General features: G+C 38.9%; 2 protein-coding genes across 3 annotated transcripts; both read right to left on the reverse strand.

Annotated features, from left to right (window-relative positions):
• Window positions 1–2,463: 2,463 nt before the first annotated feature.
• On the reverse strand, window positions 2,464–79,102 carry LOC139727425 (sialidase-4-like). 2 transcript variants are annotated; one of them, XM_071638380.1, is made up of 7 exons: window positions 78,877–79,102; window positions 76,248–76,575; window positions 46,474–46,513; window positions 43,462–43,650; window positions 6,168–6,397; window positions 3,835–3,924; window positions 2,464–2,764 (listed from the first exon to the last, which is right to left on the reverse strand). In XM_071638380.1, exons 2-7 carry the CDS (start codon window positions 76,381–76,383, stop codon window positions 2,529–2,531), a joined length of 921 nt encoding a protein of 306 aa, XP_071494481.1. In that variant the 5' UTR covers window positions 76,384–76,575; window positions 78,877–79,102; the 3' UTR covers window positions 2,464–2,528. The 2 variants fall into 2 exon arrangements, with proteins under 2 accessions (XP_071494481.1, XP_071494482.1); XM_071638381.1 differs by lacking the exon at window positions 76,248–76,575.
• A 16,758-nt stretch (window positions 79,103–95,860) lies between these two features.
• LOC139727427 (growth arrest-specific protein 2-like) lies at window positions 95,861–106,612 on the reverse strand. The gene is made up of 6 exons (XM_071638382.1): window positions 106,489–106,612; window positions 103,656–103,777; window positions 100,462–100,603; window positions 98,286–98,467; window positions 96,763–96,855; window positions 95,861–96,114 (listed from the first exon to the last, which is right to left on the reverse strand). The coding sequence occupies exons 1-6, from the start codon at window positions 106,610–106,612 to the stop codon at window positions 95,908–95,910; spliced, it is 870 nt and encodes a 289-aa protein (XP_071494483.1). The 3' UTR covers window positions 95,861–95,907.
• Between the last annotated feature and the right edge of the window lie 7,760 nt (window positions 106,613–114,372).

Raw genomic sequence — 114,372 nt, forward strand, 5'->3', positions numbered from 1 at the left:
TTGACATCAATGGCACGCATTCTTTTGTCAAGGCCATCCCCCTCCTAAATCAATCGCGAACAGATGCCGCTACAAGAGAGGAGTAGCAGTGGTCTGCGCTGACGACTCTTGCCATCGGGAAACGCGCATCAACATCTACGCATGGAGATCAATATCATTTGCACGCCTGCATGACAGAAATAAGCGCATCGTTCACTTTGGAATGGAAATCAATTCAAAAATGTCCAAAGATAAAAATGACACATGACATTGCCTCACCAGTCGCTACCGTCCGCAACAACAAATGCAAGTTGACGGAATGGATTATGGGTAGGATCGCTATGGGAACGACGTAATTGGCTCTGGTATGTCACAGTCACCACCAAACTATATTGTAACACACACAGTCTCTAATTCAGATAATTGGCTTTCCCCCGCATTCATTGCAAATATGAGTACACTGTTGTACTCTAAAAAACAGACACTATTGACAACGATTGAATGTTGCATTATACAATGACACAATTGAGAGGTGATATATAGTTTTGCAGAATGCGATGGTACTGGTAAAAAAAAAATTGATCACACATGTCTTATTATTCAGTTTTACCAAGTAGAAGTAACTTACAAGGCATAATACACAGAGAGAAAGCTACTATTGTAGAAAGGCCCACTATTACCCAGTGCTCCTTGTGCAATGGGAGATGCTAACAAAACATAAAAATGCCGTTCATGTAAACTACAACCGCAAATATCACACACACATCACACAAACACACAAACACACACGCACACACGCACACACGCACACACGCACACACGCACACACGCACATGCAAGACTCCAGCGTCGAGGGACCCATTCTACAAATTGACGAGCAAATATGGAATTACTGGGGGACCAGAATCGAAGCTGACACAGGCAATTTGGAAACATGAACGGAATTAATGCTCCCGTGCATGCATGTGTGTGTGTGTGTGTGTGTGTCTGTGTGCCGCGGCAGGACTGCAGCATAATAATGCACACAGGAAGGGCTGGAAGAGGCTACGTGCCATGCGCAGGCCATCTCAAAAAGCCATCTTTGAACTTATTAACGAACTCATGATCTGTCTCTTTTCTTTCTTTCTCTTTCTTTTTTTTTTGGAGGGGGGAAGTACAAACAAGATTGCTGGTCCTCTGCGCACCTCGCCTCAAAGGCATCTGCCCTATGGGATGTGCTATATCCAAAGCATGTTCATTTTATTGATGTTCTTGTATAGACATGGTTACTCAATGATGCCATTGTACCTATGACTCCTGAAAGTGCAACCTCATCCCCTGTTCTCATTGAGTACACGTATTACGAACAAAGAGTGAAATCTACCTAACATTATGTTAGAGGTTTGATCGTAGCTCAACCAAAATGAGGAAGTTAGGGAATATTAGATTTTGTATTCTATTTCACAACACAGTGAAATAAGTAGCAAACTGTAGGTGCATATTTGATAAGCTGATGATGTCACAGAGTCACCACTGGGCTTCACGCTAAAGTCTCTGCTTAATGTCTGTTTTGCATTTGTTTGTTTGTTGTTGTTTTTTTCAATGAAATCAAAAGGAAAAACTTGTATCCATTGCATCAATTTGTTGTTGTGCTGCAATAACCTTGAAATAACCTAGCAATTACTGGTAAAGAGTTGCTAAATTATTAACACAAAACAAACTTGCTAACCAGTTGAGGACGAGTCCAGAGTATTCTCGGGCAGGTGTCCATGGGAAATGGGTGTTGTAGCAAAATCAGTCCATACTCAATGTGCTTTACAGACTGTTATTACCCCAGTCACTAAATAGATTATTTTCAACCAGCACTGACAAAATGTTAAAGAGTTGGTGACTAAAGAAGTTTTGCTACCCACTAGGTGTGGCAAATTTTCATGCAAGCTACATACCAGTCACTGGAGAGAAAGAGTGTGAATCAAGTACAGTGTAACATTTTTTTTTTTTTGGGGGGGGGGGATGGGAGGCAGGGCTTGTACAAAATGTAGATTAAAGAGCCCGAAGAATTGAGAGATAAACTAGAAAAGCACTCTGAGAGCACACCAAGCAGCTCATTTCCACCACTGATCTTGTTCTCCAAATGAGATCACTGATTTCCACTCATACGTATACACGTACATGCTGAAAATTGCCCGATTTCCCAATATAGAAGCCTTTTGTTACATCATCAGCTTCCAGCTGCACGGCACCTCACCCGAGCAAAGCACGCACTTGAGTGCGCATATGCAAACCTCAAATATGCACAGCCTGAACTCCTAAGTTCATTGGCCCTACAAGCCAAAATATCGAAAATCCTTCTTAAGATTCATAAAAATTCCTGGATCACTACCAAAACTGAATCATTTGTTACTTGAATCATTCTCAACCTTTCCTGTAAGTTTTGTCCAAATCCATTCACAACTTTTTGAGTTTTTTTGCCCACAGACAAACAAACAAACAAACAAACAAATGGCGAGGAAAACATAACCTCCTTTCTTGGCGGAGGTAATAAGCATGAAGTACATGGAATATATACCTCAAGAACAAAGATGGATCATAGTTTGGCCCGAAACAAATTTCTTTAAAATCTGACAAACCTGGCATTCGTTGCCTGGGATATCTTCGCCGTATTCGTCCTTGGCGGGCGGTATTTTACCCCCGACCTGCCACGTGTCCCCTCCGTCATCGCTGAAGAGGACAATGGAGCAGTTGCGGCTGCCATGGAAACTGTCAAAGAACTCGAGAATGGACCACTTCAGCTCTGAAAGCCATCCTGGGGGGAAAAGTAGGACAGACAGCCATAGCAGCATTGATTTAATAAAAAAGGAATGTTTGAAAGACTAGTCACATCTAGCAAAATGAGATTTTATTGACTGGTCAATGTCAGCTGAATTTACGAATAAAATGTACTGATTGATATATGCCTGTCATACTTAAAACTGTAGTATTCTTTCTGCATCTACAATGAAGACAGCATATTGATATATACGGATATATATGTACATTCATTTCATACTTGTAAGGTCATCAAACACAGACACGACTAAATTGAATTTTCTACAGTCAAAGGTGCATTTTGTGCAGTTTATACTTTTTCTGGTGAAAAATCTGTCCCACTTATCTTGCCTTGTCTCATGAAAGCAGGACCACTGTATTACCCACTACATGAGTGTTCACGTGTATGTGGATCCTGTTAAAACAGTGGTAACTGTCAATTTGAACAAATTTACATGATGTCATGCCAAATGGCAATATGCAAAGGACTGTATCCAGTGAAAACATGGTGTTGGGCTTCTGATGTGTGCAGAGACTCCAACCCAAAGCACCTTCTGATCTGGAGATTCTCCCGCCTGAAACCCCTAGCAAACGGGAGACTCCAAGTTGATGTGTGCGAAGCGCGAAATTCGTAGGGTTGTAGATGCTCTCTGGTGCTATCTATATAAGGCTTATTTTTTCAACATACAATAGCAATAAGTAAGAAATCCTTTCCAACGGGAGACATAGAGCCAGGGCGGGAGAAATTAAATCTCAAACGGGAGAACGGGAGATTTTGCAAAAATGGGTTTTCGGCGGGAGATCTCCCGTCGAAAACGGGAGAGTTGGAGTCTCTGTGTGTGTGGGGATGTTTTTAGTTGTTGTGGTTGCTGTTGTTGTACTAGTTATTGTTGTTGCTGTTGTTGCTGCTGCTGCTGCTGCTGCTGTTGCTGTTGGTTGTTTGGGGATTTTCTTTTGGGGCTTGTGTTGTTGTTGGTTTTTTTTTTTGTGGCATTGTTGCTGTTGTTGTTGTTATTGTTGATGTTGTTGTTGGTGGTGGTGGTAGTGATAATAGTAGTGTTGACTCACCTGTTGTTCCAGGCTCTGGTTTCTCCTTCCAGTGGATGTTGCCGGGGACGATGAGACGACCAGATTTCAGCTGCAGACCATGACCAGGACCTAAACCATCAGTCAGACAAAGTCAAAAAAAAATAAATAAATAAATAAACTATTTGTATGTCTACATCTATTTATGATATACAATATAAACTCACAGAAATGTATGTACACCTGTAAACATGTATGTACACAATTATGTAAGCATGTACATATGCGACCCGCTACAATAAAAGGATCCAAAAGTCGGGGGGGGGGACAATTTTCTGAAAATGACATGATATTATTCCCTTACTGTTCCACTTTAATTTCATATATAACATGACTCATAAAAGTACTCGGTTGCAGAGATATCGATGATTTTATTAGCGCATGTCAAAGTGGTTTAGGAAATCAGCGTTTCGAGAAAACCGCCTTCAAAGTTTTTCTTCTGATGCTATCATGATCAAGGGGAGGCAAGGCAGTTTTCACCGCTTGACAATAGAAGGTATGCTCCTACATTTGTAGCAACCGCCGACATGTTCATTCAAGCTTAGCGCCAGCGGTCTACGCATGACCAATCAGTAAGCAGGATGCCACACACTGACCAATAAGATCACTCCCTCGTTGCTAGGGGCGGAGTCTAGCTGCAGCGCCAAATCCAAATCTTCGGACACATTTCTGTTCCGTTGAAAGTCGGAAAATCATGGCCCATAAAAAATGTTATTTTCTTGCCTTTTTTCAGCAGATGATAGACGATACATTACACTAAAAAAATTATGCCAAAAACAGATATCCAATCGTTTTGACCGATTTTGATGATCTGACTTCAAACTCGATTTTCTCGGCTCAGCCGTCAGTGACTTTAGGATCCTTTTGTTGTAGCGGGTCACATATGTTTGCATGCATGTAGGCCTATCTATGTATGAAATCAACACTAACAACACAACAGACAATTGCAAAAGTCGACCAGCACACTCTTTGATATTTGAGGGCAATGATGCAAGACAGAGACAAACACCTGTCCATAGATGACATCGCAGTCTGTTCCTGCTTGAATTAAATATTATAATGCTGTTTCCATGAGATTTTTTTTCCTGCATCTGACATGCCCCTTTAACAGCACACCACTGGTCCTGAGAATAAAGTGGCTTTAAACCCTTGATATGTCCGCAGCACTGGGCCAATCCATCATAATTAAGCTTTGCACGGATTTCATCATCCCCCGAAATGAGAGCCGATAAATCTCTTTCGATCACTGCACTGGACTGGTGAATGTCCTGCCGATTTTTAAACGCGGGGGTCACAAATTAAGACCGATGACGGAAGATATACTCTCCTAAATCTCGGTCTCATTACCTCAGATTTTAAAGAGAGAGTGATGACATTATAGAGTTCTGTAATTTACGTATGTGTTTCACAATGGCGCATTAAAATCACAGAAAGAATAAAGAAATCTGGCAATACTCTGTTCATGGAATATAAAGTATTTTCAGATGGTTTTGATTTTCTACCTTACAAATCTCCACGTGAAAAGCCCTGAAGATGATTTGTTGTGTTTTTTCTTTCTTTCTTTCTTTCTTTCTTTTGGCTTTCGCCTTAAGGAAAGATTAAGTATTTGTATGTGCCACACAGTTTGTTATGTTTCTCATGTGTTTGTAATCCATGAGTCAACTGATATTGCAAAATTTAAAACTCACAACACACTACATACCACAACATAAACGCAAAGTACTTTGTCTCCAAATTAGGTACCAGGTATTCTCTGACTTTTCTCATAAAAAGAGATAACATTCAGCTCATATTTCTCATTTGATCCTTTGTTCTCAATCACAGATTTAACCCATTGCAAAGTTGTCTCACAAGTTGCAGTTCAAGAAATATCATGCTCATGAAATAAAGACATACACAGTACCCTAGAAACATGAAATGGGAATAACAGTTCATTTTTATAGATGTGTCCAAAGCACACAGTGTACTTCAACAGAGACACAGACAACATTTCTTTTAACCCGTTGAGGACGGGCTGACTTTGCTACAACACGCATTTCCCATAGACACCTGCCCGAGTATACTCGGGACTCGTCCTCAACGGGTTAATGATTCTCATCTTACAGAAGATTAACACCCATTGACAATAATATGCATATATAATGCACATGCCTGTTTGAAGGTGTTTGTGAGTAAGCTACTTTGTACATTTAAGCATGTGTGAGATAGCGAATATGAACATCATTCCTTCATATCAAAAACATTTACATACTGAAAGGAAAAAGTGATTGCACTAGTGGACTACTTTTTGAAGAAAAAAAAGTATGGAGTCGTACCTGATGCAAATATGAGTGGCTCGGGTTTTATCTTGTCCAGCGTCTGGCTGGTGATGTCAAGCGGCTCTGTCCACGTCCGGCCGTCGTCCATGCTCTTGGTGACATAGATGTTCTGCTGGTGCTTGGTGCCCCGAATGAGGTCCGCCTCGGAGAGGTCGATGGGGAATGTGATGAAGAGGAGAATGATGGTGTCAGTGTCCTCATCGACAATCGGGACAGGATTCATCGCTCTGTGGATGACGAGGGAGGGAAAGAGAAGGGGTCTTAATTTGTACATCCATACATGAGTACAAATTGGCGAATTGTGAAATCAGTGATGTGATGTAATCCCTTTCACAAATGCCGACAAGACAGCAATCATGTATACTTTGAGCTGTTCGACTGGCTGCCATGATTTCTTCTCAAAACTTAGTCTTTGGAGAGACTTGAATCTACTGAAGGTTCCAGAGTATTAATAGCATATTATGCTCAATTACAATGACTGAAGCACAGCTACTGGGCTGTGCTGTCACATACATACAAATTCTTTCTTTAATCATCCTAATTTCATTTTGGTAACAATATCACATAATGTTCATCTTGAATGTGCATAACAGAGCACAAGCATGCACTCATACAGTTATACACATCAATTACTGATACAAAGAATTGTGAATATCAAATGCACGATTAAATCTGCACCACTTTGAGTGGCTGCTAGCAATTTTGCTTTTGATTTTGATTTTTTTTTTTTTTAAACCTAGAATTGGCTTCAACTTTCTTCGAGTGAAATAGTGCCCTGGTCTTTTCTGAATGCAACATGGCCTCCTGTTTTCCATAGAAAGTACTAAGCATCCATCACCTCCCCCCCCCCCCCATTCTTTTTCTCTCTCCTTCATATAAAGAAGGCATGTCACATGAGGCTTGAATTTTGTCATCCGAGTCACATCTTTCTAAGGGTGTAGCATTTCCAGCATTAATATCCATGGCACGCTTCTCAAATGTGACCGCATTTCTTCTTCTTTATATTTTCTCACTCTCTCTCACACGCTTTCCCTCTCTCTATTCTGAAAGAACACTCTCCTTGTCAAACATGGAGCTGTAAGATATTAATGACTCAAACAAAGGCCACATGAACATGCATGCACCACATGAACAAACGCATGCAGAGTTCAGCGTCATCAGTTGATAAGTTCATTCACATTCTGTGCATGGATAGCTGTAATTTTAGCTCCATTTACCACAAGTATCTCCGAAATTAGGATGTGGTAATCACAATAATACCACAATCTTGGATTTGCTAATAACTGTATCAATATGGTCTCATTCATCTAGGGTAGCCATGCTGTAGTATTTTCATACTCTGCCTGCCATTATTATTCACTAAACATTGACAGTTATCCAATTAAAAAGCACCTGCATGAACTTAAGACCAGCAATATGTATGAGAAGCATGAAATTTTCGCCAATTGAAGCCAACAGCATTTTTTGCGGCATGAAATATTCGCTAAGTGCCACTGGCATTCAATGCGTAAGTGTATAGACAAGAACTTTCGTTTGCATTTTACTTTCATGAATCTTGGCTCCTCGCGAAATTCACAAAAATGCCAGGTTTTACAGTATGTCATGTTATTAAACATAGCCATGTTTTTTTTTTTTTTTTACAAGTCTTATTCTACCAATGCAAATAAGAGATGTGAATGTTAAACATTCTGTATTGAGAACTTGCACACAACCATTGACAAAATGTTCATAATGCCAGTCCATTTTATCCCTGACAACTGTGTGAGATGGTGTCTGGATAAGCAGACTGGACCGTTACATACAATATTATATGCCACAAGAGATTGTAGTTTAGATTCAAGCAAAATCTGGCATCACAGTAATCCCTGTAAACACACTTTTTAAAATATCTTTTACACTAACTACGTGTATATACCAAGGAAAGTGACTTTGCATTCAGCTCAGGTATGATGCCTTATGTATGAAAGAACCTCACACCAGCTGCACGCTTCACTTGCAATAAACAGACTTCATAACACATATGACCGAGGAGTACATTGCACTGGGGGGGGGGGATGTATGAAAAAAAATCAATATTTGAATAACACCAATGCCTTAATAGGATTCTGCGGGACTATTTGCGCTACACTTGTCATGCACCACGCGAGTAATTTTCAGAATCTCATCAAATGTTCATTACAAATTGTAAACACCCTGTTTCTAATATTTACAAGCCCTTCCGCAGCGAGGACGAAATATCACCCAGGGAAAAAATGGTATCTAGTTTCTTTCTTACAGTGGCACTCTACTACCATTATACAGTGTCAAAAAAAAAAGGTTAATATTTTCCCTGACCTTAATGAAGCTGTTTATTAGAATTAGCATATGTAAACATTTTAAGATGCACAGTAAGTTTGATGATCATACATATATATGTGACCCGCTACAACAAAATGATCCTAAAGTCGGGCGGGGTCGATTATTTGAAAATTGCATGACACAAATCCCTAATCTTTCTGCTTTAAATTGATACATAACACATCATATGAAAATAATCGGCTGCGGAGATATCAATGTTTAAAAGAGAGCATGTCGATAGGTCTGGGAAATCACTGTTTCGAGAAAAGCGCCCTCAACGTTCTCCTTGCGACGCAATCACGATCAAAGGACACACAAGTCAGTTTTCACCTCCGAACAATAGAAGGTAAGCCCTAGCAACCCCCGAAATGCTCATTCAAACACAGTATCGGCGGTCTCCTCACCGACCAATCAGTGACCAGGATGGCAGGAGAAGCGGCTGGGCATAGCGCACCCCGCCAGCACCCACCAGTCGACTGGGCAGTGTGCGAGCTTCACGCTTCGGTTAGCGGCAAGTAGCAAACTGACCGATGAGATCACTTTGGTCGTTGTTAGGGGCGGAGCCTATGTGTGGCGCTCACTCCAAATGTTCGAACCAGTTTCTGCTTCGTTGAAACGCCAAAAAAACATGGCCCAGAAAAACGCTATTTTTTGGTCTTTCCTTTCATCATTTTGCTTCAAAATTTCGACAGATGATAGAAGACATGTCAGACTCTAATGATATGTGAAATTCAGAAAATCGTAAGTTTTGACCAATTTTGATGCTCTGACTTCAAACTCGATTTTCACAGCTTCGACCGTGCGCGACTTTAGGACCATTTTGTTGTAGCGGGTCACCTATTAATGCTTGTATCAGCCTGATTAATTTAATGTGAAAGTTATCTGTAAAACACAAACCAAAAATGATGAGAAAAAAAAAGCCAAAGAGGATCATGTTATTTATAGGGCCAATCTCAACATTGGTTCCACTAATTTGTCCGCTGAAGCAAACAGGGAAGTGATCATAATTCCCAGAATAGATCTGTCTAATCTTTCCCATTTATCATATGAACGAGCATAAAACCAGGAACGCAGCCCCCCTCACGTCCCCACCCCACCCCACCCCTAAAAACCCTGCCATTAGAATTGGCCACTTGTAACAAGCAAGTCCCAATTGGGCTGTAGACCAAACGCGTGCATGTCATCCGACGGAAGGCCAAAACATTGGTGATGGGCAGGGAGAAAAAAAAAAGGAGACTTAGAAGAAGACGGCCGCTCAAGATCTTCGGCGATGATGATGATACAGCCCTTTAGGTATAAGGGGGGAAGGGTCGGTGAATCTCTCAGGCTGGTAGGGGGACATGTCACCCGATAATCAGGCATTAATACGGAGGCTCACCACGGTGGGTTCCCAAGCCCCCGATCGGCAGCCAATCAAAAGGGTAATTTCATTACCCTCTCTGGCAACAGTGCGCATGCACTCTTAAAGGGGTGCATCACATTTGTTGAAAACATTCACGACAAAGGCAAGCGTACAATGACGACGAACATACCCTTCAGGTTTGGCTATCATCGCATCTTACGACTTCTGATGTTTACACAAATTCTTCTGAGCAGTGGTATGATCAACTGACTAGTCAGCCAATTTAGTTACAATAATTGTTTCTTTCACATTCATATGTAACTTGTCAAATTTAGTATTCTTTCAGTGAAACAAGTATCTCACACAATCGGAATATGCATACCAATATCTCATAAACACACCATCAATAATAACCCCACCATATATCCTTCAGCACTACGCACAATGGAATATTGATACAATATATGGCACGTAGCCTGGTGTACTCCATTTCACAATGAATAGTAAATGAAGGTCATTAATCTCCACTGTGATTTACTTTGACATGCCTTGCTTTAATATGCTCCTGCAACTATAGAGCTCTTAAAAGATTTAGAGCTCATCCTAACGCATCACACCAGCCACCACAGTCTCAGGTATATGCTGTATCCTTCAATAAATTGTTAGAATGTGAAATTTAGTGATATATATATATACTGATATCTCACCCACCCTCCCCCCCCCCCAAAAAAAATAATAATAATAATTGATAAATATAGATTAATAGATAGATAGATAAATGAATAAATAAATAAGTAAATAAATACATAAACAACTAAATAGATAAATAAATAAATAAATATGGAGGTATTGCTTATAAAGCAATATTTGAGTTTTGAGAGCAAACTTAATAAAACATATTGTAGTATTGATATAATGCTGACATTTTCTTTCTGTTTTAGTATTACAGTAAATTTTCATGATTCAAAACAATTTCTTTGTTACTTCTTCATTTAATTCTTCATTTCATCAACAAAACAGAACTGTCTAATTAGCAACTATAGGGCTGGAAAGTCCTCTGAAGATACAAGTTCAATACGTAATTGAGTATCACTGTTTTAAAACAGACCTCGATGTACGGACACAAGTCCAACAGCGTTCTGCCCCTAACTCCATCCCCATTCCCCTTTTTCTAGCCAAATATCCTTTTGGTGGAAGGAGAAGGAAAGCGTTACGACCTTATCTCGGCTTCATCAACCTATCATCAGATTATCATGTCGGCCAGACATGGTCTCGCCGTGACGTACTTGCGCAAGTGGGAATGATTCCCTTTTCCAAGATCCGGGGTGAAAGACAGCAAAAGGGCTGAGGATCATGCAGAACAGTTTTATAATGGAGAGGGAAATGGTGGACATTTCCCACTCTTCACGATTCTTGATGAAACAGGTATTTGTAAATTATAGGCTACATCATACAGATGACAATCTTGTATAAAAAAGGTTGCAACATCTTTTATGGGTAAAGTATACTTTTAGTGGTAAAAACAATGATGCACACATTTGACACACACATACAGACAGACAATGTATATGTATACACACATACATACATACATACATACACACATACATACACACATACATACATACATACATACATACAAGTTTAACAAGTACCTTTGTTACATTGTTGTTCCTACTGCCATTTGTTTATTATTTCAGTGGTAGATATGCAGATGTGAAGAGTACAATTTTTTTTTCATATTAACTTATCAATTTCCCAATATTTCACACTCATGCAAACTTTTACATGACTACCCACAACTTTTTTTAATTGATTTGTCATATGACAGAGTGCCAAATTTACATCAGCTCATACATGCCACACCAAATGTTCTGACAGCTATTGTAATGCCAATGATATTGTTTGCAAAAGAACCCAACTGTTCTCTACATTAATCTCTGTTTCACACTAGCCTAGCAAAGTAACTCATCCAACTCATGTTTTTGCTGGTGATCATCAAATATCTATCAATTCATTCAAAATAAACTGTACAAAAAAATAATTCAGCATTTGTCCTTTCACTCTTACAATATTTATGGAATAGTATACAAATGATGCACAGGATAGAGTGCGTTGTACCGTGGGTGCGCCTCGTGCATGTTGCACCATGTCAAGACTCTCGAGTGCGCCGCACCTTCACTAATGCCACGAAATAATCCTGTGCATCATTTGTTTTATAAAATGGGTCTATGAGTTATTTTTCACTTCCTACCTTTATAAAGCTCAGAAGTCAAAAGTCGACCAAATTGAAATTCAAGATGAACAGTGAAGTGAAGTGGAGACTAAACACCAACTCAGTAAGTTCCAATATGTCATTGGCTTAATTGTTGTGGGAATGCACCTCACAGTTGTGGAAATGGAAGTGAGGTGTCTTACGGAGACACTCCGATAGTGATACTCCTGAACCTGATTGTCTGTTTGACTCTGAGTCTGAGAACTCTGAATAGAAATTGACATTTCCTCTGACTCTGTTCCATGATCATGACGATTATGTTCTTCACCTGCAACAGTAGATCTAACACTGTACTGTACTGATACTGCATACCTGATTGTCTGAATAGGACTGACAGTAGATCTAACACTGTAGACTTCTACTGTACTGACAACTGTGTTCTGTACTGGACTGCATACCTGATTGTCTGAATACTACGTTTGCTGTACGAAGTGTACGATGTACCGTCCTGCTTTCTTGCCCCAGCGTAAAATTTTGACAGTGGCTGATCCAAATTTTCACGGGAAATATCCGTCAATGAAGTCTTGGTAAATTTCACAATCATCCTCGTCATTCAACTGTTCAAACTGCGCCTGCAACGGATCTGAGCTGGAGGCAGCCATTTTTTCGTTCGTTTCGCGATATCAACCTTCGCCAAAGAGATTTTCCCCAGTGACTGGGGAGGAGAAAAATCTCTTTAACCTTCGCATGTAAGCATTGCATGCAATTCAAAGGAGCCGCGCGCACAGACGATCGGCAATTTACCATAGGATAACACACGCAGTGCAATGGTACTAAAATAAACAACGCTCACGTGACTCATTTCAGCGCTTCCTATTGGCTACATTCTTGAACCCATTTTATAATACTTTTTAACAAACGCTCAGATCGGGTTAAATTACATTCTATTGTGATATTGGATCTAGTAAACAAGACATAACTTTTCACCAATGTAGTTTTCATAACTAAGTTGTCATCATTTATTCCATACAGGTGTATTCCCCTGCAGGCCTATACATGTATATCCTTGAAATATTTTGAAAACAGAATCCTTTGCCTTACCAGACTGATGGGCCTAGTAAATATAAAAAAGTAGCCATTAGAGTTTACAGTGATGAAAAAGATTTGGATTTTTTCTCTTTTGTTTATTTTTTTTTTTTTTTTTTTTTTTGGGGGGGGGCGGACAAAATCCACAAACATATCAGTTTGCATGACTTGTGTCCAGCTATTACAATTTTACATAAAATATAGATACAATGTCACTGAAAATGCCATCACTTGATATTATGTTCAACCTAAGCCGAAAAAAAAAGAAAACCTGCCTTGAACAAACTGTGGTTTGATAAAACAGAGCAAATTCAAACTCAAGTTCTACATCATAAGTTAAATCAATAAGGAGCAAAAAAAAAAACATGACAAATTGTATTGCATTGACTTGTACACTGAAGTATTTCATCATAGAGCGTGTTTATACAGAGAAGCAAAATACGCGCTCATGCCGGCTGATGCCGGCTCATGCGAGATGACCTCTCGAATTTTGCTCTGTATAAACACGGCGCCAAATGCAGGCTCATGCGAGAGGTTCCGTCCGCCACCATTTGAGGTGGCCGATGCGAGAGGAGCCTCGCGTATTTTGCTGTGTGTTTATACAGACGACCGAAATTCGAGAGGTAACCGGAAAGCGTGTATTTTAATATCTGTCATGATCGAACCACGTCTTCTCCTTCTTAAGCCCCCGTTCCACTATGCCGTTCTCGCTACGATTTGACAATTTTCTCAGGTCGGGAAGGATCAGGTAAAACCTGAGCCGATCTGGACACAGTACGATGTTAGAACGCTCTAAGTACGCTGCAGTTACGACTACCAAGTGCTTGCTACGCTCTTACTACGATGATCGGGAATGAGACATTACGATCTCTGCCGCTGCCGGTACGCTTTAGAACGATGTAGCTACGCTGTCAGTGCGATGTTGCCGATGTTATCCGATCGATGCACGCTGTATCTACGCTCTGAACGATCTATACGATCTTATCACGCTGTTACCCCGTTCAGAGAGCTGAAAAGTGCCCGATGTGCCCCGATGTACCCCGATTCGACTGTCGGTCTGCAGTCAGTCAACTTATTAGCATGCAGAACCGAAGAACTATACTGTGGACCTCGAAGAGGCTCCTCAACTCACGGTTCTTTTGCAGCAATGCATTGTATAAACAACGACGTGCTGACTTTTCCAAGGCTTTTTCTTGACGTCCTTGCTTTTATAGTCCGTCTTCCTCCAGTTTTAGATGATTTCATATTCTTCAAAATTCTGCTATGTCCTCTTCCTCCTCTTTCAGCATCATGTGCAGTCTCTCTTTCTTCGCCTCTTGAGTAGCTGCTTCGCTGCTTTCTTCTCTTCTTTTTCTTCATCTCTTCTTCTTCTTCTTCGAAAATTACAGCTACTTTTACTTCCCGTTCTTGTGCCGATGTTACTACGCTCAGAAAGACCTTGTTACGCTCATCCCGCTGCGTTTATGCCGTCACTACGCTCTCCCCACTGCGTTTACGCTGTCACTACGCTCTCCCCGCTTGCCGTACGATTAAAAATATGTCAATTTTGATCGGGGAGATCGGGAAGAAATTTTGAACCGGTTCAAAATTTCTTCCCGATCTGAAAAAATGCCCGCTCCAACCCCGACCTCCACACGCTGCTGCTACGATGCTTTCGATCTCCGTACGCTGTTGCCACTCTCTCCCGATGTGCTAGATCGGGACAGATCGGGGTCCAAATCGTGATAGTGGAACGGGGGCTTTACTGAAAAACTGGATTTCAATTGATCATTTGGCCGGGTGGTTGTCAAGAGGGACATTACAAGAATGACCTTCAAGCTTGGTGGTCCTGATGACTTTGCCGGTGCCATCTTGATTTTTTTCATTTTTTCCCATCATGCAATAAACTGCACTGCGAACGTGACCTATGCTTGACCCCAAAATTCGAGAGGTCCGGTTCAGCTGAGGTCCGCTCGCATCGGCTCGCATGAGCCGGTATTTTGACTTCTGTATAAACACGAGAAATAAGCGCTCATGCGGGAGGTAAAATACCGGCTCATGCGCGCCGATGCGAGAGGCTCCTGTATAAACACGCACTTTGAGTACCAAGATAGTTACATCCAGTCTTTTGTGGAATATAGTTTGGGTTGGAACCAGGTGCAAGCATGGTTACCAACAATAGCCTTCAAAGATATTTGGGCCAGGTGAGGTTGTTTACAACCAGTTTCCATGGTAATGAATGGCCATGACATCATACTCTGGTATTCTATTGTATTCATTGTTCAACTGAAGCAATGTTGCTCTTTCTTTGTTGTTGTTCAGAGACATCTCAGCTCATTTGCATAAATCTAATAATACTAGGGCACTGCCATGTGTGATATTCAAGCAATGCCAGTAACACCTGATGATGTTGATATCAGACTTTTACAGTCAGAATCCAGTTGTGCTAAAGGCAGGTGTTTTCAACAGTGTTGGTATGCTGAGGCATTGTAATATCAAAAAGTGTTGTTTTACACACAGGTGCATTAAGAGGCTGGTGTTTAACAACAAGAATTGAACACTACTCTTTTCTGGCATGTACAGATAGCATGTTTTAGTACTGGAAAATGCCAGCATGGCATGCATGTGGAACAGAACATGAGCCATGTTATGAGGTGGAGCCACTCAGCCTTCAATAGGGGCCATTGAGTGTCAAACTGGCATGGACAAATGCAATCGGTATTTCAATTTGCCATGCATGGTAGCAAAAATAAAGCATTCCAAATTGGCACAGTGTTTCAGTGCAGTCCAGCACTGATTATAACAGTTGCAATTATTCTGCGGTCAGCCAGCATAATGAAAATTGTCATGCCAATTGGTAACAAGCAGTATAACACCACCTATCTACGTTTATCATTATTCTTGGTTAGATTGAAAACTTGCATGCCCAGGTTCTGCTGATTTGGACAATGTCTTTTATTAGAAAAGAACACTTAGATTTGTTACTATAAGAAAGCATTCTGTTCTGGGTTTGCATATTTTGTTGACGTTTAATTTTTGAATGAATATTCAGCTGCTGCACTAAAAACATATCAGTAATCATCACAACATCAGACATTATATAACGCCTAAATAGATCCTTGTCATTTGATTGGTTGTTTGACATTGATCTTTCATACCATTTCACTCTGACGTCATCATCCGTGCAATTGTGGCTCACAATTTCGGATCCATACGATTTGCTCCATTGCACACACACCGAGAGCCCGGCACATTACGCATATAAAACACTTGCGTTTGCAGTGTGTAGGCCTAGCGTAAAAAGTGCTGAGTGAGCACTCTCTCGATCTCAGATCCCACGCATTCTCTCTTGTTTCTGAATTCGAAAAGCACCATATGACAAGGATCTATTTAAGGCAATATATAAAACAAATAATACATGTTTTTTTCATTCGTGCAATGGACAGAATATTTCATTCAGTGAAAGAGGAAATTTTTTTATCCATTCAGCTCAGCTGCGCCTCATTGAATAGATCATTTCATCTTTCACCTCATTAAATATTCTGTCCATTGCACTCATATAAACATTCATTATTTGTATACCATTGAATACAACATTTTTACAAACATTGTCAGGATGTATCGTATGCTACCTATCAGACTCGAGGTGCTCAGTTAAAAACACAAGAGAATACAAGTGTTTTTTGACCAGACAGTAAGGTTATTCCTGTGCAAGTAAAGGTTAAACTCTATCCAATACAGGAGTTCCAAGTAAGAGCAATGCAGCAAACGAAATCCAATAAATTGTTCTGTATTGCCAGCATGCAGGATTGAGTACGGACGTCAAACCTCCCTCATATATTTCACTGAGCACCAGCATTTTCAGATCAGCTACCATGTATTACTGGAACACAATGCACCAAAGTAAAACATACATAGAGGAAAAGCATTGTACCAAAATATGAGGCATTCACAAATGGTGTAAAAAATGATGGTTGTTTTTTCAGTGTTGCTTTATAATTCAAAGACAGCTGATGGCTTGTAATATTATGTGTGCAAATAGGGAGAAAAAATGAAAAATTATAGTTTAGTCTTGAATCTCACAATTACAGAGAAAAAAGAAGAACAGCTATGAACACAAAAGCAAACAGATTAACAGAATCACAAGGAGAGCAAAATTACCCCATTGAGGATGGGTTGATTTTGCTACAATACGCATTTCCCACAGACACTTGCCCAAGTATACTCGGGACTCATCCTCAACAGGTTAATAAATTTTTTTGAATGGAGCAAGGGATGGAAGCAAAACCTTTGTACAAATGAGCCTATTTTAAAAAGAAAAGAGGCTCACTTGGTTTCTTTATTTGACATTTAATCGTGGATTGTAATGATGTTCTTAACCCATTGAGGACGAGTCCCGAGTATACCCAGGCAGGGGTCTATGGGAAATGCGTGTTGTAGTAAAATCAACGGGTTAATTTAGTAGCCAATAAAGGCAAACTTAAGAGAACTTGATATATATCGTTTACACCTGTCCTTTTTATTTGTTCAATCTGCTAACAACCTGTATACCACATTATATTCTTCTCTTGTGTGACTCTGTGTCATACTATAAGAGAAAATTTTGCATTGAAAGTGCATTGGACATTTCCTTGCTGCAGTGTTTATTTTCAAACTGGCAACTAACATAGAAGAAAGAGACTAAACAATCTTCTTACAATTTAACTGTCTTCAAGGCACAATACTCTGTAAAGTGTGATACTCTGTACATCCCCAGTCTTCTAAACAAAATCTTTCAACAATGAATCAAATGATAACAGACTCGGTAAAGTACAAGTGTTCAGTTTTTCGAGACAGCAATATGAAACAGAATCCCTATAGGTCAAACTGAGATGAGAGCCCATGAATCATAAATGAGTTTATATAAGCCACACTGTTTATTTGACAAGGAGCATACGGAGGCAGCCCAGCAAATTGGCAAGAGACAAAAAGAGCATGAAAGACCGTTACTGGCAAAGTTCAACGATAGTTCAACTGCACCTCCGGTGTGAAATCTTAGCATTTCTTTTGATAGCCATGAGAAAAGTCAATTTGACCCATCAGATCCCAGTAACCATATTCTGGTTGTGTACTTTAAAAAAGGTATTTTCATGGCATGAGATTTTTGTAAATTGGAGCCCACAGCCTTTTTTTTTTTTTTTTGCAGCATGATATTTCCATTATGTACAATGTATTGTCACTGGAATTCAACGCATATAGCATAGACAAGAACTTTCATGTGCATTTTAATTTTGCAAATCCCGGTTCTCGAGAAATCTGTGAAATTAAAATACATGTGAACATTCCTTATTTTGCAGGGGTTTTTTTTTTTGTTTTTGTTTTTTGTTTGTTTGGTTTTTTTTGGGGGGGGTGTTAATTTGTATTTTTCAGTGCTGGTGCTTCTTACAGCAGAGTAAAAAGATGTATACAATGTATCTTTCATCGAAGTACATTGATGGAGGGGCGGGGGGGGGGTCATCTGATGAGCCTGACACCCACCAGTCACACAGCTCATGAACTCAACACGAAAGAAAAAAAGGTCCATGAGACATACAGCCAACGAGTCAAATGGTCCATGAGCTTGACACCAGGCAAATAAGGCCCATGAATCATACTAGACAGAAAAGGCCCACAAGATCGACACTACATACATTGAGCCCCACGATGTAATGAGTGTCGCAGTCATGGGCCTTGTTTGCCTCAGAGTGTCAGACTCATGGGCCTTCTTTGCCTAGTGTTAGACACGTGGGTCTTGTTTGCCTACTGTCAGACTCATGGGCCTTATTTGCCTAGTGTCGAGCTTGCGGGACTTATGACTCGTGGGTGTCAGACATGTGACATGCAACCCTTTGATGTTCACGTATACTTGCTCATTTTGACTGTTGAATATTCAAAAGTGTCTAGATTGCTAACTATTCAACTGATCCCTAAATTGGCAACAAATTTTGAAAGATTACAGTTTACATTTCTCTCTCAAGATGGAAAACATCTGTTAATTTCTTTCTGATTTTGTGCAGATTTGAATAATTAAAAAGCTACATTTACTCTTTCAGTATAAGTTTGATATACACAATAAAAGTCAGAAGTGCCAATTTAAGGACAATCTGATAATTCTGCAGAAAACAATTCTTTGGGGGCTTATTGAGTCATGGGCGACACCTTTCCCAAAGTATATGGCAATGACTCAGAAAGTAAAGTCCAGTCACTAGCCATTTGAGATATTTTGTACTTTAGATAAGAAATAAAATTTTGCAAAATATATCCATAATCAAAGGCATTCTCGTGCAAAATTTGACAATTCATAATTACACTAAAACAGGAACTGTAATGGGATTATGAAAGTGCACATACAATGTACTGTATAAGCTGTTATTTTCACAAGGGTTTCATTTTCACAAATTTTGCGAATCACAGTGGGATCGCGAATTTAACAACACACAAAAATGTCTCCATGCGCTTGGGTAGTAGTACATTTATGTAAAGCGTTTGCGCCAATTAGCGAATACAACTCCTCGCAAAAAAGCCTATGGTCTCCTCATTCGTGAAAATATCTGTAAGCAAAAATAACAGCGTATACAGTACCAGGTTGTGAACACACGAAAGTACTGCCAAGTTCAAGGGGTTAGCGGTGAGACTATGCAGTGTGTGTTGTACACTATCTGTATGTCACTTGCACCAAAGTCCTATAGATACACTCACACACGCATTCACATGCATGTGTGTGTATATTATATGGAACATATATTTTACAGAAATGAAGTGCTTCATTTCTAGTTCCACTTCATTGCTCATCACAGTGACCATGCAGCTGTTTGCATCATAAATCATCGGTTCATATCCAGGATCACTAGCAGTAATGAGTATATTACATCCAGTTATAAACACAGTAGCTGGATGAGTGATGGTGATAATGAGTGTCCAAAAGAGAGTGTAAACAGGAGCTACGGTTGACCTGGGAAACTTCACTGGAGACAAGAGGGGCACATATTAACCCGTTGAGGACAGACTGATTTTGCTACAACGCAAATTTCCCATAGACACCTGCCCAAGTATACTCCGGACTCGTCCTCAATGGGTTAACCACACAGTATACATCATCAATATCACAGTCAATTTTTTTTTCAAATAAATGGCATTGAGATACCCACATGGACAAAGTCAGTAGTTGATGCCACATTCATATCTACCACAGACAAGTAAACCAGCACTAAGTAAATTCTATTCATAAAGAAGGCACCAACAAGATCACATACACTATCCGCAACTGACAAAGAGATATTGCCATTTATCTTGTGTTTGCAACACCTATATACTCCTAGAATCAGAGTAATCTAGGAATATTTGTGTGTGTGTGTGTGTGTGTGTGTGTGTGTGTGTGTGTATCGAGCCCGGCTTCCTCTCACAAAGAAAGCAATGCAGTTTTTATACATACTTAAGGTGGAAAAGGAAACGCACGAGATGAAACGCACGAGATATTGCTTGAAGGCAAGACACCAATGGGAGCTAGACCACAGGAACGAGAGTGAAATATATGTATTTCACCTGGAACGGATTGGTCACGCTACTCATGTCGTAAATCATCCGAGCACACATCGAGAACTCTGTGCGCAAACATGCGGAAAGTGTAACATAGCCACGCATCAATAATTCATAGTCATATATATAGACGGGTCGCGTATTCAGAGGATGTGTGTATCGTACATAGCATCAGCAAAAAAAAAAAAAGAATAGGAAAAGAACCTACTGTAATTACAGCAGATATCCTATCAATGGTTTCCAACTGGACCAGTGCAATTAGAAGCTTGACTTTCATATCTACTGAAGATTATTTCAGCATTACAGACATAAAAAACAACAACAAAAATAAACCGGGACAGCAGATAGAAGTCTCCACAAGGCCTATGAGTCATTGATAATATCACTGGTTCATATTCCGCATTATATCTACAAAACTACCAACATGGCACTCCCCCCCCCCCCCCCCCCCCCCCCCCCCCCCCCCCCCCCCCCCCCGTCCCCTTTTGACGAGATAGTTGAGCATCCAGCTTGGTACTTCACCAAAACTAAAGTTTTAATGATTGTGTAATGATGATGAATACAGACATTTCTAAAATAGGATATATAGGAATGATGCCATACACATATCTCATAGGAGTAGTTTTTGTGGACATACTAGATAAAGCCCCCTGTGGTATCAATTGCTTGAGGTAAAGTGCAATTAAAGCATTGTGTGTATCCAAGCTTGACTTTCACATTTATATCTAAAGATTATTTCAGCATTACACACAAAAACAAAAACAAAACAAAAACAAACTGGGACAGTAGATAGAAGTCTTCACAAGGCCTATGAGTCATTGACGATATTATTGGTTCACATTCTGCATTATATCTCAAGAAAAAAAAAAATACCAACAGAGTTCCCCCCCCCCCCATATTTTATTTTTGATGGGATAGTGGAGCATCTATCTCGGTCCTTCACTGATATCGATGCACGGAAGACTTAAATGGAGACAATCAAAATGGAGAGAAGACCTGGGAATCAGGGGCATCAAAAACCACTGGGAGCCAGAGAATTTGAAGAAGAGAGATGGAGAACGAGAGTGAAAAAGAAAAAAGACCGAGAACAAGAGAGGAAGATGAAGAGGGAGCCAAAAATGAGAGATGTAGGGAGAGTGAGAGAGGAAGATGGAAATGATATGCTCAATTCCATCCACTTGATCGGATCGGTACTAGCGCTTGCTTATACCATAAATCATTGGCACACATTAAGGAGCCTATAAATGCGGGGAGCGTAATGTACCCAGGCCAGAAGCTGGCGGTAGGATGGATGTTACCTGATCACAGGATGAGTGACAGGAAGGCCCGCTGGCCCTCAAATTCGTTGACAGATGAATTTTTACATCATTTGACTTGTCAACACATCACACATAAAGAAGAGTGTAGGGTACACTACATAGTGTGTTTACACTAGCTTGTTTTCTCATGACTTGCTTTGCAAATGGCTTATTTTTACCTCTAAACAATATGAACGAGAATAAACAATTAAGTAAACCTGTGATCAAACACTCCTTAGTAGTATGATTACAGATGACAGATTACTCACGACTGATAATTACTGTGAAATAGAAAATTCTTCACACATTCCATGTATGTGATCAAAATTTAAAGGAATGTATTACACTTTGTACTGGATGGAGTGGCCACAATTAAGAAAAATGTTCATACATCAAAGGGATCGTACAGTTTTGGTTGAGACCTAACTTCAGGTTTCTAATAGTTTTGGGTGAGATAATGAGAAACCTCCTATGAAATATGAAAGATCATGTAATTCTAAGAGACATTCAACGTTTATTTCATGAAAATTGGTTCTGAAATGGCTGAGGTACCCAAAACAGAGTAATCCTAATAAAAGGTGGGACCAAGCTTTTATTATGATCACTTTATTTTACTTTGTTTTTTGATGTCTCAGCCATTCCAAAACCAATTTTCATCAAATAAACTTTAAACTTGTCTTAGAATGGTGTGCTCTGCACTATTTCATAAGTGGTTTCTTGGTATCTCACAAAAAGTTAAAAGCCCAATCCTCGCCTCCACCAATACTGTACCATCCCTTTAAGTGCAAACATGCCACAACAACAATATACAGCTGACACACACACACACACACACACACACACACAAATGCGTTTCTCATTGAGTTTCTTCTTTTTTTTTTGCATTTAACAGATAACATTAATATGCAATTCTTTAGGCCCTTTGATTAACTTTTTCTTGGCATGTATTTCTCCTGCTTTACATTCCTTACCCTGGATACACCATCTCTAGCACTTTGGTGACATCTTTTACACTTTTATGTTTTAATTTGGCCTTCTTTAACATACATTATCCACTCTTATAATATATCCCATTCCTCCCTGAGTATCTCTCATCTTTCCTCTTTCCCACCCCCAGCCCTGGCCTGCTCCGCCCTTTCATACCCATCACTGGAGATAAACCCAGATAATCTGTCTGACAGGGAGATTTGCACTCTCGAAACACCTCCCCCCCCCCCATCCCCCCCCCCTCTCAAAAAAACAACAACAAAATGAAACAAAACAAAAATGCACAGACTCCCGTGGGAGGTTGCCATGACGCAGGAGAACGAGACGAGACCGACCTGTGAAGAGACAAGCTTCCAGCCTCCAGACATTCTCACCTCAAACCTGTCTGCCCCACTTCTCTTCTACTTGCCCCCCCCCCCCCCTTTTCTTACCCCTCCGACAAAGAGTTAGGAAAGTAGCACTAAACCCATCAGGCATGCGCACACACACACACACACACACACACACACACACACACTTTACAGTGATAAGATAGTACACCTGTCTTATTCCCCCCCCCCTCCACTTTTCTATCTTCACATGTTCTTTCAAGCCATCCCCCCTCCACACATACGTACACACATGCCTTTCAAAAAAGAAGAAGGAAAAAAAGGGGGGACATACAAGTGTCATTACACCAGTGGTACAGTTCCTGGATGCCTGTGTGCATGATAAAATTAGACTATGTGGTCTGCATTTAAAGGGATCGTATAGTTTTGGTTGAGACCTAATTCAGGTTTCTAACATTTTTTGGTGAGATGATGAGAAACCTCTTATGAAGTATGAAAGAGCATGTAATTCCACGAGGAATTCAACGTTTATTTGGTGAAAATTGGTTTTGAAATGGCTGAGATATCCAAAACAGAGCAATTCTAATAAGTGTGGCACCCACACTTTATTACGATTGCTTTGTTTTACTTTGTTTTTGGATGTTTCAATCATTTCCAAACCCGATTTTCATCAAATAAACTTTGAATTCCTCTTTAAATGGTATGCTCTGTACTATTTCATAAGTGTTTTCTTGGTATCTCGCAAAAAGTTAAAAGCGCAATTTTCATCTCCACCAAAACTGTACCATCCCTTTAATATAGAGCAGGACAGAGTATATGGGGGGGGGGCAAAAATTAGCTTTTTCACAAACAGATACATACATACACACATACATACATAAATACAGTATACACATACATGTACACAATTTACCAGTCCTAGAATGCATCTTCAATCATTTTTGTGATCTCACCTCCATGCTACAGTTTCCAATGGGTTTGCAAGTATTTTTGTTTCCACAAACGTATACACATTCAGGACATAGTCTAGTTCCTATGTAAGGACCAATAGGTGCGCAAAGAGCACTCTATCACAAAATAGTTTGACGTATTTAAATGCTAGGATACACAGAATGTTGGAGGGATTATGAGGTGGGGATCTATAGGATATGACAATAAGTTCTGAAAAGCATCTTCAGACTTCGGTAAGCTCTGATATCTTGTCTTATGCCTCAACTTCCTCAATGACACAACCCAACTTTGGTTGACTCAAACTCAGTAATTTTGGCCTAAACTCTATGCTGAATTCAATCCCAATACAAGGGTTTAGAGCAATGGCAAAAACAAGTTTTACATCAAAAGATCTGCAAATATAAAGGTTATTTCCAGTGCCTGCTATCTTAAAGTCATTTCTAATATCATCACGCCATTTCTCTTTCATTTTTCAGTAACAGAATAGGTTATTTTGCTAAGAGCTAAGACCACCAAATCCTCTGTACATTTTGATGTACTCTCTTATAATTTTGAGGTTTTGATCAAACATTCCTATGCTCATGAATAGATGCTCACACTGAAGACAAATTCCATCAAATACTCGTGAACAAAGAACACATAAAAAGCAGCTCAAAAAGTCAGAAAAGAAGGGTAGAGAAAGAAAAAGAAAAGCCTATCATTGTCGATAAAGAAATCACAGTTAGCTTTGAATAAAGGGTAATATTAAGCAATTTGGTAAATACAAAGTGGAAAGAAGATTGTTTACTTTCTTTACTTTTCAGGATTATACAAGCCAATGTGTCCAGTGTATTTGTCAAATAACCAAAGTTTCTTGTAGTGTCATTTATTCCTAAAAATGGCATAAAACATATATATTTTTTTTAAAAGCCTCCCTTTAATCCTGCAAATATTTCAGACTCAATAACGAAAATGAAATATTAGCTCCTTCGTCGATGACTGGGTTTAGGTGAGCAAAACGTGATTTGCTGTGACAACAGCTACGATCCACTCAAGATTTGTTTATCTTACATGATGTTTTATGTCACTCGTATTCTCGTGGCCAGGACGAATGCCGCGAGCCTCGTTCTTGTTATCTCCTCCCTACTCCTTCAGCTGCGACATGAAAGAAGTACCCGTAAGATTGCGTCCTCTGCCTACACCCATCACCCACCCCCCACCACAACCACCATCAATTACACTGAATACATCGTCACTCTCCAACCTACACAGACAGCCAGCAATACTGAATGGGATTAATTGAATGAAAGATATATATCTCATGACATCGCTGTCACAAACAAATCGTAGCTTCACGCCCTTGTAGAGACTGTCCAAGCACTGGGTCTCTGCCCTGTCTTCCCCTACACAACACAATTACTGTGGAAAAAGGCACTACTCTCATGCTTGGTACTAAATTTGTAGATATTAGGTCTATAACTCAGAAAGATGAAAGAAGCTGTCCTTTTGAGAAGCTGTTCTTTTAAAGGCATAATTTACCATTTGCAGTTGAAACAAAAATCCAGCATTAGTGCTTCAAAATAGTTCTAAAATATGAGTTAGGGATAGAAACAACAACTGTAAAAATTTGAATCCGTATAATCTATGCAAGTGTTGTTAAATACACAAAATGTGAACAATAGTTATAATAAGAATGTTTCAAGGCTAAACCGTGTACAGTTACAGTTTATTGAGAAAAACACTGATATCTCCTTATATTTTAGGCTTTATTGCGAAAATTTTATATGGTAGGATGCTTTGTGATACAACAATACTACACATGGGCATCAAATGTGATATCTTGAACATCTTTGAAATCACTGCTCCCAAAGGTAAACTGGACCTTTAAGAAGCAACTGAGGCCATATACTGCATCTCATTCTGTTCACGTAAACACTGGGGAAACTAAAGAATCAGCTCACAACCCTGTGCTTGTCAACAAATGGGTCTGAACTGAAGAGACTATATTCTAACAACCTTGGGCTTGTCAAAGTGTGGGTCTGAATCAATAGTTAAATTCTCATTGCATTCAAAATAATGCGTTATTTCAGGTCGCTATTAGGATTGCGACTCAAATTATGAAATTTTGACAAATGAGAACAGAAACGTTATTTGCAAGATTTGGGTCACAATCCAAATCACATTACTTTGTGTGATTTTCTGCAAAAAGATGCGAAGTTGAGCAGTAAGAAAGGTGACCACAAAAACTTTTGAAATTCTATATCATTCCTTTGTCGCTCCTTGCTGTGATATCTACTAGCTGTGGTGTGCCACGTTATACAAATTGGCTTTGTGACATAGACTAGTAAGCATACCATACACAATTGCGACCTAGGAAGTTTCAAAATTTTTGCAGGGAGAATAATGAATCAAAATGACACAACCCTGATTTTGGCCAAAATTTAAAAATCTTTGCAATGAAAATGGCACTACTGAGACCATCTTCACATTCTGTTTTTGTTTTGTTTTTTGACAAAAAAAAATCATGATGATTAATGCATGAATGTCATGCTGCATTGTTTATTTCTGCCAATCAAGCAGTTCAAACCCATCTGTACCTTGACAAAGACCTCAACTATCTTGCTGAAAGCTAACGGCACCTTTCCTTTTTGCTTTCTTCATTTTTGTCTGTTACCAGCGTGTTCATTAACTTGTCGAGGAAGACATTTCATTTGTAAGATGACATGGCTTGCGCATTTTCAACAAAGGCAAGGGTACTTCCACTTTCTTTACTCTCTCTCTCTCTCTAAACAAACTAATCAATGTTAGTATTACAGCAAGCAACAGTCACGGAATTCTGTCCCAGAGAAGGGCCGCGGACGATTTAAGCGATGACAGATGCTGGGAAATGTTGTGCGCCCGCACGTACCACCTTTCCACCATCACTTTAATTTGTTATTTTCAAGTCAACCTGTCCCGGCAGCAAAGGATCAACCGTTCCCGGTCAACCTCAAAAGGTTCTCGATGTCCTTCCGACGATGGGGATGAATTTCAGACAGTGAAGATTCACCCTAATTATTGCTGGATTTTCTTGTTGACAGGACAAGGAGGGAATAACCCGTGTGATGACAATAATTGATCTATGATGATCACAGACATGATTACAAGGGTATCTCATGGCATCACAAGTGCAGCTAACCCCTTCTCTGAAATCATTCAAACTCGATTTTCAAGTGCATGTAGAAAGTGTCTTGCAATACTGCTATATAATTGTATCCTCCGACGCCAAGTTACATTAGTTTAATTCATGACATCTTTCATTAAATCTTGGAGGGTTGTTTGTTGTTGTTGTTGTTGTTGTAGTCTTTATTCATTTCAGGAAAGAATAAATATTAGAAAATCAATGGCATTCATACCAGGAAATGACAGTAGTCATCACATGGATGTGTGTGGTATTTTGAAACTGTACTGGAACTTGATTTTAATTTTAAGCTTTACCACAGAATGCCAAAAACAAATCTTCACAAATTAAGTTTACATCTGTGCTATTCATCATATTTCATGGAAAGTGAATTGATGCAGTGCAGAAGGAATATCTTTTTAACACTGTGAGCAAAAGTATGCCAGTCGTCGTGTTCAGTCTTGGATTAGATTTGTAGTCTCCTATATTTTGCCAATTTCATTTAGCAAATCTGTATATTTTTTCTCTAAGTCTGACATCATTCAGAAGTCAAGAAGAAGCAATATTGTCTAGATGCATCTATATTCATTTATAAATCTATGTCTCTCTATCTATCTCTCATTCTATCTATTTATCTGTCTAACTCAATATGTAGTTTATATACAACTCTATATGCAAAATATATGTAGCCAACACATAGATAGATTTATATCATAATATATGTATGTTTGTTTATCAAATACACAGAGATATGCACAAGCATACACATAGTTTAATATATCTTGCTACATTGTTTATCTAAACCTGTCGGTCTGTTGGTATTAACTTGCGCATATTCACGTTGGTTACACTTCTACACATGATTGTACATGTACATGTACATCCTCAAAATTTGCTGGTAGTTTCTGCACACATGTATTCATTCATCCTGTTCAGGCATATTGCGTGCATAATTTACCAACTGCTATGCATAGAATGTGAATTGGTGTCTTCTAGGGCTGCTATCCATTCTCTCTTTTTTTTTTTTTGTCCCCCCTACGATCATTTTTCCTGTTCGTCTCCACAACACCCTTGATCTCACCAACCGTCCAAGGCTGCTATCGATTCCCAGTGTAACCCCACCAAATCCCCTCACAGCTCCCCTTTCGGCACCCTGCTCATCTCCTCTAGCCTGGCAGAGTATAGGGAAGATGGAGCTTGTATTCTCTTTCTCTAATTTCGGCAAACTTTCAGATTTCAGACGCCATTCCCTCCCCCTCCCAACAAAAAGGAGATAGAATCACCCCACCCCACCCCTCCTCCCTCTCTAACTTCAGCAAAAAGATGGTTATGTTTGACACTTGCAAAATTCATGATCCTCTACTTCTTGGTCCTTCCGAGGGGACATCAGTACAATATTTCTTCTCATTTCTGCCAGTGCTTACATCCCCTCAGTCATCTCAGGTATAAGTCTATGATGCACAGGTTGCATCATCCTTTATACTGATCACCACCAGTCTCTCTCCATCATTGAATCTCTGGAAGATCATACAATAGTTACTCTGCAATGGTTCCTTACATCTTATTTGGCATTCATCTGCTCTGCCTCCTTATTTGCCTCTTTACTGTGCTTCTTCCTAACTCAGCACAGCCATGTCCTCAAATGAACAGCCAACAAAATGGAGATTTCTGTTAATTCTTTTTAACTCTTTATGCGCCATGGTGGAAACCCCCTGTGTGCCACATTATTCTCGGATACTAACGTAGTCATGCTTTGAGAAAACATTCTGCTGTTCAAATCTACTAACTTTTACAGATTTTTGTTAAGCTGGACATGGGATAATGGCAAGGTTGTAAAGAAAATGCTAAGCTTTGCTTCGATGTAACTTGTACGACATGTCTATGATTGTTTTTCTTTCAAATGACCAGCAGCTACATTCCTGTTAAGGCATGACTTTTGCACACAAAACAGAGACAGAAACTTAGAATTTACACACAAATCCAGAAGGGAACACTGCTTGTTAGTCAATCACCACGTAAAATGCAAGCTACTAGTGACAGGAAAGGAATCGCGATAAACGCTTCCATTGTACTATGGCATTTGGCGATTTATCAATCGATTTGGGCGGGTTTGTGCTTTTGAGCAGAATATGTGAAGTTGGCACACCCTCAACTGAGTCAAGCGTGCAAACGTGACATATAAAGAGTTAATCCCTTACCACTGAGACATTCTACACACAAGTGTATGTCCCCATAGGATAAGCACATGGTATGCACGACTCTGTAGATGATAGGTTCATCAACGCACACTGTAATGCATGACAGCATAGTACTACCTGGACTGCGATAATCCTTGGACCTGAGTGGAGATTAACTTATAAATGTTCGCTTAGATTAGTTTGTCCATGGCGAGCAGCAAATATTTTGAGTTTGAGGAATTAATCAAGAGGCCACGAGAGAACATGGCAAGTTATGATCAAGTATGAAAGCACATAGAGGGGTAATGCAATTAATATATCTCCTTCCAATAACCTCACACCCTTACCCCACCTCCACCTACTCCTTTCACTTCACCTCCATCTAGTCCACCTCTCTCTCCCCCTCTCTCTCTTTCTCTCCCCCTCTCTCCTTGTTTTTAAAAGGACTTTACACCTGTGCACCTTGGAAGTGTTTATTGGCAGCTCCTCTTCTCCTCCAGTAATTTTCGCCTTTCTCACTCGCCGAACTCACTCTGACACCTCATACCACATGTGGACACCGCCAGATCCCACGCGTATTCCCCCCTTCCCCTCTATTGCTGCGGCTTCCTTCCCCTCCCCTCCTCCCTCCCCCACCCGAACGTCCTCCATCTTCAACGTTTCTCTTTCATCCTCATCGAATCCAGCTCGGATCTTTTTACAAACGTAATTCATCTCCCGCCACCATCCTGATTGATTCTTTCCGTCTCTGTCGCAAAAGGAGCGCGGAGGGCCCGCTACACAAATATCGCGCTAATAATGCGCTCGAGATCCCCTAACACGCCCGATGCCAATACTCAAGAGAAGAGCAGCCTTCATAGCGGCCGCCCGTCCCTTCCCCTTATCGGGCCCAATTCATCCTTCTTTGAATCCCGGCTCAAATCCTGCGACAGGTGTTTGTCTCGGTCAGAGCAGGAAGTACGTAACGTGGCATGATTTGAAAATGCGAGAATTAAGGAAGAAGAAATTGCCGGCAACCTGTCAGGATGTAACGAACTTTACTCTCCTTTATCGCACTTACACTGCAGTAGTATTTCATCTCATGGAATATGTGGTAGATTTTATTGCTAGCTATCAAAGTAAAATCATACTGTATGTTAAACTTAAAGGTAAATATTTAAAGTCACATATAAAATGCAAATCAAATGGCGATGATGTAATAACCACCCCACAGGTTTTTCTTTGAATGGTCTGCACACAAACTTTCTGAAATTATCCTTTACGAAATACAGAAGACAAATTGCTTGCATAAAACTACTTTGGAATGACGTAATTTAGCAGTGCTGACATCTAAAAGGGGTGTACTTCCTCAATCAATGACACATGACACAATTTTTTTTTCTACGACAGCTTTGTACAAAGAAATGGAAAAGTTGTGTGGCAATGACAGCGTTCCTTGACCTTATACTCAAATTGGGTAATAACCAATGTCCCTTTTGCATGAATTCAAGCATGAAAACTTGAATTTTGCAATCATGTTAAACATAATGTCAGACTTTCTCCTTTTTTATGACAAGGCACTTATGGTATCTTAACCCGTTGAGGACGAGTCTCTAGTATACTCGGGCAGGTGCCTACGGGAAATGCGTGTTGTAGCAAAATCAATCCATCCTCAACGGGTTAACTTGCCAGGCTTTTTTCATCAGCATTTAGTGATTCATCCATACTTGACCGAGGCTAGTTGTTGATTAGCAACCCCACTCGAGTGTAGTAATATGCCTCAGTCCAACAGGAAGGCCATGGTGACACAATAGGGATTATTATTTATACATGTTTAACATTCGATTCCCCATGGCAACCAAAGATGACTTGCCTGACGTGGCAACATATTGATGATATGTGAAAAAGATGCTCACATCCGACAGAAAATATGAAATTTTGCATATAAGGGTATTTTGGGGCGCTGATTTCAAAAATTGCCGGATCCAAGAAATCTGGCCATAGGGTCGGCCGCCATTTTGAATTCCAATATGGCCGCCGTCAAAGATCCCTATCTTCAGTTCTGAATGACATAAGCCATTGAAATTTGATACCTAAAAGCGTGGTGATATGATGACTTCAATAACAGACTTATTTGATTCGTCTGACAAGCTGCACGGCAGTCAAGTTTACTACGTAGTTTCCATGTTGGAGTGTTGAAAATCTCTTTCTCGGGTTTGTGAATTAGGCTACCTGATTGAGCGCGTGTTTGTAACTGATTGAGTGCGCGCTGCTGTATTTACATTGTGACATTACTGAAAGGTGCGTTATGCTTCATTTTTGCTGCACTTTTTGGCATGCCTGTGATTGTTAGTCGTGATGTTTGTCTTCACAGCCATATTGGAATTCAAAATAGCAGGCATTGCATTTGTCAGACACATCGCATTAGTCCATTTTTTAACTCAGTATGTTAAAATACTTCTTTGCACCTAATTTCAGCGTCACTCACCACTTAGAACTCAAGATAGGGATTTTGAACATTTTGTCGAGGCGGCCATATTGGAATTCAAAATGGGGGCAATTCGATGTTTGTCAGACACCTCAAATGAATCTGTCATGACATTCATTATGTCAAAATGCTCTTGTATACCAAATTTTTGTGCTACAGGTCATTCAAAAGTCAAGATAGGGATCTTTGAATTTGTTTTGTGATGGCGGCCATATTGGAATTCAAAATGGCGGCTGACCCCATGGCCAGATCTCTTGAATCCGGCAATTTTTGAAATCAGCGCCCCAAAATACCCCTATATGCAAAATTTCATACTTTCAATTTTTGCTACATATCTGCCCTACTATTAGGGGGATTAGGGAATTTCTACTTATTGATGATAACTTTCCAGATATCTGTGCCAATTGGCAAAGGAAAGCACTCAAGAGTGCATGGGCAGATTGGCGAACAGAGCGCGGTAAGGGTTAATGACATTTCTGCCATGGTGTTTGATGGATTACACTCGGAACATGGGATAGGCATTGCACTTTAATGCACCAAGGGGCATACACAGGGGTAAGGAGTTCTCAAAGATACAACCATCTACCTCCCCCCCCCCCCCCCCCCCCCCCCATCCAGCAGACGGGGGCCCTCCCCAGTGACAAGATGAGCAGTACACAGAGGAAAACATGTGAAAAAAATAACACAGAGACTCCTTGCAAATTATGATTTTGAGGTGCTGGTGTCACTGCCACACAATTCTCACATTGACCTGTACTTAAATCTTTGCTAAATTTCCTTCTTTTCTTTTTTTTTTTTACTTGAATATGCTGTATCCTTTGCATCAAACTACAGTCAACCTTGCCCAAGTTCAATCTATTTAGACTGAAGAAAGAGCTTCGACACAGAGAAAAAAATGACTTATGAGTGGTTAAAATCAATAGAATATAGAGAGAAGAGAACTTGAAAAGACCTTCAACTTTGGGCGATTATTCAACTTATGTGAGGTCAACTTAAGCAAGGCGGACTGTATTGCAGTTTTGGCAACACTGACTTCCAAATGAAAAGGGATTGAAGCTCCCAAATTATTGATCCAAAACCCAATTTTTTTTTCTTACACTTGTGTAGAAATGAATGGGATTGATAGGAGAGCCGACATTAAAACTTCTTAAAATTGAAATGTGTGCTTGTGACGATTATTAATACTTATTGAAAACGTGAAAAAAAAAATCTGTTTTGTTCATCTGAGTCTATTCTACCTATTCATACAGTTTAGTTAACCCGTTGAGGACGAGTCCCGAGTATACTCGGGCAAGTGTCTATGGGAAATGTGTGTTGTAGCAAAATCAGCCCGTCCTCAACGGGTCTACAAAAGAAAAAAAAAACACTCAAATTTTTCAACATTTCAGTAGTTCAGACAAAATAGCATTAAAAAAAAAAAGATGTTATGAACATGTGGTGATTAAAAAAAGAAATGATGATATCACCTCAATAAGTATAAAGCAAGTCAAAACTGTTTCAGTATTAAATCTGCATAAGAGTGGAATAAAAAACACAGGGGAAAAAAAAAGATCATGTACATTTGTATGCAGCAACCTTGATCTACCAGCAAACACCTGTTGGTAGTGATTATTTCAGTATATATCCCTTTAGCAATGATCTCACAAAGGTTTGGCCAAGGAGGTATGGGTTTTGGCTGTATCCAGGAGCATTCAACCTTCAATGAACCAAAAAGAAAGAGAGAGAGAGACCCAATCCCCCCCCCCCCCCAGCAAAGAGCAGTGTGTGTGTATGTCTGTGTGTCTGTGTCTGTGTGTCTGTGTCCATGTGTCTGTGCATACCTGTACTCGCATGTGAATGTCATCCTAAGGCTATAATCATTATCAGCTACCTGTTCCTGCACCATTTCAGTGGTATCTTTAGCAGATGGGTGCTGGTGGGTTAACATGAGACCACAATGCTCGCCTCCAGAATCTGTTGGTTTTTTTTTTTTTTTTGGTTTTTTTTTACTTAGCATGTAAAATTGTATATTATAGTGCATTGCAAACTCTGTGTGTCTCTGAAGGATTCATTTCAACCACATGCCAACTCTTATGACAGATCTCTTTTGATAGATTTTTATACAACGATGCATGGGTGTGGGTGTTCAGAGTAAATAATGCAATCTTGGCATGCCACTGTCATCATCAAAAATCTTTATTATTTGAACATTTGATATTGGTTTGAATAAAGCATGGTGCAACCCCAGAGATTGCATTCTACCAAACACACTCTTTGAAGAAAAAAAAAATCATGGAAGACAGCGGTATCACACACAAGTTTCAAACACAAACTGATTCCTTATTCAGTCAAAATATCTTTGGGTTTTGTTTTCATTTTTTTCAAATTCCTGCAACAGAGAAAGTTAAGTACTTATACATTCACAGCCAACAACAACAAGACAAGGTTTGCTCTTTTTTTCTTTCTTTTTTGCCAAGATTTCATGAAACTGTTCCTAGAGTGTGAAGTACAATTTGAAATTCATTGAATGAATAAGGAAAGTGTTGCATCTAACAATTTAAAGCTTCACTTGACGATGTAATGGACTAACAACATACCAATTATCATTCAAAAGATCAATGTGAGAGGTGTCACTTCAGCACAGTGCTGTGACACAAGTATTTGCATTTGTAAAACAAGCTATAAATCACATTTACAAATTCTTCTGGCTAGAACCCCTGTATCACTCTTGATCAGACCTTCTTAATAACCTTTGATGAGCCATGGCAACAAGATTGTCTTTCTCACATCATAGCATTACTGACAAACAAATAAAATTCAAGCTGATTCATTATGATGACTATTAAGAAAACTGATGACACCATAATGCTTTATGTAATACAAGGGTTTGTCACAAATACTGCAGATTCAAAAACACACATTAACTTAAAAATATCTGTAACTTTTAATCTGAGTATTGCTTTTGGCATTTCAGTGTGTCAGTTTCAGCTGTAGAAATAAAAGTAAAACAACACCGCAACACACATATCAAAAGGAAGATTGCATACTATAAACATCTTTTAAACAGGATGTTATATTGGGAGATACATTGTAATTGCCATACAGTATTAGAATACAAAGTATCTCATTCCTACCAAATGTCAAGTGCATTACTTTAACTCTATAGCCATTATGCTCAGCGAACAATTTAAATTGAGTTACACTCCATCAACACATATTCAAAAACTCTAAAAACATAATCACATCCTCAGCAATTAGTTCATGCAGTCAGAAATGTCAACGCTTTAAAATGTGACGTGGCAATAGTCTGACGTGCTACGAAGCAGATCAAAGTCATGAACATGGCATTAAACAATGTGCAATTTGTAGTGAAAACAGACATGGACTACATTCTACATGGTGTCTATTGGCAAATACCAATCATATGGAAGGCATGCCAACAATTCAGCACATTGTCAATTTCACTGCATACAATGTAGGCACGCACAGGTGTTATTGGCTGCCATAACCCACTATTTGACCAAATATTTGCAGTGGCATGGTCATCATGCAAAAGTGGCTGAGTGACTAAACTACCCAGCCTGGGCTGATATCTTGCAAATGTCACAGCAAGAAAGGAAAAAGAAGAAAATGGAGGAAAAAAATTTTTAAAAAAGGCAGCCCCATCAAAAAGAACTCATTATAGCTTTTGTCTTGAGGTCATGTTTGTCTTTCTAAGGAAATTAATTTGCTGCCTGATCGATCCTTCTAATTCTCTCTCGCTCTCCATCTCTTTCATCACCCCCCCCCCCCCCCCCCCCCCCCCCCCCCGTTCATAAAAGCTAAAGCAATTACTTTAGCTGGTTTGTGATTCCGAAATCAGCTCATATCCTTGGCTTGAAATTATTACTACTGCACTTATTTGCTTTTCTCTAGGGCCTGATGTCTGTACCATATCTATAAAGATTATTACAAAAAAACACCAACAAATTCAGATGCCCGAGAAAGGACCCAAACCCATCATCATTATCATATCAACTGCCGAAGCTGTTGGAAAATGTCGCACTACTGAAACGATGAGCCGAGGACAGGTTTTGATGTATGATAATGGCGTGACAGAATGACAGACGTGAATTGTCAGCCATTACATTTGCACCTAAAGCAGGTGTTCAAACATTCAGCAGCTCTTTTGCAAGAACATGGAACATAGGAGCGTTTTCAGATCAGGTGGTAGAAAAGCTGCAATTCACGCTGCACTATGGCCGCAAATTCTTCTCTCGTGCATGTCTCGACGTGCGCAAAAGGTTCTGTGTTTACTCATGATTCTCATGTTAAACTCTCTTTGTATGGGGGATGTTGCTATGCCGTATATTCAGTAACTTGAACCCCATGCAATCATGTAATTGAGGAGTACAAATTTATCGTAGAATGATCGAAACTATGCTGTTTCACAAGTTCCTCCCCTGGAAAATAAATACAAGGCAGAAATAGGGATTTCATTTGAAAAGACTAGTACACTTGTAAGTTTAGTGTATTAACTTCGACATCAACTTAACAGCACATGCAGTGATAATAAAGTGTAACAGACTCAATAGATGAAATGGGCAACTTTACATCAAAATATCAGAGCATATGAATACAACTGCACTTGTTCAGGACAACCAAGACAGATATAAAGAGCCAAACACACTGAGTTTGCTGTGTCTATAGACACAATTTCTCACAATATTTATCACGTAACACTTTCACATGTGGAATGACATCAAGAAGTGATAATATATCATCAACAGAGAACCAGAAGGCACTACCTACGATTTAAGCACAAATAAGAATGAAACCATGTCACAAATGTACACACTAGTAGTTATGTACATGTCTACGAAATTTTGTCATTTCGTCGATGAAATAAGCCATGCGACACTAGGCGCTCCATACAAATTGTCCATGGTTTGAACCATGGTTTCAATTGTACCACTTTCGTGAATTCAGGCCTTTCAGTCAGATTCTCTTTTCCTTTTTTTTTTAAGGGGGTGGGGAAGGGGAGGGCAAAAACAACAGCTGTAAATAACAGGCATTCATTTATCACTACTGTCTACAATGCCATTCTCTCCAATGCAAAGCTCAGTCGAGTCATCCAGGTGTTGGTAACGACTTGAAATCCCTTTACTTCTGGGCACTCCATTACCGCCCCGGTCCGACAGGAGGGGTATCGATTCACAAATTAGCGGCCAATCAACGCGGTTCCGATGCACAGTAGTATAAGCCAACCCGAAAAAACAAGCATCGAGGATTCCCAGTTCAAAGGGAGAAATCCCTAAGTGGGGTAAAGCTCTGTCTTGCAACCTCCCCCCCCCCCCCACCCCCTTTTGCCACACCATGACAAAATGGGGGGCCGGGCTCATGCCAACTCATTTAGCACAATTTGTCTTATTCATCTTCATTACGGTATGCTTCAGTACTAACTAAACAGAGCTCAAGGTGAGCTGAACTCTCCTCCGACGCCCGCTCATTGCAACGCTAAATTCGCCAAAACCCGTCCAACCTTTTGCCGTGTACTATAATGCTCTACAATCCAATTTGGAGGCGACTGTAATTGCAAAGGAAGCCAGCTGCCAGCACTTACTGATAACAAGACACAAATCAATAGGAATCATTCCCTAGCATGACATTTGCATACATTCCGCACTGCGCTGTAATATTTTATTGAATATAACTCGATATCTTCATTAGATAACAGTCCAAAGCGAGAGACAGACTGTACTTTTATTAGTTATTGTATCGTATCTGATTTACATTTCAGCTGATTGAATCAAATTTGCTCATTTGTACCCATTACAGACATAATTGGCAAGTCCTTTTATTGTGCCTTGCTGAAATTGCACATGTATACATAGGCCGTTTTACGTCATACTAATAAGCACCATGTTCCATTAAAATCTCTTTGTTGACACAGCATGTGATCATACCATGATAGACCCAACTATTACAGCATCAATCATGTCCCTCCCACAGAGAGTAGCTTAACATCCCACTTCTTTTCCATGTTATAGCACTTGCCTAAATTAATGGTATTGCCCAATGCACATCAATGTGTACATAACATTAAATTTCAGAGCACTCAACCACATTATAAGTCATCCATGATTTATTTGCCAACTGATATTTCACTCAGTCTAACAAACAGCAGATAAGTGTTTGGCCCTTAATATGGCTTGGACTGACCAAACTGTCATATTTTTATCAGTCCAAATAACATATGTTCACCATCACATCTAGAAATCATACAAAACACAGTATTTGAAAGAATTTTAGGGCTGTTATTATATTTCTAATCACTATCAGGCCATTCAGCTGAAAAAGAACAAATTTTCAATGAACATTTATTATTTGACTGTCATATATTAGTACATATAAATGTCAGTCCAGTGTAAAATATGTACACCCCAAAATTTTCATTTTGGCAAAGATTCTAATAGATTGCTTGTTTGAAGCAATTCTCGGGCAAGGTTATCTCTCATTTAAAGGACAAGTCCATCTTCACATGTGGATTGAGTGAATTCAACAAAATTTGTAGAACACATCAGTGAAAGTTTGGGGAAAATCTGACAATCTGTTCAAAAGTTATTACATTTTTAAGTATCTGCGCAGTCACTGCTGGATGAGAAGACTACTACAGTGTATGATGTCACATGCGTACAACAATATAAGGAAAATAAAAAGAGACATCACAAAGCTTTACTTTTTAAGTAAAGTGCACATTTCTTCAATTTGTTACTGACATATGTTAGGGGTAATATTATTCCCCCTGCTTTCTGAAAGAGAGAAGTTGAATGTTCTTTTGTTATGCAAGAAAAGTGAAAATGTGCTGAATTTTCTCCATTCTTTCTTTATATCGTTGTACACATGTGACATCACAGGCTATAGTAGTCTTCTCATCCAGCCGTGACTGAGCAGAAACTTCAAAAAATCATAACTTAAGAACGGATTGTCCGATTTTCCTTAAACTCTCACTGATGTGTTCTACTGATATTGCTGCATTTACAAAACCCACATGTTTATGAAGGTGAACTTGTCCTTTCAGTCTTCCAAAAGATCAAATTGTATTGGGGGAAATGCACAATGGATATAGTAAATAACCCATCATCCCAGAAGTTTGACTGCCAGTGTGAATGGATGACCAAAGATCCCGAAGACTTCGCTATCTTAAATTTCTCAATCTTTTGCCAGTGTGAACGTGGCCATTGTGTTCACCATGTTTGTGGTACATACACACCACACTTCATTTTGATTTGGTACGACTGCAAGAGATGCAAGGAGCGTCAAGTAAAAGCAAATTCTTGTGATCTACAAAGAGATTCCAGGAAATGGCGGCTGCCTTTCGATTAGCTTCTCCAATCTTCTATTCAAAGGTAAAGTTAACGTTTTAAAAACATTCATTTAGTACTGCAAACACCATATATTCTTATGAATCAGGACGCGTCTGACCACTGTGTGATTAATTTGGCAGTTAGGGTCACAGCCACAGAATGAGAAACAGGTTTTATACTTTTACAAGATCCAACATTAGCATTCTTTAGCTTTAAAGATTAAATACATTACGTTTGTGTCATTGTTGTTCATTTAGGAAACAAGTTTTTGCAAGAAATTTGCACAAAATAAAAAACCATGAATTACAGTTTGCACTTAATGAATCCTCAGATGTGTTTCATGGGTAGATAGGAAAGGCAGGGTAGGCTTAGATACGAATTTGTAGAATTTCACATCAGTGTGAAGTATCACTTTAAACAAATTTGTGTGTGATCTTCCTGCTTGCAATTTATGTGATACAATGAATGAAATACACAACACAAAACTGAAGGTATCTTCATGAGAAGTTGTGAAATATCAATCAATGCAACAAAAAGATGCTAGTGTTCACATCCTGATCACTACAGTCTGACCTCTACTATCCAGACATATCAGGACCGGCGCTCATCCGGATAAGGGATTTAGCCGGATATGGGAGACACAATGTCTATCGACACACGCAGTTACCTACCCAATGGTAGCTACAAGTTTGAGAGAACATGTCACATCCTCGTCAGCTGATCTGCGTTCAGAATTCTCTGAGAATTTGCTCAATTAATGATCGCCTGTATCATGCCCTGATTTCATGAAAAGTTTTCTGTCCATGTTCTTGCGGTGATTTGGGGTAGTGAATGTCTGAATGCATGTTATTATACATCAAAATTAGATGTGAATGTATATCTATTATGTTGGGAATAATATGTGACCGTGCATCTCAAAACGAACATAAAGTCGCACACACTGATTTTGCATGAGGACTGAAAATAAGTGAAATGGGTCAATTTAGCCAAACTTGACTTTTTCATATTTTCTGAAAGAGCTGGTCTTCTTTTACACTATGCTAAAATTTGGTATCATAAAACGGGTAGGAAAGTGTGTTTTTTAGCAGTTTATCTCGAACATTTTTGGTAAAATAGTGTGATTAGGTGTGTCTTTATAATCCCTTTTTCATTTCTGAAAAACCTTGTCCACACTCTTCACTTTCAACTCTAATAACTTTTGAAAGGATAGTGCTACTGCTTTGAAAGTTGGCATTAATTATGGACAGAATGTGTTAATTGAGCATGTTTAATTTCAGTTTAATCTGATAATCCCTTCATTGTTGTTACTCTGGTGGTTTACTTCCTGTTTTTTGTCCCATTCATCGCACAGGTAGCACGGTTTGGTAAAGATTAAGCGCTTGAATAGACACTGTACTTCAGAGCCTCTTTTCTCAGTTCACACTTTTCCTGAGTTTGTGCTTTCTTTCCAATATTTAGATAGGTTAGGAGAGTCCATTTGATTTGAGTTATACATCATTTTAAAGCTTAAAGTCTGTTCTTTCAGAATATAGTCTTAACTAAAAATTCATGTCTGGCGACTTTTTGTTTGTTTAGAGGTGCACGGTCACATATGTAATTCATGTGAGTTCATGTAGAAATTTTGTACGAGTTTGAAATCCCCCTTTTCCCCTTAATTATCAGAGTGGAAAAAAAAAAATCACACTGAGATTGCATCTGAATAATAGAGAGATTCGTATAAAGGGAGACCGGATAGGAGAGGTTGGACTGTACTTGAATGATATTGTCAGTTAGCATCATGTATGATCCTATAACAGCAGTCACGCACAAAAGAAGTAAGCCTTTGAAAGACAAAGGAAAAAAAAAGAATAGACAAGTCTCATACTATTCTTTTTCTCCTCTTCAAAACTTATTGATTGGTATCAGTCAATTTGAATTAATAATCAGTTGATTTAGAGATATAACAATTGGCTGACGAGGTCATATTGCTATGATGTATGTATTGCTCCACTGTAAAGCAATCCCATTAGAATTAATTCCCCGAGAAGAAACTGTCTCTGGGCTGTCTCCCAAACTCAAATTTATGGTCTCGGTTGTAATGAAGTCTTCATTTCAATCAATGGCCAGACATTTTAATTGGGGTTACAGCTCTGGGCCTCTTCCATAGTCGTGTCTTAAAGGGGAAGTCCATCTTGATGTAATGTTGTTTTGTATGAAGACAGGACAAACAGGAGTAGATTATTGAAAATTCATTTTAAAAATCAGACACACGTAAACACAAATAAAAAGTTATGAACTATTAATGTTTAGATGATGAGACAAACTGACAACTCCGTGTGACACATGTACATGTATGTAGTTCAAGTTGTTGAGCAGCCCGTCATTTAGTTTGTACACAGAAATTCTCCAATTCTTTTTTCTTTTTCTTTTTTTCAAATACTTGGGCACAGACAGAAGTTATCCACCGATGAGGACATGCAAAAAAAAAAAAAAAAAAAATGCCACTTATTACATACCAAGAATAAGTCTGCAGAAAATTTTTCTTGGAGAAATGATAACATAAATGGTACTCTGGGGTACCAAATAAAAATCAGCCATTTTGATGAATAATTTTTTTTTTTAAGGTTGTACCCTGGGTTGCCAAAAAGTGGGAAATTAAGCCACACACGATAGCTAGCTGGAGCTAGCATGCGCTAGCAACTGCACTGCACTGCACTGCACTGCACTACACTGAAGCACACGCTACTGCTAGCACAGCGTACCACACATACATAGTATAACATGCAGTGGCATGGGAATGACTATGTACACGCACACACAGTGCATGCATTTCTCTGCGGCTGTCCTCAAGTGGCCGTGAGGTGGCGCTACACAACGTGGTACCCCGGGGTAATGCGTTATGCATCAAATATGAAAATTTGTTAAATTCTGTGTACAAACCAAATGGATAGCTGCTATGTCGCACAGAGTTGTAAAATTTGCCTTTCTCTCTGAAATCTAACAGACCATCTATAACATTGTTTACCCAACATGCCTGATGTTTTCCCAAAGTTTCATTGATTTTCCTGGCTTCATTTAAAGCAGTGTCATATCAGGATGGAATTCCCTCCAACACAAGATGCGGCCTGTTATTTTGACAAAACTGGAAATGCAGCAAGCTTACATGTGGCAGTAACACTTAGCAAGCAGCTGTGAGAGGTCTGCCGTTCTTTAGTTACATAATCCCTGTTGACTTTCGATACAATGGCACATATGATTATGTATGACAATAGTAATCCTGCTGTCACCACATGTCTAGGACTGCAGTTTGTCAGTCATGTTTATAAAAACAAACTATAAGACACAGCTATAAAACTTAAATGCAACTGTACTAGCACAAGGCAGATCATGTGAATGTACGCTGTACATTAAAAGCCAGCACTTTATGAGGTAACTCTGAACAAAATTTTCTCTTAGGTGCCAGAAACAGAACACACATAAACACATGCTACATGAATTGTAACTCAGTAAGCACAAACAAAATGGTGGCATACATTGATAATTTGCAAAATCCTCTTGAAAAAAAAAAAATGTACTGATGAGAACAATTAAGAAGCTACTGTAAAGTGGCAATAACTACTTTAACTTTAATAACTACTTTAACTAGCACTCGGAGAGCACAGATCTCCACCAAGCCAGCAACTTATTTCCACCCTACACGTATGCATGCAATTTCCAAAAATAGAAGCCTTTTGTTACGTCATGGCACTGCATTTTGCCCGAGCAGAGCGCGTTCTTTAGTGCGTGTATGCAAACCTCCAGTACGCGCAGCTCGAACCCCCAAGTTTGTTGACCTTATGTGCTAAAAGATGAAAAGTTCTTCAAAAATTCATAAAAATTCCCGGATCACTACCACAATTGAATGAGGTGTTCCTTGGGTCAATATCAACCTTTTACGTAAGTTTCATTCTATCCGTACACAACTTTTTGAGTTATTTTGCAAACAGACAAACCAATGCTGATGATCACTTAATCTCCTCCTTCTTTGGTGGAGGTAAAACACACCTGGAGATGACTGGAACGATTTGAAAGGAGCAAGAGAGGGAAATAAAGAAGTCCTCTTGGAAAAGTTTTTTACGACTCTTACCTTTTGCCCGGCATGGACGCTACGACCTGGATGTCGCCCCACTCTATTTCTCGGTCCTGCTCTCTGTCCGTTAACAGCCGTCCCCGCCTCAGGACCAGGTCCATGCTGGAACCCCAGTCCCGGAACGAGGTCCGTCGGGCCTCGCAGAAGGCCATGAACACGCCCCGATGGCACACCAGGGCCGGAATTCTGGCCATAGAGAGAGAGAGGGGATGCTTTAGGGGTCACTTCAAACTACCTCAGTTTGGATGACTTATTCTCAACTCTTGAGTGGGGCAGCATTTCAATACAGCAGCCATTATTTGTGCACAGTGTCATCAAGGGCATTCCTGGCTAAGTGTAGTTTGAAAATGTCTTCTTATCATAAGTACATGCACAGACCAAATTTGTGGGATAGATGTTGACTGATGAGCAAACAGGAATGAATTCCACACAGAATGGACCATGTAGAGGTCGCCATCTTCTACCCAGTCTGTACATTGTATATCATAGCCTCCCTTATAAACAAATCATAACGGTTGACATTTGAATTGCCAACCACTGACCTGTGAATTACAATGTACTGTATACGGCATATATTTAGCGAGTCTAAATTTTCACAAATCGGGACTTCCCAACAATGTCTGGAGTGGTTAAAGTTGAGATTGTGGAGTACAGTACCAAACAGAGAAATGTATGCATGCACGTCACATTCATGTTGGGATTAGAGTTAATATTTTTGTGTGTGTTGTTTGAAGGTTTGCATGGTGAAGTAAATGAGGAAGAAAGATTTGCGGTGACACCATGTGTATGTAGTCCTTAATCGGATCGCTGTTTGGCAGAAGAGCCTAGAAAGAGGAGAAACGAAGAGGGAAGCGACATATGGGGGTTGTGAGGAGGGCAGAAAGTGAAGAGTGGGAGACAGTAATGGGCTAGAGATTGAAGTTGCACTAGTGGAGACGGTAGAGAAAGGAACACAGAGAGTGGTAAGGAAGAATAGTGTGAGAATCAAGTAGGATGTTCGGACATCGTTAGAAGGGGAAAGATGAAATAGAAGGGAAGAGGAAGAGGAAGGAGTTGAATGTTGGAGAATCATGGAGATAGGAGAGAGCAGTAAAGATTCATCAAACCAAGAGAAGAAAAAACGAAGTCGGCGAACAGTGTGACTATGGAATGCGGAATCAATGGAGAAAGGACGAATAATCCCTCGAAGGAAGGGTAAGTAGAGGAGAGATGAGAATATGTTGATAGAAGGGAGATAGAGAGAGAGAGAGAGGGGCGGGGGGGAGGGGACAAAGAAAAGAAGTAGAAAAGAACAAATTGAAATTCAATACGTAAATCAGAGGGAGCTAGTATGGATCCTAGAATGAAATGCTGCTGAGAGGGAGAAAAAATGGAAGGGAAAATTGATGACAGTTAAGTCCTGAAAAGGTTCCTGTGGGAGAAAAGCAAAAATAAGAAATCAAAATGAGGTTAAAGTGTAGACCTGAGGAGAGAAGACAAGAGAAATAACCTGTGGAGAAATGTGTAAATTAAGTAGTGGTCCTGAAAAGGACCGTTGGGTTGTATGGAAGGAAGAAATAAGACAAAAAGAAGAAAGAAGAGAAGAGAACAGAAAAGAAAAGAAAAGATAAGTAGTGTAGAAACAGACAAAAGTGTAAGAGAGAGAGAGAGAGGAAAGAGAAATGAAACACTGAGTAAAGGTGCTAGTGAAAGTAGCTCAAGAAATCTAGTTATAAGAATAACTAGGAGAACCGAGGAACTTGACGTTTCTCCTCTTTCTAGGCTCTTCTGCCAAACAGCGATCCGATTAAGGACTACATACACATGGTGTCACCGCAAATCTTTCTTCCTCAATATTTTTGTGTATTTTTAAATTTGCAAATAGCACTCGACTTGTGAAATTCGCAAAAATAAAAACATTGTGAAATATTTGGCAAATACAGTAGTATAATTCAGGCAGCAAGCCTTTCAGCACATGAAAACTGGCTACAAGCTATACAGTATGTGGCAAAAATGACTCGCTTCTGATTTCTGTTTCATGACAACCGTAAAAAGTTTTTAAATTTTTCTCTCAGCTCGTATAATCTAATCAGTGATTTCTCAAATGAATTTATTTCCAAAATTTTGCTCAGTGGCGATGGGGCAGAGGAATGAATATCAAACCACTCAGCAATATTTTTCCACACTGCTTGCTCAGAGGTTAAAGGGATGGTACAGTATTGGTGGAGATGAGAATTGGGCTTTTAACTTTTTGCGAGATATCAAGAAAGCACTTATGATATAGTACAGAGCATACCATTTTAAGAGGAATTCAAAGTTTATTTGATGAAAATCGGGTTTGGAATGACTGAAACATCCAAAAACAAGGTAAAACAAAGCGATTCTAATAAAGTGTGGGTCCCACACTTTATTAGAATAGCTCTTTTTTGGATATCTCAGCCATTTCAAAACCAATTTTCATCAAATAAACGTTGAATTCCTCATAGAATTACATGCTCTTTCATATTTAATAAGAGATTTCTCATTATTTCACCAAAAAATGTTAGAAACCTGAAATTAGGTCTCAGCCAAAACTGTACGATCCCTTTAAGCAGTAAAAATGAACTGGTACTCCTTGATTGACTTGTCAAACAGTTTAGGATTCCTCCTTCAGCATGCAAGATAAACATTTCAAGTCCTCCTTTAATGTCGCATTTGTATCACTAATGACACTAAAACTTCTGTGTCGTTATCCATGTTTTGTGAGTATTAACCCAATGAAGACGGGCTGATTTTGCTACAACACACATTTCCCATAGACTCCTGCCCGAGTATACATGGGACTCGTTCTCAACGGGTTAAAGAAAATTGATTTCCAAAATTTCAAACAAGGATATTTATTTGGGGACAGGAAGGTATCTAATGAGGATCACAACTGACAAGACTTCATGTTGACTCATTCTCCATCTGCAGCCCAACATGGTAGGTTTCCCATTACCGGTTTTTAATCATCTAATCATATTTACTTAGCCATCTTAATTAGATGCTTACCTAAATGTGCTGTACCCATTGTCCCCTTGGCCGAATACTTCTGCAAAGGAGAGAGAAAAAACAGACAAGAAGGAAAAGAAAAAACACGTTATTTGATGGGAAATCAATCTGGATATAAAAACTTTCACAAACACACACAAACGAACATACATAAAACACACAGACAGGCTAAAGCCAGGCTGACACTTGCACGATTTTGTGGCACGCATTGGCACGACTCCAGCCGTGCCAGTGCGCAAATTAGTCGTAAACTGGCGTGAAGTCACGACGGGTTTACGCACACTTCACGCCAGTTTACGACTAGTTTGCGCACTGGCACGACTCGAGTCGTGCCAATGCGTGCCACAAAATCGTGCAAGTGTCAGCCTGGCTTTAGGGACATAGAGCTTGCAACTGAGGTTGTCATTTATATTCAAATACTAATGTGATGATATTTATGAAATTGCGTCCTTCCTCAAAACTTCTACTCAACAAGCCATAATTCATATCAATATTGAAATTGAGACTGGCCACACAAGAGGTGCTCATCTTGCAGGCACCAAATGCAGGACTCGGTATTGATATTCACTATTCCAGAGTAATGGCTGCCTAAACGTGACGCATACACAGTCTGGCCCTTATTAGTGTCAGCAGTAGTACCTGACACTGTCACAAATTCTTAACGAAGACAACCAATTCCACAGCATTCCCATTGGACATTTCCAAGAAAGAGCCTGGATTCTTCCTCAGAACACAGACAAAAACAAAATCAATATCATTATATTTTCAAACCAATGTCTCATAACTTTTGTGACCAAAAAGGGATAAATTACAAGTAAAGATTACAGGCAAAAACATCTACCCAGTTGGTATGCATTGGCCCCAATTCACAAAGGTGGTTTAAATTCAAAACATGGTTTCTGCAAATTTCTTCTGCGTAAATACGATTGACAGATTGCATACGGCAATAGATGTCCAGCAACAAACATGCGTTGATACGCGCATGTCAAATGTACGCCTATTTCACGCTTATTTAAGACCATGATCTAAATTTGTACCACGGTCTAAGTTTAAACCACCCTCGTGAATTTGGGCCATTGTGTGTTACACGCACGTTAACACTGAATAATCGATCTTCAAGACTTGCACTAACTACTTTCTGATCTGGCTTTTCTTATTTCTTCTACTTTTGACCCGTCTTCCTGTCCACAAATTACATGCTCAAAACAAATCTTCTCTCCTAATTTCATCCATCAAAGGGACGGAACCCAGCTCACCAGGACAAAATGCGTGTTGTTAGTGCAATTGGATATGATGCCACAGACTGTCAAATCAAATTAAGAGTTGATGAACCCTTTCTGTGCCAGTAACTTTGGACATGTGAGAACAATGTTATGGGGTTTTCTATACCAATTTGCAGTCAAAGGGTTGATAAGAAGCACACAAAGGGTTTATAGCAGAACACAACCACAAGACCTTGCAATCTTTTTTATTGTAGTATGACACATCGTGAATTTCTCAAAATCAGGCATACTCTACCCCGAAATGAATTTCTAAGCTCTCTCCTGTAGGAACTGTTATTTCTAAGAAATAGACTTGGTGCAGTTAGAGAATAGTAACTCATCAAACAAGCAGTTCACATGTTTGAGCATATATTTTCTTGACATTACCTGGAAGAGTAGATGGTATTCTGTTCGGCAACAGGGAAAAAATATCAAACCAAAGGTTCAAAATTGACATTTTCGTTCACAGAAGTCTGTAAGTTTGAGAATTTGAAGCATTCTAAAAACAATAGGACCCAAGACATGAATTGGCTACAGTTTTTATTATCAAGTGCAAAGATGGCTTTGAACATTGCCTTAAGCTTTTCCTGACCCGCAGCAGCCTCAAGTTTGTGGACACTGGACAGGCTTGTACAGGAGGGTTTACTTCCTTCTGCTACGGATATTGCCAGCGTTCCATGCAAATTGGACTCACGACTCCAATTCTACCACGGCACCATGGACTCGGCTGACCTTAACCTTCAACGCTTGTCTTTCCACATCATCACGGGAGCAGCGCAGCGCGAAATGGGTCTGCGAGCCCTCACGCTTGTTTGAACGTCTTTTTTCTCTTGAGGGAGGGAGGGAGAACTGGTGAGCGATCACTAAGATATACTTTTTGAGTTGTGGAAGCGATGTGGATTCATCGAGATGAAGAAGTGACAGCAAACTTTCCAATCATCAGTACCAAGGGAGAACAGTGTGTATGTGTGTGTGTCCAAAACTTATATACATTGTACATTCCTTTCTTTCTGCCATCCCCAACCCCTCCCCCTTTATATGCAATTTTATACATTTGAAATAATTCAGCACATGAATTTGATGAACACTTGCTTTGAAACTGGAGTAAAAATTAAACCTTATTGCAGAACTGTGAGGGAAAAAAAAAGAGGGAAACATGGTGGGCATATCTTTCAACTTTAAATCTTTTCCATCGCGAGACTGAATCAGAAAAATCTCTGGGATGTATGCATCCATTTACAAAGTGATGGCCATATTCTAGATATCTGGCATATCTACTCTCTCTCTTTCACCCTCTCTCTCTCTCCCTCCTCCCCCCCCCCCCCACCGTATTTGCCTATTTACTGTCAGACAACCTCATGAATTTTTCACTTGTTCATTACTCCAACACTTTACAATCCTTCTAACATATCAACATTGACTCTGTACAATATCTAAATAAATGATGCAGTGAAAAGCACAATCCATCATGTTACACTCCCATGGAGCCACAACAAAAGGATGTTTTCTATTCACTTCCCCTTTCCCCACATCTCTGCTTGTCTGACGCCTCTGTAGATAGCTTCTCCAATCCATATCCCTTGCTTCTTTCAATGTTTTCCAATCTCTTTCTATTTTTTCTTCAGTTTTCTTCAGTTCTTCTCTCAGTTTCTTGGTATAATTATGCTTCTCTATCTCTCTCAATTCTCTCCTCATTTCACCATTGTGCTTAAAGTGTACCAATACCCTGGAAATCAAATTCGTGTACAGCTAGAATACACACACGCAAAAAAACAGCTATTAATTCACCGATGATAGCCCCTGAAAGTATATATATTTTGATAAATCATATCATATCTCTGTAGCAATTTGGCACCTGTGCTCCGTGCGTTAAGTTCTGCTCCATAAGTGCAGGTACTGATGGGTATGCATTCTAGCCATTCGCGTACATTTTTACAAATAATATTGAGATTCCATATTAATCGGTTAGCTTATCACGCACACGCAATGCATATCACTATTGTTCATGACGTATTTAGAAAAAAAATTGATAAAGCTATCTTTTGATTGAAAGAATCGGGGATCTACGAGTCTATTTCAAGTTGTTTTTGTTGTTGAATACTCTTTGAAGTTTACATTTAAACCCCAATAAATAAAAGTCGGAGAGACAAAATATTCTAATATTTTGCAGAGGGCATGTCTCACGTATATTCTACAAAATATCATACATAACACTCAGGGTGTTGGTACACTTTGACTACATTATACATGTACCTCTTCTACCTTAACCAGTAGAGGACAAGCTGATTTTGGTAGAACACATTTTCTGTAGACACCAGCCTGAGTACCAGTACTCAACCCCATGACAGTCTTCAACAGGTTAACCTCTTGCATCATTCTTCACCTTTTTTTCCTGCTCAATGGCTATATCCTCCTTAACTCTTTATGTGCCACAGTGCAAACCCCCTGTATGCTCTGAGACTGCAACGCAGGCATGCTTTGGGAAAATATTCTGCTTTTCATCTCCATGTAACGTTTTATAGATTTTTGTCACGCTGGACATGCAATGAGTAAAGTTTTAGAAAAAAAATCCAAGCGCTGCTTTGATTTAAATCAAATTTTCATGAAAAAGCTGTGATTATTTTTCTTTCATAAGACTAGTAACTACATCATTGTCCAGGCATGACTTCTGCACACAAAACAGTGACAGAAACTTAGAATTTATTTGAAAATCCAATAGGGAACACTGCTTGATCTTCAATCACCACACAATGCAAGATATGTGCGAGAGGAATGGGATCATGAGTGAAGCTTTCATTGTACTGTGGCATTTGGCGATTTATCGATCGGTTTGGGCGGGCTTGTGCATTTGAGCAAAATATGCGAACTTGACACGCCGTCGACTGAGTTGTGCGTGCTAACGTGGCACATAAAGAGTTAATTTATCTTTCTCTGTTGCTCTGTCTCCTTCTTGTACAATATATTCTTTTCCCTATATTTCTAAATCTCAATGTGCATTGAATTATTTTGTATTTCCTACTGCCATATCTTCCCTTCTTGATTCGTTTTTATATATCCCCATCTACTCTCTTCCATTGTTATTTTCCCTTTGCCATATTTTTTCTCTTTAATCCATGTCTCATGCCATCCCTTTGTCTCATTTTTCAAAGGTTTTCCTTCCTTCCTCATTTTGTCTGTTTTTCCTTCATTAGCAATCTGCCTCTCTTCTCTTTATTCTGGCCTTGATAACCTCTCCTTTCCTTGCTCCTCCTTTGCTATCTGTCCTTCTTCACTCTACATCTTCTTCAATAACGGTCTGTATGGTCTCTTCTTCCCTTCTTCAAAATGTCTCTCCCTTCTATATGTTTTTTTTCTCCATGGGTGTATGTTTCTCATCTCCGTTTTCCACCTATCTGTGCATCTTTCTCTCCAGCTTTTATACTTTCTGTTTCTGCCTGTCATCGTACATGTTATCATACTTATCAGCCCCTTGTGTCTGCCATTCTTTCCCCTCTTGCTCTCCCCCAGCTCTATGTCTGCCTGCCATTTTCTCTCCCTCTCTTCTCCCGCTCTCCTCTCCCCCCCCCCCCCCCCTTTTCGGTTTCGCGTGGTGTATCCTTCACGATTTTCTTGCAATATGCAGTTTGCTATTATCCCGACAGACACCCAATGCATCATGCTAGATGAAAAATTCATCCTACATTTCTCGTCCAAACACTGGGAGGCCCTCTCCGCATCTTGCCTACTACATGGCCATGGGTCATGCGGAGGGACGGCGGCGCGCCTATTTTTGGCATCCAATATCGTCCGAGGTGTGAGCAGGGATGCCATACCAGACCACTTGTCTCACTGACACTTTTTGCTAGTTTCTATTTATCTTTTCATGTTAAACAAAATCATTTCATTTGTTATCCTAATAAGAGTAGGAGAAAAAGACAATTGAGGCAAGCTATGAATAACTGCTCAGGGATATATATCACAATGAGCATGCTACACAAACACAAACAGAAAAACAGAGTATGCAAACAAACTATACAATGAAAGACCAGCTAAAAATAGTGTGAACAGGGACTGACGCATAGAAAGGGTGAGGTAAAGAACGAAGCTAATCGTCACCATCCTACAATTATTTCACACCGTGACAGGCAGCTGTAATCATACGATCAAAAACCCAGCATCGTCGTAAGATGAATCCAATGCTGAGACTTGTTTGCGCCATGTTAAGAAAAGCATTCTCCTAGCTGAGATGAAAATTCATACTGGCAGGTAAATTGCTGCAAAATGCAAATGTATGACCATGGCAAGCTTGAAGCATAATTTCATCAAACTTGTCACTACGAAGAAGCAAAATTCATATGATGACACTGAATATGTTTTGGGGGCTTTTTTTTCATAACACAGATTAATTTCATTTTTCCTAGTAAATAAAATCAGCACAAATTTGCAATGTGGAGTTCAGGTAGATTCTTTTTTTTTTACATTACTTGTCAAATATCATACACATATTGACAAATGAATGCAACAGAGCATAGTGCATAGTGGTATTGTTTGACTTCTTTCTCTGACTTTTAGTTCATAAATTAACTTGCTACTAGGCTAGGCTAAGAAAAAAAAAGTCATTGAAATGACACAAAGCACATTTTTAACTTAATGCAGCATATAGCATTTTCTTAAGAAATAGTACAATGAACAGCTATTAAAAAAAAAAAATTCACAGGCAAATTTGCTTGTAGTGACCTTTTGCTGTAAACACTTGAACTCTACATGCAGGGTATGTGCAAGAGGCCTTAAGGGTCATATTCCTGGTTGACTACATTGTAGTATTGTTTGCGGGACAAGTTGCTTGTCAGTCATACATTGTAGCTCTAACAAACAGAAGAGCTCCGATAGCCCGCTAAAAGGCCACTTCGCAAAACCCCACACAGACTGGTTAAGAAACGCAACTCAGATGGAATTTGCCCAGCTGCCCAAAGAAGAGACACTCGATGTTGCTTGAATAAACAAAGGCGTCCCATCAAAAGGGAACGAGAGAGCAATGCCAATCTCCCAGGATAAGTCAGTTAAAGACTCAAATGTTCTGTGGAAGTCACATTTAATCAGGTTTGTGCTTTGCTCATGTTGTACGTGGGTTGCGATTTGTGTCCACACACATGCATGTTGCTGTAATGTAACCCAACAGCGAGGGTTACCGACGTAGTCAAAGACTCCAATGTTGACTTCCAGAAATACACGTAAAGTTTGCAAAGTTAATGTCCTTCTGCTTCTGAGCAGATAAAAAGTGAGCAATCATGTTTGTAAAGTGCTTTTCCCTTGAAAGCTAGCAACTATATATAGATGATACACCAAGTCTGATCTGCATTGATATGTTAACATCTCACCTAGATCATGGCAAACATTCTGGAGTTCTATGCATGTTTACACAGTGTACAGCATGTACAGTACAACAAGCGAGCAAACCTAATTTGTTTTCGTTCTTCTCTCTTTTTTTATTAAAAAGGCAATAATATTTTGCTGGGAATAGTGCATAAAAGCACCAGCATTTTTTTAGTGCATCATCATTCGATTTTCCAAAAAAAGTGCCTTTTCTTAGCACTTTTTAAGTACCAAACTGATATTATGAAACAAAGGGTAGATCCTAAAAATCCATATAAATATGGTATATATCTTGAAAGTTCATCACAGAAAAAGGAGGAAAAATACAAGGATCATGAAGGAGAGGCTGTAATTTTCATAATTTGAATAGAGGACAAAAAATCAGACATGAGTACTGGTACAAGGATGACAGATCAAAAATTTGAATATTTGTGCACAAATCATACGCACTGGATATTTTTAATGAATGCAAGCATGCATGGTGCACATTTCTGCACACAAATATGTACCTTCATGAATGCAACATAATGCATGACACGGGTAAGTTATGGAGTGCATTTACAGCAGTCTAGAAAGTCTATCTGTTCACACAACATGTATAAAATTGAATACAGCAGGTTTTTTTATAAATCATATTCTAATGCACCAGACAGGAAATGTTTATGATAAATTACAGTGCTGCATTTTGAATAGGAGATATGATAATGGAGAAGTATCTCATTTTACATGGTGGCGTGATAAGTCTGCAGAACACTGCTTGTTCAACATACACATCATTATTGCCAGTGGATAAAAAAAACAGTCATTCTCCATGGAAGCACAGCGGTAAGTTCTCCACTTCACCACACACAATGCATTCTAACCCTACAATGATTGCTTCATATTGATTTTGACTCTGCCTGCACACGCATGCAGCCAAGGGCCCCCCCCCCCCACTCTACGCAATACACCGCATCCACAGACATTCAATCAATTTGTCACAACTCGGTAACGTCACCTAAAGCGACCCATCCGTCTACGGCGTGTGTCCTCACCGTTCGGCTAATAAGCAGGCAAGGCTTATCCCATCACAAACCGTGCCACCGCTTTAGTCTGCGCACGAAATCGTGAAAAGTCAATTTCATTAAGGCCGCTGTTTCCAATGCGAGTGATGAAAGCCTATTATCCGGGGCCCCCGGTACTCCAGATCCGATTGTAGGTGATGCTTCTGTTTTTCAGGTGTTATACAGGGCAAAGGGGGTCAGGAAGGGAGTGACATCCATTGTTCACTACATTTGCCATTTCCAACTAAATATAATCCTATCTTCTTCTCTTCTTCTTTTTTTGTACATATAAGTCCAATCACGACAAACCACACTTCACCAAGATAGGAGAGAGGAAGAGGCAGAAAATAATCAGTTCAAATCCAGCAAGAGATGTAAAAAAGTGTGATGCGTTTGAAGTTTAGCAACTCCAGTATCCCAAGTACCATCACCTCGCAAAGTACAGTAACTGAGGAATGTTTACAAATGCGCATCACAGTGTTTTGTGACCACACAATTCAGTCCCCCCCCCCCCAAAAAAAAAGTGATAATAATAATTAAACAAATACCAGCTTTGCACAAATATCAAAGTGACACACCTACTTTGCAGGGTTCAAAAGTCTAGATATTTTGTTCTAAAATGTTTTAGCATCTCCTTCATCTTCTGGTTCAAAATAATTTTAAATGTGCAATAACTCCGCATTATTTTGGCTGAGTCACTCCGTCATATTTACTAACAGGAGAGTAGCATCCACTTTCGTGTGGATATCACACTTTAGACACCTTGCTTCAAAAATTAAAATATGACTCACTACTGGGCAGTGATCACAAGGTGCAAATTTGTTGTTATTGTTGTTGTTTGAGATAGTCCTGGGAGGATGCTATCAAAGTAAGGCATACCGGTGATGTCAATAAAGGCATATCTTCCTCATGAGTCATCATTTCACAGCTGTTGAAATTAGAATGTCACTTCATATTTGCCTCCCACACCTATCATCCCCTCCCATTTCCTCCCCCCTTCCCCCCCCCCCCCCCGCCACCTACACCACCCTATCATGACTCAATCAAAGTATGAGACCATTTCTACCTGCAGTAGGTTCAGATTTTTTTTTGAGAGAGTTTCTAAGATTAGGAAATTGCCTACAAGCTTCTCCAGTGTCCACAAATTTTAGGTACATGTAGTAATAGGTCAGGAAATGCTTTTGGGTGAAGTTCAGAGCCATTTTTGCATCTGCAATCATCAGTAATCACAGAGTATGGGCAAGGGGGCTTATGGTTGCAAATCCATTGACCCTAAGTTAGTCCCTTTTTAAGTCCCATGTCACAATTAACCCATTGAGGACCGACTGATAATGCTACAACACACATTTCCCATAGACACCTGCCTGACTTTACTCGGGACTTGTCCTCAACGGGTTAACAGAGCAGTTCATGTCTGGTTGATCACAAAGATGATCGTGGGGCCACCTTAGAATCCCTTACATGACTTGTCGGCAAACCTGTACAGAGAACTTGGGGGAGAATTTCCCACCTCCATTTTCTTATTTCTATATAGAGGTTTGCTGGACTTGACTAACAGAGTGACTATTCTGTCTTAACAAAATCAAGTGATTTTTGTCTCACAGTGGCAAATATCACAAATATCATGAAAATTATGCAAATGAATTGAGTATGAAGTCTACTTCACATCAAACTACAATTTGACATCATGGCCCATGCCAAGAAAGAGAAAATGTCAATCACACAGATTTACACTTTGGGCCCAAGGGTCTGATATAAGTGCATTATTAGTCTGTAATCTCCTGACATATTAGGGGCGGTTATGAGCCATGTTTGCAGTCAAGCAAGAAATGCACTCCACAAGAACATCTCACAAAATGGTGAACATGAATGTAAATTAACATTCATTTTTCAGTAGCTACCTTCGCTGAACGGTCTCAAAATGACTTGAGATAAAATTTTGCTGGCACTATTTGGAATGCAATTCATCATGTAAAAAAAAAAAAAAGGAAAATTTTTTAGTTTGTTGAGTTGGTCAATCATTCCATAAGTCAAAGTACTATGGCTTTCTTTCTTCTTTAGATTACCCTGAACTGTCCTTTGTTTTGACAATAAACCACAAATATATTTCTGAGCAACCAGTCCCCAGTGGAAAAAAACTTCTCCCTCCAAAAAGGCAACATCTTTTGTAATAGCTGTTTTCCCAAGGAACGTATTCAAATCCCATGGCCAGACAGAAAAATTACATTATCCTTGCATTACAACTGCAAGGGAACGCATCTCAAATTGGATTGACTTTCGTGTAACTCATGGGTTAGCCTCTTCTCCAGCCTGACATGTATTGTAACTACTTCATGAGAGGCATCTGAACCATGTCTCCAGGAAGTGCTATACTCGAAGAGCCTGAATATAGTGAACCTGACTTTGGGTCAAACCCATTATCTGATGTCAACACAAGACAAAATATCACATTAGCCTTCCCTGCATCCTCTGATGGAAAAGTCTGAATAGAAAGAAATATTTTATATGCAGTCAAACTTTCATATGTTTCTATATCTTCCTAAGATAGTGTCTTCCCCCAGCCTTTAAAATGGATGTAAACTGTGTGTGGTTCAACTATGATTTCAAACAGTTGCCTGCCCATGCTTTATTAGTGTCCTCCCACAGCCTTTAAAATGGCTGTAAACTCTGTGTGGTTTTACTATTGTTTCAAACAGTTTACCTGCCCAATGCACTACGCTGGAAATTTCCTAGCCATTTAACCAACATTCTGTGATGTTTACCAAACATGGATGAAATATGAGTAATACAGCCAAAATGTCCAATCATGTTTAATAAGATCATATAGCGCACTCCCGTTATCATGAACGCCTTTATAACGACAATCTTGTTACAACGAAGTGAAAATTCAGATTCCTGGGTATACGCTATATTGTTCGGCTATGACAAAATTTCGATATATTCTAGTACCCTTTTCATAAACTCATCCTCCAATTATCCGCCTAAGAATTATGCGGACATTTCAATAAAAAATGCGTTCACAAACTCTGAAAATTATCCGCACTTTTTTTTACGAGCGCCCGTCCAGAAAAAGGCGGATAATCGTCATGGTGACTGCACACGTCCCTCGTGCGGGAAAGACAGGTGACCTTTTGACCGCACCCCGGCAATTATCCACATAACTTTGGATTTGCGTTCACAAACTCCAAATCTGGTCCCAATGCTGCTATCATGCAGATAATAGAAGTGTCAAAAAAAAGCGGATAATTCTTGCCCCGCTCCGCTTTTACGACCAAATTATGCGGATATTATCCGCATAATTGAGTTTATGAAAGGGGTAATGGAAAACTGCTGGTCCCAAAGACTTCCTTGTAACAGGTGTTGCCTGTAGTCACACAAAACAGACATAGTGAACATGGGCAGGAACTGGGTGGATTATAGGCGATTCATATCTCTTCAACTCGTTGTCTGGACAATTTCCTCAAATAAAAGCAAGATAGCAAAATTTTCAATTGGTGTCGAAGAGCACAGCAAGGGGTTGAATGTAGTAAACTCTTCGTAATCCTTCTCATCATTTTTTGTTTTGTTTTGTTTTTTACTTCACCAATTTCTAAAACTGCCACAATCTTTTGCAGCTGCAGGCTGTACATAATACAAATAAAGAAATATCAGCAATGTCATAATCACTCAATTTGATACAGACAAAATGATTTGATCTGAGATCATCAGCTCTGTTTAACAAGTAAATTACAAATCATATTTGAGGTAAAATCAGACTGATTGAATGCCATACTGTGAAATATAGAACTGTAAATCACAGAACAGAAAAAAAGTAAAACAAGATTGTGCATGTTTCCCTGAATAACTGTTTTATGTATGTGTATAACAGATAGACATATGTCATGTATATAACTGTAGTATAGGCATTATCTTTTTGCCATGACTCTTGTCTATTAAAATTCTTTGCAGTTTGACAAGTCATGCAATAACAATTTCTAAATGACTTTTTTTTTTTTTGTTCTTGCAATACTGGGATTTATCTTATACAAGAATGCAAAGAAAATTTCACACAGTATTTCTGCCTACTTCAATGAGACAAACCCATTCAGTGCATCCATTGATTTTTGCAAACACTTTGAAAACCTACACAGTTTGGCGCTTCTTCCTCTAACTCTTGTGATATATCTGCGCTGATTTAGACATCCCACAGCTCTGTCATCTGAATACAATGTCATGAACTTCGCAATCTGTGAGTTCTTGAATGTGCATACATAATACAGTTGGTGCTAAATCTTTCTACTGGAGACGAAAATCCATCGCTCTATCCTGAACCTAGGAATCTGACCCAAGGTCAGTACTGCGGACGATCCTTGTCAATTAGACATGCATCGCACATCGATCTCTAATGCCATTACTGCCGACAGTTGATGCTGCGAATCTACGTCAGGCCAAAAACTGCGATCAAAAGAGAATAAATTTCACACACAATATGAATACAGCTGTCTCATAAGAAAGGATATCATTGATGATATTATGATTTAGTGCTTCCAGAGATCTCTCACTTATTTAAATTAGGAATGTACTTCACGGTTTTATCGAATCTGACATCGCAAAGAATTTCTATCAAACTTAAAGGACTTCTTCTTCTTCTCATATGGCACAATGTGCCTGGTTGAAACTATTTGCTAACTATTGCTAGTCACCTGGGGTGAACCACAAGGGGTCGGCATCTTTCGTCCATTTTTCTTGTTTGGGTAGGTGGGTGGACCACTGCACTGGGTTTGCACCCTACTCTCTGCGATGAATGAATGAAGTGGAATCTTTTACATGCATAATTTGTGAGTAACTCACATACAGGACCTCAACAGCACATTCTAAAATTGTGGATTCATAAATTTTGTGAATGACAGTGTGTTTGCATGTGAAGGAGAGTCGCGTATCTTGAATATGGACATTTTGAGATATTTTGTGTTTGAAACCATGAGTCGTGATCATTCCATTGGTTGTTATTCACAAAAATCATCAAAGATTCACTCCAACTGAATTCCACACCGCCACAGTAGGGCTGAAGACCCAAACAAAACTCAGCAACCCATGGCAAGGCTATGAGAGCAATCATCTGGTAGACTGGTCAGGTTTTCCTTGGGAAATCATCCATAAATCAGACCTGCCTAGCAACCACTATAATAATGTAAACCACAATTAGTTTTGCAGAATATTACATGCTTGTAAGACAACCATATATGCCATACATTTAGCGAGTCTAATTTTTTGCCAACTGGGACTTTGCGACAATTTCGCGGGTGGTTAAATTTGCGACCATGGAGTGCAAAACCAAGCAGAGATATGTATGTGTGCACATGCACATTTATGTCAGGATCAGAGATAATATTTTTGCATGTTTTTACATTTGCGAATGGCAGTTGACTAGCAAAATTAGTGAAAATATAAACATCTAAAAATATTAGGCATACACAGCACCTGAATATATTATAGTTCTTGTTTTTTGCTTATTTTGTTTGTTTGTTTTATTTTGGTTGTTTGTTTTGTTTTGTTTTGTTTTGCAGGGGGGTTGCGTTGAAGGTGTGCGGGGTTGGAAAGAACCAGCAGTGCAAAAGGCAAATCTATTTCATGCGAGCTGGATCTTGAAACTTCTTTTATAAAACAATAAACAGGGGGGATTTCAATGTTGTCATATCTCTGAAGAGAAAACTATGTTAAGCTATGCCTACCTGGCACGTGGGTGGGGTTAATCAGACAAACCATGGAGCCACGACATACATGTACCTCCGTGGTCAAACCTTGTCAACCATCCATCAAGTGGCACTACGTGAGCACTCTTTCTAAACTAGGTTAGACTATTGTGTTTAAAGACAAGAGCCCTTCCACAGTCTCTCTGGACACAGCACTCCCCGTAGGTGGAACAATGTTTGGAAAGCTGTATTACTGTAACAGCTTTGAAATGTTGATAAGAGCACTCTGTCTTGTGGCAGATGAGTTTATAGTAGCTTGATTGCAAAGGAGTCAATGAAGGAAGGAGATATTGGGTCACCTAGGTAGCAGCTTGCAGTCAAATCAAAGTACAGCATCTGTCATAGTGTTCTCCAATGAATGCTTTTAGATACATTTTTGGTATTAGCCCGTTGAGGACGAGTCCGGAGTTTACTCGAGCAAGCTAGTGTCTATGGGAAATGCACGTTGTAGCAAAATCTGCCCGTTCTCAACGGCTGTCAGCTTGACTTGATGGTTTTACTATCCTTGTACCACTAAGCCTATAAACGTTATCTGTGAACTCCATCATGTCAGGCAGTTCTATTAACCCATTGAGGACGGGCAGATTTTGCGACAACATGCATTTCCCATAGACACTTGCCCGAGTATAGTCAGGACTTGTCCTAAACGGGTTAACAATTCACAAGCGGAACATGTACTGTATGAGGGCATGTTCACACATAAAAAGAAATAAAAACATTTCAAAATGTCGGCACTGGTGAAAAGGTCCATTGCACATCAACACTAAAATAATTCAACGCCCTAACTCTGGCTTGTGAAGGAATTTCCTGGAAATCATCTAACAGAGACCTCTTCTGCACCCTTCTTTTTTTTAAAGATCCTTTCAGGAACTTTTTGGGGAAAGGAATATGTGACACAATAACAAGATAATATACAACTGTTTTTACTCGAGTACAGAGTGACAAAATGTGCATAGTAGATATTAAAGTCACTTTTAACCCTTCCAGCACCACATTTCTGTTTCTATGCAATTGACTTACACTAATCATCCATGCCAGTTGATCTGAGTCACTGGAACTGTCTGCATTAAGATGACTAATTCCACTTTCATGTAATCCCCTAGATTCCCAGTTTTACTTGTTTATCAGTACCTGATACAAAGTATTTTGCCACGTCAACTACTGTTATTAATTATAAACTTTTTGAAGAAATCTGGCACTGGAGGATTAGCACCCTGGCAAAAGCTGAAAACTCAGTGGACACATTAAGGATTAATCTGATACCATGTTTTAACAGACTTTCCTCTGACAACATCTGGACAATGTCCAGAGAACAAAATTCCTTGCCCCGGGCAATAGAATCGCAGCAGAGAGCGACGGGTACTGTCTTTAGCAGACACACACCAAAAACCTTCTCTGGGTAGGTTTCCATAACAGCCGACCGATTCATGTGCAAAGGGGGTGTGGTTACAATCCATGCAAGTGATCGGCGCATGGTGCATCATTCTGTCCGGACTATAGCACAAGCGTGTTGAGTGTTTCAGCGGAGTGTTAATGCTGCAAGAGCGTCTTAACAGAAGGATTGTCCGGACGTTATCACAGTAATGTCAGGGTAATGTCAGGGTATATTACCCAAGCTGGCTAGGTTACAATTTGGCAAAAGTTACTGCCACAACGTCCAAGCAACATTTTAGAGCATCTCAGGCAGGGTGAAAAACGATTGTCTGGAGGTTGTTGTGATTTGAAAGGCTCTGTTAAAATGGGGCTTTAGGTGGAATCTGTGGGCAAATGGTCTCCCCCCTCTCCCTCCCTCTCTCTCTCTCTCTCTCTCTCTCTCTCCTGCTTGAGTTCAATTTTTTGTGCAAATGTTTTTGTCAAAACCAAATCAAATATGAATTTGTTACTTGACACCTTCACATACTTGTGTCATAAAAGTAATCAAAGTCAACACCATGAATAAACAAGCCCGCGGCATGATATCCCCCCTTCAATCACATTTCAAACGAATCAGTGGTCACGGATAGTGCATTAATGGCATGACACGTCAGGATTTTTTTGCATACATAGGAATCTGACCAAATATTTGCCACAAGGAATTTAATCCAGCTAGTCATACAGGAGGGGCTCCAGAAAGTGGCACTCGCCAAATTTGCTGAGATGGACATGATCAGGGGAGAGGTCAACACTCGGCGCACGCGAAGGGTCGTAGCGAAAGACTGACAGGACGCTCGGCAAAAGACATTACACATGAACCAGGGACCCTAAAATAGTGATACCCCTGGAATGTTCCACGCAGAGGGAAGAACAAAGCACATAGAAGTCTTTCGATGAGACATTCAGTGCTCCCACATTTGCCAATCTTTTTTTGTGTGTGAGGGTTTTTTTTTTCCACCTAATTACATGCAGGAGTTTGCGAAAGACAGTCCATGAAAAAAAAAACTTCTGTAGACACCAATATTAAATTCAAATTTGTTCAGGCACTGGCAAATTTACTACCAGGCGACAAAGGACTGCCCAGCATGTGATTGACGGATGTGTGATGGTGGAGTATAATAATGCAGGAGCTAAACAAGTTTTATATTAGCATCACCATTCCACAAGAATGTCTCACATAATTTGCATACTTCCTCCACATATGTTCTCCCTTGGAACTCAAACAACAACAAAATGTCATCATGTACGTCAGGGGCTTGCCTGACCTGGCACCAACTTACTTCGTCTACAATGATTTTAGTCAATACGAACTGTGCTGACCAAAACAGAGACTCTACTAACCAAAACAGGACTACAACAGTTCCCAATCATAATTTGAGTGTGAAATATCAACAAATTTCAAAAACAATTTGCACAATAGTCTGCTAGAATCACTAGAGTATAGTTTTAGAAAAGCCGCCAGATGAGGAAATACCTCAACGAGATTCAGAAAGGAAAGCACGCTTGTCTTTCGCTAGTACTTTGTTTCCAGGTTTGCCATTCTTGATTCTTGTAAATTTCTTCAAATAATCTAGACATATAGCGAGCTGAAATCCCTGTAATTTTCTTCTCAAAAGGGAAATATTTATTGCTGCACTTAAAACAACATACTGCTACAACGGGCCTAATCACAATGAAAATCACACGTCAATAGTTATTACAAGTTTACAAGTCAAAAAATGTGAAAGCATAAATCTGGAGTATGGAGGATCACAATGAAAAAAAAAAAAAAGATGGTTGAGATGCATTTTTGGTTAAAGGTAGGGAATCCCATTTGCACGCCTTAAACGAAGAGTTGTATAAATACAGTGGTATGTTGAAGAGAATATCATTTTAGAAACTCCCATAAAGTATTGAAAGTGGAAGGTAACATTTAGTACATTTTTTTGACGGTTAGATTTTGAATTGAATTGTTTTCGGGGCTCACCGTAAATTCCAGTACATTACTAGGCTACCTTTGCAGACCTATGTACTGCATGTGTGTCCATCATGTATATTTTGTGAAGAAAGGTCGTCAACACTTACAAACATTTCTATATTTACAACTTACCACACACTCTATATGTTATTGCATCAACTCTAGTACTTTTAGATTTGTGTTTATAGATCACAAATACAGATGAATGCAACAAAAAGGCTTAAGTGTGGCTGACACACAGAACTACTGAGTAGTTGAGTTTTGTGCATTATTCAAATTTTAGATAACGGTTGACTTCCAAATTTCTAAGCAGTGGCCTGAGCAAGTCCCCTGAGGTTCATATTTAATGTTTTGCTGCATTTTGGGAGGTCTGTAAAAGGTATCCCCTACCTTTAAAGCTCACCAATTCATCACTTCCACAGAACATCCACTGTGATTTCATACATTGTATATTCGTCATACTTTATATTAACTCTTTGCTACAGGGGGTGGTTCGAATGTTACACCAGGGAGCTCATTTGCCCCAATAATGTCTCTTCTACGAAAAGCGTATTACTTTTCTAGACAGCCAGTAGACTCTTCTTCATAAGCACTTTGGCTTTATCTTCGCCCACTCATGTTCTTCATCGTTCAACTGTGTTTCAAATTTGCATCCCCCTTTTTTCTTTCCTTTTTTTTCCCAATTTGCGTACAATGTCATTTCCCGGCGCTGCACAGCAACATCACACGTACACGCACAGTATATGCATTTTGGGCCCGTTATGCATTATGGAGCGCCTGAAATTTCACCCTTGTGAAATGCTCGTCGCGTTATTTATGGAACAGGGTAAATTGCCTTTGGCAGATTTCCTTCTGGGATGTTGGCGCTCGACTGTCACCAGAATTTCTTTTGACACATGCATTTCTGTCCCCATCCCCCCCCCCCCCACCCCTGACCCCCTGAGGGGTAGGAAGTATGCATCTGAGTTAGAGGAAGCTGATGAGAGGTGGTTCAAATATTTTGAATTGGAGGAACAGGTTGTCGGCGACAACATCCGAGTGCTGTTGTTCTAGATATTTTCTGAAGCAGCCATTGTTCTGGATGATAAAAGAATATCAAAGATGGCTGCTTCATACATTCATTGTCAGGGCTGTCAACTTTTGCAGATTTAAAAAAAAAACAGACAGATGCATGGTAAACATATAATACATGTGTTTTTATACAGACTTAAAAGTTTAACATCAATATCGCATCCTGGTTGTTGATGAAGAATGTAATAACTAACCTATTTGGTGTCTTGTTTCTTACACAATGAAATTCATTTGACATTTACCAAATGCTTATTTCAATAAATAAATTACCTAGTACATTTTGAAAATTGCCATCACATTTGTGATTGATATATGTGATGTGTTTCCTTTTTTTTTTGGGTGGTGGGTAGGGTGAGCTTGTGGATCAAGTCATATTCACAGACAAAATGCATTTATTTATATGTAAACGATAAAATCTATACCATCTGGATACTGACTTAGTACTAGGAAGCTCTGCATGGTATTTTACACGACAAGGACATGACATTACATTTAACCTTCAGGAGAGATATTCACATGAAACCTGACTATAACACAGTTTTCTACAGCAGCATTGCTGTATCCATTCTACTGGTAGGTGGAAATCAAATATACGATATGCACACCTCTGATTAGTGGAATGAAACTAAATTCAAAAGCTAGCAACTAGAAAGTGTTTCACTTTTGAAGTCTTACCTTTATGCAGGACAAATGTAATTTGATGTATCTCGATACACAGGACATTGTCAGCAGACATACACAAAAGTTGTTCCATGATTTAAACTTGGCATTTACCTTGTAGTCTTTTTAATGGACAACCAATAGTAAGAGTTTGACCATTTACTAATAAAACTTTCAAGCAAAGAGGAGATTTTAGTCAAAATGAGCTTCAACACTGCACTAAATTGGTGTCTTTAAGTTGTATGGTGTGTGTGTGTGTGTGTATCTCTACATGAATTTGAATTTGAATGCAACTCTTTTGACCATATACAATGAGAGTTGATAACGGGCATAGTCTAACTGAAGGACAAGCATTCTCTGCATACAGGAGATCAATACTTCCTAATATTCGCCATCATAACCCAATTAGCCAGCAGAGCAAAAGAGTAACAAGGTCTGGATATGGTTGATGGTGGATCAAAATGCCACAGACAAATCAATCTCTGTGTTGTCAAACCATACAGCTGTCTTCCTCCACAAATATCAAATGCATCGGCAGTATTGCTTAACCCATCAAGACTCGGAAATCATATTTCAGTGGTTTCCTTCTCTATCTTTTTGTTATAACTTTTATTATTACCTCTACCAAGGATGCTATGTTTTTTGCCGGCATTGGTATGTTTGTCTGTTTGCAAAATAACCTGAAAAGTTGAGAACGGATTCGGAAAGGAATTTACAGGAAAAGTTGATAATGACACAATGAACAGATAGTCAAGATTTGGTTGTGATCCAGATCATTATCTGAATCCAGGTTTTTTTTTTTTTTTTTGAAGGATTTTTTGTCACTGGCAAATAGGGCCAACAAACAAGGGGATGCAAGGTGCACATATTTGAAGTGTCCATACTTGCAGTGAGCTTGCCCTAGAAGCGCAGCAGGAAGCTATTAAAGGTAGAGACACTAGAAAGGATTTTTCATTATTGGGAAATAGGGCCACTTTCAGCATGTGTATTTGGGTGGAAATGAGCTGTTTGGTGGAGGTCTGTACTCTGTGCTTTTCTAATCCACTTTTAAATAAATGTTCCCAGAAGGAACAGTACAATTTATCTTTCATTTAAGGCATTTATTGTTCACATCTAAGATTATGTTAACTATAATTTTAGTTTATTACCTCCACCAAAGAGGTTATATGCTTTTGTCTGTGTCAGTATGTTTGTCTGTTGTCAAAATAACGCAAAAAAAAAATCATGAATAGATTTGGATGAAATTGCAGGAAACAGTCATAAAGACACAAGGCACAGATATTAAATTTTGGTAGTGATTCAGGAATTTTTATGAATTTTTGAAGGATTTTTTTTTAATGTTTTGGCAAATAAGGTGAATAAACTTGGGAGTTCAAGCTAGATGTATTTGAGGTTTGCATACGCGCACTAAAGCGCATGCTCTGCTCAAGGCATGGCACAGCTAGAAGCCAACAGCTTCTTTATCAATAGAAAATTGGGCAATTTTCAACATGTGTGTATGCATGGAAACAAGCTGCTTGGTGGAGGTCTGCGTTTTTTGAGTGCTTTTCTAGTTACAATTTCAGTTGCAGAGTTTTCAAAAGCCTGTTAACTGCTAACTTTATAGCCAATTCTTAATTGGCAACACATTTTAGAAGATGAAAGTCAATGTCTCTGTCTCAAATACTGATCTGCCTGATCTTGTACAGATTTAATGAATTAACAATATGAAATTCATCTCCAAAGATAGGATAATTAGTAAAATCAAGGGTTGCCAATTTAACATGGGCAGGATGACAATTTGTGCAGTAAAACTACCCAAAGACTTGACGGGCTACTGCGTCTGCCGTACTGTCAGCGTTCATGCATACATGCATGCATCATGCATGGTCTCTGCGCTACCAGTAAGATGACATTGCCAGCTGAGAGCAAGAAGGGCATTAACCCAATTAACACCTTAGAGCGAGAACAGCACTCATCAAATTGCCCGCTGAAACGAGGAGCAGTACAGGCATGAACTCGATTCAGGAACAGTCTAAACCTACAGTTTCTGGACATTATACCACAACACTCCATCCTACGCCATCTCGGTCCGATGCCAACTTTTCTATTTCAAAGATGAAAAGTTCTATTTCAAAGACGAAAAGCTACAAGTATGTAATCCATGCAGTTTTGATAACACTTTTTATTTTGAGCTAGGATATGGTTTCTGTAACCAGAAGGGGTAAAATATTGTTTAATTGATATTCTTGCCAGTGCCTTGTCTTATCTCTTCTCTTCTCCTGTAGTGAAACAGTCAGAGAAAATGACGAAAATGAGACACAGAAAGAGACAGTTTTATGTAGTTTAACTTTTTCCACTCATATTTAAGAGGATCTACTTACTATTCACGTGGCATTAATTACTCAGACCAAATATACAGGACTAGTTCTCAAGAACCCAACATAAGCATGCAGTAACATTGCAGAGAACAAAGAAATACCACCAAGAATAAAATGCATCATTTCTGGTTCATTGGATAACTCTCCAGGACATCGTACGACACTTCAATGCCCACTTTTTGACAGCCACTTGCAAAATCACTCAAGCTCAAATGTCCACGTTAGAAGTCATTTGCTCACGCTCTGCTTCCACATCTAAAAGAGATATGGTTTTGCAATGCTGTTCGCCCAAAACCAAGGGGGGAAATAGATAGGTTGGAGAAGAGCATTCGACCGGCGTTCTGGTCAATATACATCACTCATGTACGCATGGCTTGGGTCAATCAATCTCTTGAGGTTCCCTATCTCCCCCCCCCCCCCCCCCCCATCCCATCCCACTGACCTTTCATGATACTCTCCAAAAAAGAAAAAAAAATGATTGCATCCCGTGATTTGGTTGCTTCCCATTACAAGGAGCAGAAATTAGAATCGAGACATCGTGTGCGTAGGAAAATTCTCATGCATGGCCCCTGTTGTAAGGCCTCCCACATGAGGCTCTGCGATTTGAACACACAAAAAGAACTCCTACTCACTTTCTTTCTCCATGACGAGAGCAAAACATTGCCCAAATAGTTCTTTCCTTGAGCCCTATTTCATTCAATACAGCCAAACTTAATGGCAAAGCCAAGCTCAACTGAAAACCTCAAGCTTTGTCCTTTGAAGATGACACTTGATATTACAAAACGTGTCCAGTTTGTGGCACAAACCAGTTTACACATACCAGGTACATGTACACTAAGTGGTTATCCAGGAAAAGCATTATTCCTTGGTATAGATATCCTTGGGAAGTTTTATATTGGTTAGGTCACCTCAAGGTAGGAAAAAAAATCCATGTCATCTAGCATACAGGTGATGTTCCAGATTGCAAATATCAACATATTGCAAATTAGGGCTGATGGTTCTACAAAAAGGAAGCAATCTTATTCAAGTCATTGCATATGTGATAACAAAAACAAAACGAAACGAAACAAGTCAAGAGTTAAGTAGGCCTATAGTTGGTACCATGGCCAAGTACTTGATTCAGACAGGGATGTTATGGACAGGACAAAAATATTAAAGAAATAATGAAGTGCATACTTCATTTAATGGTATACAAGTTTGCTGGAATTATGTATACAACCTAGGCCACGCCCTCTTCTCAAACACAATGCTCCACAAACATTCTTCTTTACATGCTTTCATAACACATGCACGCACAAGCAACACCCAGACAAATACATGCACATTGTGCATGCCCTCTTTTCATCTAGCTCATGTCTGAACAAAAGCTCAGAGGTACCCTGATCTACCCATCTCCATTTTGGTCTATCCCATCCCCCCCCCCCCACCACCACCACCACTAATGCCCCCTCATTAACCTCTACCAGCTCCCAATTAGCAAAATAATTTCCTCCTGATTGAACGTTAATCAAGTGCCCCATTGCCCTTGATTTCTAGACATAATCAATGAATTTCTGCTCTTCCACTTTGCCACACTTAGCTGTTCGAAGCACACAAATTTGTGAATGCATGTACACCCAAGTTCCAAGTGCTACTGGCAGATTCTGTCATTGCATATAGGCTCACCGCCAAGGTTTTTTGTTTGTTTGTTTGTTTGTTTGTTTGTTTGTTTGTCTGTCTGTCTGTTTGTTTGTTTGTTTATGTATCCATACCAAGCAATGGATGATTTAGGATTACAATTTTCACACAGTGTACTGTAAAAACGGAAATTTTCGCGATGTTGTAATTTTCGCGCATTTCGTGCAACTAAAAACAAGCCCGAAAATAAAAGCACACGAATATTTTTACTTGCCATATGTTCCTGTGTGTGATGTCTTGATTCCGCGGAATTAAAAATGCACGAAACCCTTCTTACCGGGCCAAGCGCGAAAAATTAGTCGTGCGAAAATATCCACCTTTACAGTAATCTATTTACTGTCTATTCCATACTACCGGTAGGCCTATATCATAAATACATGGTACCACTGTGAGAATGATACACAAGTGCTGTGTTATTGCTTGAGGCTGTCATTTATTACAACCCACTACCAAAAACACTTTCTAAATTGTTTGAAAATAAAGGTAACATGATTCAGATTGATCATGCAAAGTATCTCAAAATGTGGGCTTTAATCGTAAAACACTTTGAGAGGTATGGATTTGAATTGCTTACATAGTAACACCTACACAAAATACAACGATTCATCCATAATATCCCAAATGCATATCCCACATATATCCCAAATATATCCCAAATATATCCTAAACATATATCCCAAATTTGATATCCCAAATATATGTCCCAAATCTACCAGCAGCTCCCAATTAGGAAATCATTTTGCTATCCCACCTCAATAATACATCCTAAATATATCCCACTCATATACCTACAATTTTAACCCCTAAAAAAAAGTTGAGCCTCAATGTCAACACTATACACATTAAGCTTTTATTATACCTCAAAAGTAAAACTTGACTTTAAAGACACACACACACACACACACACACACACACACACACACAAAACTAAAGACACTTCTCCAGCAATATAAGCGAGCAAGTGACTTACTTCTTTCAGAGAGCAGGAAGAATGATATTACCCTTAACATATGTCAGCAACAGTGACACAACATTTGCTTCTGCATCACTTGCTTTGATCTTATTTTCTCCAAAGATTGACTTAAAGGACAAGTTCACCTTCATATACATGTGAATAGAGTGAATGGCACAGCAATATCAGTAGAACACATCAGTAAAAGTTTGGGGGAAATCGGAAAATCCATTCATAAGTTATGAATTTTTAAAGTATCTGCCCAGTTACTGCTGGATGAGAAGACTACTACAGTGTATAATGTCATATGCGTACAACGACATAAAGAAAATAAAAAGAGAATTTCACAAGATTTTACTTTTTGAAAAAAGTGTACATTTCCTCAACTTGTCACGGACATATGTTAAGGGTAATATTATTCCCCTTGCCTTCTGAAAGAGGGAAGTCAAAAGACCTTTTATTAAGCGAGGAAAGTGAAAATATGTTGAATTTTTCTTTATATTTTCTTTGTCGTTGTACTCATGTGACATCACAAGCTATAGTAGTCTTCTCATCCAGCCTTCAGTGAGTAGAAACTTCAAAAGTTTATAACTCGAGAACGGATTGTCTGATTTTCCTCAAACTTTCACTGATGTGTTTTACTAATATTGCCGCATTCACTCAACCCACATCTCTGTCTATGAAGGTGAACTTGTCCTTTAAGGATTAAAATTAGGGCTAGCATAATGTTTGTAAGCAGAATTCATGTTTGGCTTAGCATGCAGATATTTCATGGGAGCAACTGTTGCAGGAGCAAATGTCATGGCACTGTCAGTGGCAAGTTGCTAAATTTTGTGGAAATCTCCATGGATTTTTTTTTTACATTGGTGTCCATGATGACATCATGAAGTGTAGCTAGTCTTCTAAGCCAGTGATCACACCACAGAAACTTTAAACATTCATATCTTTTTAATTGATTGTCCAATTTTCCTCAAACTTTCATTGATGTGTTCTACTACTGTTGGTGTTTTCACTCAATCCACTTTGTATTTGGGCTGTGGTTTTGGTGCACAACCTGGTATGCCTGACCTAAAACGAATTAATCCACATGTGCTACACTGTGGATGAGTACCTGCAAGGAATGACATGACTGCTAATATTACCCATTGGAACCACCGCCAAAGGTTCTTTTTACTCATCGGGTATTAAGGACCGGTCCAGATGGTAAAAAGATGGTCAGTCCTCCAACAGAACGCCTTCTGAACTTAATATCAAACTGATTAAAATCGTGATCAGAAGCGACATCATTTTTTTTCTTATTTCTTGACAAGGATTGACAGCTCTGGAAGTCTAAGTGGTGTACCCTGTACACCCACACAGCTTAAGCTATTTAGAGAGAGAGAGAGAGAGAGGGGGGGGGGGGGGAGAGAGAGAGAGAGAGACTTCGCCAGGTTCATGCGAAAACAAGATGCATGCCCAAGTCTTTTAAAAAAAAATGGTCTGCTGTAATAAGTTCTTTGGAGGTGTCCCGACAGGTGAGAAGTATTTGATGATACTTCTTGGAGGTGGTGATGGGGGGAGGGGATGATGATCGGTCCTATGACGTACACAAGCAAATGTCATAGAGGTTCAGAAAGTGATCCAGGTACCTGAACTCTCCTCTTTCTTTCTCCACTTGTCCACCCAAGAAACAATCTGTATATCTCTCAATATACTGTACCTATATCTCCTTTTTTCTCTCCTCATTCCTTCCAGTCATCTCTCCTTCTCTCCCAGTCAATCTATCTCTCCTTCTATCTATTCATCTTCCTCTCAGTACCATGTCCTGCCAAAATAAGGGCAATCATGGTTTTGCCAAGCTCCTCTTTCCAGGGATGCATGCAGAAGATGATGGCTTGTGATTTGTTCCATGCCAATATCTGTCACACGTCGCTTGACCCACTTCTGCAAATTTCCTTCCGAATGTCCCTCACCATCTCTCTCTTCCCCCCCCCCCCCCTTTTCTTTGGTGTGTCTAGTCAATATTTTGTGTTATTGTGCGTGTGTGTTTTGGGGGTGTTTTTTTTTCCTCGATACGTGGTCTCGGAATGAGAGTTATATTCTCTCTCCTACCTTTCACAAGAATCTCCTCATTAAAAGTGTGGGTAATCCACAACATACTAGTACACATCATTTGCAGTTCTGATGATGCAAATGATGCTACTTCTGATATTGGAGTGGAGGCAAAACTTTTTAAAACTACATGGTGTATCTCAATGTGAGGATATTGCCCTTACTGGCTCATTTAAGATGCAGTACAGGTTTCAAAATCTATTCTGACGAGGTAGATAGATAATTCCTTCTGCATGAAGTTAAGCAATTATCTTTTCATGTTGGAATTAGGTCCTAAATCCAAAATTACTACACTCGAATAATCAATTCTACTATCACTCTAAGCATTTTCCTTTGTCTGCCTGTACAACAACAAAAAACTGAGTTTGATTGTGTTGTCAGGTCAGTGAACTGTTCAGTGCAATGACTGCTGATGCAGTCAACTTGCATCTCTGATAAGATCTGAAAGTATTTGCGTGCAACTTGCTTATCTTTTAAATTCTGCATACTAATACATTTTAAGGAATACATTGTTCAACTATGAGTATCCTGATTTTGCTAGAGGACTCAAAATAAGTAAAACAGGTTGACCTCCTCAATGTTGAGTTTTTCATATTTTTTCATCGTTCATCTGAATTCTTTGCATGTTTCTCTCTTTATTTTCTAATGTATCATCTCTACGAAGAAAATAATTAACATTGATGTTTGGTATGAGCAACAATATCTTCTCCTTTTGGTGAATATCCCAATTGTTTAATGATAAATATATGAAAGTGTGTATATTTGGTATTTCTGTGATTTGGATGATAACAATGTAATATATAATGTCGTTGATACTGACAACCAGCAAGACATAAATTCTAATTTAGTAGATATAATCAAGATATTATTTCCTTGACAATAGGAAAACAATGTCTGTTCCTAATCGAATCAGTATGGTCTGTACATTCACGTACGATAGATGTGACAGGAAAAAGTATTACTAAGTGTAGTAGCTCTTACAGGAAAAAACACTTTCAATCTAACACTGCTCACAATGCGCACAGTATGGGGTGGTTAATTGGTTTTCTTTTCTAAATGGATTTGCCACATACAGTGAAGGAGAGTGAAACGACAGTCACGCAGATATGACATCTCCAGCTGCTACGTTTACAAATAATGTGGAAGAGGAACAGCTTGAATTTCAAAGAATGCATTTATACTATATGTTGTTAACACCAGGCACTGTACCAGCTTCAGTGAATGCGCCTGAAACGTACTGTCCAATGCATCTAGAGAACATACTGCACGGTTGATGTGTGACTATGAGAGGTGATATATCGTGCAATTATGCATTCATTATATGATGCAAAAACTTCATTTTCATAGCTCTCATGGCAGACAACAAAACTATTACAGATGATATCTCAACTTCAGGTTGACAATAATACGTATGTACACTGCATGTTCTACAAAAGAGAACTGTTGTACATAGCGCATTTCATTTTAGCATCACTGCCTTTAAAGAACTTATTACTTAAAGGACAAGTCCACCTTCATATACATAAGGATTGAGAGAATGCAGCAACATTAATAGAACACATCAGTGAAAGTTTGAGGAAAATTGTACAATCCGTTCAAAAGTTACGAATATTTTAAGTATCTGCGCAGTCACTGCTGGAAGAGAAGACTACTACAGTGTATGATGTCACATGCGTACAACTATATAAGGAAAATAAAAAGAGAATTTCACAAAACTTTACTTTTTGAATAAAGTGCACATTTCTTCGACTTGCTACTGACATATGTTAAGGGTAATATTATTCCCCCTACCTTCTGAAAGAGAGAAGTCGAGTGTTCTTTTGTTATGCGAGAAAAATGGAAATATGTTGAATTTTCTTTATTCTTTCCTTATATCGTTGTACTCATGTGACATCACAAGCTATAGTAGTCTTTTCATCCAGCCGTGACTGAGCAGAAATTTTAAAAATTCATTACTTTTGAACGGATTGTCCGATTTTGCTCAAACTCTCACTGATGGGTTCTACTAATATTGCTGTATTCGCTCAACCCACATGTCTAGGAAGGTGAACTTGTCCTTTAAAAATCTACTATTTACTTACCTGTAAGGTTGTGAATATAAACTGGGGACATGGGTTTGCTGAATGCAAATGAATATTATGGTATGCAAGCACAGAACACAGAAATGTGGGGTAGCACTGAGAAGAATCAATCACCTTTGTCAATACACTGTTTGCAATATGTTCTACAAAGATTTGAACATGGAAAACAAATGGGCTCAGCACTAACATGACAAATACCATGAAGATCTGATCAGAAATCTCTCATGCCAGTTCATTACAATAGACAATATTTGCAGCTAATTTTCCTTTGGAAAACACTATACCCATGTTATGTAAAAAAGAAATAGTCAGATTAAAACTCCTCATAAGAATTAAATGACAAATACTATGAGGGGGGAGAAAAAAGGGGGCAATTGGTATTTTGTTGCTAGTAGGAAGTTAGTGGTCATTTCTTCGCACACACTCTTTACCTCTGTAGTGAATTTACAGTAGTCTGAGCATCTGTCTTATCTTTAAAATTATTTTCTTAATTGGCAAAGCCTTAAAAGCATAATGTAAAATGCTACTGATTTGTACTTAATCCAACTATGAGTGTTCTGTAGATATTAATGGGAAAATGTGAAATGATTTGATTTGACTAAACAATAAAGGTATTGCATCTGCTCAAAAGCATTACATCTAAGCTACATTCTTCCTGAATTTCACACTGTCAGAGAGTTTTATGAAGTTTTAAACTCTTGGGTTTTCCTGTTAAGAAAGCATGTTGCTGTGCAGGGTATGCAGTGATCCCATATTCAAATGTTATCTCTACCTGCATACTTGTTAACCTAGCATCTAGCCTTCTATGCCAGTTTTCTCAAATCCTTTGGTTCTTTGGCAGGTTGCCCACATTGTTACTATCACTGTTTGTGTTCGGAAATTAAAAATGCTTCTGAAAGAATTACAATTGACCATTGACCATTAACGAAACTAAATGTGGTCTTATCATTATCAGCCATGACCAGACTTCTTTTCAAAACACACATACACAGACACACACCTATCTTTTATCATTCCATTACATACTAATCTAATGGTCAACCACCTCACAGATACTGTGAACATAGAAATGAACCTAGCACAAAAATAAAAAGCACACTTATTTTTTTTTGCTCATAATTGCAAAAAATAACTCATACGAAAATATCCGCTTTTACAGTGAGTGAAAACAAAGTAGTTTTTGAAAGTAATACTGATGGTTTAAAAAAAAAAAATTGTCGGAATGATGTAATTGAAAATCTACTGTGACTCTCCAAGGACTGGTCTTTTGAAAGAGTAGCATCAATGCTTAGCATGCAGTGATGGTGTTATAAATGTGACCATGCATCACAAAACTAAGATAAAGTTGCATGCCCTGATTTTGCTTGAGGACTCAAAGTAAGTACATGTAAAACAGGTTGACCTCCTCAATGTTGAATTTTTCATATTTTCTGAAAGGTCAATTCTTCTTCTACATTATTCTAAAATTTGGAATCATAAAATGAATGGGAAATTGTGTTTTCAAGCAGTTTTTCTAGAACATTTTTTTTTAGAATAATGTGATCAGGTATATCTTAGAGGCCCCTTTCCATGTCTTACAAACCCTTTACACGCTTTTCACTTTCAACTCTAATAACTTTTCAAAGCCTGATCCTACCGCTTTTAAAGGCAAATATTAGTTGCGGATAGAATGTTTTGACAGAGCATTTTCAATTTCAGCTTTATCTTATATCCCTTCATTGTTGTTGCTATGACGTTTTACATCCTCCTTTTTTTTTTCTTCCTTTTCATTTTTTCGTCCCATTTATTGCACAGAGCATGGCTTGGTAGGATTAAGTGCATGGAGTGCTTGACCTTTTACTTCAGGGCCTCTTTTGTCAATACACACTTTTCCAGACAGTGTACTTTCTTTCCAATATTTAGATAGGTTAGGAGAATCATTTGAATTGAGTTATACAAAGTCTGTCCATTCAGAATATGCCCTTAACTAAAATCCCATGTCTGGCGTCATTTTGTTGGATTTGTGGTGAAAGGTTACAAAAGGCATAGATGGTGGAAAATCATGAAAGATATATCTAATGTAATGTGGCATCAGCAATGAAGAGCATGGGTCAAGGGGGGAAAAAAGGAGGGAAATGTTGCACCTCCTTCTCTGTCTCCACACCATTTGGTGTACTGGCAATTCTCCCGTCTGATTGGTGGCTGTCTGTTGCGAAAACGAATGATCCAGGGATGAAGCAGCCAAAGGAAAATCCTCCTCAGCTCTTCACAAACCCCCATAGTGACCAACGGACTAGTCGCAACTGATCACCGACTAGAGCCGACACATAAAAATCTGTGGAAGGTATGGTAATCCGGGTCACGGGGGGCTACGGGGTTATAGAGGTCGTAAAGGAGTCACGTACATCAGCTGGTAATCGAAAATGCTAGGTACACTTGACAGCACAGACAGGTCCAAATGGGGCAACAATTCTAGGAAAAATTAGGAAACAAAGAGGACAAACAAAGCCATTTAATGATCTGAACTCTCAATGGCTCAACATCGTCATGTGGTAGCAGACAAACAATGTAACGACACCTGGCAGTACCAAGAGTCTATAAAGCACCAGGACTGGCAAAATACATGTTTACAAGGGTAAGCATAACTCAAACACACATAGATTAGCATATATGCTATAGCATATTAAGATTATGGTAACAACAATTCTCCATCTACCCCCCCCCCCCCCACCCCAAAAAAAAAGCCAGGCACCAATGCAGAGCACATAGATCAGGTATTGAGAAACAAACTATGTCAATATTCACTAAATATTTTCCACAGGTATCAGATCTTTCCCGTGAATTTTAGTAACATCAGATTATGGAAATGGTTGATTCAGCTCCAACTGACCAATGATCTGCGGCGTCACCGAGTACCATAACAGTCTGCACAGGGTCATGGTAAATTGAAAGAATACAGGAACTATGAACTTGATAATGTTATGTTAACTCTGCAAATAAGTAAACCATGACTATGTGTGTTATAATACTGAGTGATTACAACAAACTTTGAAGGTTAATCAGCTCTTTCCAAAATGAAATGACAATGTCCCGATTCAATGTGATTCAAATTTACATGAATGACTTGACACATGAATAATGATATTTTGTTGTAGCTTTGACGCAGTTTGGACTGTTGGTTCAGTTGAGCTTGAGTATCCACTTGGATATGAAATAGCATTTATACAGCACCTGACACTATGACCACGGCTTGTTCTGAAAATTGTCTTTGTCACTGCAGTCTAGATCTGATTAATTGATTGTAGACAATTGTAACGTTAGAACCCTGCATTTGGCACTGCACTGATCACTTTTGTCTCACTAAATCTGCATAGGACTCGAATCAATGATGACTTAGTGCAATGCTCAACTACGGTACTGGATATGATCGAATGATATACCACTAATATAAGTGTACTGATGCTTCGACCTTCGTGTGTACAATTTGTCAATGAACAAGGAAAAGTAGAAATTACGCGGTGCGTAATATATGTCCCCGCCGGAAGTAGCATTTAGTAGCAAAATGTACAATATAGGTAAAAAGATGAAGGTCAAAGGTCAAAGAAGTCAAAGGTCAAAATTCTATGTAGAAGTTTTGAAGCCCTCACCTAGTGCCATCACATAAAGCAAACGGAATCGAAATCGGGTTAGAAATGGCGAAGGAGTAGCATTTTGTAGCCAATGTACAATATAGGTAAAAAAATCAAGGTCAAAGGTCAAAGAAGTCAAAGTTCTGTGTAGAAGTTTTGAAGCCCTCACCTAGTGCCATCACTTAAAGCAAACGGAATTGAAATCGGGTTACAAATGGCAAAGGGGTAGCATTTTGTAGCAAAATGTACAATATAGGTCAAAAATCAAGGTCAAAGGTCAAAATTCTGTGTAGAAGTTTTGAAGCCCTCACCTAGTGCCATCACATAAAGCAAACGGAATCAAAATCGGGTTAAAAATGGCGAAGGAGTAGCATTTTGTAGGCAATGTGCAATATAGGTCAAAAATCAAGGTCAAAGGTCAAAGAAGTCAAAGGTCAAAATTCTGTGTAAAAGTTTTGAAGCCCTCACCTAGTGCCATCACTTAAAGCAAACGGAATTGAAATCGGGTTACAAATGGCGAAGGAGTAGCATTTTGTAGCAAAATGTACAATATAGGTCAAAAATCAAGGTCAAAGGTCAAAGAAGTCAAAGGTCAAAATTCTGTGTGCAAGTTTTGAAGCCCTCACCTAGTGCCATCATATAAAGCAAACGGAATCAAAATCGGGTTAGAAATGGCGAAGGAGTAGCATTTTGAAGCAAAATGTACAATATAGGTCAAAGGTCAAGGTCAAAGGTCACAATTGAAATTCTGTATAGAAGTCTCAAAGCTCCCATGTAGTGCTATCATATAAAGCAAACAGAATCAAAATCGGGTTAGAAATGGCGAAGGAGTAGCATTTTGAACATTTTGATCACACACGGACGCACACACGGACGGACACACGGACGCACGGACACACGGACGCACGGACACACGGACGGACACACACACGTACGGAGCCCGTTTCATAGTCCCCTGCTCGAACTCGTTCGGCGGGGACAATAATTTGAACGTCTATAATATGTGCTTTAGCCACTACCAACAAAACTGTTAAGGGGTGGGACTACGCGAATCGTATCCCACACCTTACGTTTACTATTAAATTTCACAATAATAATCGGACAGCCAGCTTTACAAACGTCTACGTCCATGACTACTCCTTACCTGTCAGTGGTGCTATTTTTCCATCCATACAGGAAAACATGTATGATAAATGCAGCTCAACACACTAGAAATGCTAGCCGTATCGGCCAACAGCCTACAACAGGAAACCAACGGCTTCTTGGAAGCAGACGGAAAAAGTCCCAGTAACTTCCCCGAACGCGCACGGGCGAGCGGCCGTCGGGACATGGACGTGTACACCAATGTACGATGAATCCGTTCGATCCACGTTGCGTTGAGCTATCACATGACTTCAGCAAGCGCAAGCACCAGGGCACACTCACGAGCCAGCAAGTTGGAGTAGCCGCGCCGTCGAGTAAGGGCAGGTTTGGAATGATGAGATCGCTTTCACCTTCTTCTCGCTGCACACAGCTGGGATGCGGTGTTGGAGATTGATTCTGAAACCATCATCAAGAAGGCGTGGTTTGCTGCCATCTACGCTAGCTGGACGTCAAGTTTAAAGTGAAAGGGATTCAATATCTGTGGATTCAACATATTCATGCACTTTTCTGTATAGCATCATGAAAGAGCACTTGACTTTTACTTTTTTCATAAAGCAGGTGAATATACTTGTAACATAATGTCAGTGACAAGATGGGAATGTATAGGCCTACATAGTTCATTTTTTGTGTGTGGAATTCTCTCTGAATAATAATAATAATAATAACAGATTCTTATATAGCGCATTTCAGACTTGAAAAGAAGTTCAATGCGCTTTACAAACAAACAAACAAATTATACCATAATACAAAATAAATTATGGCAACAAAAATTACAATTTACCAAACACAATATATTACTCTAAAATTACTATTTCTCAAATGTACATAAAAGGTCAGCTGTATTTTCTTTAGGCCCTCTATTCGTTGTCCAGCAGTGAATTTACAAACCGAAACTTTAAGAATTATTCATAACTTTAAAAAAAAATTGCCTGACTTTCCTCCAATTTACTCACTGCTGTGTTTTACTCATAATTATTGCTGTATTCACTCAATTATGTAGGGCCTATATATTAACTCGGGCTGATACATTTCTTTTCATATTTCATGTAATTATATTTCAGTAGGAGAATATGCCATTATGTACATAGGCCTAATAACCATAATCTCCTCTCCAAGTATTTCAAAGTTAAGTGATGCTTGGCATAAAATAATATTCGACTGTATGATAGATATCTTGCAGTGATTTTCATACAAATGTAACATGCATGGCATACCATTCTGCAAATAGCTTACAGGAACACAGAAATCTAAAATGACGCCTTGGCCTGAAACCATAGGGCCTATGTTTGTTTTCATTTCAATCATATCATTTCATTTTATTTCATTTCCAACAACATTTTCATACACAAAATAATACAACATCAATACAATGTAGTAACAAAAAAATACGTGAAGTTTACAATGTTACGTATCACAAGAGCAAATGAAAATTGAATTAAACTAAAGTTGCAGGAAAAGGTGATGTGTTCCCGGTTTCATGTCAGCAATTTCATCAAAACAAAGACATTTTAATCATCAATCCGATTTCAGAGCACTGTAACTTATGGCGGCCATAATCAATTGGGGGCTTCCAAAGAAGAACAAATTAAAGCACTTTCAATGGGTTATGCAATGAGCCAGGTTCGTTAATTGCTAGGTCAATTGATGCATAAACTATCTCTTGCTAGGCATACTTGAAGCCCCCGGTTAGATTAATTATCATAAAAACAGTATCCAACCGAATTGGTGTACACCGAGTTGATTAGGTCCTACTTTCTTCATGGATACAGGCCTTATACTACACGATCCCCATGTGGACTACAATCAACAGAAATCTTTCTTTGATTCCATCATCATCGCCGCCACTTTGATTAAAATACTGTACATCTTTAAAATAAGTACATTCAGATGTTTGGACATGATGATCGCATAATCGTGCATCGTCACTGACAAAAGAACCGTTGCTCTCATTTCGGTCTTCCTTGGCTGGGGTGCCTTTTTCAGACTCAACCGCCTTTTGAAACGCCAATGTTGGGGAATAGTTTGTTAAAAGTCAAAACATGACCACGAGACAGTTTCTGTAATTTGTAACAATTATGGATGCTTCTTTTCCTAGAGCCTAACGTAGCATTTCATGCACCTGCTCCCTCCCATTAATGCTAGAGTCACACATGGCCGGATTTCGTACCGGGTTTATCAGTAATTAAAACCGTATCGACCCGGTTCGAGCCGTAGAGACCCGTATTGACCCGCATCGTAACCCGTGTCAATTCCTGATGGATTCCGGGGGCTACGATGCGGCGGTGAAAAATTTTTGGTCATGTTCAAAATTTTCTCACGGATTTCAATTCCGTATTGATATCCGAATTGACCCGGTTCGAACCGCATTTACTCGCATCGACCCGCTGCAACCCGCAGCGTAAAACCATGATAATTGACCCTTGCCGAATACCGCATTGCCCTCCTGCAACGGATGATTACATCCGGGTCGGTACGGGTCGAAGCGGGTTGACACGGGTCGATAGGGGTCGAAAAGGATTCAGTTAAGAATTTTAAAGCGGAATTTTATACGGTTCGATACGGGTCTCTAAGGCTCAAACCGGGACGATACGGTTTTAATTCCTTGTGGTCCTGGTTCGAAATCCGGCAGTGTGTGACTGTAGCATAAATTGCCCTCCATTCCGGGACTAATCCGGCTCATTTTCACCCGGATCAAATCCGTTTTGTGACCCGGCCGTGTGTGACTCTAGCATAAGTTCCATGAGCAGGAATTAGCTTCGTTGTTGCTACAGGTAGGGCAAGCTTTCGACAAGCTATGTGGTTGTCAATGGCAACTTTTGTGAACAAAGTTTGCATAAAAATAATATTCTGAATATAAATTACAGAACCGGTCTAGTTTGTGTCACTGAAAATCGGTAATTACTGCATGGTGAGCACTTCAAGACAGCCAATCCCTTTTGCATGCAAATTTTTGAAAAATTGGTGAGAACACTTAGGTATTGAAGAAAACATTTGGAAACCTCCTGTAAATTTTGAACTCAAGAGGGTCTTTATTTGTTAAGTTAAATTGACCGTTAAGATTTGAATAATTTTTTCGTACTACGAAAAAATTGCAAATCTAAACTACTAGTCTAGTTTTACAGACCTGTGTGACGCACTTAGTTGTACATGTAGTTCATGTAAGTGGTGTGTTGTTATTTGCCATTGATAACAAAGTAAGAGAAGCTAGTGAATTCTTCTTTTCTGACAGCTTTAACATGCATATCTGTTGTTCGAAGTATAAGTAGGCCTATCATACTTTACAACCACAGGAGGATTAATGTATGCAGCTGTGCCTATGCACAGAATACGTTACGGTGAGCGTTTGGTGCATTATTTGAAATTTAACGGCTAACAATCTTCAAATATCACAGAAATGTTATAGATTTATAATAGTCTTGTCATTCTAGAGGAATATACCTGTTCTGCGCTATTTGGGAAGGAATGTAAAAGGGAAGGGCAATCTTTAAAATTGTGGACACGTATGTAATATATACACGTCGTGTATACTGTGAGAAATAATGTGCGAAAAATGGAGAAAATTAGGTTACAAATCACGGTCAGCCTGCCAAAATATTTGCTTTCTCTTGTAAAGTATGTCCATTTCGCAAATGGCATGGCTTGAGCGATAATATAGCAATATACACAACGGTTCAATGACACTGACTCCTGTCACACTTTACTCCCATGAAATAATTATCTACACGCTGTATTCAAAGCCAAACGTGATTACTATACCTGTACAAACATAGTCCTATAACCCTAACACTATAAGTCCTTGACAAGAATAACATCGGAGCTAGGCCAGCAATTGTCGCAGAAGCAAATAGGCCCTAAAGTCCTGTTACCATACACAGCTGCACATGCATTTTTATTTCAGAGAGTTATCTTCTGCACAGCATCTATAGGGCCCTATATACAGTTTTTAGATTTCTCAGAGCGCCGTCTTGTTTTTATCCAGACTTCCTGTCGGCGATGATGACGACGTGATTAAAGCAGGAAAGCATATTTGAAATGTTGTTGTGACACTTTTTACAAAAAAAAAGTGCATGAATTGATTAACGAATGATGAATTTCTGTGTATATAGGTTCATGTTTTCTCATGATAATACAGTATATCATTTTAAACCTATTAAATATATTTGCGCCCCCTTCTTTTTTATTTCAATCTTGTCATCATTACACAGGCTAGGCCTAGGTCCTACATTGCGATTTCTGATTTTCAAATTACAATTCGTTCTTCCGAAGGTTCGTCATTCCGTGGGTTTGTTAATAAGAACTGAAATAAGATTCGTTATTCAGAAGGTTCGTTATTCCGGAGGTGGTTATAATCCGAGAACGAAATGAGGTTCGTTAATCCGAAAATGGAAAAAAAAATGCTTGTTAATCCGAAGGTTCGTTAATCCTTATTTCTTATTAACGTCATTTTATATTCGGAATTACGAACCTTTCGGAATAACGTCACAATGTTCAGATTAACAAACCCCTGTTTATGTGTTTTATGTGTTTCGGAATAAGGAACGTTGATTCATTTTCATTTTCGGATTACCGAACCTTCCGAATAACGAATATTGCCCGATTTTTCACCGCATGCAGGGGCGTCACCAGCTTTTTTTCAAGGGGGGTGCGTTTTGACGCTAAATGTTTACGAGATTTTTTTGACAGACATTTGGAATATAGGAAGCTCTCAATCCCTAGACTTTTACTGTTTTTTAAGGGAAACCAAGCGGGGAAAGGGCACCGGCGCGCCGGTAGGTATAGGATTTCATCGGGGGGGGGGGGGGGGGGTAGTAGGCGAGGGAGCGAGCAAGGGTGGGGGGGGGGAGGGTGTGGAAGTGCCGGGGAGGGTTGTACCCCTTATAAATGGATTATGGAATGACGGTGTGAAACGACAAATTACTGGCAGCGATATCAGGGAAATGGCATAACGACTACATACGAGCGAGCGGAGCGAGCGAGCTTGGAAATTTTGACATTTTACAGTCCAAAAACTGCCGTTTGAAGCCATATTTTTTTGCTTTGTAAATCAAGGGGGGGGGAGCGCACCGGGCGCAACTGCTGGCAATTACTGGCAGCAATATCAGGTGAATGGCATAATGATTAAATGCGAGCGAGTAAAGAGAGCGAGCTTGGAAATTTTGACATTTTACGGTACAAAAACTGCCATTTGGAGCCATATTTTTTCGCTTTGGAAATAAAGGAGGGGTGGGAGCGCAACGGGCGCAACTACCGGTAATTAGTGGCAGCAACTTCAGGAGAATTGCATAACAATTAATTGCGAGCGAGCGAGCTTGAAAATTTTGACATTTTGCAGTCCAAAAACTGCCGTTTGTAGCCGTATTTTTTTGCTTTGGAAATTAAGGGGGGCGCACCTGGCGCAACTGCTGGCAATTACTGGCAGCAACATCAGGTGAATGGCATAACACTTAAATGCGAGCGAGCGAAGAGAGCAAGCTTGAAAATTTTGACATTTTACAGTCCCAAAACTGCCATTTGGAGCCATATTTTTTCGCTTTGGAAATAAAGGAGGTGGGGGGGGGGGCGCACCGGGCGCAACTGCCGGCAATTACTGGCAGCAACATCAGGAGAATTGCATAACAATTAAATGCGAGCGAGCGAGCGAGCGAGCTTGAAAATTTTGACATTTTACAGTAAAAAACAAACAAACTGCCGTTTGTAGCTATATTTCTTCGCTTTAGAATTTAAGGGGGCGCATCGGGCGCAACTGCTGGCAAATACTGGCAGCAATATCAGGAGAGCATAATGGCTACATTCGGGCGAGCAGAACGAACGAGCTTGAAAATTTTACATTTTACAGTCCAAAAACTGCCGTTCTTTTCTTAGCCATATTTTTTCGCTTTGGAAATTAAGGGGGAGGGGCACCGGGCGGAACTGCTGGCAATTACTCGCAACTGCAGGCAATTACTGGCAGCAACATCAGAAGAATGGCATAAAGATTAAATGCGAGCGAACGGAGCGAGCGAGCTTGAAAATTTTGACATTTTATAGTCCCCAAATTGCCGTTTTTAGCTATATTTTTTCGCTTTGGAAATTAAGGGGGGCGCACCAGGCGCAACTGCCGGCAATTACTGGCAGCAACTTCAAGAGAATGGCATTACGACTAAATGCGAGCGAGAGGAGCGAGCGAGCTTGAAAATGTTAACATTTTACTGTCCAAAAACTGCCGTTTGAAGCTATATTATTATTTTTTTTCGCTTTGGAAATTAAAGGGAGAGGGGAGTGGGGGCGGACGCCCGGTGCGCCCCTCCCCCTGGATTCGCCACTGGTAGTCAAGGGTGTGGGTTTATGTTCATGACTGGGGGAGGTATGACCAGCGAGGTGGCGTCGAAGTGACCAAGCGGGGAAAGGATGTCCAAAATCTGCACTTTAGAGCATCCCCTAAACTAATATTGTGCGTGTTTGTTTGTGTTTGTGTATATATGTACATGGAAAAGTTAGGAATTAGCCCAGGTCGTGTCTTTTCATTGGCAATGCAAGACATTTTTACATAGACTAGTATGTAAAGCAACACTGCAAAAGCAATGATCTAGCTTTGATAAAACGAAGCGTAAGGTACAAAGGTGTACATTCTACATCACATTGCGCAACGACTCTTCGTTCGGATGTACTGAGTACACTGCGCACATCCTGCTTATACGCTGCAGAATGCCAACCAGGAATCACGCTGAATCACAATCTTTTGTCGGGTCCGGGCTTTTTGAACAATGTTTCACAGTATATACCTATCTAAAAAGAAATCACAGAAAAATATCTTAATTCTTGATCACCCTTTCATTCAAAAGCAGTTTACTAACACTTGAATTACTATTTCGGTAAGTCTTTTTTTTAACCAGCGGATTGGGAGGGGCGCACCACCCCCCCCCCCCCCCCCCCCCCCCCCGTAGTTACGCCACTGCTTTGGGGTGAAATAATTGGACAGATTTCTTGAATTCTAACAAAAAAAGCAAGACAGTCTTTTCATCGCGGGAATTATGATTATGTGGGGTGGGGCAAATGGTGCGCTTGCCTTCCAATATTTTTATGGGGCAAGATTTTTGTTTTCTTTCAAAAGCAAGAAAATCTTCTCATTTCGGGAATTATCAATTATGGGGGGGGCAAAATTAAAATATGCTTGCCCCTCCAATATTTTTATGGGGGTAACTTTCTGTTTTTCTGTCAAAAAAAAAGATAAGAAAATCTTCTCGTCTCTGGAATTATGGAGGGGGGGGGGGGGTGGGCAAAATGATATGCTTGCCCCTCCATTTTTTTCATCTTTTTTTAATGAGGCTAAGGCTCGCTCTTGGGTTGGCAATATGGATTGGTCAGAAGTAATGTACATAGACCCTACATACTTGTAAGTAGCACACGTACATGCAAACGTGTATAAGTGCTCCGTATCGTAAGGATGTACAGTACGGTCGATAAATAGTAAACACTGTAGAATACTAATCTAGATACATGTACATGTGTATGTATAAAATCAGTGCTGCCAGAACCAGGGGTACGAATTGATTTGTGTGTGTGTGTGTGTGTGTGTGTGTGTGTGTGTGTGTCCCTGGTGCAAAATATGAAAAAAAAAATAGAAAAGAGTAGTTATTTAGCGTCCGGCGTTGAGGTCGCTCGCAGACTGATTTTTTTTTTTTTTTTTTTTGATCTGAAGGGGGGTGCGTTCGCACCCAACGCACCCCCCCTGGTGACGCCCATGCGCATGTATCATATTGGACACAGCTATAGGATTTCTTCAACTTGTTTATGTTTCTATTCGTTTTATTTTTCAAAGATATTGTTTCCATTTCTAAATCAGTTGCTGTATATCAAACGCGATTTAATGAGTCTGTATTAGTTTTTCACTATACAAGTAGACTTTCCAAACAGCTCGCGAGTGGTTAAATTTCGCGATCGCGGAGTGAGTTATGAACGCATTCATGTCGGGATCACAGTACACTGATATCACCTTCGCGTGTTGCTAAATAAGGTTAAACACGATCATTCATAATGAAATACATGATCAGTCTCTTGTGTTAATTTGTTTCTTCGTTCGTTTTGTTGTTGTTGCTCTCTTAATCATAATCCTGCGTGATATTCAAATAGAAAGAGAAGCTCCGGCCGTTCACCCACCCAATCTGGGCATGGTCACCGACGGTAAGGCTCTGCAAACCATCAGTGCCGTTTAACCATCAGTGCAGTATATAAACGGCAAACCATCACTGCAAACCATTATCCTATTGCGCCCTCTATAGTTTCACCAACGTAATTCTTTTCCTTTTGTAATTGCCCAGTAATGCCCCTTCTGTATCATTCAAGCAAGCACACCACAAAACTGTTTTCCATCATCACGACACGTGACTCCATACTCCATAGGTCTTCATGTAGCCCTCTTTAAACATTGTTCAAGTAGAAGTAAGTTTACAAATGCCTTCTACACCATAATGATAATTACGACACATTTGTACGGTCAATGGGAGAGGAAGTTTGATCAAGGAGATCTTGTTTAATTATGTAGGCCTATACACTTGTATTTAAATGCCTTACTTTAATGGCACCTTTGTTTATTGGAAAATAAGTGACATGAAAATGAAATTACACTGTATTTTGATTAGTTTGACAATATAATTAATATCAACTTGCTTTAGGAAAAGGTACTCCTACAATAAACAATTACAGTTGTATATTTATACCATAAGACAGACTGCTCTGAATTACAACATGAAAAGGGTGAAGAACATATCACAAAAAGTAGGTACAAATTGAAAACCTAGAGATTTGTACCAAAAAAAAAAAAAAAAAACACACCACTATATCAAAAACAAAATTTAGAAAATTAAGATCATGCTTCCGATTCTTGATGAGATCATTATCAAATAAAGAGTTTTGTGAAATGTTTAAAATAGAGGGCATACATTTTAAATCATGAGCCGAGAGTCCATTTCTTGACCCCTCTTGGAGCTGGGTATGCTCCAGTAAGAGAAAAAAAAAAGACCAGGAGAGGATAGAGAAGGGTATGCTACTTTATTCATTTGTACAGTGTGTACTGTCTGCATAGTGTCTGCATAATGGTAGTTTATTATGTTTGTGTGTGTGAGCGTGTGTTTTTTTTTTTCCTTTTTTATACAAAATTCTTTCTTTTTCATTTGTAATATTGACAATGTGGAATTTATGTTGTCATAATGAAATTTGTATTATTTTACAATTATTTAATTTGTATATTATTGTTCATATGAAAAAGAAAAAATAAAAGATTGACGAAAACAAAATAAGTGTGTGTGTGTGTGTGTGTGTGTGTTTGCCTTGTTTGTATAAGACCCAAAGAATGTATACCAGCTGAAAAAAAAAGATTAAATAACAACAACACAAAACTGTTTGGCAGCTAAATGTATTTATTTTCACTCTTTTTCTGGCCTTCTTTATAACTGTTTTTTTTTTTTGGTAAACAAGACATAGTCATATTCATGTAAACAACTTTGCCACATAATTTTGTGAATAAACACTGCTGTTGGCAGCAAGGCATAGCATATTCATCCACAATCTATTTAATCTAGCCCCATGACAACCACAAATGCACTGGAACTACTGTAGCAGTGACTGCAAGCAACATGTGAATAGAACACTGAGAAACAAAACACAAAATTGCCAGGAAAAACATCAACACTTGGAATGAAAACTTCATCTTTTCTTGGGGAGGGGAAAAAACCAAGAAAGAATTATCTACTTTCATAAAATGCTAAATGTTAAAAGGTGTTTCAAAACATGGCCTCACAATTGCTGAGACAACAGAATTAAAATGCAGCTGAGGGAGAATTTGTCCCCAAAATATATTGTAAAAGTTGTTTGAATACATGTAGATGCCATAAAGATGAAATCAACTGATCAATGAAAGCTTCCACAAAACTGTAAGATAAACAAGAAGAAGCTATGACTGCCTGTATGTCAAGTATGTGGTGTTGTATGGACATCACAAGAAAGTCGCAGAGAAAGTGGCTATATGATTACAACGTCATAATAGTAATACATGTACTCATTGTTTGTACTATGTATCTAACAAATATACAGTGTATGTGACTTCTTCTTAACTCGAACGACAATATTTCCTTTTCTGCTGGGCACATGGAAATAATGCATGTATCTGTACACTGAACTCGCTGAGGACCAGCTGATTTTGCTACAACACACATTTCCCATAGACACCTGCCGAGCATAGTTGGGTCTACCCTTCAACGGGTTAGGAGATCATGTTTATTATAATAAGTGCGATGTCGGTGTGACATTTCATGGGCAAAGACACACAATGAATACTACGCAAATGATAACATAAGTCATGTGACCAGCACAGCCAATCACTGTGATGCTCACGGATGACAAGTCACATGGCCAAATTACTTTCAAAGTCATAACTTCTTCCTTTTTGATACTTGTCAAGTTGCCTCGATTTTTGCTGAAACATATGCTTGACCATTTCAATTTATTACAACTTTCTTTCTGAAGAAATTCTCTTTTATAGTCTACTGAATTAGAAACATAGAACTGATTGATTACGATCGAACGAGATTTTATGATGCAATTCATATCACTAAAAACTTTGATATACACTGTACATAGGCATGCCAATACCAAAATATATGATTTTCATGGCTTCATATGTATTGCTCAACTATTCCCTACATATTGATACAGATTTCTTTACACTTGCATGTTTTATCATTGCAGAAGTGCAGAGTTTGCAAAACTTAATGGCCCAAATTCACGAAGGTGGTACAAATGAAATCATGGTTTAAACCATGGACACAAACAATGGAGCGCCATGTGTTGCATGGAATATTTCATTACGAGATCAGTCATTTCGTCGATGAAATTATTATTTTGTAACGAAATGACAACATTTTGTAACTAAATTAACACTTCGTCCACGATATAATAATTTAGTAAACGAAACGGTCATTTTGTCGATGAAATTACCAATTTCAAACTGACATATTCCATGTGACACTTGGCGCTCCGTGGTTTTTGTCCATGGTTTAAACCATGGTTTCATTTGTACCACCTTCGTGAATTCGGGCCAATAAGTGGAAGATTTTTTTTTTTTTCCACTTTTGGCAAAAATGCAGAGTGTGTGAACTAGAGAAGTAGAAGCAGTAAAGTTTGTCTTTTTTTTTTTTCCCTTCTGCACTGGCATTTACATTGTATTTGACACAGAGTATGCATTTCAGTCAATATTTCTGGTGAAGTAATCACATAGACCCCTGAATTCAACCAACTCTTGCATGGCACTTTGATATCACATACCATCAATTACAATGTACATACAATACTGGTTAAGTGAAAACTGGGCACATAAAGAGAGAGAGAGAGAGAGAGAGAGAGAAGAGGGAGGGAGAGAGAGAACAGAGAAGGTCAGGGGTTTAGGGTCAGGGGCCGGGGGTCATATTTGTCTAGAGACAGAGCACATTTGGACATATTCTAGCACAACCTTACATTATCAACCCACAGAACCTAAAATATGCCCTTAACAATCACAAAACAAAACACCACTACACACATTCAACATTCAACACATTCATCCTGTCCCCTACAAAAGGTTCTGATATCCCCTTAGACTTTAAATGGGGGCTGATCAGGTTCTTGCAGGCGAAGGGTAAAATAATTCATCTATACAGGCTGATGCTCTGAGTCCACAGCAATGCATTCACTCATTGGAATACAGTCTTACACTCTGCTGCGATTACAAGATGTGAGTACAGTGCACTCCCGTTATAACAAAATGCTCGGGACCGGCAGTTTTCTTTCGTTATAACAACATTTCGTTATAACCGAACAAATACAATATATAACGAAAACAAGGAAACCACTTATATATATCATATTCTGTTTGCTGAATACTCATCATACACTGGAAAACAATGTGAAATGTGATGGGATAGCTGTATTACAATAATAAACACAAGTTCCCCTCAGAAACTGTGCGTGACACAAGGAGCGAACACACAGTGGTGAGAAGCGTTAACCCATGCAGAAACGCTATACATGCTTGTTCCGCTACGTATTTTCGAAAGCAATTCGCATTTCGTTATAACGGAGCACCGTTTCTTTTGTTTTTCCTTGTCTGTGGCGCTCGGAAAAGACTTCGTTATAGCGGAAATTTTGCTATAACCGTGTTCGTTATAAGCGAATTTTGTACCATACACTTTAATGGTGATAATTTTGGGACCAGAAGATTTACCTCATTATAACGAAATTTCGTTATAACCGTGTTCGCTGTAATGGGAGTGCACTGTAACATATTTTACTCTCTCAGAAGGCAACTACATGTATCATGAATAAAGCTATCACATCCCCTTTCAACACTGATGATATGGCAGGTAAGGCATTTCAATAAACCATGAACAGAACATTGGTGTTACATTTGTAGCACTCCAGCATGTCCACACAAAAAAAAAAGTGTTATGGTGTGTTACTATAATGAATATACACTGCAAACAGCATTGCAATTTTTGATTTGCACAAAACTTGCACAGCAAATGGTTGAAACAAATAAACAAACAAACAAACAATCAAACAAACAAACAAACAGATATTGCCTTTCACCATTGCTGGTAACCTATACCTTGTCCTCCAGTCTATCATAGTAAAACTTTAAATGTACCTGCAACATTGCACAATCACGTTTGTGTGAGCTAGGAATACACTTTATGATGGAAGAATACCTGTCTTATATACACACATAAAAAATAAAAAAAATCATAATTGGAATAATGCGGCCTTTCTAGGATACTATATTTCTGCATTTCAGAAACTTTACATGTATCACCGGGAGGGGGGATACAAAAAATGACAACCAGATACTTAATCATGTCATTTGTATGAGTACTCGGTAATCATTATCTCACAACAAAACTATTCACTTTGTGGTGTATATTCTAGACTGCATTTCATGCCACAAATTATTTAGACAGAGAACATGTTTGATGAGATGTACAGGCAGGATAGAAGTGTGATGGATAAAATAAGAATAAGCTGTTGTGCCATTCTCTGCTTGCACTGAACACCGCATTTGCGAAGGCATCATATCACATGCTTGGTTTGCAACATGTTTTCAGCACTAGAGCTGCTTTTAGAAACTGATGACATTCTTTAATTTCAAATGTAAACGGATTTGTTCTCAATGGCGACTTGAGAAATACTGCATGCAGATACATGTACGATCCACGTCAAGTCTTTATGAAACACCATCAACTGACAGGATACAAACTACACTAGGACTGTGTGGAACCAATTTTTCAAGTACAATACAAAACGCTTTTGGCATTCTTTTCTCGCCTTGCCATTTGTTTAAACAATTTCTTTACTCCTACTTGATTTAATCCTTCCTTCATATTACTGAAAGAAAAAGTTTACATCATTCATTCCCCCTATGTGTGTGTGTATTTGTTTGTGTTTTTTTTAATAAATATATTCTCTCCATCTGATTCCATGCAAAAAGAGGATAATGTTATTTTTTTCTCTATGGCAATGAATACTGGCAATGTGCGCAAAGAGAGAAGGTAAAACAAATATTCATCCCACATTATAATAAAAACATTATTTTCTCTGTATACATCTTCACTGGAAAGCTGAAATACAATTTTTTCTTTATGTTACATAACTGCCATGTATTGTAAAAACACTCTGGAATTTCATTCTTAGGAAGAACTTGTGTTCACACAATGGAATACTGGAATACTTTATACAGAAAATCCTATATACATAAAAGAAAGGGTTTTCTTATCACAGAGTTATTTATGTCACAAATTATATTCCTATGAATACAAAGAAAATGTTAATATATGGAATAATTACACAATTACACTTTCAGTTAACAATCAAATCCATGCATATTGTCATTTCAGCACATTATGCATTTGCTTACTTCTTTAAGTTCTGTAACTGTCCAACCATAAGCAAGTTTTCAGAAGAGAATGTTAAACAAAATATTGAATACTATAGTAGCAGTGACTCTGGGCCTACATCATCAGGCAGTTAGAATACAGAAATACAAAAACACCAGCAAATTAGAGCGGAAAATTGAGAGGAACGTATCAATGTCCAGATATAACAGTGGATGGAATCAATTGTTAATATATATTGCAGAATACTGAAATATTTCAAGCACATGCAATGCAGAATGAATACAGCACATTAAAGAATAGTTTGGAAAAAAAAATCAAGAGAGATTTAAAAGGTATGAAAAAATAAAAAGAGCTCTGATGCAAGGTAATGTTATCACAAGTAAACCAAAATAGGTATATGAATAACACATAGGAATACAGCACATTTTAAAAAGTTTGAAAACATAACAAAACAAGAGAGATTGAAAAGGTATTACGAAAAATAAAAAGAGCTTTGATGCAGGTAATGTTATCATAGGTAACCAACACAGGCATATGCTTAATGCATAGGAACTACGGAAAAATACACAACATTGTCAAAGGTTGCAGATAAGTTGTGGAATGTGATATAAGAAGGCGACAACAAGGCAACAAAGTTTACCACAGAGTGATAAAGGAGGGATTGATAGTTTTTTTTGTTCATGCATAAATACCCTAACCTAATGTTAAAAATCCTGGTATTACATTTATATCGCCAAAGATTTTTCTATGGCTTCTGCCATGATTTGGCCTTGAGATGGCAAAACAACGTATCTACATCCAACCTCATTTTCAGTAAATCGAGTTTGAAGTTTCGCAAACCTACAGCTCTTTTTCTGTTTTCGTTCAACACTTCATATCTTACCCTAGAAGGACCAACAGTATCAGTAATACCGTGCATGCAAATTGATTTCACTGGACCCTTTCTTTTGAAAATAATTTGCATTATATCAAAACATACACTGTTTTGCCGTCTCAACATAACCACACAAATGCCATTGATACGGCAAAACAATGTAAGTCTCGATCACTGGCGCACGTATAATGTCCTACAACGTCAATATGCGCACGCGGCGCGCAGCCTATTACTGCGTAAACATGTAGATGGCAAAACAACGTATTGCATGTAGATACGTTGTTTTGCCAAGTCCATGCCCGACGGGCGTTGAGCAGGGGCAAGCATATCGCCGCTTACGTTGTTTTGCCAACAAAATTTGAACAATTCCCACTGGGAGGGAGCATCATATCTCAGTAACGGAATGGGTTCTGATTTCAAGATTTGGTCAAGAATTAAGATTATACTAAGATAAGCTGAAATATGTGACAAAGTCAATTTTCATTAATTTTCGACATATGTTGTTTTGCCATCTCAAGGTCGGATACTGATCATCGAATGAAGGTTGATTTTGATGCAGATGATGATACAATTACACTACTTTGACCACCAGCATTTCAATACCTCCTAATCTAAAATCTCTCCACAGCAGAAAGGTAGAGAACAACCCTACACTGTCTTCCCTTTACAGTGTGCACTCAGTCAATTCAGTGATGATTTAAGCACAGACAGTCCAACCTCAGTTATCTGGCCACAGAGCCTATTCAGTATTGGGATAATAAGTGGGGTCTAGGGCAATTACCCCCTGGGCTATTACCCCGGACCCTTCCCCTGGCCCTAATCCTGAACCTAATCTTAACCCTAACCCAAACTCCTAACCCTAAACCTAACCCTAAGCCTAATCTTTACTCTAACCTTACCACTAACCAGTATTTAGCAGGGGGGGGGGGGGGGGGGGGTAATTGCCCATTGGGGGTACAACACTTTTATTATGTAATGCAAGTTGTGTTGGGAATGCACACCAGGCATTGTTAATTCACTATTCACTGAGACAATTTACATGCTATTTGCAGGTTTCAGCATTCAAAGAATATGAAAATGAAGTGGAATACTTGTGGGATCTTTGTTCCTTCTTGCAACAGCATTTTGGTTGCTATGAAGACAAATTGTATCATAATGATCAAAATTAATGTCCCTACTTTCCTACTTCCTCATATTTGCAGGAAAATAACTGCTGTGTACTTTATAAAGGTTTGCACTGAAATGCAACATAGGCAATCATGTACCAGTCCTTGTCCAGATAAATAGAATGATCCCGAAATGTGACAGAAAGATAACCAAGGTTGGACTGTGAATGACTGTGATTGCACCCATGAATAAGCTCATACACAACATAGACACTTTGCTGACCATAGTGCAGTATAATCACATTATTACTAGTGCAGAATTAAACCTTAGCACATGCAACCCACCAAAACTGTGTTAAACTCAACATAAGTGGAATGAAAGTAATATCAAAGCCACATCTGATATCCATATCTGATGGATAAAGAGCAAAAGCTTTGATAATGCTCTTTAAGCTTGATAGACAGTGATGCATATAAGTATTTGGCTTCAATACATGTTCTGAATACACAGTCGCAGATTATTTCATAAACTTTTATGAGAAATGTGTGAAACACACACTCCCGACTACACAGCGGCTGTCACTGAAATTCAAGTACTGCTGCAGATCTGCAACTACCACAATCGGTCAACTTTCTCATGTTCTGGTAATAATAAAATCAAAATAAGAGTCTCCTGAAAGAGTTTGAACAGATTAATCTAAAACCAACAGGAAGGCTCTTAAACACATTGCCAAGACAGTAATGCTGACCACTCGTTCATACGAGTAGGCCTATGCATACTTTTCCACACAAACACACACACACACACACACATACACACATCTGCTTTGCTCTGAGCCAACATTCCTTCATTAGCAAACTACCTAAACAGGATGAACTGTTGAGAAGGCAAGTATGTGTCATTGCGTCATCAGACGAATAGCACTGTCTGTGATATCTCTTCTTGTTTGCTTCAGTTTTTTGTCCAATAAAAACCTTTTTATTGACAGTTTGCGTGGCAGCCTGTAATTCAATCAAGGCAAGACGCTGCTAGTCCCACATGCTTGATTCTGCGAGGTAATTACTCCTGATGATGAACCTTTGGCCTAGTCCCAACAAATCTGTTTTTGGGTCCTTCCACAAGAATTTACTTGCTCACAGCAGTCTCCCGTGCATTACGTTCTCCCGTTGTTGTTCAGGCCAGAGTGACCTTTGTACTTTGAATTCATGATGAAGAAATCGTCCTCCACCTCATCCCCGCTCTCCGTCGCAAGAGATCGGCCGACCCGCTTGAAGGCAACCACGACGTGCTTCGCTAGGTAGGACTCCAGCGTCTCCCAGCCTCCTCCAACCCGCACCATGACGTGACGTCCTCTCAGCATCTGTAGGACATGAGCGGAATTTTTAATGAAACATCTGGAATGAAAGGCTAGTTAATGATACAGACTCCAGACAAGTGTTACAGAATGATTGCATTGTATTGTGTTAAAGTTCAAAGAAAGTCTATGCTGAATAATGAGATCCAAGTCTTGAAAGGTTACTGGTCAGAGAGTGTAAAAACACTTTACGAAATTTATCATTATTCAAATATACCTTCATCTTTTTGCCTTTACCTTAAATATCTTTTCTTTTCTTTTCTTTTCTTTTTTTCTTTTTTTTTGGAGGGGTTCTTGTATGATTTTTTTTTTGGGGGGGTAGAGAGTTGCCTTGGTGATGATGATCATTGTTACAAAAATTAGTTAACAGCAGGAAAAGACAAGTGTTATAAAGTACATATGATATAAAGGACAATAAACGACTCAAAACAAAAACATACAAAGAAATTGAATTTGTGCTTCCATTATGAAGACCACAGATTATTAGAGTAGAAGCTCAACTGTGTTGGAAAATCAACTGAAAACCAATTTCAAGACCACAGATATTGATATAATGTATTATGGCTAGAAAACAGGAGGAAACATTCCCAGAATCAGTCTTGTGATTTTCACAGCCATTGTTGTTGTCTTTGTTGACACCATTAATTCACTCACCCTGACGAGGACAATCTTCCCTGCTATGTTGTACTTTCCTTCTGATATTCTACTGATCTCTGTGACTCGCTTCTCCTTGGCTATCCTCCGCACCTGAATTGGTCGTGCAGACGAACAGATAGATGGTTAAGTCAGGCTTTAGTTATAATAGTTTTAGTAGTTGGTGCAGCTATTTCAAAATGGCTAGAAATCGTGTGTGTTCATGTCAAATGTTTCTTCGTTAAGAAGAGAAGAAATATTACGCTTGAACACGACTGCTGACATTAAAAGACAAGTTCACCCAAATATATGTGTGGATTGAGTGAATAAAACAATACCAGTGGAACACATCGGTGAGAGTTTGAGAAAAATAGGACAATCTATTCCAAAGTTATGAATTTTTACAGTTTTGTGCAGCCATGCTGGATGAGAAGACTACTACAGTTTGAGATGTCACATACAATGAATGATATTTAAAGAAGTGTGAAGAAAATTCCCCATATTTTCACTTTTCTAGCATAATAAAAGAGCACTTAACTTGCCCATTTTTTGAAAGCAGGGGGAATAATATTACCCTTATTTAGAAAACAGTAACAAGTTGAGGGAATGTGTACTTTTAACGTGTACAAAATTGCATTTTGTGGAATTCTCTTTTTTCTTCATATCGTTCCCAATATGTGACATAATAAACTGTTTCATCCAGTGATGGCAGCACAGGAACTTTAAAAATTTGTATCTTTTAAACAAAACTTTTAAACTTTTAAACAAAAGAGAGAGAGAGAGAAAAAAAAAAACCAACAACTAAGATTAAAGTAGAACACTCTATGACTACAATAATTTCAGAAGCGATAAGTCCTCTCTCAAAGGTTTAACGAAATGTGTTTTGAAAATGGAAGGGTTGCAAAATTTACAAATTGGAGGTTCATCAAAACTTCTCCAAGAATTGGATTTTATTTATTCATTTATTTGTTTATCTATCTATCTATCTATCTATCTATCTATCTATCTATCTATCTATCTATCTACCTATCTATCTATCTATTTATTCATTTATTTATTTATTTATTTATTTTTGAGGCTTTGGGGCATTTCTGGGAAGGTTAAAAAAGTATGTTCAGAATGGAAATTGAACAAGTCAACATTGAGGAGTGAAAAGATGAGGAGAGGCTCTTAGAATACCAGGATTCAAGACTGAACAGTTTTTCCAAGGTTTTGTAATCTTTCTGGAAGGGTTATCAAAATGCTGGAAGAGAATCTCATTTTTGTATGGCCTACACTTTACCAAGAATGATTTCTGCACAGTTTGGTGAAAATCTGATCCTGTACATTATGACTTTGTGAAATACTTTTTGACTTTTTAAAATGTTTGCTTGATTAGTCGCTATATATGCTAACTTCTCAATCGCCCATTGCTCACACAATTTAATCCTTTCATCAGATACAGTATTTTCTGTTTAAGGATTAATGTTTCCTTCAGTGGCAGTTCACTTGCCCATTTTCTTTTATTTAATCTTTTCATTTTGTTGTTGGGATGCTACTCATACCTCTTGATCAAGAGCAGATTTCTTCTTTTGTGTGGGGGCTGATGGGGGCCTTGGATTCTTCTCTTCCTTTTCAATTTCCTTCTCCAGCTTCAAAAGGCCAGGCGGTTCGATCCCAAGCTGGGAGGCAAGGCGGGCAAGTTCGTACACGCACACCAGCACATTCTGGGGAGACCTCTTCAGAACTGTATCAAATACACGTAAAACACCTTGTGAGTAAATTGTAGCAGTGCAATCTATTGCAAAAGCAGCACTGCAACTTGGGGGGCCCTAGAAAGGCATACACGGCACCTTGTAAGTAAACTGTAACTGTACATGTACATCCCTCTGTGCTGAAATAAAGGCCAGCTTTGCTGTATAGTCACATAAATATATCACTTTATCATGATCATTCTGGTTACTCTGTGGATGCTGTTGAGGCTATCAGTCAGACATCAATATCTCCCAAGATTTGGAAAGAAACTGCCACATCATTTAATCAGGTAATGATATGAAAATGTATCCCCACAATGAAAACCAACTTTGACTCAAAAAGTGTTACACATGGTAACCCTTTATTACCAAGTATCTTGAATCAGTGGCTGAATGGGCATGATTCTCTGTCCCATGTTTAATGGTTGAAGCAAACCAAGTCACCGAATTTGAAATACTTCTGATGGCTTTGCATGAAAGCAAACATGCACATAATACTGTGTAACTACCCACTCATTTATGTGTTACTGATTTAAGCTTGAGGAATAGTATTAATTCAGATGTGCTGTAGTTTTTCTTTATACATTATGACAGGCATTTCATCTACTCTCAATCATTAATGTCAGACATTTTCTTATCATAAGCTGTGCTATATTGCAAATTTTCACTCAAAGGTTGGTTCATTAATACCACATAGCTATATTTGGGTCATACCCCTCCTTGCTCCTAGTGTTCATACACAAATCTTTTCCAATGATCCACTTCCACAGGACACAAGTGCATTGTTTCCCTGTTTAACCATGGAGCTACTGTTGTAGCCCCATGGTTTAACAAAGCCTCACCTTGCTCTCTTAATTCACACCCAGGGACAGCCCCATCACAATGGCAGTGAGGTAATCAATACCATCCTCCAAGGACGTGATACCAACAGCAGCTGGTTCTTATTATTTGCAGAGAGCTTTGTGCGTACAACTGGATTACACTACATACCAGTGCCCAAACGTGCAAGGGGACTCCTTACAAATGCATATCTCAAATTTGGCATATCTATGTTTGAGAATGAAGGGGTTTCATGATATATGCTCCTGTGGCAATCGCTCCCATGAAATATCTGCATGCTAAGCCGAATATAAATTCTACCCACAAACATAACCCTAACCCTTTTCCTAATCCTCACATCAAACTGAACCTAAAACCCAATCACAACCGTAAGTCCTTGGAGAAAATAAGACTGGAGCAAATGTCACAGGAGCAAATGTTGGTCAATGTTTGAAGGACAGTTTGGGAAAAACAGAAACAGCTGTAAATAAAGAAACCATGAGCACACAGGGACCACAGAAATCCAATTCAACTTCAAAAGAGGTAGCATTCCAATGAAAAAAAGAAGAAGAAGAAAGTGTTCCATGAATGTTGCAGTACAGATTCTCCCCCAAAAATGTGTCCATTTCACTCATATTAAAATGTATTTTAGTTATATCCTTGAGCACTGGTATAGCATTTCTTCTGCTTGGAAAGGGCAATCTATTTTACACCAGAGCTTTATAAAGTTATATGAGGTGTTCATAATGCATAAAACTAAAACACATCTTCTGCAGATGCCTAATTTTCACATGCATCACATACTACTATATGAATAAATGAATAAGCTTATAAATAGTGATTTACTTGGTAGGCTGACAACAGGCTTGTCAATCATACAAGATTACCACTTTACCTCTTCATCATTACACACCTTGCTTTATAGACTAGCGCATGAAATCTAAGTCTTGCTCACTCAGCTAGTTGCAAATTACAAAACTTGTGAAATATGGCTTTTTGAAAAGCAAATATCTATACTCTGTCACTTCAGTAGCATGGTGGAATCTTACATGTATGTTCATTGTAGGCTGTTAGAGGATAAAGGAAAAGCGATTAAACATTTACTCTATAGCTGAAGCAACATAAGGAAAAACAAACAACAAGTATCTTTTAGAAGGGTAAGTCTCACCTAAGCCATCTGTTTCAAACAGGCACGTGTCTTCCAGACCAAGATCACGGCACCATGACAGAAATGTAGCCACGTTATCTCTGGCGATGAAAGACTCCGGTGCTGCATTTTCTCTGAATCTAATCTTGCGCTGTGGCACATTCTGTGTGAAATAATGAGACATTGAATAAAACTGATATCAACAAGGAGGTGAAATACAAAGTAAGTGTAATCATTATCAGCTCTACTATAGTACTTTGGGCTGCCTTGCAAAATTTCTGATAAATCTCCTGAAAATATGACACTACAGTGCACTTCCGTTATAATGAACACAGTTCTAATGAAATTCTGGTTACAATGAAGTAAACATTCAGGCCACTACATTATCCGCTCTATGTTATGATATTGTTTATTTGTTCAGATATAAACGAAATTTCGATATAATGAAAGAAAACCGCCAGCCCCGAGGACTTCATAACAGGAGTCCACTGTACTATCTCCTTTGTACAATGCAACCACAACAAGAGTAAAGCTGCAGCACAGACAACACACATACTCCATGCACAAAGACTCACAACCTTGCTGAAAATGCATGTTGAAAAGTGGAGGTAAGACCTGTATTCAATGCCCACATGTTCCAATGAAAGATACACTGGTTTGCTTCAAAATGAAGGTATCTTCAGCATAGTCACTACAAAACACATTTTCATGCTCAATCAAAAGACCTAGAGTTCTTCTCCACAAAGACCATATTATTTGCCAAAAACACAAGGCCGCCACATCATCTTCCCATTAATCTAATTCCAGTAGACTAACACTAACAAATTGCTGTATTCGCAAACTAATTAATAAGTATACCAGTATCTGTCATCAAATTGTTTATGAAGGGCTATTGTGTATCTGTGTATTTAACCCTTTGGGTGCACAGGCAGTCTGGAAGCTACAACCCAAAGACTGGTCCTAAAAAGCCGAGTTTGATTTACGGCACGAGATAATCGTTTCATCACAAGCACTATAATGAGCTCCCTGTGGTGTGGTTTACAACAGCATAATGGAAAACCTGCCATATCAAATAGCGGGTCATATAGGTCAAATAACATCTTCAACACAGCAAGGTAGGGGAAGTATCCTTTTGAGAAAAGTTGAAACATCTGATATTTCTGTTTCAACACACACACACACACACACACAAATGCATGCATACACACAGATTTCATGGTTAACAACAATGCCACATATCATTTTAATTGCCAAATTAACTTTGTAGGAAAAGCATGCATCAAATGACAGCTACCAGGCATTTACTCACATATTTAAAGCTAGCAGATGGATATTTTGGATGACAACTGTGTTCCCTGAATGTACTAAAACTTTCACATTCAAGAATACCATTGTTTGGTTGACTTTTTCTTCTTCTTTTTTTTTTTTATGGAGTTTTCTGGTTAAAGCCCCCGTTCCACTATGCCGTTCTCGCTACGATTTGACAATTTTCTCAGGTCGGGAAGGATCGGGTAAAACCTGAGCCGATCTGGACACAGTACGATGTTAGAACGCTCTAAGTACGCTGCAGTTACGACTACCAAGTGCTTGCTACGCTCTTACTACGATGATCGGGAATGAGACATAACGATCTTTGCCGCTGCCGGTACGCTTTAGAACGATGTAGCTACGCTGTCCAGTGCGATGTTGCCGATGTTATCCGATCGATGCACGCTGTATCTACGCTCTGAACGATCTATACGATCTTATCACGCTGTTACCCCGTTCAGAGAGCTGAAAAGTGCCCGATGTGCCCCGATGTACCCCGATTCGACTGTCGGTCTGCAGTCAGTCAACTTATTAGCATGCAGAACCGAAGAAATATACTGTGGACCTCGAAGATTCATTCTTCTTTTTTTACTTTTGATTTTCAAAGTTGTTGTTGCTTCGTTATTCTCACTACTCTTTCTTCATCAGCGAGCCCGTGCTTCTGTGCCTCCAGTGCCCTGGTTATGACCCACCATTTCCCTCTCCTCTCCCCTCCTCCCCCCCCCCCCCCCCTTGTCCACCTCGGACTTACTACCTTCTTCACTACTATATCTTTCTATCCTCTCATCAATTTTTTCCTTACAAGAGAGCCGCCATGTGTTTGTTAATGTGCGTCCGTATGTGTGCATGTATGTGTGTATTACTCTGTCTGTCTTTTTTTTTTTTTGCTACCGCTTAGGGAAATTTGTTGTTGTTGTTTTTTGCAATTATATATTTTTCTCTATGAGGGGACTGCATTCTAATACTACAAGCTCTGCTTTTTAGCAGTCCCCTCCATTTCCAGCAATATTTTGTATGCATTTACCAAAGTGACGTAACTGTTATTTGTATCTCTGTTGATAATTTGCCTGTATCTCTTTAACAATGTTATTCTGTTCATCGCATTGTGGTACTGATTTCATGACGTCTGTGTATGTGAGCGTTTCTTTGTATTTTGTTTGTTGGAAGTGAAATAAATCAACTTGAACTTGAACTTGAAGAGCCTCCTCAACTCACGGTTCTTTTGCAGCAATGCATTGAATAAACAAAGACGTGCTGATTTTTCAAAGGATTTTTCTTGATGTCCTTGCTTTTATAGTCCGTCTTCCTCCAGTTGTAGATGATTTCATATTCTTCAAAATTCTGCTATGTCCTCTTCCTCCTCTTTCAGCATCACGTGCAGTCTCTCTTTCTTCGTCTTTTGGGTAGCTGCTTCGCTGCTTTCTTCTCTTCTTTTTCTTCATCTCTTCTTCTTCTTCGAAAATTACAGCTAAAATTACTTCCCGTTCTTGTGCCGATGTTACTACGCTCAGAAAGACCTTGTTACGCTCATCCCGCTGCATTTACGCCGTCATTACGCTCTCCCCGCTGCGTTTACGCTGTCACTACGCTCTCCCCGCTTGCCGTACGATTAAAAATATGTCAATTTTGATCGGGGAGATCAGGAAGAAATTTTGAACCGGTTCAAAATTTCTTCCCGATCTGAAAAACTGCCCACTCCAACCCCGACCTCCACACGCTGCTGCTACGATGCTTCCGATCCCCGTACGCTTTTGCCGCTCTCTCCCGATCTGCTAGATCGGGACAGATCGGGGTCCAAATCGTGATAGTGGAACGGGGGCTTTATAGCAGGGTTACTACTGATCTAAATTTACATCAGACAAAGAAGTAGGCCTATGGCATTTGCATAAAAGTGGTAAAAGACTTACATCTCTCAGGGTCCCAGCTTTTTGGCACTCTACTGCTCTGACCTGAATCAGCTGAGCTACTTTGCATAGTATAACTCCATTAGACAGGGAATCCATAAAAGTTTCTACTGCAACTGGTGTACCTGAGGGGGAAACAATATGTTTGATATCAGTGACAGAGACATTGGTAGAGAGGAGAGAGAGCAAGAGATAACCATAGGCCATGATCACATGAATTTGAAGTCAAGAACATGCATACAATGTTCACATACATCTTTAACCCTAATCAGGCTGGGCTTTTTTGGCTATGCTATATCGGGGGGGGGGGGGGGGGGGGGGGGGGGGGGGGATTCTGCCCCCCCTTCAGATCTCGCCTATGGAACGCGCGATCACGCCGAAAATTGGCACACGCGACGCCCGCGACGTATTCTATCAAAATGTATGGTTGCTTTCTCCGAAAAATTTTTCTTATATTTTATATTCATTAATTATTGTAATTTATGCATAAAATCAGTTTTGGGCTCTAAATCACTTATTAATGCTCCAATTAAGCTAATTTCTTTTTAAAAATGTTTCTTGTATCATTCTTCTGAGACATAGGATAAAAAAAAATCTGTATCGAAATTAATTTCTTATGTATTTTATTGTTTTTTGAATTTCTTATGTATTTTGTTGTTTTTTTACCTTTTGTTTTTGTTTGTTTTTTGGCCAAAATTTGTCACAGACATTTTTCGAAGCATTATTATGCTAAAGTAGATTAATTTCGGCCATTCTAAGTGAAGATATGAATTTTTATGTGAATTAATTGAAAAAACACAATTTGCATTGGATTTGTACACAAAATCACGTTTTGGAGCAATTTTGGGGTTGACAAATTTTTTTCGAACGGGCGTCGCGTCAAAACGGTACGCGCGGGCGCAACAATTTTGGTCTCAAAAGTTGCGCGATACTTGAAAGAAAAAAGTCATGAAACATCACGGCGGGAGCTTATCGCGTTGCGAAGATATTGCGCGAAACGTCGAGGGGGGGGGGCGGATTCCGCCCCCCCCCCCCCCCCCCCCCCAGCCTGATTAGGGTTAAATACTCAGCACTTTTGACAACATTAGACAGTTTAATTAGCCTCGTGTACAATTATATGTTACCCGGTACTGGGTGTGTGCATGGAGTTAAAAATCATGTCACTTCTTCAAAACAGATAACATTGAAAAGGACAGTCTAGTCTTGTAATTTTAGTCCCGATCCCCGAACCTAATGCACGATCACCATCGATGGCGCATGCATGTGCAACATACATGTACACAGTACTGTACGGTACCCATACACAATATGGTATCTGACAGCCGCAGTCAGTCTGGATGAGGATTTGTTCTGGTACGCTACAGGCATCAAGTCCTGAAGAACAACTGTCTGCCCGTAACTCAGACCAAGGAGTTTTAATACATTGGAGTTCCAACTGGCTGTAATTATTCAAACAGTTGTCAGATCTCTATTGATGTACAAAAGAATTCCACAGGTGCACTTGTGCCTTTGATGATCGATGTTCCATGCCGCTGTCTTGCTGAGCAATCTGAAGATTTATTTTGAATGTTATCATAATGTTGGCCATATTTTGCTTATTTATTTATTAAATGAAATGAAATTTCACGTAATGATAAAGCATGTAAAACAAAAGTCAATTCCCTCCAAAAATTTGCGCAAAAGCGTAAATCAGAGCTGTATCATGTGAAAATGTTTAAAACTGTACCACCCTGGAAAGCTGGTTTTATCACTTTTTCAGCTTAATTTCCACAAATGAAACTAATATGGAATAATCTTCAAATATAATTCTTTATTGATAGATATATCAGATTAGTGCTCGGGTATGCCCAGTCGAGTAATTTTCATCTTTATTTAAGCATTTTTTGCTCAATTTCTATTCGTGCATCCTCGTGTCTGTACCACCTACCTTTCATAAGAAGGGATAGTGAAAAGTAAACCATCACAAAGACACATCTTCCTTTGAAAGTGGCTGGTGATTATGCAATGAGACACGAGTCAATTGTCTTCCTATTTGCGCGGCAGATCCCGTTTGGCACATGCTTCAAATATTTTTGAGCGGCGGCTTCGAACATCTAGCAAAGGAAATAAGACGGTTGTGACTCCATTCTCTAGAACCTCCTTGCTCAGACTCAGCCACAGAAGTTCACTGGAGCCATGTGGCATCAAACTCTACAGATGAAGCTTAGACATAAGCCCTTGGTATGTATGCATCAAGCTATGAAGACCAACTATCAGCCCTTAGAACTCACATTTTTGTTCCTTTTTTTTTTGCATATTGTGCAAAAGTAAACAACAGGTAATTCAGGTATCCCTGCCATCTATAGGAGAGTTCCAAATTGGGCTGATCAAATGGTTCACTGCTGCTCAGAAAGGTACTATCCAAAAGAAGCTAAGCACAAAAAGAAAAAACAAACAAACAAACAAACAAACAAAAACAAAGATAATGAAAAAAAATGCTGGAAACATGGCTGGAAACTCATGTGAAGAGCTATGCCCTACAAGAGAACAAAAAATCAAAGAAGCATGTTTACTGCACTGTTCTCTGACAGTTAAAGGATCAAGCCCAGCCAGCTCACAAATCACAACTGCTCTAGTAAGCAAGGTGATTTACCTTGAGCACAATGAGCTGGCCTGAGCTGTTCCATGGGATGTGCATGAAATTGGTAACAACTCCTGGAGATCTCTAGTCTAGGACAGTGACTGATGTTCCTTTTGTATGAGCACTGTGATAACAGCGACTTCCCTGCTGTGTTGGAGGCTACCAGAAACGATGATACAACATTGGCAATAGTATTTCCATGGAGAGATTTCTTACCCACAACTCTGGACAGCCATTCTGCCAGGTCCTCTGTGAGGGGGACTAGGCTCTCCTGAGCTGACCGGTTGATTTCCTGTGAGAACGCCAGCGAGTCATCTCCAGTTCCTCCGTCATTCGCCATGGTGATATCATTCTATTTCTGCAAAGTGAATCGCAGAAAGTAAGACATATATCCTAAGAAATGCATGAAGGAAGGCAAAGATATCATGTTCCATTAGAAATGCTTATTCACTTTTTTGTAGAGCAGTCATTACTTCTGACTACATCAGTGGTGACAAACATAAACAAAACAAACCCTTGACAGTTGCAGCACTTATCCTGGTACACTGTAATTAGGAATGCATCTGGATATATTCTAGCTCATCTTTTTAATCTTACAGTTTGTGGCAACTCAAAAGGCCAGGTTCAGACGACACACTACCTTTGGTTTGGCACAATTTCCAGGATATTACAAGAAAATAATGTGGTTTACACATACAATCCAGCAGGCAATGCTACTACTATATGGACCTATTGATATCACATGACTGCACGTCACGTAATATATTTGACATGTTACTCATTGCTAGATGCTAACCATGTACCTTTTGTTGTAATTACTGACCACTGAAAAATGTTGACACTGTGTCCTAGAACATCGCTATTAAAGTGAAAATAAATATGAAGTACCAACAACCTTGTGACAAGTGTAACAGAAATACAGGTGTACATGTAGATCTTTGTCTACTCAAGATGTGTACTGGTATTTGAAGGAAACAAGCCATGGAATATGAGTAGGAGTTTTGGGGCTGTCACACACAAGGTTGTTATACTTCATATTCATTTTACATTACACTTAATTGAAAGTAGATCACAGCCACAGAACATAATTTTGAACTTAGTCAGATACTTCTTGTGTTCAATAAATCAGGCATCACCACATGCATACTTTATGTGCAGGGTTACTGTATGGTTAGGATTTAACATTTCAGCTAAGACTCAAGGGATCCAAGAATAAACACATTAAGACCTGCAAAACACATTTCTGTCTCTGGGAGTCTGCTGGGGCTACAAAGCAAGCATATTTGCATTGGCCACTTAACTTTACAGCATTTTAACAAAATTATCAAGTGACAAGGCCTTTGTTGGCTGATGAGGGTGTTCCACCTCGATAAGCAAGTAAAAAGTTAAGAAAAAAAATGAAATAAAGATCAAACAAAGGTTACATTTACCCAAGGCAACCTGTGGCTATGTACATGCATGTTCATGGTGTTGGAACATATTTTGACATACAAACTACAATGAGTAACTATTTATAGGCCTATCGGCTAATATCTTATTATAATTATGCAACTTAACGTTAATGTTACATGTAGGTGAAGACTCCAGTCAAAATATAACGTGTGATCAGATGGTCACGTCTATTTAATAGTATTGATTGTATTTAGTACTTTATGACGACAGTGCAATGAAACAAACTGGCTACGGTAACTGCCCTGATATTCGAAACAACTGCAGAGTGACAGTTGTCAGTTTCGTCCTTCATGTCCGACGGTGGAGACAGTTGGCACTTCGTCCAAGCAACAAGTTATCTGACCCTAGCAGAAAAATCAGCGGTGCCGATAGCCAGCCAACTGTGCGTCATCATATGCACGGGAAGACACCGGGAGGCACCGCGGGTTGCACCAGCTCAATCGCACGTACACGTACGCCAGAAGATATCAAACACATCGTCAGGAGCACTGGTCAAAATGTTGAACGACAAGCTCATTACACATTAATACGATAACATTTACTTACATGCAACAAAAACAGGCAAACACATGTGCATCTCGTAATAGTAGCAACTTGGAAATATCTCCCATCGGTTTCTTTCCTGTCCCTTGGTGCTCAGTATTCTGCTTGTAGATGTAGTCCCGTGGTAAGTTCTGCACCGTATCCGGCCGTGCTAATGTGTGGTGTGTGATATGGGTGGCTAGCTTTGTGTTGTGTGTGTGTTATGTTATGAAGGACATTGCGCCAGCACTCGGAATTCAAATTTCAATATTATTGTTCATTGTGCGTTCAGGCGTTTACTTGTGCATTGAAGGACGACTTTTCAGATCTAACCGTGTGACGATATTAGATGAAAACCTCTAGGTCCTGGATATTTTTCGACTTTTAAAGTGGTCTTGGCGGAGCAAAGCAAAAAGAAACATGGACCGGTACATCTAAAGAGGACAAGAGGAGAAAAAAAAAAAAAGCAATATCAATGCCGATGGACTTATTTCCACCGGCACTTCGGAAAGAGAGAGAGAGGGAAAGGGAGAGAGAGAGAAGAAAAGCAAAATATCTTCGCCAAAAGTAATGCAACAGATGCATTATTTCTTTATCTTAGGCATATATTTTTTTAAGACAGAAGTGACAGAATAATCAGCAAGTTGATTGCGGTCACTCAACAGGAAGAAGAAGAAGAAGAATTCATTCTTACATCGGAAATGATCAATTCTATTTATTATTCTATTCATTTTGACCAGTCTTGATCATCAGAGCCAGAACAAAGATAGTATCCGGAGCAAATTCTGTGCAGTAGGCCTACTGTGATATCATTGTTCGAGGTTCTCAAGGTAATGACCAATTAAACATCCCTATACATTCTTGGAGGAGTTACGAACGTTGAAATTTCTCATCATTACATATTCATTTTAACTTTAATGAACCACCCATTTTCCACTGGCCTGAAGCGATAAACAGTTTGTAAAAGATGATGGCATTCAGAAGCTGATCCAGCCATGCCACCACTAATTAAAACTAAACTTTATGCAACATTCCTGGTCCAAAATGTCAGATCCCGCTTCACTGAAAGTTTCATCCAGACTAACCGTTCACACTTTTTACATTTTATAAACTGTTATAATGATACACCGGCCAAACTATAATGATGGCGATACACACGATGAACCAAGGCATATATCAATTCAATCCAATCACAGTTTATTTCCAATCAATCAACGAAAATCAAAACATAGTACAAAGTATACATGTCATGAAATAATGTTCAAACATTTGCAAAAGATTCATGTAGTATCCGAGATAAAACATAATTTTTATAACAACATATATTTATTTATATATGAATACAATAATTAGGAGGAACAATACTTCGTGGGTGTGCGGAAAATAGATTCGATGATGGAAAATAGTGATCCACTAAAAAGCAAAGCTTGTGGGACGTGGATCGCTAGATAAATAATGAGTAAGAGGGTTTTTTTAGTGGCATAGGCCACTAGCTAGAAAAAAAAAGAGAAAAAATGTAATGAAAGATTTCTCAAACTAAATGAAATGACGGGAATTTTCCCCCTTTTCACTGAGTTCGGATTCATATATACACTCATGGCAAAACCGTTGGAGCGCTACTTGCAGGGACATAGTCGAACACTGGTGAGGGGAAGAAGTAGGCCCAACAGCAAAACTAAAATCTAACACCTAAAATGAAAGAAAAATATGAAACAGATACGAAATATTAAAAAAAGATATTGATAATCATAGATTGAAATAAATAAGTATAGATAGCAAAAACCAATAATTAGTACATCAAAGGGCTAAAGAATAATAGGCCTTCCTCTGATCCTAATCTCTCTCTCTCTCTCTCTTACTCTCTCTCCCTCTCCCTCTCTGTCTATGCAAGAGCGAGGCAGATCCACACCGAAAATTTCACTCTTCCATTAAAAAAAAAATGAATTGCATTTGAGCCTTTATATATTTCTGAAAAAAACAAACCAAGCACACTATAGATCCTACAGCACAGTATACCGTCCCCAATAATTATAAGTTTAGCCTTTCCCTATCAAATGTGATGTGGGTAAATTCATCATTTTGAAGGTCCGTTATTTTGAAAATTGACTATCAGGTTTGTTGTACTGAAGGTTCTATAGTACCAGTTAGTCTGAAATGAAATGAGATTTGTTCCGAAAGTTCTATAACCCGGAAATGGGGAAAAAGGCTCGGTAATTGGTACATGTACACGTACTAAGTAATTTGTTACTCCGAAATGAAATACGGTTCATCATTCCAAAAATGAAATAAGGTTCGTTATCCCGAAGGTTCGTTTGTCCGAAATGAAATGTGGTTCGTTGATTATTCCGAAGGTTCGTAAATCCAAAGATGAAAAAAAAGGCCCTTGTTCTGAGGGTTCGTATAAATCCGAAGATGAAAACAAGGCTCTTATTCCGAGGGTTCCTCACACCGAAAAAATAGAAAAGTTCAATATTTCGATGGCTTGCAAAAACAAAATATGGTTCCGAAGGTGAATTAATGAGCACTTTTTTCATTTTCGGATTAACGAACCTATTTCATTTTTGGACCATCGAATCTTTTGAATAACAAGCCTTTTGTTTTTTCCGGATCACGAGCTGTCGGAAAAATAAACCTTGCTTAACTTCATTTATACGGATTAACGAATATTCAGAATTAACGAATCTGTTATTCGGAATAACGCCACAACCGTTGATTTAATGAATCCCGTTTCATTTTCGGACAAACGAACATCACGGAATTTGTGTGTTTTTGGAATAATATGAACCCCTTGGGAAAACAAACCTTTTGGATTAACGAACCCACGCCTGATAACGTTCCTTCGAATGGACTTCCGAAAGCCATCGGTCAATCGATTCACGGCATGTTAAGGCAATTGAGTGGTTCCTTATCGCTGACATGGCAGAATAAACATAAAAAACAACAAACAATAAACATAAAGAACACACACGCACGCACATGAGACTATCATCATCACTCCTAAAAGAATTGTCCCTGTTCTGATGGAGTTGCACAAAATCTTTTTCAGGACAGTGCATCAGAAATTCCGGCGATGCGAAGAAGGGTACAGCGTATGACCAATTAATATCAGAAACTTGTTTGGCTATGAAAGAGAAAAGTGAAGAACATGATTGTGCGTTGTATGGACATGCTTTTCTGCCATATAGTCACGAGGGGCAAACTCTTTTTATGACGTTAGTTTTTGGTGGTTCACTGCAATATCCAATCTGTGTTTTGTACAGCTTACTCAATGAACTCATTCCTTTTTTAATAAGCATCCAACTCTCATTAATATCTCATTTTCTCTGTCTTAACCCACACAGGATGAATGATGTGGTATGAAACTTGTCTCCCACATAACATGACATACACCTACCGGAGTATTCCTGGGACTAGTCTTAAAAGGGTTAATTGTCACCAAAGACATTACCTATCCTCTAGACACAAGCTGTTGGCTATTTTAAGTCCTTGAGCTGTAGTCACTCTTTTAACACCTCAAAATGCTATACAGAAACACAGACAAAAACACAGATACAAACATTGTGCATAGACATACCTACATAAAGACACACACACCGAGACATCCAGATAGACATATTCAAAACTCTTAAAAACTCTCACAATGGATGCACGCACTTTATCATTTATTGACACCCAAACACAAACACATGTACACATATAAGACTACAGAACACCGTGACAACATTCTTTTTCATAAACTTAATGTAGTCTTAGTCCATAATGCAGGCTTCCATTTTGTATATTCATCTTCTATGTATTTCTCTCTCTGTCTCTTTCTCTCTCTCTCCTTCATACGCCCTGATTAACACAATAACCAGTTGGGAATAATCGCACAATGACAACACTCATTTCATGTTTCAGGTAAAAACTTGATAATATATTGCCATGAATATGAAAGAAGATACATAATATTGCAAAACAATGTGAGAAAATTAAATAGCAATTAATGAAAATATGAGAAGTAATACATGATTACACTTATATCACAGAAATAGCTGTCATAAACACTTTAACTATTGCCACTACTACTACTGCAGGCTGACAACAACATAAGGAATTTTTATCATGATAGTAGAGAACATGTTAGTAGCAGTTGTAGTAGCAGTAGTGGTAGAAATCATTTTAGCAGTCATAGTAATGATAATGACAGCGAAATTGTGATTCACAAAGGATGTCAATGATAAAAGGTATACATGTAGTCATTATTACAATCATTGCCATTATCATTCATCGTAACTATGACATAATTACGCTAATTATGATGCACTATCATTGGATGATGTAATAATAATAATAACAATATAAATTCATAAAGCCCCAAATCTATGAACACAGTTATGCACAGCTATATGAAAAAAAAAGACTTGAGTCATGCTATAAAGACTGCTACAGTTGGGGATTTTCTGACTTTTAATGGCAAGTCAGTCAACAGTTTGGGAGCTGTGCAGGCAAATGCTCAGTCTCCCAATGTTATTTTTGTCTTGCATGTTGAGAAAAGTAAGTGAAAACAAGAAATTTGCATATCTGTCAAACCCCCCCCCCCAAAAAAAAACAAAAAAACAAAAACAACAACAACAACAACAACAAAACAAAACAAAACAAAGAAAGCCAGGAAATAGGAAAAACCAGGTGAAAAAATGCAAAATTAGGAATTTTCATCCATCTCCTATAAATCACTAATAGCAGGTGTTGACAACATCAAAAACACAAGGTTGAATGAAGATTCATCTTTCCCAAGAAATAGGAATGTTCCTGTAAACTTGGAACAGTGGACAGGTATGCATTTGACAGTTAGCAGGTACATGTACATGCATTTGCAGATGCATATCAAAAGGAGAATCTCTTCACTTTGACATCTTTTCAACTATTTGAGTCACAACGCTTTTCAAAGATTTGTACATTATGATGAGCACTATAAATATTGTGCAAGGGATTACATTTGTTATGAGAAAATATTGTAAATATATATATGAGAACATACAGAAGACAGAGATACAAATGAAGTGATGTAAAATACACAAAGAATACATAGTTTAACAGTTTACATATGATGGCAATATATGACAATGATTAGTTTTATAATCTTGTCAATATCAAATATGATTGCACTCTAAAATTCATACAGATATTCTTCAAACCTCCTACACAGTGAAGTATATCACAATATAAGATTTCAACAGCAAGCTTGTAGCAAAGATTGCATAATTTATGGAAAAAAATAAGAAGAGGATTATTTCAATAACATGTCAAATTCTGGACTTTCAACATCCACCTAGAGCATTTCTGCAGAACCAGTTATTTTTTTTACCCTCCATCATTCTTCCAAAAAACCCATCAAAAAAACAAAAACAAAAAACAAACAAACAAATGAACAAACTAACGTGAATGACACTCACTTCATGATCATGTCTGCAATATGACGTCATATGCAACATAAACACTCTCCTGCTTCATATTTTTGTTTTTTCCTTAGTCTACACTAAAAGACAATAGTACTGACACACATCAAAATATTTTGCATTGTAGTAGAGTATCAGCATTGCTAAAATGCAACTTCTGCCTCAACCTAGGAAATTGTTTTTGTTGTGCCTCTTCTTCTTTTTCCTTGTGAGCACAAAATGCCTCCTCCATCTTTTTCCCTCTTTAACTATCTCATGACATGTACTACAGAAAGCTTTGACAACAATAAAATGTTACTAGATATGCAGATTTAGTCATTTTTCATAATACTGGTCCAATTCAAATGTACTTGTATTGCGATGATGCACTAACGTCGTTGAGTGATCGTTCCATGCAGTAGTGCAACGGTGGGCATGAGCACAAGATGTAGATACAGTAGGCCTACATGCTTAATAGAATCCACGATCCTTTTCTTTCGAAAGGCAAATTGAAAAATGTGCTACAATGTGGATATTGGATAATATGTTATTGATTGTATTCATTAGCAAAATCCTGTGCTTCATCAAAACATCAAAGTATCATCCATTTAAAAAAGAAAACTCTGCTTAAATCAAAACTTCTTGTTTCCATTCTAAAGTTGTCAAACTTTTGATCAACTTTTGTTCGGTGAGATATAACACTCTTTCA

The sequence above is a fragment of the Diadema antillarum genome, unplaced genomic scaffold (genome assembly GCF_040938485.1).
Source record: "Diadema antillarum isolate AM-2024a unplaced genomic scaffold, OU_Dant_1.0 seq00000131_RagTag, whole genome shotgun sequence".
In the NCBI taxonomy this organism is placed as follows: Eukaryota; Metazoa; Echinodermata; class Echinoidea; order Diadematoida; family Diadematidae; genus Diadema; species Diadema antillarum.

What these genes read in the sequence shown, in the direction of transcription:
- LOC139727425 (XM_071638380.1), bottom strand. Translation starts at nt 76,383, where the DNA reads ATGGGGGTTTGTGAAGAGCTGAGGAGGATTTTCCTTTGGCTGCTTCAT. An exon ending in GTGTGGAGACAGAGAAGGAG is followed by an intron (nt 46,514 to 76,247) that starts GTGCAACATTTC and finishes TCTCCTTTGCAG; the next exon opens with AAGTATTCGGCCAAGGGGAC. An exon ending in AATGGGTACAGCACATTTAG is followed by an intron (nt 43,651 to 46,473) that starts GTAAGCATCTAA and finishes CTCTATGGCCAG; the next exon opens with AATTCCGGCCCTGGTGTGCC.
- LOC139727427 (XM_071638382.1), bottom strand. Translation starts at nt 106,612, where the DNA reads ATGGCGAATGACGGAGGAACTGGAGATGACTCGCTGGCGTTCTCACAG. An exon ending in ATGGCTGTCCAGAGTTGTGG is followed by an intron (nt 103,778 to 106,488) that starts GTAAGAAATCTC and finishes TTTCCCCCTCAG; the next exon opens with GTACACCAGTTGCAGTAGAA. An exon ending in AAGCTGGGACCCTGAGAGAT is followed by an intron (nt 100,604 to 103,655) that starts GTAAGTCTTTTA and finishes TATTTCACACAG; the next exon opens with AATGTGCCACAGCGCAAGAT.